Source organism: Microcaecilia unicolor, chromosome 9 (assembly GCF_901765095.1).
Source record: "Microcaecilia unicolor chromosome 9, aMicUni1.1, whole genome shotgun sequence".
NCBI lineage: Eukaryota > Metazoa > Chordata > Amphibia > Gymnophiona > Siphonopidae > Microcaecilia > Microcaecilia unicolor.
Window position 1 is genome coordinate 172,119,058 of NC_044039.1, and position 121,600 is coordinate 172,240,657.

Genomic DNA, 121,600 nt, shown 5'->3' on the forward strand with positions numbered 1-121,600 from the left:
TTACTCTATTGATTTTAAATCTTAATGAGTCAAGGATGATTTTTTGACAAAGATGGAGGGGGGGGGGGGGGTTGGGTTCAAATTGAGATTTTTATCTTTTTCTCCATGTTCTTAAAATGACTTTTAAAGAATTACCAGAATTAATACAAGTATAAAGCTTGTTTAAAAGGAATCTATATCACAACTATAAAAGTAGACTATAGAGCTTAAGGTGACTGAAAGCCCTATGATTATAGTGTATTCTGAATGCAAATGTGTTGACTACATTATAGGCATGGAACTCTGAGGGGCCCTTCCCTTTGCTTTTCTCTTTGTTTTCCTTTTCTGAAATGGTTAATAGACAATATTGGAGAAACAGTTGTTTCCCCCTTGACTCATTAATATAACAACAGAATTTCTTGAGGATTTTTTTGACCCAGAAAATCCCTTGAATCTCTATCAAGTTCTTAAACAAAGCAACTAGAATAATAGAATAATCTATCACTCACAGTTTATAAACATAAAAGGTAAGTCTATAAACCAGGGGCTAAAATTTATACTTGAGTTATATACAGTAAAGGCTGGATTCAGTAAATGGTGCTGAACAGTAGGCACCAGAAAAAATTGACACTCAGTACTATTGTATAAAGGGGGCTCCAGGTAAGCGCTCTTTATAAAATACCACTTGGCACGTTTTCCAGCGCCCAACTTTGGGTAGGACTTACACCAACTGAAACCTGGTGTAAATGCTGACGTGCAGTCTGAAAATTCTGCAACACTATGTATAATTCTATGGAAGGCCCTGACTTGCCATGCCCCCTTTTGGGTTGTGCATGGGAGGATTTGGGCATGGATCTTTACAGAATCATGCGTAGCCAGATCCACATGCACAAATGTATTTATTTGGATTTTGCTCACACCTTTTTCAGTAGTAGCTCAAGGTGAGTTAGATTCAGGTACACTAGATATTTCCCTATTCCTGGCAAGCTCACAATCTAAGTTTGTACCTGAGGCAATGGAGGGTTACGTGTCTTGCACAAGATCACAAGGAGCAGCAGTGGGATTAGAACCAGCTATTTCTGGATGTCAAGATTGGTGCCACTCTGAATTAGAGCTAATTAACATCAATAATTGATTGTTAACAGCCAATTATCGATTGTTAATGGTTTATTAACTAAATTATTTCTGTGTGGATTTCAGGATCACATGCAATTTTGGGCACCCAAATTTGGACACCATTTATAGAATCTGGGGGTAAATATTTAGGATATTGGCATATATGCACATTCGCAGGTAGATTCCAATATTCTACTAAGTGCTATTCTGTAAATACGTCCATATCTTGTATAGGGTGTATTTGCAAGGAAGTGTACGCATGAGTGAAGCATGGTCAGGACATAGGCATGACTCCCCCTCCTCATGTAGCTTAAAGAATACTATAAGTTATGCACATCACTGACACCTTTAGGAGTTGACATTTACACCAGCTCTCTGGCCGGTGTAAGTCTAGGCACCTAGATGTTAGGCGTGCCAATGTCAGTTACACTATTAGTCTCTGATGGAACCTAAGCACCTTGGTTCCGTTATACAACGGGCTCCTAAAGGAAGACACCCCAACTTTGCAAAGTTCCAATCCCACTCCAAGACTCCACTTTATATCAGATAACAAACACTTGGACTAAGGAGGAGCTGATCTTACAATTGTTGATAATTATAGACCTGGTTAGCCAAGTTATTGCAGTTTGTGGTCTATCGAAAGCTTTCTGACTTTATATTTTCTAATAATATTCTACACTTTTCTCAACATGGATTTCAACCAGGGCATAGCACAGAATCACTGTTATTGATCTTAACGACAGAAATTAAGAGGGTGCTGAGTAAACAGAACAGAATGTATTATTGCAGTTCGATATTTCAGTTGCATTTGATGCAATAGATCATTCATTTATGTTATACAGACTTAGCAAGATTGGTATTTTTGAGAGGTTCTTAAAATGGTTTGGTGAGTTCTTGGATAAAAGATCATATAAGGTCCAGAAAAGTGGTCTTTTTTCATCCTCTTGGTGTCCTCGATGTGCTGTGCCACAGGGCTCACCTCTCTCGCCCTTATTTAACGTCTGTATGAAACCTTTAGAAGTTTTATCAACTAACCTTTGAATTCTGGTTCTGTCTTATGCAGTTGATATCTTTCTTTTATGTCCTGCACTTGAAACCTGGGACAAAACCATAGAATTATTAAAAAGAAACATTTCCCTGGTTGATTCTTGGGCTCAAAATAAGTTTCTAAAACTTAATAAACAAAAAACAAAAGTAGTTTGGTTTGTTGATTTTGATAATCTTTATTCAAAGTCTTTCCATCTAGATACTGGAGAGGTTCTTCAGATGGATAATAAATCAAAAGTTTTAGGTGTAATGATAGATTCTAGGCTGACACTGGATGATCAAATTAATGTATTGGTCAAAAAAATCTTTTTTAGGTTGAGCCAACTGTGGGCTCTTCACTCATCCATAAGTATTCAAAGTTTTAGATGTGTTGCACAGGCAGTACTTTTACCTTATTTAGAATACTGTAGCTCTTTTTATGGTGGGATCTCTGTAAAATTGTTAAAAAGTCTGTATACTCCAGAATTCTGCCGCAGGCTGATTTTTAGGGTACGCAAGTTTGAGAGGACTTCTCCTTTGCTGAAGAAACATCATTAGCTTCCGATCCAAACTAGAATTGATTTTAAGATAGCCTGTATGACCTACAAATCATTAATGGAGTTTAAGTACCGTTAATTTTGACAAAGCATTGTGTACTTTTAAATAGCTTTAAAGATTTGCGATCTGCCCAAAATTGTATTCTGGGGGTGAATCTCATGTTCCCTTTCAGGGGTAGATACAGACTATAATTTGCTTTGGGGTCCATCACTTACTTCTCTGTCTAATGAGGTCTCTAAAGCCTGAAGAACCTAGTCATAGTGTGGGCCCTCTTTCTGCGCTTGGTTTGAGGCCCCACAAGAGAGGGGTATATATCATAAAGCCCATGAAAAGGTGCAAACCATACTTATTTCTAATATTGCTAGTTTGCTTTTCTTGAGCTGGGAGCAGACTTAAGAGTTGCAAGAGAATTATAAATGTGCTTTTTCTGAAAAATACCTTTCTAAGGAAGTAGAAATTTGTAGTTTGACATTTTGGCCTGTGCTAGCTTGTGATAAGTTGCTGGTCAGCAACGAAAAGCCAGAGACTCCTATGACTAAGGACACCTGCTGTATCCAGAAAAACAATCAGAAGGAGAAGTAAGAGGGTGTGGGTAAAACTATAGCCCTAGCAAGAAGGTGTAGGGGCTAGAATGATGACTGTGCATACCAAGGACATAGGTCAACCTATATCAAATGAAAACTTATGCTTATGTGCATGAGAGGCACTAACTGCCAATATAATAAGGGAATAAATGATAGCATTTGATGGAACATGATACGTCATAACAGGAAACAGAATATTCTGGAAAATGCATATTCAATAGGTAGGAAGGGTAATTACAATTAAGATAATGAAGAAAGGAAGAAAAACGTATTTAAGAAGAAACAGAACTGAGGATGGTGAGCCTCAGTGTGTCCACTAGGAGGTGGACATATTGACAGCTCCCTGGGAAAACTCTGTTTTTATTTGCTTCATATTATACTGTATTGGGAGTTTATTTGTTACTATTTCAATAATTACTGATTGGCTTCTTTGACAATTTGAACAAACATTTATTATGTCTAATACTTATTTAGTAACCAGAGTTTTTCTTGCCTGGAATTCTGCCTGGGAGAGTAAAAATTTACTCGAGGCCAGGAGATCTCCAGAAGGTTACTTCTGTTGCAGAGGCAAGACAGAAGTGAACAATTACTTAGGAGTTAAAATCTGGAATAATTTACCAATTCAAATTAGAAGAGCCTGCTCTTACCTCCTATTTCATAAATATTTGACAACACTTGTTTGGGGTGCAAGAATTGGATTAATTTCATTGGTTAATTTTGAAATCATATTGTAATTTCCCTTTCTGAGGGTAGTAACCTTCTTATTGTGATCTGCGTTGAATCCTGTTCATTTTGACTGCCCACCATCAGCGTTAAACCTGGATATTCAATGCTGGGCAGTTTGCGGCGACCAGCATTGTATATCTGAGGGGGGGGGGGGCGGTTTACCTCCTAAACACTTAGGGCTCCTTTTACTAAGCGGCGGTAAGCCCAATGCAGGCTTACCGCTTGCTATACAGGACGTACCATCAGGCTACTGCAGCAGCTCGGCGGTACTTACCACCCCTAGCGCGCTGTCATTTCTGGCACTACAAAAATTTATTTTTCTAGCACTAGAATATATCTGGCGGTAATCGGGCAATGCCGTATGCTGGCCGGTCACCGCCGGGTTAACACGGGAGCCACTACCACCACCCCAATGTGTGGCAGTCAGGGCTCCACCCCACCCCCCCCACCCCCCCACCCCGAAATGGCCACATGGCAAGTGCTTTACTTGCTGCCTGGCCATTTCCTGTAGGAAAGCGAGACTTCCCTTTTACCAGTTGCGGTAAAAGGAGGCCTCGGCATGTGTGTAAAACATGCGCTGATGCCAGCGACTGGCAAAGTTGATATGCAGTGGCTGACTAGTTACGTTATAGCAGTTAAAGATGGGACTGCTATTTATGTAGTCTGATTTAATCATTGTCAAGCGACACAGCCAGTTTAGCGGTAGGCGCTAACCGCGAATATTCACTACAAAATAACTGGTTATCTCCTGCTGAATATTTGCAGTTAGCTGCAAAAATGCTATTTAACCAGTCAGCAGTTGTTTCTGAACGGTTAAATAATGCTGAATGTGGGGGGGGGGGGGGGGGGGGGGACTGAGTTTTACAGAGTTAAGGATTCTCAGCTTTTGAGACTGACTTACTAAGTTGTACCAAAAATTGCATTCACAGCGTTTTGAGAAATAGACCCCAGAATATTGCTTGCTATGTTCTAACAGCTGAACCAGCCAGGCTGATTTTTCAATTTTACATCAGCCGGTGACCTACTGCCTCTGACGCAGCCATTTGTACTGGCAAAACATGGGCATGACGGGCATTTTGTGTTGATTCTAGGAGGTTTTAATCTATTAATAAAGACTGTTTTTTACAAGATCTGCCTTGTTGTTTTACCTTCCATTGAACACGCTTAGACAGTTGTGTGCATAAATTCTAATTAATGTCAATCAGTGTCAATAATTGCTTGTTAAGTGGCAATTATCGGCGCTGATTGGCTTAAGTTGCGTGCGCAAATCCGGAATACGACCAGATTTGCACGTGCAACTTAAGTTGCGCTATATAGAATCCATGGTTTTGTGTCTAAAATGAATAAACATAAATATGAAAAGACAGCATTGTAAATAATACATAAAGTCCTAGAAAACACTGCTTGGTGGGAAATTAGAACATGCCAAACTGCTACAAATCCTTAACCAGAATCTACATGCTCACAAAATACCTCACCTTGGCCACACTTGCAAAATATGGATAGAGCTTTACCAAAGACAGAAAAGATGGCCACAAATTTGAAACAGTAATGTAGAGGCAATAACTGAACCACAAATCCCAAGAAGTTGGACTCTGCCTGCAGTACAATACCAGAGAAATAGAAACAGAAATGCATTTCCTCTTGTAATGTGCAAAATAGAAAGGTCCTGGAGATGATGCACATTCAGATTCCCAAATCACTACAACAAAACTAAAGCCGACCGATATTCAGCCCGCAGGAGGTAGGGTAGCTAAGTGCTGCGATCGGCGGTAAACCCTGATATTTGATGCTGGACCGTAACCAGCACTGAATATCCATTTTTTTCCCAGCTGGTTTAAACTTAACCAGCCAAGTTAATATTCAGCACTGGCCAGTTAAATTTATAGCAGCCAAAAATAGGACTGCTATTTAGGTGGTCTGATTTGGCTGCGAAACCATGCCGGCAATGCGCTGAATATATAGCGCGATATAACCAGTTAGCCGCTATGCACTAAGCGCTAATATTCAGCGGAGACAACTGGCCATCTTGCGCTGAACCATTTCTGTCTGGTTAAATAGCACTGAATATCGGAAGATGTTTTGTACCTTTATTGTATCTCTTTGTATCAGGTGTTCAGCGCTGCGTGCGTCTGGTAGCGCTATACAAATGCTAATAATAATAATATGCCGGCTGCAGCATGCATCTCCACGTTCTCCTGTTGACATGTGGGGACTGGCTGAAGACCCTGTTTCTCCCCTGGCGGGGCATGCTCTATGTATGCATTGGGGAGGGGGGGAACAGAGTCCACGCTCTTTCATTAATTCTTGAGAATCATGGGTCATTTTTAGCAGGCAATGGACTATTGCTCACAGCCAATAAGAAAGATACGTGAGAATCCTCAAGTCGCTTCACTAGCTCCCTATCCGTTTTCGCATCCTGTTCAAACTTCTTCTACTAACCTATAAATGTACTCACTCTGCTGCTCCCCAGTATCTCTCCTTCCCTACATCCCTTCCCGTGCACTTCGCTCCATGGATAAATCCTTCTTATCTGTTCCCTTCTCCACTACTGCCAACTCCAGACTTCGCGCCTTCTGTCTCGCTGCACCCTACGCCTGGAATAAACTTCCTGAGCCCTTACGTCTTGCCCCATCCTTGGCCACCTTTAAATCTAGACTGAAAGCCCACCTCTTTAACATTGCTTTTGACTCGTAACCACTTGTAGTCACTCGCCTCCACCTACCCTCCTCTCTTCCTTCCTGTACACATTAACTGATTTGATTTGCTTACTTTTTTTTTTGTCTATTAGATTGTAAGCTCTTTGAGCAGGGACTGTCTTTCTTCTATGTTTGTGCAGCGCTGCATACGCCTTGTAGCACTATAGAAATGCTAAATAGTAGTAGTAGTAGTAGTAGTACTAGAATTCAATTTAAGTACTTTTGGTGGGGGTTTGTTTGTTTTTGCAACAGTAGTTTCTTGAAATATTGATCTGAGTTCCAAAGTGCTAATTCTGTCTTGCACTATATTAGGCTTCATAGTAACAGCTGATTTCAGCTTGGTAAAAGCCATCTGAAGCTCTTCCAAGGTAAGTTTTCCCAAAGTTGACTTCACTTAAACCTTCATCTTGGAGCAACCAAGACATAACCCTTCCATTCCAAACCCTGAAAGTGATGCAGCTGAGCTCACAAGAAAAGAAATAGAACCAACCAAACTCTTGGAGGACCTGAACATGTATATCCTGGAGGAAAGGCGAGACAGAGGTAATATAATACAGACATTCAAATATTTGAAAGGTATTAATCTACAAGCAAACCTTTTCCAGAGATGGGAAAGTGATAGAAGTAAAGGGCATGAATTGAGATTTGCAGAGGGGCCAATTCAGGAATATCAGGAAGTACTTTTTCATGGAGAGGGTGGTAGATACCTGGAACGCCCTCCTGTGCAAGGTAGTGGAGATGAAAATGGTAACGGAATTCAAAAATGCATGTGTCAAACACAGAGGAATCCTGTATAGAAGGCATGGAACAGTGGGGATCAGACGGTAGGTGAGTCACATGCTGAGGCAGGGCTACGGGCCTAGAATACAAAGGCTGGAACTGGAGATACTGAGGCAGGGCTGGAAGACAAGGCAGGGCTTGGAACAAGAAACAAGGCCAAGCAGGAACAGGAATCTGCTCATTGTGAATGAAGCAAGGAAAAAGTAGCAGCAATCCTATAAAGGACCGGTGCCTGACATTACTGGTGCATGCTCGTTTCAAGTCTGTGCTGCAGGTCCTTTAAAAGTGAGTCTGGGAACGCACGTGTGCCTAGGAGTGCCAACTGGAAGCAGCATGTAGGGTGTGACAAGGGCCGCGATACCAGCGGCCTACCACGCTGCCTGCAGCGCTTTCACACGGAGGTGAGAGGCGCTCTCATGTCAGTGCAGGGGGCCCGGCACGGAGGGGGGAGGGAGTGGTGGCGAGGAGGGTAGCAGGACATGGGGGGAGGGCAGGGGGGAGAGAGAGGAGGGTTGCTGCACATGGGGGGAGGGCAGGGGAGAGAGCAGCACGGGGGGGGGGGGGAGGCCAAGGGAAAGAGGAGGGTTTCTGGATATGGGAGGAGGGCAGGGGAGAGAGGAGGGTCGGTGGACATGGGGGGGAGGGCAGGGGAGAGAGCAGGGTTGCTGGACAAGGATCAATGGAGGGGAGGGGAGGGGAGAGCTGGGGAGAGTGGAGGGTTGCTGGACATGGGGGGAGGGCAGGGGAGAGAGGAGGGTTGGTGGACGGGGGGAGGCCAAGGGAAAGAGGAGGGTTGCTGGATATGGGGGGAGGGCAGGGGAGAGAGGATGGTTGGTGGACGGGGGGAGGCCAGGGGATACAGGAGGGCTACTGGACATGGGGAGGGCAGGGGATAGAGCAGGGTTGCTGGACATGGATCGGGGGAGGGGAGGGCAGGGGAGAGAGGAAGTTTGCTGGACATGGATGGATGGAGGTGAGAATTATTACATTTTGCAAAACACAAATCTCGCCCGTTTTAATGTGCTTAACGGCTAGTTAAATAATAATGGTGATAAATACTTGAACATTTATCTTGCATAAATATCCTAAGTTCCAATTCTACAAAGTTGGGATATGCATGTCTAAAAATGAAGAACATGCAAATGGCATGGGGGTGTGGTCTGGGCAAATTTTGGAGGGGACTAAGAGCATTTATTTGCTATTTGACAAAGGAAAAGAATGTTTATGTCCTACCAGATTTACATTGGGAATGACACCTGTGACACAGGACATCTAGGTTTCAGAAAACGTCTCTATTGAACAGCGCTTCACTACGGGGATAAGGGGAAATTGTCCCCTTAATCTCCCAGCACTTGATCCCTGCTCCCCCTGTAAGCCAAACTGGCAAGGGATACCGGATTCTGTGATAGCTTCAGGATGAGTAAATGTTTATGCTTTTAAATGGCTAAGGTTAACGTTTATGTCCAAGCACATAAATGTTTAAGTTATAGAATAGCAACATAAATGTTAGTGCTCATTTTGACCCGTTCATATTGCAGACATTTTTCTAAAAAGGATGTTCATGCCGAATCTAGCCAGTGCATAAATGTCCATTTCTCTCTGTGTTTTAGAACAGGCTGTACATTGGCAGTTTATGCTCTAAAATACTATTGACACTTGGGACATCCTAACCTGGATGTCTTAATTCCAATTTGAATATTCTTTCTAAAATGCTGCTCCACATAAATTACTGGGCAAGATAAACCAGTATTTGATCTGGTTCCTGAAGAACTTGCAATCTCAATTTGCATATATAGGAAGAAAAGGTTCAAGCTGACAATGAATGTGGGTGGAAGGGAGAATTCTACTGGTTTCTCAGCTTCACAGCATGTGCTTTTGATCATTAAGTTGTACCTGGGGTCCAGGGGCAGCTCCCATTGCTCTAACTGTGGTCCTCTGACTCCTTGCCCAATACACACTGCCCTCCCCCATTTTCTATGGAGACATGCTGCCAGTTCAGTTTTGAGTGAGTTTGAGCTTTGTACTGTACTTCCCAAACTCCAACACTCTTTTCACAAGACTGAGAAAATAGTGTGGGAACTTGAGTAATTTGCTGAGAGCTGTGGGATGGTGAAACAAAAAAAAGAACAGCTGTTCCAGAGGAGGTGCTGTCAACAAACATCTGGAGGAGGTATAGAGGCGATTAAAAGAAATTGTGAGAGTCAGATGAAGAGAACACAGTGGCAACAGAACTGTGGAGGGTAAGTGGTGGGAATATTAAGTGGGGTTGAAACTGGCCTAGATAGGGCTGGAGAACAGTATATATTTTGGAAAAATTATGTGAGGTTGAAGAACTGGAGGGGAGGACGGGAAAAGATTAGGAGAGAAGAGGCCACTTTACAAGGTTTGCAGAGCTTTTTTACATATAAATACTAGTGTTTATTTATACAAATGACCAATGAATGTGAATAGCCATTTTATATTGCTGACATTTACATGCATAGATTATAACATGCAGTTATTAGGGGGCATGTTGGGCCCGATTCTATATATGGCACCTAAAATTAACACGCATTAGGCAAATACACCTAAGCATATTCTAAATACCGTGTGAAAATCTACACGCAGTATTTAGAATACGCTTAGGCGTGGTTCATGCAACTAAATCTACGCACATCCATTTACATCAACGAAAAGCTGGTCTAAATCCCTGCGTGTAGATTTATGTGCACTGTTCCATATTTTATAAAAACATACATAGATTTTGGAACGCCCATTTCCACGCCCCTAAGCTGGTCTAAATCCCTGCGTGTAGATTTATGTGCACTGTTCCATATTTTATAAAAACATACATAGATTTTGGAACGCCCATTTCCACGCCCCTTTTTTTGCCTGTGCGCGTTAGAATTTAGGCGCAGTACATTACAGAATACTTAGCAATGTGCATGCGTAAATTCTTTTTGTCAATTAGTGCTCATCATTGCATGTTAAGATCTTATTAACAATGCTCAAAAGCTTGTTAAAACAATCTGTGCACGCAGTTATAGAATACACCTAGATTTACGCACAGAACCGTACGTAACTTTAATCGCGCTATATAGAATCCGGGGGGGGGGGGGGCAGAAAAATATGTAAGTCAGATTTTGCAATGGTGAGTATGTGCATGATTAACAAAACTGGACACTGCCATTTGCACCTACTCCAAAACAAGTATAATTATCAGCTAACTGCTGGTATGGATTTTTGGGTTTACATGAGTGGAATTGTGCTTACTTCTGTGGTGTCACTGGGTTTCTTAATTGGCTCTCCCTGGATGTCCAGTTTTGAAAAATCTAGAACTTATACATTTAAGTATCGGCACTTATGTGTGTGAGGTGTGAAATCAACACTTGTACAGTCATAATCCCAAGTGATGTTGCTGTTTTTATTCTTTCCAACTCAACAGAAGTTGGAAAGAATTAAACAAAAGGGATTGAGAATGTCTGTCTGTGGCCAAAATAACTCTCCAAATATTTAATGGAATGGGATGAAACTTGGCATGAGGGAAAAATTAGTAAAAAGACACAAAAAGTTTGAAAATGGGTCAAATCGGATTGGAGGTTCAAGAGAAATATGTTCACGCCCCCCCCCCCCCCTCAAAAAAATGGATCAGTGAGAAAAGGAGTTCCAGCTTCTGTAGCACAGAAAACTTAACAGAAAGACACACTGAGTTTGAAAATCAGCCAGATTGAACCAGGAGTTCCAGAGAAATGTGCCCCCCCACCCCCCAAAAAAAGAAAAAATATGATCCAATCCACCTTTTTTTTTTTTTTTAAAAAGGATTTCCATCTTCTGTAGCATAGAAAGAGGGCCATTTTTGAAAGAACATCCAAGTCAGAATAGAGACATCAATCTCAGAACTTTCGAAATGGATGTTTATCTCACATGCATTTTTGAACTGGAAATATGTCAAGATTTCCTGTTCGAAAATACCTGAGATGGATGTCCATGTGCTGGAGACATCCAGTATGAACAGCCATTTTACAAACTGGAATTATGAACAGTGGAAAATGAAGGTCATGGACATCTGTATAGCAGCATTCTTAGAAAATGGCCACACAGATATCCATGCAGAGCAGCGGGGCAGCCTACTGGTTAGTGCACTGGAATATAAATGCTGATATTCAGTGGCTGACTAGTAAAAATGGGACTGCTTTTTATGTAGTCTGATTTAATCACTGTCTCACGATATAGCCAGTTTAGCGGTAGGTGCTAACTGCGAATATTCAGTAAGAAATAACTGGTTATCTCCTGCTGAATATTTGCAGTTTAGCCGCAAAAATGCTATTTAACCAGTCAGCAGTTGTTTCTGATCTGTTAAATAACGCTGAATGTCGGGAAGACTGAGTTTTACAGAGACTGGTAGCGCTATAGAAATGATTTGTAGTAGTAGTAGTTAAGGATTCTCAGCTTTTGGGACTAATTTACTAACTTGAACCAAAGACTGTCTGCATTCACAGTGTTTTTATGAGAGATTAACCCCAGAATATTGCTTGCTATGTTCTAACAACTGCACTCAGGTTCAAATCACAATTTAACTTTTTTTTTTGTAATTGTGGACCCTCCCGGAACAGAAAAATATACTACTAATAATCATTTCTATAGTGCTACTAGATGTATGCAGTGCTGTACACATTAATACATACAGGTACTTTCTCTGTCCCTAGGGGCTCACAATCTAAGTTTTTTTGTGCCTGGGACAAGAGAGGATTAGGTGACTTGCCCAAGGTCACAAGGCGCTGCAGTGGGAATTGAACCCAGGTTACCAGGAGCAAAGCCTGCTGCATTAACCATTAGGCTACTCCTCCACTCCAATAGTTACTGTACCTGAATGTATACCACTTCAATAGCCTTCAGACTTGCAGGTGGCTTATTTATTTAGGTACAGCAACCACTACCTACTCTGCATGCTGCTCTGTTCGGAATGCGTATAATACCTGAAGCTGTCACAGATCCCGGTATTCCTTTCCAGTTTCACTTTCAGGGGAAAGGGAGGGGGGACAGCAAATTGCTTTGAATTGGTTTGAATCTCATTTTTCCAGTCGTTCTCAGTTGGTATGCTGGAATTGTGAGTTATCTTCTCACAAATGCTTAGAGCGAGGCATACCCCAGGGTCCATTACTTTTGCCTCTGATTTTCAATTTGTATCTTGTTCCTTTGGCTGAATTCATTGAGATTTGGGGTTTTACATTCCTGCCTGCAGCAATGCCTCAGCATGTGACTCATCTGCCGGGCTGGGAACCTGGCAGCGGTCCAAGGGCTCACCACTCAGACCACTGACAACAGTCCAGATTTGTCAACTTTTAATAAGGCCTTGATGTCATTGCTGCTAGGCTGCAGGAACATCATTTAAAACCAAATCCTTCCAAATCTCGTACAATACTGGCAATCCACCTATTCCAACTATGACTCCCTTTTTACAAGGACAGGCTACTTCATTAGAACCTGTAATTAAGATATTAGGAGGCTCATTTTCAAAGCACTTAGCCTCCCAAAGTTCCATAGAAACCTATGGAACTTAGCCTCCCAAAGTGCTTTGAAAATATGCCTCTAGGTGTCACCTTGGATTCTAGGTTATCCTTCGAGTTCCGTGGTGCATCAGTAATTGAAAGTTGTTTCCGTGCTTTATGATTTATTAAGGCTGTGCGTGCATATGGGACCAGTCTTCACTTCATAAACTAACACATGCCTTAGCACTTAGTAGACTTGATTATAGTAATACACTATTCAGTGGATTACCTAAATACACCACCAACACTCTCCAATCTATTCAAAATTGATAAACTTATTAAAGGGGCACATAAATTTGATTGACTGCCTTATTCTTACCTTATGAAATATAAAATTTTAGTTTTAGTACACAAGGCATTTTATTAGGTAATGCCTCTGTATTTATCTAAACTACTAATTCCATATTGCCCCCTTAGAACACCTCGCTCACAATCTCAAAATCAGTTGGATATTTCCTCTATTTATCGTGCAACAGCGGATTCAATGAGAAAGTCAACTTTCTTTTTTTTAGCTCCTACTCTTTGGAATGCTCTACCACACAAACTGCATATTGAAGTTCATTTAGTGTTTTAAGAAGGATCATAAAATATACCTTTTTAGGTTAGCCATTTCAGTATCATGACTCGCTCAGCCTTCTAATCAGAGTATTTATTTTAGTGATGTGTTGTTTGTTGTGTCAGTGACTATAAGGTGTAACTACTGCTGTTGTATTCCTGAACCCCTACGCCAAGCCCCCTCCCTACCCATCTTCAAATCTTTGCTCAAAGCTCACCTCTTCAATGCTGCCTGCGGCACCTAACCTTTTGAAAATCTAGACTGCCCCACTTTGTCTGTACACTTGTCTTTTAGATTGTAAGCTCGTTGAGCAGGGACTGTCCTTCTATGTTAAATTGTACAGCGCTGCGTAACCCTAGTAGCGCTTTAGAAATGTTAAGTAGTAGTATTACTAGAACATAGTGATGAAAGTTATTGTATGTGTACATTTATCTTTGGATTTGGGCAGGGTTAGGTTTTAGGATTAATGTATCTATGGGTTGTGGAAGGGTTTTTAAGGGGATATTTTAGTCAAAAGTTATACTGAACCTCCTTTGTAAACTACTTTGATTTGGGATCACCTAGAAGGGCGGTATATCAAAAGTTGTTAATAATAAATAAAAGTATCAGTTTATGCACATCTAAACAAACAAATGGTACTTCTAAAACTAGCAACTTAGAAGTCCTTCTACTAAGGTGTACTAATGGATTCAGCACATGCTAACGATTAGCGCACACAATCAAGCATATTTTCAAAGCACTTAGCCTTCCAAAGTTCCATAGAAACCTATGGAACTTTGGAAGGCTAAGTGCTTTGAAAATATGCACAGCCCATAATATACATATGGGCTGCATGGCATTTAATACACACTAATTCATTAGCACTTACTAAATCCATTATTGCACCTTAGTAAAAGAACCTGTGTGACAGAACAATTTAAGCCTGTAAAATGTATTGGGTATTTCCTGAAGTGTATTTCTCTAGTTTGGCCAGCAGGTGTGGCATGTTTATGTTTTGAAGCTGCTGCAGAACAAAGGCTATTTTCTTTGTGTAAGCCTTTTGGAAAGGCAGTCTGCAGCATACTTTCAAACTCTGGGCTCTGATTGGTCCAGGAGCTCAATTTCATTTGTAATGTACTGGCTTTTGCCCCAGTCTTGACCAGGAAGAAAAGAGAGTAGGATCTTTTTGCTGAGGCTCTATGAACAGTTATATGTCCTGATCTTCCCAGGTACTACTTAGCTAGTATACAAATATTTAGTTTTATAATTGATCCAAATTTCAGTTACCTGTTATTGTTTGCTGATTGTATTTTTTCTTTCATAGTAACATAGTAGATGACGGCAGAAAAAGACCTGCACGGTCCATCCAGTCTGCCCAACAAGATAACTCATATGTGCTACTTTTTGTGTATACCTTACCTCGATTTTTATCTGTCATTTTCAGGGCACAGATCGTATAAGTCTGCCCAGCACTAATCCCGCCTCCCAGCCACCAGCCCCGCCTCTGCCATCCAATACCTCTGCCTGTCTGGACTGATAAAGAATCCTAGTGGTTTGTGTGTTGGGTCTGTGAGTGCTTTCTGGGAACAGGCAGCTCCTTGTGATTCTGGGCAAGCCACTTAACCCTCCATTGCCTGCCGCATTGAGCCTGCCATGAGTGGGAAAGCGCGGAGTACAAATGTAAAAAAAAAAAAAAAAACTGTGGGACCATTGGGAGTGTGGCACCAGTAACCTAGAAATCACTGGGGATAATTTGAGAGGGAGACTCACCCAGAGGTGGTTGTGATCCAGTCAGTGGGAGGAGGGTATTAGTGTACAGCACAAGTGGTGCCGCTACCTGTTAGGTCACGGAGCTACTGGCTCCGTGGACACCGACGGCCTCAACAGCCAGGAATTGGCTGTTGCAAAGTCGCGCGACCCGACCCCTGGAGGAATTGGAGAACCAGCTGTGGTCTGCGGCTGAGCTCGGCTCGCTCTCGGCGGTGCCGGTGGACAGGCTGGGTGCCTCGTGGCATTGTCGCGGGTCGGTTGACCAGCCAGGTCGCGGCGGGAGTCCTGAGCACCTGGAGGCACGGTGCAGATTTGGCTTTGCCGCGCAGGAACACCAGATGCTCGGGCAGGGCTCCCCACCGATCCTCCTCGCTGGCCCTTCCCCGTGCATGCCGATCCGGCGCGGGTGAGCGGGCGGGCGGCCCGGGGCTGATCGCGGCTGTCTGCTGCCACGTGGCTGCGGCCTGTCCCCTTCGCTGTCGTCCATCCGGCTGGTCCCGAGGTCCTGTGCGCTGCAGCTGTGCTCCCTGGCCGGAACGGCCTGGGTGCGGATCGTGGACCACGGGACTGGGATCCATCCTGCGGTGGTGTCGGGGTGCGACCTGTGCAGCCAGACAGACAGGAGCGGGACAGGAGCCGAGAGGAGGCAGAGTCCATCGGCCCCAGCTTATTCTAGCCTGCCCATCCAGCGACCTGTGCGACCGGGCCGACGGGGGCAGGGACAGAGGCCGAGGGGAGGCAGAGTTCCACCGGCACTGGCCTGTTCGAGTCTGCCAACCCGGCTTTTTCCCTCCCTGTCCAGTCCATCTCTTCCAGCCACCCGACCCAGTTTCCCCCTGTTGCTCCAGTCCGCCTGATCCAGCTTCTCCCTGCCTGTTCCAGTCCGCCTGTTCCATCTTCTTCCTGCTTGTTCCAGTCCGCCTGATCCGGCTTCTTCCTGTATGTTCCAGTCCGCCTGATCCAGCTTCTCCCTGCTTGTTCCAGTCCGCCTGGTCCGGCTTCGCCCTGCTGTTCCAGTCCACCTGATCCGGCTTCTCCCTGCTTGTTCCAGTCCACCTGATCCGGCTTCTTCCAGTCCACCTGATCCGGCTTCTTCCTGCTTGTTCCAGTCCGCCTGATCCAGCTTCTTCCTGCTTGTTCCAGTCCATCTGCTCCAGTTTGTTCCAGTCCGCCTGATCCAGCTTCTCCCTGCTTACTCCAGGCCTTCTGCTCCAGCCTGCCTGCTCCAGCTTGCTCCAGACTGCCTGATCCAGCCTGTTCCAGCCCGCCTTATCCAGCTTGCTACAGTCCATCTGCTTCAGCTTGTTCTAGTCCGCCAGCTCTTGCTTCAAACCATTCCAGCTTTTTCCAGTACTGCTGCTGTGCTCTTCACCGCACTCACCTGCTCCTGCCTGCCTGCTGCCCATTCCACCTGCTCCTGCCTGCTAGCCACTCAACCTGCCTACTAGCCAATCACCTGACTGACTGACTGCCCACCCTGAAACCTGCCTGCCTCCCAGCCCATCTTCCTACCAGCTCATCACTCCCTGCCCGACTGCTCACCCTCACCTGCCTGTCTCCCAGCCCATCTACCTGCCCTGTGAACACCTCAATCACTACTCATGGCCCCCATTCACATTCTACTCCTTGCCCTGTCCCTCCCTAATCTTTTCCCCCTCCCACCGCTGTATACCACACGATCTCACTACCCATCCATGTCCTCTCCCGTCCTGCTCACTACTGCAATACCCTACCTACCCCTGTGCCCCACCACCTCACCATCCCTATTGTCCTCCTCCTCCTTCCTAGCTCTCAACCTTCAACACCTCCTTCCTGCCATGAACCCTTCCCCATTCCTCCTAAGAGCATCCCGCCTTCGTCGCCCTTCCTCACCCACCCTTCTCCGCACTCTCTTGCTCCTTCTCCTGCTATCCGCGGGAGACATCAATCCCAACCCAAGTCCCCCACACCTGTCCTCGTCCTCATCTCATCTATGCAAACGTTCCCGCGATATCTCCAATCTCATCTCTATTCCCCTCCTCCCCCCTCCCCTTCTCGTGCGCCCTGTGGAACGCCTGCTCAATCTGCAACAAACTTCCCTTCACCCACGATCTCTTCATCTCCCATTCCCTTCAACTGCTCGCCCTAACTGAAACCTGGCTCACCCCTGACGACTCTGCCTCAATCGCGGCCCTATGCCACGGAGGCTATCTTTTCTCCCATTCGCCCCGCCGAGTTGGTCGCGGAGGCGGCGTCGGGCTACTACTTTCGCCCTCCTGCAGTTTTCAACCTCTCCACCTACCTCAGTCTCACTGCTTCTCATCCTTTGAAGTTCACTCCATCCGTCTATTCCACCCGCTGCCACTCAGAGTTGCAGTCATTTACCGCCCCCCCCCCTGATAAGTCCCTCCCTTCCTTCCTTACCGACTTCGATGCCTGGCTCTCCGTTTTTCTTGAGCCCTCATCCCCATCCCTCATTCTTGGTGACTTCAACATACACATTGATAACCCATCCGACTCATATGTTTCTCAGTTCCTCACTCTTACCTCCTTCTTCAACCTCCAACTGAGCTCCTCCACCCCTACTCACAAATCTGGCCACTGTCTTGATCTCGTCCTCTCTTCTACTTGCTCACCCTCCAATTTCCGCGCATCAGCTCTTCCTCTCTCTGACCATCACCTAATCACATTCACACTTCAGCACCCTCCCCCTCAATCTTGGCCAACACCAAATACTACTTCCAGAAATCTCCAGGCTGTTGACCCCCTCGCCTTATCCTCTAGTATCTCTGATCTCCTCCCTTCCATCATGTCCTCCGAATCTGTTGACAAAGCTGTCTCCACTTACAATGCCACTCTCCCCTCTGCTCTAGACACCCTTGCACCGTCCATCTCCCGTCCCACAAGGCGTACCAATCCCCAGCCCTGGCTGACCCCTTGCACCCGATACCTTCGCTCCTGCGCCCGTTCGTCTGAATGCCTCTGGAGGAAATCTCGCACCCATACTGATTTCATTCACTTCAAATTCATGCTATCCTTCTTCCAATCCTCCCTATTCCTCGCCAAACAGGTCTATTACACCCAATTGACTAATTCCCTCAGCTCTAACCCTCATCGTCTCTTCACCACCCTCAACTCCCTCCTCAAAGTGCCCTCTGCTCCCACCCCCCCACCCTCTCCTCAATCTCTGGCCTACTACTTCCGTGACAACCTCGAATTCACCACCAAACCTTCTCCTCCTCTTCATCCTATAACCCACTTTCTCAACCAACCAACCCAGGCCTCTTTCTCCTCTTTTCCTGATATCACCGAAAAGGAAACCGGCCATCTCCTCTCCTCCTCGAAATCCACCACCTGTTCCTCAGCCCTCATCCCCACCAACCTACTTAACACCATCGCTCCTACTATCACCCCCACCATCTGTCATATCCTCAACCTCTCTTTCTCCACTGCAACTGTCCCGGACACCTTCAAGCATGCTGTGGTCACACCACTCCTCAAAAAACCATCTCTTGACCCTACCTGTCCCTCCAACTACCACCCCATTTCCCTCCTACCCTTCCTCTCCAAGATACTTGAACGCGCCGTTCACAGCCGCTGCATTGATTTTCTCTCCTCTCATGCCATCCTCAATCCGCTTCAATCCAGCTTTCGCCCCCTACACTCGACAGAAACGGCACTATCTGAAGTCTGCAATGACCTGTTCCTCGCCAAATCCAAAGGTCACTACTCCATCCTCATCCTCCTCGACCTATCTGCCGCTTTTGACACTGTCAATCACAACCTACTTCTTGACACACTGTCCTCCTTTGGGTTCCAGGGCTCTGTCCTCTCCTGGTTCTCCTCTTATCTCTCCCATCGTACCTTCAGAGTACACTCTCATGGTTCATCCTCCTCCCCTATCCCGCTCTCTGTTGGAGTTCCTCAGGGATCTGTCCTTGGGCCCCTTCTTTTTTCAATCTACACCTCTTCCTTAGGCTCCCTGATCTCATCTCATGGTTTCCACTGTCATCTTTATGCCGACGACACCCAGCTGTATCTCTCCACACCAGACATCACTGCGGAAACCCAGGCCAAAGTATCGGCCTGCTTATCCGACATTGCTGCCTGGATGTCCAACCGCCACCTGAAACTGAACATGGCCAAGACTGAACTTATTGTTTTCCCACCCAAACCCACTTCTCCTCTCCCTTCACTCTCTATCTCAGTTGATAACACCCTCATCATCCCCGTCTCATCTGCCCGCAACCTCTGTGTCATCTTCGACTCCTCCCTCTCCTTCTCTGCACATATCCAGCAGATAGCCAAGACCTGTCGCTTCTTCCTCTACAACATTAGCAAAATTCGCCCCTTCCTCTCTGAGCACACCACCCGAACTCTCATCCACTCTCTCATTACCTCTCGCCTTGACTACTGCAACCTACTCCTCACCGGCCTCCCACTTAGCCACCTATCCCCCCCTTCAGTCCATCCAGAACTCTGCCGCACGTCTTATCTTCCGCCTTGGCCGATATACTCATATCACCCCTCTCCTCAAGTCACTTCACTGGCTTCCAATCAGATACCGCATACAGTTCAAGCTTCTCCTACTAACCTACAAATGCACTCAATCTGCAGCCCCTCCTTACCTCTCTACCCTCATCTCCCCTTACGTCCCTACCCGTAACCTCCGCTCTCAAGACAAATCCCTCCTTTCAGTACCCTTCTCCACCACCGCCAACTCTAGGCTCCGCCCTTTCTGCCTCGCCTCACCCCATGCTTGGAACAAACTCCCTGAGCCCATACGCCAGGCCCCCTCCCTACCCATCTTCAAATCATTGCTCAAAGCCCACCTCTTCAATGTCGCTTTCGGCACCTAATCACAATACCTCTACTCAGGAAATCTAGACTACCCCAACTTGACATTTCGTCAATTAGACTGTAAGCTCTTCTGAGCAGGGACCGTCCTTAAGTGTTAATTTGTACAGCGCTGCGTAACCCTAGTAGCACTCTAGAAATGTTAAGTAGTAGTAGTGGTGGACCTGAGCTATGCTGGGGATAGACCCTCTAAGTGGCCGGGGGATAACCCCAGGCAGGAGGCTAGGCCTTTTGTGACAACCCGTTAGTAATTTGCTATATCATATTGATCAAATCACAGCAAGGATGATTATAATGTAAACACCGAGGCCAACATAAAGTAAAAGACAGAGTTAAATAGCAGCAATGAAAAATACAAAACCAGAGGAGACTTCATACCTAAGGGCAGGGATAAGGTAGACTGCTGATGGGTTACATGAGACAACAGAGTTTAGACCCTGTCATACAACAAACCTCCGAAGGCTGACAGTCAATGTCACAAATGAATAAGCATGCCTTCAGGGTAGTCTGTACATGTTTCCATTGTCCAGGATTGCAAATATAAGAAAGATTATATTTTTTTACAAAACCAGCATATACTGAGGGGCAAGGAGGGAGAGAGGGGCTGCATCGGGAGCAAGGAGTGAGAGAAGTGCTACATCAGGTCAGGTAGGGAAGAGAGAGATCCAGTGAGGGAGGTAAAGAAGAAAGAGGGCACAGAGAGGGAAAGAGGTGCTGGACTTTGGGGGGGAGGGGGGGACAAGGAAAGAGAGAAGTGCCAGCACCTGCAGGAAAAAAAGGAACAGGGAGAAGTGCTGGTCCTGCAAAGGGGAGACAGGAGTGATGGACCCCTGGGGGGGCAGATGGAGGGAAGAGAGAGGGAGAGATGCTGGCTGGGAGAGGGAGACTGGAGGAAAGGGGAAGGAAGAGAATGAGATGCTTACAAGTTGGGGGGGCACAGAACAGGGCAAGAATAAAGACACAGAGATGGGAGATGCTCAACATGGCAGAAAGACAGGGGTGATGTTGGGTCAGATAGGGATGCAGAGAGACGACGTACGGTAGACACAGAGAAAAAAGAAGTGCCAAATGGACAAGGAGACTCTGGAAAGACAATTAAGAGGAGAGCAGAAATTTGAGACCAGGACCAACACAATAAGAAAAATAAAACAACCAGACAACAAAGGTAGAAAAAAGAATGTTTTCTATTTATTAATTGGAATATGTCAGTTTTTGGAATGTGAATCTACCAGAACTAGTTTTAGACAAGGCTGGGGCCCACAAGAAAAACCTCACTCACTGGCCTTCAATCTCCAGCTTTTGGATGGGCCACTTTTGGCATCTCCGTGAACAGTGGTACCTAGTCTCTTCATCATCCCAGTCCATTTCAGCAATAGAGTACAGTCAGCTGGAAAAGGCTTTAAATCTGAAATACATGCTCATACCTATGAGAGATTAAGAGGTTTTAAGCATTATGGGCAGTAAAAGTGTCAGAGCAAGAGCACTGGTGCTTTCATTCATTGCTTGGAATCCCAGCACCAAAAGAAGGCTTAGAGAAATGTGACCTACTGCTGGACGGATTCAATCCATTCAAGAGGTCTTCCTTCCTCTAGGCCCCTGATGGCGAACCTATGACACGCGTGTCAGCACTGACACGCGTAGCCATTTTCGATGACACGTGGCGGCGGCGCCGCCGCAGTGTGTTCCGCCCTCCCTCCTCGCTCCCGGAAACTAACCTTAAAGCCTCCTTTCACGTCGCAGCAAGTAGCAGCAGGGCAGGCCACTCCTTCCTTCTGTGTCCCGCCCTCGCCTGACGTAAAATTCGCGAGGGCGGAGCACAGAAGGAAGGAGGAGAGGTCTGCCCTGCTGCTGCTTGCTGCGACGTGAAAGGAGGCTTTACATAGTAAAACATAGTAACGTAGTAGATGACGGCAGAAAAAGACCTGCATGGTCCATCCAGTCTGCCCAACAAGATAATCTCATATGTGTATACCTTACCTTGATTTGTACCTGCCTTTTTCAGGGCACACTGTACAAGTCTGCCCAGCAGTATTTCCTGACTCCCAACCACCAGTCCCGCCTCCCATCTCCGGCTTTAAGGTTAGTTCTGGGCCTGGTAGCGGGTGGAGGGGGGGCCCAGCGACCTCAAGTGGGCAGCGATCTCGGGTGGGGGGGGGCCCGGGGGCGGTCCTAGTAGCAGTGATTTTTCTCGAAGTGACACACCACCTGAGTTATGCTCGGTTTTTTGGCGAATTTTGACACACCAAGCTCAAAAGGTTGCCCATCACTGCTCTAGGCAATCCTTGTTATTCTTTCAATCCCTATTGTGTCTGCTGTTAGACATCACCTGTGTAACTGCTCTCATTTATGTTGGTGCTCATATGTTTTCTTAAGGACAATCACAGATTCAGGAATCTTCAAAAAAAATTGTCCAGACTTATAATCACAGCACATCTCTGGAATGCCTCTAACTGCCACCTTTTATAACATTCTCTGTGCGGTTGCTTAAGTTTTTAAGAAAGCTTTCACTTAGCTTGAGAGATGGATGGGTCTCGATACGGTCCATGTTTCGCCAAAGCTGTTTCAAGACACCCGCCAGAGAAGCTTTTGAATTTTGACTGTGAAGTGTCCCTAGTTATTTAAATTGTCAACTGAAATGGGTATAGTGGGTTTGGGAGGATTCACAGTTCCCTCAAGTGAAACAGGTGGGGGAAGGTATGGGCCTGGGTCCACCTGTGTACACTACACTGCACCCACCACTAGACTACTCCAGGAACCTGTATGCTGCACTAATGGACCTGGCTATAACATCTCAGGTTGTCATAAAGGCTGGTAAGTTCTATTTTTATTCATATTTTGGGGGGATGGGAGGAGGTCAGTGACCACTGGGAGAGTAAAGGGAGTTCGTCCCTGATTCCTTCCAGTGGTCATCTGGTCATTAAGGGCACATTAAAAACAAGTCTAGACCAAAGTGTTTAGATTTTCACCCTGGACATTTTTGTTTGCTTCCATTATTGCTGTAAAACGTCTAGGTGTTAGGCACGCCCTAATCCTGCCTTCGAAACACCCCCAACGTGCCCCCTTGTGAGTTGGATGCACAAATTGCATAGTTAAACTTCCGCAAATTAAGTACGGAAAATATTGATTTGGACGTTTTGGCAAGAAATTCGTCCAAATGGTGCTTTATGACACTTTTTGGACGTTCTTCTCTTTCAAAAATGAGCCCCAAGAACTAGCCCTGCCTATGATTGATTACCCCGACCTACCTCTACACTTCGATTTGCTTTCTTTCTCTCTCTCTTCTATGAGCACTTTTTTGAATTTTGTGCTACTTAGCAGCAGTGTACTGTAATTGACGGTATATCAAATTTTTGTAAATAAGAAAAAGCACAATGGAAACCCTCCCAAGACCACCAAGTTCCCAGTTCTACTGCCCCTTCCTTCTGCTGCTCTCTAGTGTGTTGTGGAGTGCTGCCGCCAGGTACGGAAGTGTCGTAAAGGCAGACAGGAAGCTTTGCGGCGGCGGTGGCTCTTTACGGCCGGCGCTGAGTGGAGAGTGGGAGCGGGGTTAGAGGCGCTCGTCGGGCTTAGTGACGGGGAGTATTCGGAAGCCACGAGCGGGCGCTTCGGGGCTTCCAGCGGGCTCTCGCCGTCTCTTTCCGCTTCGTCGGGGGGTATGTTGCGCGAGCGCTGCCCCTCTGGGACGCCCTGAGCATGGGCCGGGCGGGGAGCCGGGGCTGCGACCAGCGTCCATGCCTCGCTCGCCTCCTTTGAAGTTTCCTCTCACGTTATTTCGTGGCCTGTGTCTCTTCCAGGATGGCTGAGGTGCCGCCTGGGCCTAGCGTCCTCTCTCCGCCGCCCCCGGCTGACATCTCCCCCTTCCCCGGGGGGGCCGGCATCTGTACGCCGGGCGAGGAGGTGTCGGGGCGCTTCGGCCACGACTCGGACCGCGCTGGCAAGAAGGATTTTAAAGCGCACCAGGCGGACGACGGCGGCGAAGCCGAGAGCGTCAAGGGTCACCACCTGCTCCACCACCACCTCCACCATCACCACCACCGCAACAGCCACCAGCTCAACGGCCTGATCAGCCCCGAGCTCCGCCACCTCAAAGCCTCCTCCTCCTCCCTGAAAACTAAGTTCGTGACGCGGGGCGACTGTTTGAACGACGACGCGAAGGCGGGACAGGTACTACCGGAGAAAAGCAGAGGCGGAGGAGGGGTGCAGCCCGGCGACAGCCCCGACAACAGCAGCAGCATGAAGCCCGCTCAGCATGACAGGACTGCCTCGGGGGACAGCGGCTTGGCCGCCAGCAACGGACTGGAGCGGCTGCGGGACGGCCAGCCCGCCGCGCTCGCTGCCTCCCTGGCGGCTTGCAGCCTGCACGGCTCGCAAACGAACGATCGCGCTCAGTCCGTCGAGGACACCACCATACGATACGTCCGATACGAATCCGAGTTACAAATGCCAGACATCATGAGACTGATCACCAAAGATCTGTCCGAACCTTACTCCATTTATACTTATAGGTATTTTATCCACAACTGGCCTCAGCTGTGCTTTTTGGTAAGTGTGGAAGAAGTGGCAAGGGCCATCCCAGCTGAGGAGGAGAAGGACGGAATGGTGTGCAAATAGTTGGAGCACGAGGTGCTGAGTCCTCTTGACAAATTGTGTTCTTATGTGTAAATGTGCAAACGTTTTGAAAAGTTGTTGGAAGTGGCATTAAAATAAGTTAATGAGCAGTTGGTGGTATACAAATAGTTTTCCTGTCTGTTACGTTTACTTGATCGTCAGTTTTCTTGGTCTTGTATTCTGCAGAGATTCAAAGGAAAACCAGTTTGTGTACTTCCAACTTAGTAAAGCATAAATCAAGACACTGATTCGTTTTTTTGACGTTTGACCGAAGAATACAGCTTGTTTTTATGTAGCCATGTTTGTCTTACTCTAGTGTAGGCTTCTGAGTGGTTTCCTTGCTTCTCCATCAGGCTTTTTCACTCTACCAAGAATTTATACCTTACAAATTTTATTCTTATTGTTAATTTAGAATGATAAACTCTTGACACTGTCTGTGGGCTAGAATTGTTTTAGCTGAGGTATTTGATTATAGGACAGTTAATAGATTTACTAGCTCAAAAGGCAAGCTGCTGTCAGTTTTTATTTTAATTTTCAGTCATTTATTGCCTTCTTTTCAAAGTGTATTTTTTCACTTCTTTGTCTCTCCAAATGTGTGGACCTTTGATAGTTAATGGTACCACAGAAGAACCAAAAAGACCTCCACAGTCTCAAAAGCACACAGCAAAGGTGATGCAAATAAAGAAACTAGACAATGGTAAATAGTCAAAGTTTATTCAAATACATACCAGACTGGACACGAGTTGTATTTTGGCCAATATGGCCTGCTTCAGGAGTCTTGTCTAGGACGTAAGCCTCTCAAACTACCAGCAAATGCTGAACTAGTCTGTAAATAAACTCCACTCAAGCAGAAACAGGAGTGTAAAATGCAGTCGGATAACTCTGATATCAATGTTCAATAACGCAGTATACAGCAAAGCAGTAACAAGTTTCATTGTTTCTCACCTTCACTGTGTGTGTTGATAGTTAAACATAGTTGTTAATTTGTACAAACTAAGGGGCCCTATTTCTAAGCTGTGTTAAGCACTAACATGTGCCTAATGCATCTAAAAGTGAAGTACTATGGGATGTGCTCAGGTGTCCTGCAGTACCTGTAAAATGTACATGTGCTAACCAGGCGCTAAAAAAGTTCTAATGTTTTTTGAGGGAGCAAAGAGTGGGTGTTCCAGCCCTAACTAGTTAGCGAATCTACGCTATTGCATGGTAACTGGTTAACGCAAGGATGTCACGTGAACCCTTACTGCTTACAAAATGGGTATATAAGAACACAAGCATTGCCATACTGGGACAGTCGGAAGTTCCATCAAGCCCATCCTGTTTCCACTTTTTTTTTTCTGCAGAGTGAACACAAGCTAATTATTAAAAAAAAAGTGGAAATGTTATATTATCGTTTGTGGAGATTTTTTTTAAGCCTATGATTGAAAAATAGAGGCGTATAATGAAAAAACACCTGATGTTTTCTGAGGCTTTTTCCTCCATGTTTCAATAATTTTGAGAATTAAATATCTTGAAATTTGATCTTGTATGCAAGACATATTGAATTTTTGTGCACTGTTCTAGTGAAGTTTGTGTTTTTTTCTTAGGTTAAAGTAATGATTCATGATTTATTATGCTGTTTTTTAAATGTTTCATATAGGTTCTACAGAATGCCCAGATTATTACTATTCAGTAGCACAACTGTATACATGATTTATTAGCTTGTAGCGAAGATTGTCTTTTATCTTCACTGGTAAAACTTCTTTGATAGTGATTTCCTTATGGGCCCAGTTAATGGAAGTCTCTTGACATGGGCACAAAATAGAATAAAACCAAGATTTGCTCATTGTATTTGTATGCCATCTGTTAGGGCCCTGTTTACTAAGCCACGCTGTAGACATGCTAGTGTTTTTAGTGTGCGCTAATGCCAGGAATATATGGGTGTTCCTAAATTTTAGGGCGCGCTAATGCTAGAGATACCTCTTAGTAAACATGGCCCTTAGTGATGTTTGGCTGTCTAGTGAGTTTCACAGAGGTACATTATTAATATGAATTGGGGGGGGGGGGGCTTGTAAGTTGGTCCATTGTGCCTTTTATAGATCTTCTGAAAAAGTTATTAAGAATAAAAGGGAGCAGTATATCACAGTGAATAACAAGTGGAAGAACCTTTGGGCCTAATTCAGATTTACACCATTACCCAGTTCTCAGTAACACGAGTTATGTGCCGAGTCTATAAGATTGTATGATACTTTTTACATTACAGTTCACACTTCTATACAGCAATCTCCCCAAAGAGTTCTGTTTGGTGCACAATCTAAAGAAGCAGGATAGAACCCTGGAAAATTTAATTATTTAAAAAATAACTAAAATACAATCAATATGTTTTTTAAATAATCATAAAAGAAGTTTTAAGAGCTTTGTTAAATGCAGAATAGAGAAATATTTCCCAAATTTTTAAAGGTAATACATTCCATGAGTGCGAAGACCAATGATAAAATATACCGTTAAAGTTTTGTATATGCTTCCTTTGTGCTAGGAAATTATAAGAGAAAAGGCAATCTGCTACCTGAGGACATATTCTTAAATGATTGAATTAGATTCTCCAAGTATAATGGGGCATAACTGTGAAGTATTAAAAAAGTCAGAACAGAGTTTTAAAACAATTTGAGCCCTAACCAGGAGCCAGTGAAGCTGAGATATAACTGGAAAAATTATAAATGTGTTGCAGTGTTCCATAGTGTTTGAAGTTTTATAAGAAGACCATCATTTCTATCATCATCTATCATCATCTTATATCCAGCGCTGTACACTGGACCCTCGTTTAGGCCCACATACAAAACACTGCAGTAATCCAAATGAGATAAGACAAGAGATTGTGCCAGTAATCTATAAGCAGAATAATTGAAAAAAAGATCTCATTTTTCTCAGTTTCCTCATAGTGTAGAAAGCTTTCATAGCGATTTAATATGGGGTTCAAATGTAAGATGCTCATCAAAAACACCCAGTATTTTTGATTGTTTTTCCAATTGAAAAGGAGTTTCTTGTATCAGAAGTTTCCAAAAAAGGTCTGTAAGAATTCCCTAAAACTAAAATTTTGATTTTATCATTGTTTAATTTCAAATTTAAAAACAGTTGCCCAGCTGGAAAGAATTATAATACATTTCTTCCTGTGATATGGAGTGTAATGATTTATCAAAAGGTATAGTAATGGTCCCGTTGTCAGCATATGTATATGTTTGATATCCTGCTGACATCTGTCAAATGGCTAACTATGTCATCAAGTTAATATGGGAGAGAGGGGTGAGTCCTGCGGAATGCTACACTCGCTTTGTTTTCCTAGAATGCAAATCTACTTTGTGCGGGAGATCCATACCCATCTAGAAGGTTAAATTCAGATTGTGTGGGCCAGATGGCATATCTCTGAACTCATGATTGGCTGTTTCAGATTTAGGACTTGCACATGACCTTTTACAGTTTTAAGCAAAGAGCACAAACTAGCAGAAAAGTTAGCCCAGTGTTTATAGGGCTCCGAAACAATTCAAAGCATTCCTCACATCCTTGGTTTCTACCACCTTGACTGTGAAGTTGGTACCCCAAACATTTGACTTCAGCCTCTATTTTTCTAATCTCTGACTCCGACTCCTACTGTTGTTATGTTTTAAATGTTTTTTGTTCTGGATCTAAAGAACTGGTAAGTATAACTTATTATATACCAGTACTTTAGATCTATGACAAAGATTGTGTGTATGTATGTGTGTGTATGTATATATATATCAAACATATAAATGGCGAGTGACCGTACTCACTCGCAAATGCGCAGTAGAGACTTCCCTCTCTGTCTCGCCCCCGCGTCAATACGTGATGACGGGGGCAGGACAGAGAGGGAAACTGTGCGAAGCCGCCGACATTGCTACCGCTCGCCCCCCCTCCACCCGGCCCGAGCACTCTCTTCGGTATTGAACTTACATCAGCAAAACGCAGAACAGCTGAGCTCCCGTCGCCTTTTCTTCCCTGCATGTGTCCCGCCCTCGCCGACGTTACGTCACACGAGGGCGGGACACAGGCAGAGAAGGAAGGCCGACGGGAGCTCAGCTGATTTGCGTACTGCCTACGTTTCGCCGATGTAAGTTCAATACCGAAGAGAGGGCCCTGGCCGGGTGCTGGGGTAGCGGCGACCTCGGGGGGAGAGGTAGAGGAGAGGGGAGGGGGCCTTGCCAAAACCCCATACTAGCCCGTTTTAACGGGCTCAACAGCTAGTGTATATATATATATATATGTGTGTGTATGTATATGTAAAATGATGAATTTATCATTTATTGTAATTTTTTATTTTGAAACTAGAGTCAAGTGGGGTACATGTTGACCGACTTGACCCGAATTTGCTTCCAACTCCACAACCCCTGGTGGAGATGAAAACTATCTGTATTCAAGAAAGCTTGAGACAAGCACATTTAAGGGAGAGAAAGGGATTAGTAGATGGTATGGATGTTCAGACTGGATAGACTACATGATCTTTTATCTGGCTTTTTTTTTTTTTTTTTTGTTACATTTGTACCCCGCGCTTTCCCACTCATGGCAGGCTCAATGCGGCTTACATATTGTATACAGGTACTTATTTGTACCTGGGGCAATGAAGAGTTAAGTGATTTGCCCAGAGTCACAAGGGGCTGCCTGTGCCTGAAGTGGGTATCGAACTCAGCTGCTCAGTTCCTCAGGACCAAAGTCCACCACCCTAACCACTAGGCCACTCCTCCATTTTTTCTCTGTTTCTGTGAATAGGAACCTTCATTTGTATTGACTATCTGCAGGAATTCTAGAAAGTGAAACAGATGATAACGTGAAAAAATTGACCAAAAACAAATTACCCAAATTACCTCAAAGACAGCAATAAGTTATCATTTTCTAATCAATATCTTATGTTTCTCACTGTGCTATCTCTTTCAGTTATAAACACTAAATACCATAAGAGAGCAAAATGGCATGTTTGTGTTTGATAATTAGAAAATCATGATTTATTCTTTTTTTTTTCTTTTTAATGTTTGATTTTAAATGAAATTTGATAGTGTTGTTTTGGTTGTCATAACATAAGAGTTGCCATACCAAGGGTCCATCTGGCCTAGTATCCTGTTTCCAACCGTGGCCAGTCCAGGGCACATGTACCTGGCAGAGTCCCAAAAAGTGGCAAGATTCCATGCTACTTAACCTCAGGGATAAGCAGTGGCTTTCCCCATATCTACCTTAATAACTGTATAGATTTTCTTTCAGGAATTTGTTCAACTCTTTTTTTTTTTTCTTAATCCAGCTATATTAACTGCTTTTACCACTTTCACCAAGCAATGAGTTTCAGAGTTTGAGTGAAAAAAAATTCCTCCTGTTTTGTTTTAAATGTGCTACTATGTAATTTCATGGGGCATCATACTTCCTGAAAGAGTAAACAATTGATTCATGTTTACCCGTTCCACAATGTTTAGGATTTTATAGATCTCTATATTATACCTCCTAGCTGTCTCTTCTCCAGGCTGAGAAGCCCTAACCACTTTAGCCTTTCCTTGTATGATAGTCATGTTGGTCACCCTTCTTTGTACCTTGTTCAGTTCCACTACATTATTTTGAAATGCTGTAACCAGAATTGCAAACATTCAAATTGTGGTCTCACCATAGAGTGATTCATTATTATAGTCTCTGTTTTATTCTCTGTTCCTTTCCTAATAATTGCTAATCTTTTGCTTTTTGGCCATTGTTGCTACACACTGAGCAGAGGACTTCAACGTTTGGTCCATGATGACCCCCTATACCTTTTTCCTCAGTGGTGACTAGCACTGGAACCTAGCATCATGTAGCTATAATTTGGGTTATTCTTCCCAATGTGCATCACTTTGCACTTGTCCACATTAAATTTCATCTGCCATTTGAATACCCACTTTTGTAGCCTCCCAAGGTCCTCCTGCAATTTTGCGCAGTCCACATGCAATTTAACAACTTGGAATAGTTTTGTCATCTGCAAATTTAATAACTTCACAAAGCAAAAACAAAGCTTGTAATGGACACTATATAACCTTCCCTCTTCTCGACCCCCTCTGTATCTGAAACACATGTACCTTACTCGACCACAATATCATCTTGTATTTGTTTTTTTACCAGACCTGGCACACGCCTTCTTGGTATTATGTAAGCGACATTGAGCCTGCAAATAGGTGGGAAAATGTGGGATACAAATGTAACAAGTAATTCCTATTTCCAGATCATTTATGAATGTGTTAAGCACTAATCCCAGGCCTGTAGAGATCCCTGTGGCACTCCACTATTGACCTTCCTCCATTGAGAGAAATGGCCATTTAACCCAACTCTTCTGTCTGTTAACTAGTTCCCAATCCACAACAGAGCATTGCTTCCTGTCCCATGGCTTTTTAATTTTCTCTGAGGGACTTCGTCAAAAGCTTTTAGAAAATCTAGATACATTATCTTTATCCAGATGTTTCTTCATGCCTTCAAAACAATTTAGTAGATCGGTGAGGCAGTACTTCCCTTGCTGAATCCATGTTGACTCTGTCCCATTAAACCATGCTTGTCTACGCAGTCAGTAATTTTTGTTCTTGGTAACAGTTTGTACTGTTTTGCCTAGCACTGACTTTATGGATACAGTTTGATAGCAAGCAGGAAGCAACTAGGAAGTATGCTCATATTGTGAACTTTTATGGTTACTCACGCCTTGACACAGCGTTATTTGCGAAACCTTGGCCGAAGTCGGTGTGTTGAACCGATAACCCACTTGTTGCTTTGTATCTGCACTTGAAAGCTAAGTTACTCTTTTGACTTTCACATGCTGTATGGATCCTGAGCTGATTCTGTCGAGCTTTACCATCTCTTTTTACTTACTTTGGAATTAAAGGGGATTTTTGCCTATGATGATACAATTCCCAACAAAAGTCTTCTCAACCCTTGTTATTACTAAATGACTATTTGGGTTGGAGGTTGGGTTAAATTCAGAGGTTTTTCCCTTAATTCCCCTTAAATTAGATGCACTACAGAAACCATAGTCTACTGTTGAAATTACTGTTTTTTGCCACTACATGAGAGAGTTCTTTTTTGTTGTTGTATATTTACATGTAATACCCTCTCTTTTTCAAGTTGTGATATACAGTGTTATGATTCTGCCGGTTTGGCTGAGGGGGAGGGGGGACATCTCTTCTGATTGGCTGCCAGGGGTTGTGCTGACGTCAGGGGATAGTACTTTAGCCTGCAGCTGAAGAGTTTCTCTGCTTTTGCGTTGCTTATTTGGTGGTAACAGGAAAGCCTGATAGGTTTCTCTCAGAACGTGCTCTAGGTTCTGACAGGGATCTGTGTTGTATTAGAGTATTCTTTTCCTTCCCTCTGGGTTAGCTGCTGCTGTGTGTGTGTGTGTTTGTTTAGTGGGCTCTGGGCTGAGTGAGAGCATTCTCCTTTGTTTGTTTGTTTTAAGGATTTCTCTTCCCAGTGTCCCTGCTTGCTGGCTCAGTGAGCTTAACCCTTTGTGTTCTGTGTGCCTCTGTCTACAGTGGGTTTGAGGCAAAGGCTTTCTGCCTTCCTTTTGTGTCTGGTTCCTCTGGCTTCTGCCTGGGGCTCCTACCCTGGTGGGGGGGGGGGTGGCTGTGTTAGTTCCCCTGTCCTGCGCTAGTCCCCTGCGTGGGCGTGGCCCGCTCTGGTCCTTTGTTTCCCCCTCTGCCCTATTGCGGGTGTTCAGCACGTGTCTGGCATCTTGGGGCCCTCTGGGTTCTTTCACCCCCCCTGTGTGTGATTGGGTTCCAGTTCAGCCGTGAGGCTCGCACGAGTGGCTCTGTGTGCGTGGGTTCCGGTTCGGCCGCGAGGCCCGCCTGTATGCCTATTTCCCTTCTTCCTGAGGGACTGTGGGGAGGGGTAGCTTAGGGGGTATTGTGTAGCTGGGGTGTGCGGTGGTGGGTTGGCCTCCCCTTGGCCTGGGTCGGCGCCCTGCTGGCCTCGGCCAGGGCCCAAGGGCTCACAACCAACCCAACAGATTACATACAGTTTGATAGATCACAACTAATGATAACCATAGGTAAAAATAAGTAAAAATGTACATATTTGAAAGCAATAGCAAAATGCTATACAGACTAAGGAGGTACATTTTTGTTGTGTTTTAGCATGCATTATATTATTTAGCATTCATTAAATTTAGTGATCTTCACTAGCAAGCCCCACTATGGAGGGAATTAAGTAAAGATTGCCCAAAATTAGATGTCAGGATGATGTGTGCTAATTGCAAATCCTATAAAGGTAGTTCCTCATGGAACTGTCTTTATAAAATACTAGCTTAGCACCCAATTTTATGTCCTTTGTACGCCAGCACTTGCATCAGCCAAAGGCTGGGGTATATGCTTGCGCCCAACTGCTGTCAGGCGCAGAAATACAAGTATTGTACTACAACTGCATGCCTAAATCTTGGGAACACTCCTAACTCACCCATGCCACATTCCCTTTGGCGTTGTGTGTGAGATGAGTTAGGTGCGCAGATTATGGAGTAGGGTCATAGGGTAGATCCATGTGCATCTACTTATGATTGCCAATTAGCACTAATTTTCACCTAATTAGTTTACATGCTAACCTGCAAGCCATGCCCAAAATTGCGCAACCAACTTTGGGCGACATGCAGAATTTGGGGGTTTGGATCCAAAATGCCTGAATGAGAGAGAACAAATATCTTACCATGCAGTGTTGCAACATGTTGACCAGTATGCCAAAATGACCTCATATCCCCGAAAGTCTCTCAACAACCTTGTCCTATGCCAGGAGTGCTCCATGTCGGTCCTTGAGATCTACAACCTAGTTGGATTTTGCAGCAAGAAAAAAAAAATTCTCTGCCCTATTGCTGTTGGTTGATTAAAGGTATTCCTTCTGCTCCCGGGGGGAAAAAAAGGGAAGAAAAAGATGGGAACCATATCAGGGGCCCTCAGGGATGGCCAGCAGCCTGCAGGCTTTGCATTGAAATTGAAGGTCACTGCACTAAGTAATGCATGCTGACACAAAATGGCATGAGCTATTTTGTTTAGTCTGCTATTTTGTGTTAGCATACACAAAAATGAAAGTAATCAGAATGAAGAAAATGAAACTAAAGTAAGATGTTTCTCTTGCCATACCTCTAGTGAAGAGGCTTCTATTGAACCTTGCTTGCTTTGTGATGCTGGGTCAAACAGCAGAATTCAAGAATTCCCAGTTAGGCCCCTTTTGGCTCAGGTTTTTGAAAAGTAATAAATAGTGCTATAAAGTGTATACCTTTTCAGGATTAGTGGATTAAAGGAGCTTTTCACTTCGATACAGGGGTTTTCAACCCACTCCTCGGGATACACCTAGCCAGTCAGGTATTCAAGATATTTATAATGAATATTCATGAGAGAGATTTGTATACAATGGAGGCAGTGCAAGCAAATTTGTCTTGGTTATATTCGTTGTGGATATCTTGAAAACCAGACTGGCTTGTATCTTGAGGACTGGATTGAGAACCTCTGCTTTAACATAATAGTTTGAATGTTATTAACAGTCACATATAGTGGTAAATTCTGTACATGTCGGCCGAAGTTAGGTGCTAAGATGCTTTGTCCTAAGCATGAATTTTATATTGGCAATTGTGCATGTAATTATTGAGCCTGCCATGAGTGGGAAAGCGTGGGGTACAAATGTAACAAAAAAAATCGTTATAGAGTAGCAGCATTAGTCCACAGTTAACATGCCAACATTTAGGCACAGCCGCATAGGCCATAGCAGTGGGTGCTCTAAATGTCTGCACTTGCACACACAACCAATATGATTCTAAATTTTTGGCACGCTCCCCTTGAAGTTACAAGCTATAGATTTTGAGTGCTAAATTAATAGAATGGCACCTTTACCACAATACTTCATTATACAGAGCACAGGGGAAAACCATTTTTCAGTATGACCAACAGCATTTGCTAGCACCCCATCGGGATGGTGCTTGAAAATTGGAAAGCGTAAGTGCTCATGTTTTTGATTTATTTTTCTGCCATAAAGACTCCTATAAAGAGAAGATTAAAAACAACACGATGTTGTGTCGAGTCTTCAAACCTTCAATAAACCTTTAATTAAAGAACATCTTCCAGATTCTGGTGTCCTTGGTCGCTCTCTCACTTTTTGTGTTTTAAAACATCAAAGTGACATTTATAGGAGGTTTTTTATGACCTATGATTGCAATGGAGTCCCATAACTTTAAACACCATATTGTTTGAAGGTGTTGTGGTTGATTACTGAGGTCCCCCTTCCCCCCCATATTTTTAGAATATAATTGAAATATAACTTGTTTGCAATATAATTATGGATTTGTTAAAATTGCTTGCATAATTTTTATGATTGATACAGTTCTCATTGCAAGATTTTTCTTCAATTTGTGTTTGGATTTTTACTTTTAATTCTAACCAGTAGTAATCGGAGATTTGGTGTTTTAGGTTTGTATATTTTTGAAAAGCACTTTAAATTGTCTGATCCCCTTTATTCTAGAACTTGCTTTTCTTTGAAACTTTTTGCTGCTTTTGCATTATTAATGGTCTTGGGGTTCTTTGAACATCTCTTTATTCTACACCCCTCCCTTTTTCTTTCCTAAATTGTCTATTCTGATTCATATTTCCTATGAAATGAGAATCTAATTTCATATACAGCAGAAGAGAGTGCAGGAGGGGAATTGGATGGAGAGTTTTAAATGCCCCAAAGATGTAAATGATGTGCAAGAATCAGTTTTTTTTTCAGTAGAAAAGTTCTAGAACAAGGGATCATGGTTCAAATTGTAAATTCCCAAGTGCCAGAAGAGGTACTAGATGCCTGAAATAGTGGAATTGGTGGAGCTTAAAACAGTAACATTTCAAGACAGCAAGGGATAAACATAGAGGATCCATTCCTGAAAGGATGTAAGGGTAAAGCTTGACATTGGATAAGTTCCACAGTATTGCTTCAGGAATGGAAAGATTAGATGGGCCGTGCTGTCCTTACCCCACTATCATTTTCTACTTTTCTGTGGAAAGAAATGGCAGTAACTGTGCATGCAAGTTAGTTTATTTATTTTATTCTCCCAAAAAGTGTGGCGTTTAAGAAGTAGAAGATAAAAACAAATAGTAAGAGCAATGAAAATAATCATAAAATGTGTACCTCAATTAATTTTTTTAAAATTAAGATGATTCATCTGCTCAAAATGAGCGCTTTAACAAATAGTGACTACTTGTTATAAAAATTGCTAATCACATAGCCAGGCCTTTACCTGTTTCCTAAAAAACAGTTGAGTGAACCCATTCCACTGCTCAAAAGGGGCAGCATTCTCAAGTTCTGGACCTAAACTGCTAAAGGCCTGCCATCTTGCTGTTTCAATTCCAGCATTGTAAAGTTAGCAGAGAAAACATTTCTCTTTCATCAGTGAATGTTTATTTCTCTTTCTTTTGGTATACAGTGGTTGTTGGGCAGTGTTCCAGTTTAAGGCTCTGTTTTAGATCCTAATGTTCCAGCATATATAATAGATATTTCTTGTCCCTTCCATGGTTCTTCACACTTAACACAGGAGAGATCAGCAGTGCTGTATGGTAAATTTCCCACTTCAGTTAGCATTTCTAGCTCTGGCATTCCAGTGTGTCCTCAGTGGTGGTGGTGGTGTTTTAATGGTATGTTCAAGGAGCTGAGTAACATTACAAAAAATGACTTGTTTGCCCTTTCCATCTGCTAATATAAATACAGATCTCTGTATGATTCCCGTGTAAAGGTAGCCTTTTGCCTTTCAATGATTCTTACCATTTTGGAATTGCCCTTAAGCTTTTTTGCTGAGGAGAATTAAGTGGTAAAATGTATTACGTTAATGAAACAGATTTTTGTTTTAGACTAATATGTATTTGGCAGGCATTGTCCACTTACATTTTTAGCTTAAAGCAGTGGTTGTCAAACTTTTTTCCATTGTGACACACCTGACAAACAATGTTCACATCCGTGACACTCTGAACACTACTGTTCATGGTTGAACAACAACAAAAAAAATCCCTTCTATATCATTCATTATTGCTGAAAATGATGATATAAAGAAAGGTGGTGACTGCTGAGCGGGGAAGAGCAGACTTGCAACATTTCCAGTTGGGGCTGGTGGCAGCAGTGAGTATTGTGGGTAAGGGTGAAGCAGAAAGGACCAGTTATGTGGATTTCAAATACCTGATTCCCTGCTCTGCTGTCCTCAGCCCACAGGCACCCATGGTTGTTAAGAAAAGCTAGGACTTGCTGTCTGTCACATTTTTGGTGAGACACCTCTCAGCTTTGGTGACACACAAGAGTATCCCGGCACACTGGTTGAGAACCATTGGCTTAGAGCAAAATAGTCCAATCAAAACCGATGATTGAAATATTTGTAGGTTTGTTTATTCTGTTGATTAGCTTGTAATGGAGGATGCATGAATTGTAGGCAATTAACTGTCTTTAAAAATGTTACTTTTTATATTTATAAAGTCCTTTACATTTTTGGCTCAACAGCTATGTGTTAGTATTATAAGTGGCTTGTAAGGAAAACCATAGGAAATGTTAATTTGTGATGAAAATAGTTTTATTTGGGCCATCTCAGCTAATACTACAGTAGTCTTCAATTTTTTCATGTAGCAATACAAGCTTTGAAACGCGGAACAGAGAGCCAAGTACTGTTTTTAAATAAAAGTATTTAAGAAGGGGAATTCCATCACCCCTTGATTTTTAGTTTTGACCCCGTCGCAGCCTAAGGGCGAAACGTGGCCACGTCGGGTTTGTTTTTTGATTCACACCAATAAATTATTTCATGTGCTAATGTTTTCTATCAGTCTACCTTTTTTATTATTATTCTACCATAGTAAGGAGACTGTTGCCTTTTTTGTTTTTGTTTTAAAATAATTACAGGGAAGGGATTGTTGGAACCCCCTATTGATTTATCATCAATAAAAACGTTGAAACATAAAATAATTACAGGGTCCTTTTACTAAAACTTAGCGTGGGCTAACAGTATAGCCGCGCTAAATGCTAAGAAACCCGTTTGTGTTGATCGTTTGCTTATGTTTTATCTAGTATGGTCATGGCTGGCTATGGGACCAATTATCTTTATTTTATGGTATTTGTGTTTTGGTGAAAATTCTAGTATAAGAATATTGTTATGCAGACACAACACAAAATAGAATCTTGAACAGAAGATGGCTACTGTCGGAATAATCCTCCATATTTAATTAAAGCAAACTGAATATGTGTGTGTTATAAAAACACGCTGTAATATGTTGTTTTAAAATTTAAGTGTGGATGCCAGAAAATTAGAATATAATTGTTGTTTATCTTTAAGGCCATGGTACATGAGGAATGTGTAGGTGCCATCGTCTGCAAGTTGGATATGCACAAAAAGATGTTTCGAAGAGGTTATATAGCCATGTTAGCAGTGGACTCCAAATACAGAAGAAAAGGCATTGGTAAGATTAATGTTCTCCTTGCAGAAACCTAGGGAATTTTGTATGTATGATGTCAGAACTACTGGAGCAGCACTACAGATAGAAATTGTTGTACCTGTTGCTTAAGACCCATTTGCTTGCAAATGGAGAAACAACAAAAAAAAAAAATTTCACAAGCCCTTCCCTGTAAAAGTTGAAAGCAAGCTGGACTGCATTTAAGATTGGTTACAGGATGCTTAACACTTGTGCTTGTGGCTTTATGCAGGCTCTCTTACTTTGAGTGGTGGGAGTACTGTTTGGGTGCAATTCTGTAAATGGAACGTTTTGGGGGAAACACTGATAGGTTGAGTCATACATATTTTATCACAAAGATCTTTAAGATTTGAAACAAGCAAAGGCAGGTTGCTTTGATCCACTTATGCTTAACATCTTCTGTTCTTTAGAAAGTTTGAGAAAAGGAATAGCAATTGTGTGGGAAAGCTAAACTGTTGAATTTGGCATCCCTTCCTCAGTTTTTGTGTATTCTTATAATATTGGAAATGGGAAGGACCTCCAGCAGTCCTGGAAATGGTGTGCACAAATCAAAGCAGCATTTTATTAGCTTTATATTATAGTAGTTGGTGTGGGATAGCCCCAGGATACTTAGAAGCGCAGAGTATAGTTTTCTTGTAGATTTATGAACAATGAGATCTGCCAGGAGTGAGATATCTTCCAGTTCCACTGGGCTGCTTGCAAGAGACAGCCATCCAATAAGATACTTCTGGGGGAAATGTGTGCACAATATGGTTAGAAGTCTGCGTATCGGTGTCCTTTTACTGTTAAAGTGCGGTAAAATCTGGGATTAACGCATTTTAACATTGGACTTTGCCATGCATTAAGTTTAGATTTAACACAGCACTTTGTAGTCATTTCTATTTTATAGTTTGTTTGTTTTTTTTTTGGGGGGGGGGGGGGGTTTGCAGGTCTTGTGCTAATATTCTAATTAGTATGTGGAACCTGCAAAAAATTAATGTGGGAGCACTTACTGCCTGCTATTTAGGAGGCACCAAGTGCTCCCATGTTAGCTGTGTTATCCAGACAGCGTGCACTATTCATTGCACACCAGCTGGATACATTGTTAGTAAAAGAGCCCCATTATTTGTTAAAATGAACAAAATATGATCGTTGTTTAGAGCAATTTAAAATGCAATACAAAAAATAGATGACTTAAATGCAAAATTTTAAAATTTTCTCTGCAGAATTTGCATATTAGTACTATAAACTTAGGTTATAAGGCTCAGCCTCTCATATCCGACTCTGTCCGTGTTCTAGGTCTGACCACTAGCCCTCCCTCCCAGGTTCTTGTATGTGTTCCTCCTTCTCCAGTGTTATCACCTTCCCCCCCCCCCCCCCCCCCCCACACACACACTTCTTTAAGCTCAGTCATGTGTCAGTGTTAGAGGTGTGCCCCTTCAAATACAGTAGTCATGAAGTTCACCTGTGTCTTGGTTCTAGAAAGAGGAGAAAAGTAAAACTCCCAAGCAGATCAGGTAGGAAGAGGGGTTAACATTTTGGAGTGGGGGGGGGGGGGGTTCTTGCTGAAGGGAAGAGCAGGAGAAGGTAGAAAAACCTTCAAACTGGTGGAGGAAGAGGACAAGAGGAAGCTTGCAGCATTGGGTGGAAAAAGTCAGATTACTGAAAGCTTATTGTGTTGTTCCTCATTACTGAGCTGCTTCCATGTGAGAGAGGGGAAACAGCTGCAAGAACCTGCAGCCACCAGCATCAGGTCTTGTGGTTCTGTATGTGTCAGACCATGTTTTTTAAATGGGGGAGATAAGACCATAGAAGTAGTGGACCAGTGGTGTCCACTACAGGAAAAGCTGCTACCAGACAGGCCAATTACTTGTTTCTGGAAGAGGAGCAGCCAAAAGAAGGAGGAAAATATCAGCATTTTGCTTGTTCTTTGTGTGAACAGTTCTGTTAAAACATTTCCAGATCTGGACTTGTCCTCATAATAAACCTTTGTTCATAGTTCACCACACTGAAGCCCCAATGCTCAGAATCAAATACAAGTGCTAGAGGCCCTTAGCGCTGGACTAGCGCCCGCATTGCTACCGCTGAATGCTCGAAGGGCTGTAGCGTGGGGAATGTCGACTGCATCAAAGGTTAGCACAAGTAGCATGCTAATCGCATTTAAATTTGGGCCATTTTCGATTCACCACATTCTCGAAGAAAAGCGCCCTGAACAAAGGTGCTCTTACTGCCGGGAACCTTACACCAGCTCATAGCTGGCATTAGTTAAGCAGCCCAGCACATTCCTTTGAAGAGGTGATTTTGCATATTAATATCAGACAAAACCCATAAAGAATGACTGCAAGAAACCTTAGACTTTGGAGGCTTTGCATTTTACCAAGCTAGCGGGGGGAGGGGGGGAAAGGGACAATGAAACCACTTTTAGAGGCCAGTTCTTCACTGTTGCTGGTTTTCCTTCTGTCCACTGAGGAGCATCGCAAGCGAAGGCAAGGAAGTTTTCTTGCGGCAGGTGAACCTTGCGTTCCCCGTCCCTACCGCTGCCTTGAGGCACTTGCCCTCGCATCGGGGCTGCCGCACTGGTGCTTCCTCTCCCTGGCCATGCAGGGCTTCCTCTTGTGCACATGTGCTGGGCAAGTTCCCCCCTCCTTACTTCCCAATGCTCAGTGCTAACAGCGCGCATAAAATTTGCATTCCATTAGCTTTGAGCATTGGGAAGTACTGTTGGGGCACTGTTTTGTACAGTGCTGGAGTTTTGAGTATCATTCTCTGAAAGTTTATGCAAGTTCATAAATGAGGTGCTGCACTGCAAAAACAGCCAAGGAGCAACATTTCTCACAAAATTGTGCTGCCTAGCTCAAAGGAGGCTAGTGACCAGCAGGAAATCGTGCATGCTTGTACATCATACCCATAACATCTTCTGTACATTTTTGATTACTTAGCACTGATTGGTATAAATCATACATTTATGCACAATTTCTGGTTTTCAAATATTGAAAATTTATATTCTATGGTAGAAAGACGTTCATTGCTAATCTTAATAGTTGAGACGGACATTGAATCCTGATTTGTGATCTATCCATGTGTAGTATTTTTCAGTCTAAGGAAAGTGTCCATGTAGTGCCTACTGTTCTGATATTGTAGACAGGTTTAGATGCTGAGGGAATAAATCAAGATATCTGATCTCAAAATTCTAAATCTCTAGAAGGATTACAGCAGGACTCCTGTGATAATAGATTTTCTTAAGGCTGTGTAGAGCATTATTTCAAAACAATTTTATTGAAAGCCAACAATAGTACAGGTATATGAAGAACACTGTATTCATAATACAGAGAGACATATGCTCAAATATTACTACTACCAAGTTGAGTTCCTGGCTTTCCTTTAAGGAAAAGGGGGAACTATCTTGATCCCTAACCCTATATAACCACTAATTACTGTCTCTCTTATATCTTACAAGTTTGCAATGGCTTTGTTCTACTGATGTGTACACACACTATTAAAACATGGTAGAACAATTATAAGTCAGTCATCAGTGTGGTGCTGTTCTATGTAGGGAAATCTCATAAGTCGCGGGGGCACGCAAGACTTTCAGCTGACGCCCCCGCGACTTATGAGACTTCCCTACATAGAACAGCACCACACTGATGACTGACTTATAATTGTTCTACCATTTTTTTAATAGTCTCATATCTTACAAGCAATATTTACATCTTGGTAAAATAATATCTGGTAAACACCATAGGGAACAAGTTCCTTGTCCTTGCAGCACATGAGTCCAGAAACTGATGGGTTGTGTCCATCTACCAGCAGTGGAGATAGAGACCACTAAACTGAAGGCACTGGTACCAGATGGCCAGCCCCTCCTTCACTTAGTCTATCTGTATCTCCAGCAGGTAGTAGATGGCTCTTCTTCAGCTCTTGTATTCAGCCTTCCTGGTACTCCTCCTGGGCTGTTAGGTCAGTTGAGGGTTTGGGGGCGATTGACCAGGCGGTGTCAGCCTTGGGGGGGCATACCTACTGCTCTGTGTCCCTGCCTCATGTGGTCCCCTATCTCCCAGTTGTTTTCTTGGCTGAGCGGTCTAGCCTTCCTCACACTAAAAAAAAAAAAAAAGAGCCGTGTTTATTCAGCTGTTCCCAATTAGACATTGATTGGATGTATCCAGAAGGAGCTGGTCTGTAAGTACATATGAACATAAGCATTGTCATACTGGGACAAGACCAAAGGTCCATCAAGCCCAATATCCTGTTTCCAACAGTGGCCAATCCAGGTCACAAGTACATGGCAAGATCCCAAAACAGCAAAACAGATTTTATGCTGCTAATCCTAGAATATGCAGTGAATTTTTCCAAGTCCATCTTAATAATAGCTTATGGACTTCTCTTTTATCCAAACCTTTTTTTAAAACCGTGCTAAGCTAACTGCTTTTACCACATTGTCTGGCAACAAATTCCAGAGTTTAATTACTCATTGAGTGAAAAAATATTTTCTCCTATTCATTTTAAATTTACTACTTTGTAGCTTCTTTGCATGTCCTCTGGTCCTAGTATTTTTGGGAAGAGTAAACAAGCAATTAACACCTACCTGTTCCACTCAGTATTTTATAAACCTCAATCACATCTCCCCTCAGCAGTCTCTTCTCCAAGCTGAAGAGTCCTAGCTGCTTTAGCCTTTCTTCATTGGGAAGTCAGCTCGGTTGCCCTTCCGGGGAAGACTCCTCTTCAGGGAGGATTTGGGGAACTCTAAATCTCGTAGACTTCCAGAGGATCCACACCACAACCAGGGTCTTCTAGGCCTCTTTTTCGAGAGGCCTGACTTTACCAGCTGGAGTATTTGGGCAGTACGTTGTAGCGCTCACGTTTTCTGCAGCATTCCTACTTCTGTAGAGACAAAGGGCCTGTGGAATCTTCCACATATCAGAGTGCTGCAGGGCGCACTCCCCAATGATGGTACACCGGTCTGCTCTTCGCCTCTCAAGGTAGGGTCTTCTACGAAGAGTGGGCCAGGATTACCTCGGACCATTGGGTCTTACCACTACTATAAATCACTTTTATAGCGCTACCAATCATATGCAGCGCTTTACATCTTAGATGTTACAGAGAAGGTTACAGGCTTGAATTCTCTTCTCCCATAGGAGAGCTTTTCTTGGAGTCCCAGTGTGCTATGGCATCCAAGCAGGAGAGCGATAGAGGCCACTCTAAACTTACTTCTGGGCCTGGGGGCGGTAGTTCCCATTCCTCACCTCGAGGTCCATTCAGGGCATTATTCCATTTACTTCATAGTGCCTTAGAAGAGCGGCTCCTTCCTTCCTTTTCTCAACCTTTTGGAAGGTCAATCAGTCTCTCCGGGTCAGGCATTTTCGCATGAAGACGCTTCAGTCTGTCATGGCAGTGGTTCAACCAGGAGAGTTTCTCGCTGCCCTGGACCTCAAAGAGACCTATTTGCACATTTTGATATGGCCCCTTTTTTGGAGAGAAGGTTGAGGAGGTTGCTGACCAAATCAAGAAGCATACAGATACAAACTGTTCTCTCTCCCGCCAGGCGTCTTCTGCATCTGCGATCCCTACTACTATTCTATGCGTAGGTACAATCCTTCGGCTCGCCAGCCTAATCAGGCTCAGCCCCAGTGCGCTCATTCATGTCGACAGCATGCACCTAAGGCCCCTGCTGCTCCCCAGTCAAAGCAAGGTACGAGTTTTTGACTGGCTCCAGCAGAGCATAGCGGCAGTAAAAATGTCCATCCCAAATGACTTGCTGGTCTGTGGGATCTAAAAATGTTTTCACCAAAGGTGGCGTCTTTTAACCTCCGACCGGTGGGTTCTTCAAATAGTCTGTCTCAGATACGCCCTCAATTGGCACCTCAAAATTGCTCACCGAGAGCTTGTTCATTCAACTCTCAGCATAGGCAGGTACTTGCAGAGGAACTCTCTGCCCTTCTAAAGGCCCATGCAGCTGAACCCATTGCACCAGGAGAAGAAGGGCAGGGATTCTATCACTTTCAGTATCGCATGTTGCCTTTTGGCCTTGCATCAGCTCCAAGGGTCTTCACCAAGTGTCTAGCGGTAGTCGCAGCATCGCTACGCAGACTGGGAGTCCTTGTGTTATATGTTCCCGTATCTCGACGATTGGCTGGTAAAGATCACCTCTGAGGATGGTGTCGGGGGTCCATGCAGTTGACTATTCGGGTGCTAGAGCTACTAGGGTTCTTTTTAAACTATCCCAAGTCCCATCTATACCCTGTCTAGCGATTGGAGTTCATAGGAGCCCTACTTGACACAGAAGGTTTGAGCCTACCTCCCGGAGACAAGAATGGATAATCTTATCTCACTGGCATCCAAGGTTTGTGTCTCTCAACAGGTCACAGCTCGTCAGATGTCAAGATTGCTGGGCCACATGGCTTCCACAGTGTACGTTACATCCATGACACGTCTTCATATGAGATCAGCTCAATGGACCCTGGTTTTCAGTGGTATCAAGTCACGGGGAGTCTAGAAGATGTGATGCAAATGTCCCCAGAGCTTGTACTCTCTCTTCAGTGGTGGACAATTTGATCCAATTTGACTCTGGGACTTCCATTCCAAATTCCTTAGCCATAAAAAGTGCTGACAATGTATGCATCTCTCCTAGGATGGGGAACTCATGTAGATGGGCTTCATATTCAAGGAGTTTAGTCTTCCCAGGAAACAAATCTTCAGATCAACCTCCTCTAAAGGCTTTCAGGGATTGGCTATCTCATCAAATTGTTCTCATTCAAACAGACAATCTTTGTTACACCAACAAGCAGGGGGCACCGGATCATGCTCTTTGTGTCAGGAGGCCATCTGGTTGTGGCTTTGGGCTCACGAACACGGCATGTTCCTTCGAGCCACTTCTCTGGCAGGTGCAAACGATACGCTGGCCAACAAGCTGACCAGGATAATACAACTGTACGAGTGGTCTCTCAATATGGGTTTCCCTATCATCAAGCCGATCAATCCATAGACTGGTGGGTTGTGTCCATCTACCAGCAGGTGGAGATAGAGAGCAATCTTTTGCCTCCCTATATGTGGTCGTGTGTTGCCGGAAATTCCCCAGTATGTTCTCTTTCTCAGCAGGTGTGTGGTCACACAGCAGCAGCTCTGGCTAGGTCTCCAAGCCTAATTGTTTAGGTTTTGTTGAGTACCTGGGGTTGAGGGCTCTTCGTGAGTAAGTGTAAACCTGGTGGTACCAGGTCCCTCCTTTTCTCCCCCCTCCCGCTGGCTCCGTTAAAAAAAAAAAAATGTTTTAAATGTTCAAAAAGGATGTCCGTTTGCAGCTGCTCACTGGAATAAGTCATCGCTGCTCGGAGCAAGAAGCAGGTAATTTTTACCTTTTACTAGCGGGCAGGGGGTTCCCCGAACGGTCTCCATGTGGCTATGGCCTCGGATGGCGAGGGCACGAAAAGACGCTCCCCGGAACGCGTTCGCACGCCTAGCGGGGAAGCAGGGGGATCGAAGGTAGAGTCGCCCTTTTTGGGCGCCCTTTCGGAACCGGGAGAGTTCACCGGTCTTTCTTCCGGCGCAGCGGCCTTTCCCGCCTTAGGCGCCTATCCCCCACTGGCCGCCCTCCCGGTCGTGACCGGCCACGCGGCTCGGTCGGCTTCTTCTTGGGCCGCCCTCGAGATGGGAGACGTTAACAACTTGGTCGCCCTTGAATCGGGCGACAGTAAGAAGTCGGCGAAATTAAAACGCCCTTCTTCCCGCGCGGCTCCTTCTCGGAGTTTCGCGCCGGACGACATTTTGGACGCGCAACACGCCTCTCCCCCGCTACTGGGAGCGCAAATGGAGGGCGCCTCTAGGGCCGCGGCACAGGCTGCAGAAATGCACAAACTGGGGGGTTTCTCCCCTGAGTTCATTTTGCTGCTGCATCAAGCCTTTCTTATGCAGAACACTGCCCCTGCCCACCTCTCTGATCGGGGTGATGAGGCCTCTATGCTTAAGCGCCCTCGGGTGGATCTTCCACCCTCGGGGGACTCGGTCTCCTCTGATGTGGATGACGGCAGCGTGTCTGAGTTCTCCCAGAGATCCTTAGCGGAATCGATGGAAGAGACTGATCCTCGCTCGGATGGAGCGGACGACCCCTCTGCAGCGCGGCTTTTTCGCTCAGAGGATTTGCCCAACCTGCTTGTGCAGGCCATGAGCATTTTGAAGATTGCCTCTCCGGAGGAAGGCTCTCTCTCAGCCTCTACTGGCTCTGCCATTATGCTGGGAACGAAACGCCCGCCTAGAACCTTCCACGTTCATGAAGCCATGCAGACCTTAATTTCAGCGCAATGGGATGCCCCTGAGGCGAGCCTGAAAGTAGCCAGGGCTATGTCCCGTCTGTACCCCTTTCCTGAGGGGGAATGGGAAGCCTTTGTGTGGCCCACAGTAGATTCCTTAATCACTGCCGTGACTAAGAAAACGGCGCTGCCAGTGGAAGGTGGCACTGCCCTGAAGGACGCCCAAGACAGGAGAATGGAGGCGGCCTTAAAGTCATCATATGAGACAGCCGCTCTGAGTTTGCAAGCCTCAGTTTGCGGCTCTTATGTGGCTAGCTGTTTTGCAGTGGGCTTCCCCCTCGGACCCTTCCTGGAGGGCGGAATTGCCGACCCGGGAGTCGGGTTTGGCCTACTTGGCAGACTTGCTGTATGATGTTTTGAGAGCCTCGGCCAAGGGCATGGCTCAGACAATCTCTGCGCGGCGGTGACTCTGGCTTAAGCACTGGTCTGCTGACCATGCCTCTAAATCTTGCCTACCCAAGTTGCCTTTTAAAGGGGACGAGCTGGACAAGATCATGACGGAGCTCGGCACGTCCAAGGGCAAGAGGTTGCCGGAGGTCAGGACTCAGGCCGGCGGTGCCCGTCCTGGTTCCTCTAAGGGCCGATTCCAGGAAGCCCGTCGGTATCGCCCGGGCAAGTCGGCCTCCTCTGCCTCCGCTTCCTTCAAACTGAACTTCTCCCTCAAGCAGCATTCCTTTTGTAGGGACCGCCGTCCCGGAGGTTCGTCCTCTGGCCCGCCCCCAGGGTCGCGTACCCAATGACGGGAACCTGGTCCATGGCCCAGTACAGATAGGAGGAAGGTTGTCCTCGTTTCTGGGCGAGTGGACCAGGGTAACTTCAGACACTTGGGTTCTGGAAGTGATCAGAGACGGCTACAAGCTAGAGTTCTGCCGACCCCTAAGAGACGGGTTTGTAAACTCTCCTTGCAAGTCTCAGGTCAAAGCAGCTGCCGTGCAGCAGACTTTGAGCAACCTGATCCGCCTGGGCGCGGTGGTCCCGGTGCCAGTAGATCAGCTTGGCAAGGGGCGCTACTCCATTTACTTTGTGGTGCCAAAGAAAGAAGGATCTGCTCGGCCTATTCGCGACCTCAAGGGAGCCAATTAGGCCTTGAAAGTTCGGCACTTCCCGGATGGAGACCCTCCGCTCCGTAATAGCTTTGGTGAAAAAGGGAGAATTCCTGGCCTCCCTGGACATCAAGGAAGCTTACCTACATATTCCCATCTGGCCGCCTCATCAGCGCTTTCTGCGCTTTGCAGTGCTGGGCTGACACTTCCAGTTCAGAGCCCTCCCGTTCGGGTTGGCTACGGCTCCGCGGACCTTCTCCAAAATAATGGTGGTCATCGCGGCCTTCCTCCGCAAGGAGAGAGTGCAAGTCCATCCCTATCTGGACGACTGGCTGATCCGAGCCCCTTCCTATGCGGAGTGCGGGAGAGCTACAGACAGGGTCATTGCTCTTCTGAGCTCCCTGGGATGGATCATCAACTGGGAAAAAAGCCAGCTGCGCCCGACTCAGTCCCTGGAGTATCTGGGAGTTCGATTTGACACCCAAGTGGGCAGAGTGTTCCTGCCGGACAACCGGGGCGTCAAGCTTCAGACCCAGGTGGGCCAGTTCCTATCCTCCTCTACTGTTCGAGCTTGGGACTATGTGCAGCTGTTGGGCTCCATGACGGCCACGATGGAGGTAGTGCCCTGGGCCAGGGCTCATATGAGACCACTACAGCACTCTCTTCTGCGGCGGTGGACTCCAGTCTCGGAGGATTATGCCTTACGCCTTCCCTTGGATCCAGCGGTGCGAAAGGCGCTGAGCTGGTGGCTGAGGCCAGGCAAGCTGTCCGCAGGAATGCCTCTTACGGCCCCGGAGTGGGTTGTCGTCATGACGGACGCCTGCTTGACGGGCTGGGGAGCCCACTGCCTGGGACTGACAGCGCAGGGGCTCTGGTCTCCTGCAGAGACGAAATGGTCCATCAACCTCCTGAAGCTCCGAGCCATTCGGTTGGCGCTTCTAGAGTTTCTCCCGGTACTGGTGCTGAGGCCTGTATGGGTCCTGTCGGACAGTGCCACGGCTGTAGCCTATGTCAATCGCCAGGGAGGTACCAGGAGCGCCCCTCTAGCCAAGGAGGCCATGAAGCTATGCCTGTGGGCGGAAGCGAATCTGGAACAGCTGTCAGCAGCCCACATTGCGGGAGTCATGAATGTCAAGGTGGACTTTCTCAGTCGCCATACCTTGGATCCCAGAGAGTGGCAACTGTCTGCTCGGGCGTTCTTGGACATCACGAAACGCTGGGGCCAGCCGAGCCTGGATCTGATGGCGTCCTCAGCCAATTGCCAAGTGCCGCGTTTTTTCAGCAGAGGACGGGACCCTCGATCTCTGGGAGTTGATGCTCTTCTCCAGCAGTGGCCGGCACAGGAGCTTCTCTACGTGTTCCCGCCCTGGCCCATGATGGGCAGGGTGCTAGGCCGGGTGGCAAAGCATCCGGGACGGGTGATCCTAGTGGGTCCGGATTGGCCCAGAGTCCCTGGTATGCGGACTTAGTCAGACTCTCGGTGGACGGCCCTCTGCGGCTGCCAGCGGAGCGGGGCCTCTTACATCAGGGTCCCGTGGTGATGGAGGATCCCTCCCCCTTTGGTCTTACGGCCTGGCTCTTGAGCGGAAGTGACTGAGGAAGAAGGGCTTCTCAGACAAGGTCATTGCCACTATGCTGAGAGCGAGGAAGCGCTCTACTTCCACCACTTACGCCAGGGTTTGGCGTACCTTTGCATCGTGGTGCGAGGCAGGCTCTGTATCGCCCTTCACTGCTCCAATATCTTCAGTGTTGGCGTTCCTGCAAGAGGGGCTGGAGAAAGGCCTGTCGCTCAGTTCGCTGAAAGTCCAGGTGGCGGCTCTAGCTTGCTTCAGGGGTCATCTGAAGGGGGCTTCCCTGGCTTCACAGCCGGATGTGGTACGCTTTCTCAAAGGAGTTAATCACCTGCGCCCCCCTCTGCACTCGATAGTGCCTGCGTGGAATCTCAATCTGGTACTACGGACCTTGCAGAAGCCGCCCTGCGAGCCCTTGCCAAGGGCATCGCTGAAGGACCTGACGCTGAAAGCAGTCTTCCTGGTGGCTATCACATCAGCCAGAAGAGTTTCCGAGCTCCAGGTGCTCTCGTGTAGAGAACCGTTCCTGCGATTCACTGAGGCAGGAGTATCGATTCGCCCAGTGCCTTTCTTCCTGCCCAAGATTGTTTCTCGATTCCATGTGAATCAGCAGCTTTACCTACCCTCCTTTCGTAGGGAGGATTACCCAGAGAGTACCCAGCGCTCAAATACCTAGATGTTAGACGGGTCATCATCAGATACTTGGAAGTGACCAATGATTTCCGGAAGTCGGATCATCTGTTCATGCTGTTCGCAGGCCCTCGTAAGGGTCTGCAGGCATCTAAGCCTACGGTGGCACGTTGGGTCAAGGAGACGATCGCATCAGCTTATGTGGCGGCAGGGAAGATTCCGCCTATTCAGCTGAAGGCACACTCTACTAGAGCACAAGCAGCCTCGATGGGGGAGTCCAGATCTGTCTTCTTGGAAGAGATTTGCAGAGCGGCTACTTGGTCGTCGGCTCATACCTTCTCACGACATTACCGCTTGGATGTGGCTGCTCGGGCCGAGGCCCAGTTTGGGGCTTCAGTTTTGCATTCAGGGATTTCCATGTCCCGCCCTGGGTGAGTACTGCTTCGGTACATCCCACCAGTCTATGGATTGATCGGCTTGATGATAGGGAAGGTAAAATTATGTATCATACCTGATCATTTTCTTTCCCTTAATCATAGCCGATCAATCCATAGCCCCTCCCAGATATCTGTATTGTTTGTGTTCTGGTTATATTTCAGGTTCAAGTTCAGTCTTCATTTCCTGTTCACGAGGACTTCGTGTTCAAGTTCTTCCAATTGAAGTCTCTTCGAGTTGAGACGATTTTGTGTTACAGTGAGCTGCTGCTTCCTCTCCCCCCGTTTCGGCGAGGGCTGGATTGATAACTAAATTATGCCAGCGCTCCCTCCCGCTTCGTGCGGCTGTAGGGTAGCTTTGTATCCCTCCCGCTTCGGCGGTGTTAGGGTAAGCCAGCTCCTCCTGCGGTTGCGGTAGCAGGATAAGCCAGTTCCCCCCGCGTCGGCGGGTGTGGTTTCCCGCCCACCGCCCCGGCGGTGGTACGCTGGAATATTTCCCCTCCCCCGCTTCGGCGGTGGTGAGCTGGGCAGAGTGTCCCTTTGTGGGTGTAATTGTCTAAGTGCTGAGTCCTGCGGATTGAGCTTTGATATCGACATACTGGGGAATTTCCGGCAGCACATGACCACATATAGGGAGGCAAAAGGATTGCTCTCTATCTCCACCTGCTGGTAGATGGACACAACCCACCAGTCTATGGATTGATTGGCTATGATTAAGGGAAAGAAAATTATCAGGTATGATACATAATTTTACCATAGCCCGCATGATCTTCTGAGTGTGGGGCACCCCCTCAGTAGATCTTTTTGCTACTCAGATCAACCACAAGGTCCCTCAGTTCTGATCCAGGCTTCAGGCCCACAGCAGACTAGCGTCAGATGCCTTCCTCCTCAATCGGGGGACAGGTCTTCTGTATGCGTATCCTCCAATACCTCTGGTGGGGAAAAACTTTGTTGAAACTCAAGCAAGACTGCGGAACCATGATTCTGATCACACCGTACTGCCTGTGGCAAATATGGTTCCCTCTCCTTCTGGAATTATCCTCCAAAGAACCGTGGAGTGTTTTCCCGACCCTCTTGGCTCTTATGGCCCCCAGCCATCCCCACTAGACAAGCTTGTAAGGTAAAAACAAAGTTTCACCATATACCATTCACCCCCCCCCCCCCCCCCCACCCCAATCCTTCTGCTCCTAGCAAACACTCAATATGACCCAACCAAGGGATTGCACCCAAGTTCCATCTCAAAATCCATTTAAAACTAAGCTGCATGCCTTGGAAGACAGACTGAAGGTAAATATTTCATACCTGTAGAAACACCTTCTGCACTTCGAGCTTCTGTTAGCATCAAAATGTGGAGTTTATTCTTCCAGTACCAAAATGAAGGGGCTTCCCCTTTGTAACCATTAATTAAGTGTATACTTTTCCCCACTTTATTACCCTTACTTAGTAGTAATTTAGATTCTCTTCCCTGTATTCCATACACCTCAGTCTTATTGAGAATTATGCCTTTCCAAGTATAAGGTATACATACAGCATCCCAGTAACTGTCCCAAATATTTGTTAATTCCTGCCCGGAAACCCTAAATGGAGGCACAACTCCACAAGGTATTTTTGATGCATGGGTGTGTCAGCACATCCCGCTCTATGAGCCTGTAATTGGGGAAAGTATGCTCTATGCAACATATGAAGCATTCCTGTAACTCTGCACCAAAAATTGTCCATAGGATTTCCATTTTCTAAAATCCACTCGCTCTACCAAGCTTTACTCCAGGCCTCTGCAATGTCTGTAATCCCTGCAAGGCACCAGAGTAAGGCTGTGTAGATCATTTAAATAGTGAGAGGATAGGCACAGTAGCAATGAGTAAACAACCTCCTCAATATTTTAATGCGTTGCAGCCCGAAGTGTTTCTTCAGAGGAGACTTCAGTTGAAGTCCTGCTGTAATCTTTCTAACTTTAAATTAAAATTCTGAGATCAACACATTTACACCAAAGATATGGCAAGCACTGTTACTAAATAGCCCTTTATGTGTGTAAATTTCAAAAGAGAAGAGAACTTTTTCAAGTGTTCTGTTCTCAGTAAATAAGACTAGTGAGCTGTGCACTCTCAGCAATCCTCCTGCTTCTGTTAAAGCATGAACTCCGTTAGCAGCTTTCTCCAATATCCTAAAGGTAATCAATAGAAATCAAACAAAATTAAAACATGGAAAAGAAAATAAGATGATACCTTTTTTTATTGGACATTAACTTAATACATTTCTTGATTAGCTTTCGAAGGTTGCTCTTCTTCATCAGATCAGAAATAAGCAAATGTGTTAGCTGACAGTATATATAACAGTCCCTCATAGATGGTCTAGCAGGGTGGGTAGGATATGTGTATGGGGACTTCAAAGCATTCCATAGTCTAGCAGGATGTTTGTGGGGAGGGGAGGGGAGGGTGATAAGCAATATCCTATATCCTAGAACATTGTGTTCAAGTAGTTCCTTTAAGTACTCCTCACTGTTTGAATGATGGTACCTTTTTATTGGACCAACAAAAACGGTTGAACTTCAGTCCTTCATTCAACTGTAAAGAAAAAGGCAGAGGAGATGGTGGAAAATCAAGACAGGAGCATTTATAATCTTTTTAATTATGTAACGTTCTTATTTTGAAGGAAGTAGAAGCAGTGAATTAGGGAATGGGGGAAGCAGAATAGGCCTTGTAGTAGAAATTTCCCCCAGATGAAGAAGTTTATAAAACTGTCAGCTCCCGCTCCGTCTACCTTGGCAAAATATAAACAGTTAAAAATACGGACATTGTTTTGAAAATCCATTGGAGCTTTCTTTGCAGCCTTGCCTTACCTTTTCTTTGAAAGGCAAAATGCGTCCAATTAAGAGGAGTGGGATTTTCAGTGGTTATGCCATAGAAAATCATGGTTATTGTAACTGTCTCTGGGAAAAGGTGACTAAAGTAGCACTGTGTTGAGAATGGCTGCCTTCCCCCCCCCCCCCCCCCCCCCCCCCATGTCACAGGTCCTTCAATCTGTTCAGAACTCTGCTGCACGTCTTATATTCCGCCAGAACCGATATACTCATATCACCCCTCTCCTCAGGTCACTTCACTGGCTTCCAATCAGATACTGCATTCAGTTCAAGCTTCTCCTTCTTACCTACAAATGCACTCAGTCTGCTGCCCCTCACTACCTCTCTACCCTCATCTCCCCTACGTTCCCGCCCGAAACCTCCGTTCACAGGATAAATCCCTCTTCTCATTACCCTTCTCCACCACTGCCAACTCCAGGCTCCGCTCATTCTGCCTCGCCTCACCCTATGCTTGGAACAACCTTCCCAAGCCCATACGCCAAGCCCCCTCCCTGCCCATCTTCAAGTCTTTGCTTAAAGCCCACCTCTTCAATGCTGCGTTCGGCACCTTACTCTTTCAGGAAATCCAGACTGTCCCAATTTGACCGCCCTCATCAGACTCACTGTTCACGTGTCCTTTAGATTGTAAACTCTTTGAGCAGGGACTGTCCTTCTATGTTAAATTGTACAGCGCTGCATAACCCTTGTAGCGCTTTAGAAATGTTAAGTAGTAGTAGTAAGCAGTCTGAAAAAGTTACTTGTTTGAGTTTCTGTAATTTTTATTTTTTCACACGAAAGGATGGAAGTTTGAGCTGTTGTATTACAAATTGTTTGCTCTAACAGAATTCATTTAAACCTCATTTTTTTGTTTCTGGAGACCTTAGTCACCTTTTCCCCAGAGATGATCACAGTTTTGATTCTGTAAATGCTGACATTCATAAAATGTATAACCTGCCTACACCTAAGCGGCTCACGACTCAAACATACATAATAAGCAGTGTAAGCCACACTGAGCCCGCAAAAAGGTGGGAAAATGTGGGATACAAATGCAATAAATTAAATAAATAAATAAATAATAAAATAACATCTATGTGTTAGGAAAAGTTTGAAGAAATAAATGAGTCTTCAAAGCCTTTTTAAATTGCTGCAAAGTTGTACAGAACACAAATACCCAGGGAGTTTTTGTTCTGTTTTGATTTTCTGTTTTTCCTTTTTTATTTTTAATGTAAACATTTTCAAATTCTGTATTTCAGGTACAAATTTGGTAAAGAAAGCTATATATGCTATGGTTGAAGGTGATTGTGATGAGGTAAGTATCAAATGTTTCATATATCAAAAGCTGTAGCTGGTTTTTCTTTGTACAGAGTAACTTTTTTGTGTGTTTCCTCGGTCCATCTGTTAGATGACAACTGTGATGAATGCAAATAAGTGTAAAGGGTTCAAGCAAGCTCAGTGGCTTACATCACCTTCTGTAGCAATTTGCTGATTTATGTTTTGGGGATGGGACCAAGCTCCTTGCGAATAATGAAAAGTTATCCCTTCCTTTTTACTGGTGCCTCTCTATTGCCATCCTTTCCCCAGGATGGCCCAGTCAAGACGGTGAGCAGAGCTACCAGCCCCGCACTGCTCCATCTTTCTCCTGCCACTGTTGCTTCTCCCTTGAAATTCATGATCTCGGATTAACTGCATGAACCTTGCAGAGCACAGGTGATCTGAAACTGTTAATTGCATGGGAGGGAGCTTCACTAGGAGGAGCAGGTCAGAAGTACTGGGCCTCTGGTACTGCTTTTCACTTGGATTGGGCGTGGGAGAAGGGACAGTACTAGACCATAGCTTTGCAAACTGTGGGTCGGGACTCTAAATGGATTTACAAAGCCCACATTTGGGGTCATGACCTTTAGTGGGCTCTCCATAGGTGCATTATTCTGCACCTACAGGGGGAGTCATATGATTTTATTTAGCCAGAATTATGGGGTCACTGCCTCAAAATGATTGATAAACTTGTAGTAAAGAGAGGTGCCAGCAAATGGGAAGAGGCTCCATTACCCTGCAAGAACGTGGTCCCAACCCTTTTCAGATAACAGGTATCCATAGTCACTTGTTTTTATAAATCAGTGAGCGATGGCAAAAATAATAACACTCCTTTATTTGTCACATTGGTGCACTGTGTGATTCAAACAGCTGGTCTGAGACTATGAACCACATGAGCGACAGGTAATGGTAGCAAGAGGAGTGGGTTAAAACTGCATTAGGCCACTAGCTCCGTTTACCAGGCTGGAGTTGGGCCTGGCAATAAGAAGAGAATGGAGGAGGTGCTAGAGAGAGATGCCAACAAAGAATATGCAATGTGTGTTTGCACTGTGTTTCATACTGAGGTAGGGGCTTCTGTGAATGGGCTTTTCCCAGATATTAGGCATTTCAGGATATGGAACAGCAAATGAAGTGTGTTGTGCTGTATGTGTTTATTACCTGCATTACTTTCCTCTCTCCTGACAACTCTGGCTCAGAGATCCCATGAGTCCTCTGGCTTCTTCCCTTTTCTCTTGGTGCTTCTATCTCCAGGCCTTAGTTTTGTGTAGCATTTACTGTAATGCAGTAGGTTTTGGGGGACATCCATTAGAAGACCATATTGGTATCTGAGTGCTGCTGAAGTTTGTACAGCTGAGTTTTACTCTTGATATTTAGTACAGTATTGACTGGCTATATTTCACATCCCTTCCTTTTATCCTCTACACAATGTAGATTTATTTTATACATGCTGTTTGAACCAGACGTCGAGTAATTGTGAACATGTGGATTGATTTCCTTATCTAGTTGAAAACTTTGTTTACATAGTGAAGCATTTTAATTTTAATCACCTGCTACATTTGTAGTGACGTTAGAGTTGATATATTCATAGTTAGAGATGTTGGTAGAATTGGATGTATTACAGGCAGAGGTGATCAAAATTTAGCTGTCGGTGTCCATAGTTGTGTTGCCCCTCATGGGACAAAATGGGATGGGAAGGCACAGTGGCACTGTTTAGAGCTGAGCGAAGAAAGGGGAGATAAAAACAGGGAGAAAGAATGCTCTTATCTCCCATAAAACCAAAAGAAGTGTAAAAGAAAAAAAAATACTGAAAGTAGAACAGAAAAGTAAATACCAAAAAAAAAAAGTTAGATATGTGAACATTTCGGAATGTTTTTCTTCCTCTTTTGATACAGAAATATGTATAGATTTGTTTGCAATGGAAGGATAGCTTTAGAGGGGAATTTAATAAATATGCATAAATAAAATCTTGATGATATCACAGTGTACTTTGATATCCCTGAGATTTTAACTTGAGTGAACCGACTTATTTCCTTCTAGGTAAGCTTCTAGGAAAGAAAGAGCCTACGGACCATATTTACTAAAGCTTAATGTATGGCACTTAGTCCGCACTAGTGCACATTAGCACGCTCTAAGCTTTAATAAACACTGATCTAGGTTTTAGGAGCATGAATGCACATTGAAAGTCTTAACTGGGGGACGCAGGGTGCTCTGCTCGGGCAGAAATTTGGATGAATAGTTCTAAGTTTGTTAATTGGAGGTAAGGAACAGAAGGAGAAAGATGTGATTTTAGAAAACAAATTCCCCAAATCCTAAAACGTTCGGATAAAATACAAGTTTTCTAAATTGTTTGAAGACTCAATCAACGTGTAATTTGATGGCTTATTATGACTAGTCAGTACTTGCAGGTTGATTTATGTCTTCATATGCTGTAAGATGTCTAACCAGTAATTTTTTTTTTTTTTTTGGGGGGGGGGGGATCTGTTACCTTTCAATTCTTTTATAGTGAGGTTCCTCATGCTGCATTTGCAATAGTCATACAGCCCCCTCTTCTTATCTAGTCTCTACATTGGACTCTGGCATAGCCCTACTTTCCTATTCATTCTTCTGAAGTTCTGCTGATGACAGGCTGTGCATTTGCACTAGAAGTAGAAGTCCTTAATTTCTGTGCTCCATTTTAATGACAGGAGAGCATCCTTTTCATAGTAGCATAGTAGTAGATGGGAGATGAAGACCAGCTTGGTCCATCTAGTCTGGCCGGTGAGTTGGCTAGAGTTCTACCTTCTCTACACAGAACATATTGCTTGCTTACTCTGTGTAATTTGAATACAGGTCAAGACTCTGTTCGTGTGTCTGGGAACAAAATAACTCAGAACTGAATAAAATGGGGACAGATTTGATGTGGGGAAAGAACTTGAGAAAATGTCTGTCAGCTTTGAAAATGGACTGAATACAACCAAGGTTTCAGAGAAGTAGTCTCTAAAAATAGGCCAAAACATGTCAATTATTGAGGCTGTTTAGTGACTGCAGAACAAATGGGGTATTTGAGAACTACTCCATTCAAATAGCTGCTGCTTTCCTGGTTGCAGATACAGTGTTTTCTTGAAATCATATTGCACCTTCCCTCCCAGCAAAATATTGCCGCCGCTGCTGCTAGTTTATGCCCATGTGCATATGCTTCCATGGTGACCAGTGTGCATTGATGTATTTGCCCACATGTTTTGCATGCCAATTTACATACAATTCGGTTACAGCATTGGGCAGTTGAGTGCACAACTCTTAGCACATGGTTTATTACATTTGCCCCTTACTGGTTATGTATCATGACAGTGTCTGAACAGTGGTGGTTGCTACTGGTTGCTCTGTATACTGACACTTGGGTAGTGGAGGTGCACAGCAGTAGCAGCTCTCTTACTACAATGACACTTGTTTAAATGTAAAATCCATCCATTGAAATCTGGCATGTCCAACTGTAGGATGTTGCTATCATAGTAGGTTTCATTTTTATTCTTTGTAATCCAACAGAATGTGTGTGAACTGCTTCTCTCAAACTTTCTTCCTTCCCAACCCCCCCCCCCCCCCCCCCCCCAACCACCACCACCATTTAGTCACGCTCATGCACATACACGCTTGCATGGAGAGCTTGGAAATAATTCCATGAGCCATTCTGCACTGCTTCCCCTTTTTTTCCCCAAATGTAAATCGGGAGAGGTGTCATGGCTGTGAAATTAGACAACCGGATAGCAGTAGCCCACCATTGTTAAAGGCAAATTATATGAAATGAAGACTGCATTTGTAGGGTCCAAAGAAGGGCATGGAAGGATCAGTGTTCATTTTGATTTTCTAGTATGCCTTTATAAAAATGTAGGCAATCCTCAAGAATTCTACAAAAAACCAGCCAGTGATACTGCTGCAGTAACCTGAGACAGCCTGGCTTCTCTTCACCATAGCCTGTGTGGCAGGGGCTTCTCTAGACTACAGCACTGGTCTTCCTCTTCACTATGATCTGGTAGGGTGGTAATTCTCATTCTTGCTTGCAGTTAGCTTTGTGAATACTATTCTTAAGAGTTGATTAGGGAAAACTCTTATGTGTTAAAGTTAAGAAGCACATCTGTATTTCTCTGACCTGAATAGCTGTTTGTTTTAAGCTGAAATACATTAGAGATATGTGGTATATCAAATTAAATAACCAATTGATAGCTAAATTCTTCCTTCTAGTGAACACTACAGAAGGTCCCTTCTTAAAAATGGAATGTAACTGGAGCACATGCCAGTGTTTGTAAATACTTTGGGCTATTGAAGGAGCTAGATTGGAGTAGGGTAACACACTTATCTATCTTGTGTTGTCTTGCAAAAGAAAATCAGATACCACCCTATGAGAGCCTCAATGCATGTCATAAATGTGACACATTCATTACGTTTGGATCTTCTGACTATAGAGTCATTTATATGCTGATTAGCCCCTTCACTATTAGTATTTACTTACCCATTTATTCTTCAAGGACATGTAGGCCATATTCTCACATGTGGGTGACATCATCCACATCAGGTGATGTGGAGCATTAAAAAAGCTAATATTGCTTTAAGAGCATGTGCAGCGTCCCCACCATGCATGTGTGAGTGCCTTCCCACCAACCACGAGAGCGCAGGACCAGCAGACTCTTCTTATTTGTTGTGAGGAAAGGACAAGCTTTCTGCAGCTCCTTACACCGTCTGGTGCACAAATGATTTTTCAGAGCAAGTAGTGCCTTCCCTTGGAGTTTTTTTTTCTCTTTTCTCCTTATTTTCTTCTTCCTGTATAGGTTAGGTATTTTTCCCCCACTTTTATATATTTTTTTTTTTTGTGCTCTCTAGGCCTCAGCTCCGGCCGGGACTCGTTCCTCTAATTTTTTTCAGGTGCTTTGCCCCTTTTTTTTTTCTGGCACCATCAAGCTGTTTGATTTGATCACGGCTGTTTTCCCTTCCGTGTCATCAAAGGTTCCCAGTGGCTTTAAACACTGTACCCAGTGTAATAGGACCATTTCTGGGAAAGACATTCATTCTTGGTGTCTTCAGTGTCTGGAACCTGAACATACCCCTTCCAGCTGTGTTCTGTGTCTTTGTTTCAAGAAAAGAACCCAGTTGGCCAGAGAGGCTCAACTGGAAACTTTTGGAGGCCGGTCTGAATCTCAACGGGTGCATCGGTCCATATGGCTACTAGGTCTGTCTAAGCCACTGGGGGTGGGCATGCATCGAGTGAGTCTCCACCTACCTTGATGCTGACTGCTGTGCAATGCCCCCAGGACCGGTCAGCATCAAACCCGATCCCGAGGCGACATTCAGTGTTGTTCTTTTCGGCACAAAGGAGCATCAATGACCGGCATCAGTATCAATCCCCCTTGACACATGTTGCTGGGAACTTTGGGACAACGGAAGTGTCGGCGCTGGGAGGACTGCTCCCCCTCCATACAAGAGGTGCCAGTTCGTGTGTCTCTATACATCCAGGACCTGGCACCCATTTTGACCCCAGCAGTTCATTAGCCTGCCTCTGATCTTGCACCCCAGCCTTTCCCAATGGCCTCCCTCAATGAGCACATCTGGGTCATGCTCCATGAGCACTTTGCAAGGCTTTTACAACAGAGTGCATCAGCATTTGGGGTGCTTTCCCACTAGGCCCTCAGTCTGTAGTGAGATCTCCGATGCCGCCCATGCAGACACTCATAGTAACATAGTAAATGACAGCAGATAAAGACCTGAACAGTCCATCCAGTGTGCCCAACAAGATAAACTCATTTTACATGGTATGTAATACTTTATATGTATATCCAAGTTTGATTTGTCCCTGCCTTCCTCGGGGCACAGACCGTAGAAGTCCGCCCTGCACTGGTTTTATTCTCCAAATACCGGCATCGCCACTGCTAAGATTTCATAGATCCATTTCTTCTAAACAGGATTCCTTTGTGTTTATCCCACACATGTTCGAATTCCATTACCATTTTCATCTCCACCACCTCCGGCGGGAGGGCATTCCACGTATCCACCACCCTCTCCATGAAAAAATACTTCCTCACATTACTCCTGAGTCTGCCCCCCTTCAACCTCAATTCATTTCCTCTAGTTCTACCACCCCCTTGGCGTTGGAGGAGGAAGTTTTGCTGGAGTTGAGGGTGGAGCTGACACCTTGACAGCCATCTCAAAGACATAGTTCCTCACTGTTGAGGCACGTTCGGTCTGTGCCCTCCTATGAGGAGTTCTTTCCCGATTCTGAAGAGCGCTTATGGGATTTTGATGAGAATCCATGGTACTCCTCATTGAAAAAGTCCTCTGGTATTCCATCTGACCCCCCTCCCCTCCTGAGGAAAGAAGAAAATCTCCACCTCAGAGCCTTTCATCTTTTATCAGGGAAATGGTGGCTGCCATTCCAGTTCTTTTAAAGGCCGAGGACAAGCCCAGGGCTAAGATGTTCGAGGTCCTAGACTATGATTCCCATCCTAGAGTGGCTGCAAAAGTCCCACTTCACAAGATCCGACGGGACATTCAGATGAAGAACGGGGGGAGCCCTCTGTCGGTCCCTGTCCTGCCCAAAAAGATAGACGGTGTTCTGGATCCAGAGCTCCCCTGGGTTTGATAGGCTCCAGTAGCCTCAAAATTCCATGGTGGTGGAATCTGCTCTCAAGAGAGCAAGGAGTTCTAGAGACTAAGCTTTGGTGCCCCTAGGCAGAGAAGCTAGGAACTTGGACTCTTTTGTGAGGAAGATGTTCCAGGCCTCAAGCTCATGTCCTGAATACAGTCCTAACAGCTGTTCACGAGCATGTACTTGCAGGACTCGGTGCACAAGTTGCTAGACTTAGCAGACTCTCTCTTACCGGAGCAGGCCAAGTCAGTTCGCCAATTGACCAGAAGGCCTGTCGCAAGTTCTTGGCCAGGGACACCTATGACATGGTATCTATGATCTCTGCCCAGAGTATAGCAATGTGCAGATTCTCATGGCTGAGTGTTTCTATCGGAGGGTGTCTCCCATGTCTTGCTGGCTTCCAGGAAAGATTCCACTAAGAGGTGTTATTCTTTCAAATGGAAGAGGTTTGCCATCTGGTGTGAGGGCATGGCCCTAGATCCTGTTCTTTCCCTACACTGACCCTATTTGAATACCTTCTACACCTCTCCGAGTCTGGTCTCAAGACCGACTTTGTAAGGGTTCACCTTAGTGCGGATTAGTGCTTATCGTGTAGAGGGTAAGCCCAGCTCTGGACAGCCTCTAGTTCGCTTCATGAGAGGTTTGCTTTTGACAAAGCCGCCTGTGTCATGGGACCTCAATGTTGTCCTCACCCAACTGATGAAAGCTCCTTTTGAGCCATTTGATTCTTGTCATTTGAAGTACCTCGAAGGTCTTGTTTTTGGTGGCTGTTACTTCAGCTCGCAGAGTTTGTGAGCTTCAGGCCCTAGTGGCGAATCTACCTTACATTAAGTTTCATCACAGTAGAGTAGTTCTCCACATGCACCCTAAGTTCCTGCCTAAGGTGGTGTCTGAGTTCCATCTGAACCAATCAATTGTCCTTCCAACAGGTTTTTTCCGGACCTTGTGCCCATCCTGGCCAAAGCACTCTGCACACCTTGGACTGTAAGCGAGCATCTGCCTTTTACTTGGAGTGGACTAGGCCCTACAGACAGTTCACTCAGCTTTTTGTTTCTTTTGATCCCAACAAGATGGGGGTCATCATTGGGAAGTAGTTGGCTAGCAGATTGCATTTCATTTACTTTATACCCAAGCTAGGCTACTCTTGAAGGTCATGTCAAGGCTCATAATGTCAGAGCCATGGTGTTATTGGTAGCCCACTTGAGGTCAGCCTCCATTGAAGAAATATGCAAGGCTGCAACGTGCTCTTTAGTGCACACGTTCACATCTCATTACTGCATGGAGCAGGCTACCCAGCACGACAGTCTGTTTGGACTGACAGTGCTGCAGAATTTAATGTCTGGAATCTAACTCCATCCCAAACCCACCCCGGCACATTTTGTTCTGTTCCAGGCTGCACTCTCACACAGTTGTATATGGTTTCTGGTTAATTACAATTTTGCCTTTCCTGTTGCAAGGTCCAGTTGACCAATGGTGCTTTTCCCCCCCCCCCCCCCCCCCCCCCCCCCCCCCCCAGTGAGCCTGGTAGCTAGGATTTGCACATGTGAGAATATGCCTGCTTGTCCTCAGAGAAACCAAAGGTACTTAACCTGTAGCAGGTATTCTCTGAGGACAGCAGCCCATTCATTCTCACATACCCAATTGGAGTTGGGGAAGCAGCAGAACTAGAGGTCATGAGTTGACGTTTCAGGGTAGGAGACTTATGAGCAATGTCAGGAAATGCTTTTTCAAAAAACGGGTGGTGGATGTCTGGAATGCCCTCCCATGGAAGGTTGTGAAGAAAAAAAAAACAGTGATGGAATTCAAGAATGTGTGGGAGAAACAAAAAGGATCACTATATAGAAAAAGGATGGAATTCAATTAAAGCAAAACTTAAATGATTTCTTAGCTGGAATGAGCTTTGATGGCAGCTTCAGATCTTGGGATGTAAGATCAATGCTGGGCAGACTTCTACATGCTGGTTCCCATAGATGTCAAAAACAGATCAGGATCAAGGCTGGAGTAGGCTCCGACAGCAACACCAGTAGTTGAGAAGTAGAACTGGTGCCAGGCAGGCTTCTTCAGTCTGTATGCCAAAATTAGCAGGGAGAGATGGAGATTAAGTATACCAGTGTTTAATCATGAAGAAGTGGAACCTATGCAGTGTGCCAGATTTAACTCTGGCCGTCTTGTTGGGCAGACTGGATAGATCATGCAGATTTTTATCTGTTGTTAAAAAAAAAAATTGTGCAAAACCAAGGTAACAAACAAACATAGAAACATGAGGGCCAAATGGCCCATCCAGTCTGGCCATCCTCGGTAACCACTGACTCCTCTTTTTCCTAAGAGATCCCATGTGTCTGTCCCACGCCTTCTTAAAGTCTGACACAGTCCTTGTCTCCACGACCTCCACCGGGAGGCCATTCCACACATCCACCACCCTTTCTGTGAATATTTTTTCAGATTCCTTCTAAGCCTATTTCTTCTGAACTTCATCCTATGCCCTCTCATTCTAGAGGTTTCCTTCATTTGAAAAGGCTCACCTCCTGTACATTAATGCCACTGAGGTATTTAAATGTCTCTATCATATCCCTTCTCTCCCGCCTCTCTTACAGCATATACATGTTGAGATTCATGAGTCTGCCCCTATATGTTTTATGACAGAGACAGCTGACCAATTTTGTAGCCGCCCTCTGGACCAACTCCATCCTGTTTATATCTTTCTGTATGTGTGGTCTCCAGAATTGCACAAAGTATTCAAAATGGGGTCTCACGGATTCCAAGATAGCCGACAGAACCTAGACGCGTTGGGACCTCGCTACTTCGTGTGTAGCAATGCCGAAAAGAAGAGGGAGAGCACCAGCTCGAGCATCCCTGATTCCCTCCCCATTACCTTCAGGCCCGATGGACCTTTTTGCGGGGGCCCGAGGACAAGCTATGGGAGTCGGGGGCGGTCCTGTTGGAACCGCCGGCGCTGTTGAGGAAGTATTGGCGGCTCCTGGGCTTGATGTCACGCTGAGCCCCGACTCACGAGCGCCCCCTCCGCAGCCACATATGACCAGCTCCCCCTCTGCGAGATCGACGGGGCCCCCCACCACGTAGTGGAGAGGGTACGCCGTTGAGTGAGGCTCGGGAACAACATGAAGAGGAGATGGGAAATCAACTGTATTCCCCTCTGTGGAACCAGATAGAGCCCGTAGAGGTACTTTTTTCCTGCTGCTACAAAGCTAAGAGGAACAGAACTGTGTAAGAAGCCAGAAAGTGGAGAGATTACACCTCTCATGCAGAAATCGGCAGAGGTAACTCTAGAATCCCTTTGGGACCTGATCTCTAACTCAATACAATCTTCTACATACCAATATAAAGTATTAACTAAAAAGATAACAGAAACTGAAAAAAGAGTTGAAAAAATAGAAGTAGATATGAAATCTTTAGAGACTATTGAAAAGAATGCTGTTAATATGGCTAATGTTTAGACTGATATGTTAAAGGATTTAGTAATATTGAGGAAGAAATCAGAAACATATGAGAACTATATGAGAAATCATAATTTAAGAAAGTGAAAATGGTACAACCAACTGAAATGTTAGAGATATTTTGTTCAAATTTTGGGAGTTCCTGAATCTGCCATGCCTCCATTAACTCAGACATATTATATTCCTCAAAAAGAAGAACAAAACGACTTAAATGTGACTGCTTTACTGGAAACCTCTGAAACAGAACTAGCCAAACCGGCAACATTGATAGCCACTGTGGCTTTGCTGCCTAATAAGCAGTGGCTTTTCAAGATGTTTTTCAAAAACAAGGACAAATTGTTCTTGGGTCTAAAAATTAACCTGTTTCCTGGTGTTTCACGAGAGACCCAGAAGAGGCAGAAACAATTTTTGTTACTGAAACCGGCTGTTCTCCAGATGGGAGGTGTATTCCACCTGAGATATCCTTGTAAATGTATCATAAGATACAACTCATTTAAATATGTTTTTATGGAACCCAGGGCCGGTCTTAGCAAGTGCGGGGCCCTGTGCAGACCAATTTGGTGGGGCCCCGCCCCCACCCCAGCTCCACCCCATTGATAAGATTATTCAATTTTTAGAAATGTTTTTATTTATGACATTTCAAATAAAAGACAAATGAAGCTAAACTTGTACAGAAAAACTGATTGAAATAATAAGCACAATGCTATCATGAACCCACTACAATTAGTAGTTCCAATTCTCATAACCCCGGGGGGTCAGAGGTGCAAAACACTGTACACAAACTTGTGCAAAAGCACACTCATAACCTTACCAAACCATAACAGCACTAATTACAAGGACAGGACGAGCTACAACCAAATGCGTGGAAAGGCAGAACTCTAATTACACCAGTCTCTAAAACACCAATACACTACGTGAAAAAAAAAAAAAAAAAAAAAGGGCTGCAAATACTACACGCTAGCAGGATACTGCACCTTGATCACACATGAAAAACACATGACACAACATATATGAAGGCAAAATACTGAACTGGAAAGTCAGACTCAGCATGCAGCAATACTAGAAAAATTGAAACTTGCATGCAAAATATCACAGATGCACATTTCCAAAAGCTGACATATTCCAATTAATAAATTCTGAATAAAATACTTTTTTTCTACCTTTGTTGTCTGATCATTTAGTTTTTGGTCCCAGTGTCTTCTGTTTTATGCAGTGTCTTCTTTCCATTTGATATTTTTTCTCTCACCATGTCCACCATCCTCCTGTGTCCTTATGTGTCCTGTCTACCATCTGTAGCCCTGTCCCTATCCTTTCTCCAGTTTAAGCATCTGCCTTCAAAGTGTTCCGAAAGTGTTCCGATCCAGCCCTTAAATTCAGCAATTCCCCCTCCATCCATATCCAGCATTTCTCCTCGCTCCCCTCTATCCAAGTGCATCTACTTTCCTCCCCTCCCCTCTCCTCCCCTCCATCCATGTCCAGCATTTTTCCTCTCTCTCTCTCTCCCTTCCCCTCCTTCCATGTGCATCTCCTTCCTTTGTCTTTCCTTCCCTCCATTCCTGCCCAATATTTCTCCTCTTCCCTGCCCTCCCCTCCATCTATGTGCATCTCCTTCCAGTCTTCCCTCTCCGCCATCCATCCATGTCCAGCAACTCTCCTCTCTCCCCTGCCCTCTCCTCCATCCATATCTAGCAAATCTCCTCTCCTCTGCCCCCTCCATCCATCCATATCCAGCAATTCTCTTCTCTCCCCTCCCCTCCATGTCCAGCAATTTTTCTTCTCTCTCCCTGGGCCCTGCCCTCCCATCCATGTCCATCGATGCTCCTCTCTCCCCTGCCCCTCCCTCCATCTATCCATATCCAGCAGTTCTCCCTCCCCTCCATGTCCAGCAATTTCTCCTCTCTCCCTGGGCCCTGCCCTCCTATCCATGTCCATCGATCAATGTTCCTCTCTCCCCATCCCTCCCGCTCCCATGTCCACCTGCCCACCCTCTTCTCTGGTTCAAATCTTCTAGTATTTAAATTTACCTCCATTGCAGCAGCTGCGCAGCATCAGTGAAAGCGATGTCTGACGTCTCTCCACCAGCCTTCCCTTCGCTCGTTCGTTCCCTCAGTGCCCTGCCTTCTTCTGACATTTCCTTGCGAGGGCGGGACACTGAGAGGGAACGAACAAGCGAAGGGAAGATTAGAGACAGGCAGCGCTTTCACTGACGCTGTGCAGATGCTGTGACGTCGGAGGTAAATACCGGAGCGGGATGGAGCGGAAGAGGCTGAGGCGCGCCGCGCAGGGCCCCCTTAAGCGTGAGGCCCTATGCGGCCGCCTCGGTCACCTCAGCCTAAGACCGGCCCTGATGGAACCTTCACATTTGACATCATTTGTTGCCTCGAAAGGGGTTGAAACAGCTTAAACATAAATAATTTGTTTGTCCTTAGTCATAGGTGCATATACCTTGAATTTATATCTTTCTTTCTCCTCAATTTGATTATCTTGGAATCCATTATTATGTGGACTTTAGTATCATTTCTTAGATAAACTGAACAAGTTTTTGAAATGTTTTCTTTTATAGATACTTTTCTTGATCAAGTGTTAATTCTTGATGATGTAATGTGAAAACATTTAAAATAAAAAAAATGGGGCCTCACCAGAGACTTATACAAGAGCACTATTGCCTCTTTTTTTCCTGCTGGTCATCCCTCTCCTTTGGTGGATAAGGAGAGGGATGACCAGCAGGAAAAGAGGTGATGGTGCCCTTTTATAAGTCTCTGGTGAAGCCCCGTTTAGAATATTGTGTGCAGTTCTGGAGACCGTACCTATGGAAACATATAAACAGGATGGGGTCGGTTCAGAGGGCGGCTACAAACAAGAGATGCAGGTTTATATTATTTTATTATTATTATAAATCTGCAAGTGGTAACTCTTATCTGATCTGTGGTGAACCACACCTATGGCTGCTATGGGCTTAAGAACTTTCAAGAACCTGTAAGACTCTTTTCTCATCAGCCCAGATACATCCTTGTGTTTACCACTTGTGAATATGTCAAAGTATGTAGTGCAATCATAATTCCAAAAAGCATTCCTTGCTATCTAATTAAAAGATGGTGTCACAGAAAAGCCCTCAAATAGGGCACAAAACAGGTTCTGACAGTTACTTCTCACTAATAAATATGTCACTAGAAATAATAAATTTATCTGGTGATACAATTCATAGTGAACGCAGAATGATGGTTCTACAGAGCTCCGTTTCAGAAATGAATCCTTCATCAGGAACCTCAGTAACCAAGTGACATAGAAGAAAAGATGCCTTTGAAGATGGTGAAGGCAACAGGAATGCCACTCTCTGTTTCTTGCGGAAGTGAAATACTTCTCATTATGTTATCCAAGCAATTTTATTAACCAATTGGGACACACTATTCCACTCAATACATTCATTCAGCCTGCCTAGTTGGACGGCATGAAGTTCAAAAATCCAAAACTGTTCACGCAAAAGCAATTGAAACGCTGTGTCCCCACAGTAAGTTTCAGATACTTAATGATAAACCATCTTAATTGAGAAAATGCAATGATTGTATGTTAAACAATGAGACACTAGGAGTATTAATAGAGCTAGTGTTCAGTCTGCAGCGGTGCTTGATCATTCGAGTGTGAATCATGCGGGTAGTGTGTCCTACATAAATTTTCTGACAAGGACATACTGATGTACACCACAAAAGTAGATTTGCAAGTAGTCTGTGTACGCAAAGTATACACTTTTCCAGTGGAAGGATTAGTCCATTCTGTACAATAAAGATGGAGCACAAACACTACACTGTCAACATGTTGTATGTGTGCCAGTAGAGCAAATCATGTCTTCCTGGTGAGATTGAAAAGCAGCTTGAACAATAGTGTCCCGTACATTCCTCAGACGAGTGAAAGTAATACGAGGTCCTTCTTTGAAAACTTCATGCTAGGCCAATATATGCCAGTGTTTGCGTATGCTTTTAGCTATAATTTTTTATTTTATTTTTTTTGTTAAGGCCTGCATGATCCGAAAAGGGTAAGACACATACTTGTTTATGAATGGTTTCCTTAACTGAGTCTTGAAGTAGCTCATGGTTGGCAGTCCAGACTGTAATAGGCCTTTAAAATATGAGTCGGGTAGCCCCTTCTGAGAAAACAGTTTTACATGATACTGCAGCATCTGAGGAACAAATTCTAAGGATTTACCCAACAGGCAGCACCTGGTGAAGATAAGGATAACAGCTGTCAAATTTGAGATAGTTGTTCCCTTCTTTGGCATTCTGATAAACTGTAGTCTCTAAGACAGGGCTTCTTTTAATCACCAGTACATCCGAGTAAGAATTAAAATGTGAATCTAATTGCATGGAAAATTTCAAATGATGATCTAAAGGAGTAAGCTATTCCACAAACTGTAAAAGTGTCATCAGTGTCAGTCCAAATGAGGAAAACATTGTCAATAAAACGAACCCATGTTAACATGGGAAAATACGTAGAAGAATGTCATTCTTCAAAAGCTGAAACATACAAATTCGTGACGCTGGGAGCCGTGGCAGTGCCTGTGGCAACACCATAAATCTGCAGAATGAGAAATAATTATTTTTCAAAACAATATAAGCTAGATTGTATAGAAGTTAGGTACACACCCAATGGAAAGTAGTATTCTCAGAAAGGGTAGAGTTCACGATGGTTAGAGCCTCTTCCTGAAGGATGTTAAAATAAAGAGCTTCCAAATCCAAGTGACTAAAATGTCAAGATTGTATGTCCATTAAGTTATCAAATTTTTCTCAAAAAATTAGTATCACTTATATAGGATTTGGCTGAAGTCACATTCTGCTTCAAAAAATGATCCACAAACTTGGAGGCTGGTTCAAGGATGTACCCCGCAAAGAAGCTATAGGACAGCCTGAAGGGGCCATTAGAGATTTTGTGGATCTTGGGAACAACGTAGAATACTGGAGTGTGAGGATTATTAGTAACAGAAATTTGCCTTCAGCTTTAGTGATTTGACCCAGAGTAATAGCTGTACTAACCACAGTAGATAAGATGCTTCGAATGAAATCAATAGGATCAGAAGACAAGGGAGTATAGTGGTCTCTGTTTAAATTATTATAAACTTCAGTTTCATATTGATCTCTTTGAAGAACCATAGTAGAACCACCCTTGTCGGATAACCAAGCGAATATCTTGTTTAATGGTAGACAAAGCCTGAAGTTCAGCATGAGTTTCAGCTTTTGAACAACATCTATATTTTTCTACGTGACTTCCCCGTGTTAAAATATGGGTTCATTTTATTGACAAAGTTTTCTTCATTTGAACTGAACCTGGTGGCACTCTTACAGTTTGTGGTATGGCTTAATTCTTTAGATCATCATTTGAAATTTTCCGTGCAATCAGATCCCCATTCTATGTCTTACTCGGATGTACTGGTGATTAAAAGAAGCCCTGTCTTAGAGACTACAATTTATCGGAAAGCCATAGAACACAGCAACTGTGTCAAATTTGACAGCTGTCATACTTACCTTTGCTAGGCACTGCCTATTGGGCAGTTTTGTAGAATTTGTTCCTCAGATGCTGCCTTCAAAGAACAAGCAAACATCATGTACCATCATTTTCTCTGAAGAGGTTACCCGGCTCATATTTTAAAGAAAGCCTATTATAAAGCCTAGTTGTCCAACCCTGAGCTGTTACTCCTTTAAGGAACCCATGCATAAAACAAGTATGTGTCTTATCCTTTTCAGATTGTACTGGCCTTATAGCTAAAAATATACACTATCTGGCATATATCGGCTCAGTACAAATGTTTCAAAGAAGGACCTTGTATTGCTTTCGTTCATGTGAGGAACGTACGGACACTACTGTTAAAGCTGCTTTTCTGTCTCACCAGGAAGACGTGATTTGTTGTATTGGCAGACATACAACACGTGAACACTGTAGTGTTTGTACTCCATCTTTATTTATTTTATTTATTTATTTGTGACATTGTGTTGTACATCATAATGTGTCCTTGTCAGAAAATTTATGTAAGACACACTACCCTAATGATTCGCACTTGATTAATCAAGCACCACAGCAGACTGAACACTAGCTCTATTAGCGCTCCTATGGTGTCTCATTGTTTAACATACAATCATTGCTTTTCTCAATTAAGACGGTTTATCATTAAGAGTACCTGAAACTTACTGTGGGGACAGAACATTTCAATTGCTTTTGCATGAATAGTTCTGGATTTTTGAACTTCATGCCATCCAACCAGGCGGGCTGAATGAATGTATTGAGGGGAATAGTGTCTCCCAATTGGTTAAAGTTGCTTTGACATAATGACTCTTCCACAGGAAACTGAGCATGGCGTTCCCCATTGGCTTTGCCATCTTGAAAGGCAGCAGACCATTGAGATATCTTTTCTTCTGTGTTACTTGGCTACTGGGGTTCCTAATGAAGGAATCATTTCCGAAACGGAGCTTTTTAGAGCCGTCATTCTGGGTTCACTTTGGATTGCATCACCAGAAAGTTTATTATTTCCAGTGACATATTTATTATACTTGGTGTGCCTGTTTTGTACCCTATTTGAGGACTTTTCGGTGGCACCATCCTTTATTTAGATAGCAAGGAATGCTTTGGGGAATTTTGATTACACTATATACTTTGGCACATATTCACAAGTGGTGAACTCAAGGATGTGTCTGGGCTCATGAGAAGAGTCTTACAGGCTCTTGAAAGTTCTTAAACCCATGGCAGCCATAGGTGTGGTTCACCACAGCTCAGATAACTGAGAGTTACCGCTTTAAATGTTTATAGTAATATTTTTTATTATTATATGTTTGCATCTTTTGTATCTTGGTTTTGTATAAAAACATTTTGATGGTTTTGATGTGTGTGATTGATACATGGTTCATATTTTTTTGTCTTTACCTGCTGACATATAGCTGTATTGTAAACCTAGGAAGCTATGAAGTGCTGTGTACACCCTCTAGTTCTATATAAAAATTGTTGTACTGAAAATGGTGCCACATCAGTAGCATTTGAAATATATTTTTTGATAACCAGGTTCTATATTTATTTGGATTTTGCTCACACCTTTTTCAGTAGTAGCTCAAGGTGAGTTACATTCAGGTGCACTAGATATTTCCCTATCCGTGGAAGGCTCACAATCTAAGTTTGTACCTGAGGCAATGGAGGTTTGAGTGACTTGCCCAAGATCACAAGGAGCAGCAGTGGGATTTGAACCGGCCACCTCTGGATTGCAAGACCAGTGCTCTAACCACTAGGCCATTCCTCCACTCCACAATCTTGTAAAGCTGCCGCTCGACTGATGACTAGACTTAAACTACACTACATCCAACCAATGAATTTTCCAGTTAGAGATTGTTTGTTGAGTATATTGAAGTTGCTGATCTAATCTGTATTTAAAAGAATGAGTATTATAGATAAAACACATTGCAAGAACTAAAGTTGGAATGTACTCTACTTGAGTTATAAATGTGTGAGGCTTTGGTTAGCAAAGTTGCTGCCAGCATTTAGCTTATTGATTTGAAAAACAGCATTTAAAAATTAAAATACAATTTCTTTCAACTCCAAAAAGAGTTTTAGGGGCTTGAGTAATCCCTGTACAGACTGTGAATGACCATGGTACTATTGACAGTAGAACCTGGTGGGGATCTGCTTTTATTGTTCTGCTCCCTTGGCTGCAGGTTTATCTCATTTTTGGATGGTTATGCAATGCATTGTGCTAAAGAGGTCCAGTACACACAAACTGCTTATTGCACCTTGCATTGATTTCAGGTCATGATCTTTGTCCTGTAGCAGTATGCCTCTGTGTAACACATTTCTGTTGTTGACACATTACATGAAAAAGATGAGGCATGAAATTGGTATAGCACAAGAAATCAGAAATACCAGAGCCTAACAATGGGCATGCACAATGCTTTTCCAAGCAGAGAAAATTTACTTCAGTTTTGCTCAAAGATTTATTGGCAAAGTCAGATGACTTTTAGGTATTTTCTTTATTCTTTTAAGCTGTATACAATTCTCTTAATGTTGTAGCAACACAAATTTAAGTTTGCTCATCTTTTAAGGTATCAAATGCTGTCAGTCCCGTTGGAGTACTGACATACCAACATAAAAACAAGTAATGGTGAGACCTGCTTACTTCCTGTTGTATGACACAGAAAAGCATCTGATACTCTGTGCTGGAAGTAATATATTACACATGGTTTGGTTTTATTAGCAGTAAGTGCATTGGGTGTTTGATGATTATATTACACATGGTTTGGTTTTATTTGCAGTTAGTGGGTTGGGTGTTTGATGATGGATCTTTTTGTCAGAAGAGGTAGAGCCTGTTTTGTTTGTTTTGCAAGTGGTGGGTTGGGTTTGTATTCCATTTTGAGTAGTGGAAGCTACCATAGTTTACCCCTGTGGCTTAAAAACTGAATTGGAATTTAGCTATATGCTTGGTTTCTACAGCTAAGAAAACAAGGGCTCTCTTATTTCAGCGTAAAGCATAGTGTAGTTTTCCACTTACCATGCAGTAAGTTCCAAACCTGTGCACTAAATGTTGAGCATTCCCAGCATGTTCCCATTATAGTTATGTGGCAAAATGGTGAATTTTCTAGCATATGAATTAAAAGAATATTTTATTTCTCTAGTTTGGCCAGCAGATGGTATATTATTATGTTTAAAGCTGTTACAGAGAATTGACTGCTCCTGCTTTAGTTTAACACAGAGAAGTTAGTAACCTGCAGTGATGTGGCCAGCTACTTTTAAAATTTGCTGTTCTGAGCTCTGATTGACCCAGGAGCTCAAATTCAGCTAGGATGTACTGGTTTTTCCCCCCAGTCTTAGCCAGGGAGAAGAGAGAGAAAGATCTCTTTGCTGAGGCCCTGTGAACAGTTATATTTGATAACATGTGAGCAGCTATATGTCCTGAACACCCCAGGTACTATTTAGATAGTAAACAAATATTTAGATAGTGTTATAGTTGATCCATATTTCAGTTACCTGTTATTGTTTTGCTGATTGCACCTTTTCTGTTCATTGTTCTAATTTTTCTTGACAAACATATTCAGTTCATTGCCTCTGCTTGTCTGGACTGACTAAAAATACTGGTGGTTTGTGTGTTGGGTCTGTGGGTGCTTTCTTGGAATCGTGGGACCACTGGGAGTGTGACCCCAGTAACCTAGAAGTCACTGGGAATAATTTGAGAGCAGGAGACTCACCCAGAGGCAGTTGGGACCCAGTCGGTGGGAGGAGGGTGCAAGTGTAGAGCACAAGCGGCAGGTGCAGGCGGACCTGAGCTGTGCTGGGGATAGATCCTCTAAGTGGCTGTGGGGTACACCCAGGCGGGTGGCTAGGCGTTTTGTGACAAGTTGTCACATAGAAAAATAGTATATCACACAGTAAGTGCAGTTGCTGATTGCACGGATGGACTTAGCACTGAGGCAATAAGTGCATTTGCGCTAGTTGAACTGTGCCATGCATAGTTCACACCCATTCCCAGCCTCATAAGGCTGTGCTGTTAAGTGTGGATGAGCACACCTTTTTATGCCAGCACAGTGACAGTATCACAGCCCCACACTAGTCACCGTGTACAAATTCTCACACTAACTGCTTCAGCACACTTTAATAAAATGGTCTCTTTGAATATTTACTGAAATTCTACCAGCAGACCTTTGATAACCTAGCCTGGGCGTACCCATCTTATAGCAAACATGAGCGCAAATTGTTAGTCTGGAATGTTAGTACTGGAAATGTTAATGAGAGTGAATGCTTATCCAAGATCCAGGCAAGAGATTCACTGTTGAAGCATAGCTTTTATAAATCAGATTTCCTGGTTCTTGCAGTAATGCTGCTTTGACTTACGTGGTGCTTTAGATCACAAATCAAACATCTTTGTATCTTCTTATTCCTCTATGAATCTCCACTAAAACTTAACAATTGTTAAATATTCTATAGAGCAGGTCTTAATATTTCACTTTCTTTTCGTCCAGAACCAGTGGGTTGTGTCCGTCAATCAGTGGATGGTGACAGAGAGAAAGTAATTCTTTGTGACTCACCCCTTAAGGGTATCTTGCAGCCATAGAATGTTCAGTATCTGTCTTTAAACAGATGATGGATGGACCACGCAGCTCTGTTTGGGTAGCCAGCTATGCATATATAGCTTCTGTGCACAAGCCTTGCTATGCAACTCATTTGTTATTCAAGATTCCAGAATCCAGTTTTTGGATGGGGGTTTGTGTGGGGTTTTTTTGTTCACAGCTGAAAGAATTCTGCTATAGTAAGGTCTTGACAGCAAAGATAAATTTTTCACCTAGAAAACTCTGCTAACTCAGGGTTGCTTTAGTCGCCACTGTTTTCAGAACTGTAGCATTCTCCCACGTTTCTCAGCTGGGAAAGGAAGCCATGTTCCATATCTGGTCCAGTTACCCATATTTTCAGTTTTAAAAAAATCATCATTTGTGTTTCTATGCTTAAGTAGAAAAGATCTATTCACAGCTGTACAGATCTACTTGGAGCCGAACATTCAACTGTCATTTCAGTTGTATGTTTAACTCTGGTCGCCTCTGTTTCCAGGCTGAGTAAGTCAGCTGTTTGGTGAGCAGGAACTGCTCTCTAATTCCGAAGCCTTATGAATTAGGAGCTGTGGCAAAGTATTGAAAAATAGGATTGAGTTGGTGCATGTTAGCTGTATAGTACAGCTCTTAAATTCACCTATGCTCACCTGCATTGGTCACAGTTGTTATACATCTGAGGAACTGTGATGTGCTTTGTGGATGTTCATTTCAATTATATAGCACAATTAAGGAAATCTGTGCTCTCGGCTGGATATGGCTCCTATATAGTGCACTTTCAGGAATCTGTTTTTATGTTTAAGCTTGGGAAGCTAGTACAAAACCTATTATGGATCCAACTTCTCCTTCCTAGGCAGCCAACTCTGGAATGCCCTCCCCAGACCTATCCGATCAATTTGTAACTATTTGCCCTTCCGGAAAGCACTGAAGACCCATTTATTCAAGCAAGCGTATCCTAATGACCCAGGCTAATCTTATGAACCCAGGTAGGAAAGAAAAAGGAGAGAGTGATCAAGTTTAGAAGAACCTAAGGTGCCAATACATCGGTGACCCCAAACTGAAGTATGCAATGTCTTGCACAGAGGCATTAGCCAGTGACATTGCATACTTCAGTTTGGGGTCACTCTCTCCTTTTTCTTTCCTACCTGGTGTTTCCTGTCTGTTAAAAGAAGGGCTACATTCTTTCTTATGGGTCTACTAGGTTCCCTAATTGTTTCAGCGTGCTGTCTCATTATTTCTCCAGCTGCTGTACTCCTATGATATCACTCTGGTTAATGTTCTCTGCAGTTTCCAGGCTTATAGATATTTCTTCCCTGTTCACGGTCTTAGTTATAGCATTTCAACCTCTATTTCTGAATAGGGCAGTCTTGTCTCCAAGTCAGCTACCAGCCTTTGTGTTCAGTCCAGGGGGTTAATTCCCTCATTGCCTACCTTTCCCTTTGGTCTTTAAGGATGGTGTTGTACAACTGTCTACTAGCAATTTTGCTTCCTAATTATGGTACCCTTTGATAAAAGTGAATCTCCATTGGCGTTCAGATTTTGGCATTATCCCACATTTATTTTTCTCCCACAGTATTCAGGAGTGGAATGGAATTTCAGTTGGAGATACCATATCCTTATTTCTGTTTTCATTGTCCTTAAGCCGTGCCTTATGGAGATCTGTTGGGAGGAACTCCAACAGAACCTCTGTCTCTTGACACAGTTCTAATTTATTATCTTGGGCATTCCACCTCGTGCCCTCCAGTAATATAGTACCTCCTTTTTTTTTTTCTCTCATTTTCTGCATGGGCTTTCAGTTCCTGTGTCTTTTGATGGGGTTAGTATACTATAGAATTTTTCAAGGAATTCCAGCTTTCACACTTTCTTGCTCTTTATTGTTTCGATATTCTGGTACCACCCTTTTTGGCTACTGCTTTGCTACATCCCACTGGTTCTGGACTGGTCTGATATTGACAAAAAGGAAGGAAAATTTGTCTTACCTGATAAGTTTCTTTTCTTTAATCTTCTAGACCAATCCAGAAACTCACCATGACTGATTTTTGTTTCCCCTATGGAGTGTCACTTCCTATTTTCTTGCAGTTTAATGCATCTTGTTTTTCAACATCCTTCAATATGCACAGTTTTTCCACACCTGACTTGGTGAAATATATGTAGGTCAGTAGAGTATATGGTTCCATTGTCACTGTATGTATTACATGATGTGATATTATTGCCTATTCCATGTTGACTGGCAGTTTGTTCATGAGCACCATTGCTTGGCTACTTGAAATACTGAACATTCTGTGACTTCATGATACCCTTAAGGAGTGAGTCACAAAGAGCTACTTTCTTTCTTGGTCTTCATCTGCTGGTTGACAGACACAACCCTCTTGTTCTGAACTGGTGTGGCAGGACTAAAGGAAAGAAAATTGTCAGGTAAGTTGTAATTTTTCCAGTTGTAATTGCTTATATTTTGAGGAAAATTCATGAGCTTACATTTTTTTTTAATTATTTCAGTTTATTTGTAGATTTTCTGACTGGCATAATGCTTTACTGTAATCCAGGTTAAAGGTACATCTTCGTTCCTAGTTTTACAATTAAAATCAACAAGTTCTCTGTCTCATTTTGCTTAAAAAAAATCTTGTAAAGTTCTTCCCAAATTTATATTGCTCCAGCTTTGTTTTCTGCCAAAATGCAGCAACCAAAGATTTGAAAATGTCATTACAAATGTTCATTATTTGTTTGTTTATATTACACCTTACTTCCTCCCAGAGATTTTACTTTTGCATGGTTGCATGCAGTTAGCCTTGATCATGGGTAACGTTCCAGTGATATGTTAATATGTGAAGGAGTAATAAAGCTATAGAAATATTTGTATTATTACATTTGAATATTTAGGAAATGGAAAAGGACATAGTTCTCCTAGCTGCTGACACTACCAGTGCTAATACGCAGTTAGGGTACAATTGTATTTGTATCTGGCTCCAGCAATCAAAGTTGTAATCAAAGTGATGAAAAACTGGAAAACCTAATTTGTTTAGTTTAGGAATGAGTCGCTTGTCACTTGCTTTACTCCTAACCAGTAAAGCACCTGCTAGCTTCATCCATCTCCAGCACAATAGCGTTTTCCTTGTAATTTTTTTATTTAGCTTTTTTTGTGTGTGTGATAAAAGTAAGGTTGGCATTTTTCTATCATACTGCTGTATAATGAGAGGATAGTGAGACAAATTGAGATAGCTTAAGAAAAAATGTGAAATGTCTATCCCACGTCAATGTTTAATGAGAAATCTTTGTAACCCACCATGTATAACGGTCATTTAAAGAACAGTTCATTTAAGGTGGGTCTTCCTGAGTGAGATTTTAAAAGAAAAAGTTTAAAATGCTTTGACTACAACATAATGCTATTTCTAGGTTATGATTAATTTCACTAATTAAAATTCATCCCTCTTGTCATTCTTAAAGGTTGTCTTGGAAACAGAGATCACAAACAAGTCTGCTTTGAAACTTTATGAAAATCTTGGCTTTGTGCGAGATAAACGCTTGTTCAGATACTATTTAAATGGGGTTGATGCATTGCGTCTTAAACTGTGGCTGCGCTAGAAGAAGAAACATCACATCAAGGAAGAGTTTCCCAGTGGTGCAGAGTCCTCTTTGTATGCAGTGCGATTTGAACAGAATTGCTTTGCAGGTGGACTTTGCCATTTTCATGCAGCTCTTATCTGTCGGTGTCTCATTGAGTGTCGCACATATTTGTTGCGCTGTGGCATGGCGCATTTGTACTGAATTAAAAACAGATTGTTTCAAATTGCAAGAAATCTGTTGGTATCAGCAATATGTGCCTGTAGATGGCTGAGAGATGTTCATTTATTTGCAAGCTACTGACTGTATAACATAACAAAAATGAATCTTTCTATTGAAGAATCTGTCCATGGAGCACAACATTTGGTTCCCAAAACAAAGCCAATGTAGATTGTAAAAGTCTATAAGCATAGTAATATTACATACAAAACAGGCCAATAGTTTTCTGGAGCGTAAAAAAAATATCTTCAATTTTAGGTTTTATTTTTCAATACTGAATTTCCATTCTTAAATATTGGTACCCGCCAGTGATTAGTGAATGAAAAAGAAAAATCGTATTGTAGGGTGGGGGTGTGTGTACTGATAATAATTGATTGTGTCTGCTAGTGCCTATATAGATAAGTATATTTGTCTTCACTTCTAATTTGAATGCATGCTCTTTTTTTTTTTTTTTTTTTTCTTTCTTTCTTTCTTTCTTTCCTTTTCTTTGTCAGTCTTTGCAAGAAAATTTCTGCTTTTATTTAAGTTCTGAGTTTAGTAATAAATTATTTCAGGTTTTATCATTTGAGTATTTTTTCCCAAACAAGATAGAGTGATAAACTCTGAAAGACAATTCTTTTCTTACATCAAGAAATGTAAGCTATTTTGAAAAACCCTCAAGAGCTGCTAAAACAAAACAAGACTCATTACAAAAATCAAATCTATGCTGGTTCTAGGTGCACTTTTTTAGGAGGGAGGGAATTTTAAAAGAAATATATAGAGAATTACTGTAAATTGGTATGATTTTATTTAATGAAAAGGAATATAAGGAACTCTGAAGAACAGCTATTTTAAAGCAGTTGGAGCAGTTTTTCATTCATTTAGATCCCATTGCTTAGCTTCACAATGTTCTCAAATGCTTTAATCCTACTCGGTTCTTGGTCTTGGAAATACATTTCAACGTATAGTATATCCTCTCCTAATGGCTTTCATTTTCTCTAAACAAGTTGTATTTGGGGTGGGTGGGGGAGAGGGTCCCTTCATTGTCAAAACGAGAACAAACCCTCCTTTTCCAAATTGCTTTCACAAAAACTATCACAATGTTCATCTACTGTCTAGTCATTGTGATATATAACAGAATTGTTCAGTTTGAGAAATAAACTGTAAGCATTGATTTCTTCAGTTAATTTCAAAAAGCTTTACGGAAGTCTGCGCTTCTCTACTGTTTAACAGTCACAATTTAGGTTTGCCTTACTACTGTGTGTGGTTAGGATTTAATGTATGGTTTGTTTTTCTATTACTGTAATTACATGTAAACCCTACCTCCAAAGAATTGTTGGAAAGGGTGCTGTTGTAGCAGAATCCAGTCAGAAGGGTGCTGTCTGCAAAGATCACATTGTTTTCTTTCTGTTGGTCCTGCAGTTGTTGCTACTGTCCAACACACAGTTCATTACCGGAGATGTTTGAAACTGTTTCTGAAAGTATTGAAGAAAGTAAAATTTGTATTTCATATCCAATCCAGTACTAGTTATTTGCTTTTTTTGATTAGGGTTTTGAGTCTTCTCTCACCTTAACGGCACTGACTGATTAAAACAAAGGCATCTGGGCTAAAATTACCTTCATACATAACCGTGAACACTGCTCTTTATACTGCTTTGACTGACGTATCTCAGACTGAGTATGTATACTGCAGTGTGGAAAAAATATATATATATAAATGTCAAATTCACTATGTTCAAGGAGCGCAGAATTTCCCCCAATTGGGCGGCATACCACTGTTCGATCACCAAGCCATTGCTAAATGTGAGAATATTTTAACATACAAAATGTTTTCAGGTTTATGTAAACACGTAATTTCATTGGCGACAGGAGCTGGCTGGGCATCTTTTGAAATATTCCAGATTGGACTAGAGTTTGATGCCTCAATATTGCTGCATTATTTTTTTTTCTGCTGTCCTTTATCTTTTGGAGAGAACCATAACAGTGGGGTTGTGAAATGTGTAAGCTGTAAGATGCAGTCAAAATAAAATATGATTAAGTTGTTTATGTATTTTTTTCTTTGAATGTGGGTATTTTAGTTGTAAGTATTCAGAAAATGTGGATTGTAGGGTCACAGGCATGGGAAAACCTTATGGAATGACTTCCATTATTGAATTCAGAACTGCTTTTCCATTCTTTTTGTGGTATCTTTCATAATACATGAAAACAGTTATTGGAGCTGTTGAGTTTGCTATCCATCTGTAATTACTTTTCTTTCAATCTGTAGGTTGAACCAGTTTTACTGAAATAGATGCTGCAGACATTTTGCAGCTAGAGGCCCTAGAATAAAGACTGAAACACAAGAAGCCTGTACTAATGCTTTTGGTATGCTGGAAGCCCACACTTCTCTAGCTTGTTCAGCTTGACCTGAAACTTAAGAGGATGCAATAGAAGCAAGAAAGAAGGGCAATGTTAGTTTGGTTTTATTCTTCAATGGTCTCACTGTTGGGGGCTATTTTATAAAGGTTTATCTCTGAGGACAAGCAGGCCATTAATTCTCACAAGTGGGTAACGTGGTGCCGAGTTGCTCAGTCCCACCCACTGCGAGGCGCTGTGAGCAGAGGTCACGTTTTGGCTTTCTCTTCACTCCATCTAAGTCGAGACCAGCTCGCACTCGGCCCTCACATGAGGAGTTTGACACCGATGAGGAACGTTCATGGGAATCAGAGGAGGACCCAAGGTACTTTTCGGAGGAGGAGTCCAATGGCATCCCCTCTGAACCTTCTCCTCTACTTGAAATGAGAGAGTCTCCTCCAGAGTGCCTTTCATTCCCTCTTTTGTAAAGGAAATGACAATCTATTCCATTTCATTTGGAAGTGGAGGGTGAGCCCGGGGCCAAGATGCTTGAGGTCCTGGACTCTACTAGTCCTCTCCTAGGGAGGCTGTGACTCTCCCTTTCCATGAGGTAAAGGAAGTCCTCGATAGGAACTGGGAGTCCCCTCTGTCGGTCCCTGTACTGCCAAAGAAGATCAACATGATGTATCAGATCCACAGCGTGCCTGGTTTTGATAGACCCCAGTTGCCTCGCAATTCCATGGTGATGGAAATCCGATCTCAGAAGAGAGCCAGAAGTTCTAGAAACTATGCTTTGGCACCCCAAGGCAGAGAAACTAGGACCTTGTATTCAAAAGTATACCACCTTCTGAGGCATTGAGTGCAGAAAACCGCAGGTGCAGTAACTGTATAAGCTCTTTGAACATTCCTGAGCCCTGCAGTTCACCATACTCTTCTGCCTCAGGTCACAGAGTTCACTGTTGGTGACATCATCTACCGCCAGATTCCCCTTCCTTATTGCGTTGACCTAACTCCCAGGTGCAAAAAAAATTAATGACAACAGTAATCGGGGTAGTTCACTACTCACTCATCCATTCAGCTACTCAACCAAGTAGTCCTCGACAGTGATAGGAACCTTGCACACAATAAGTATTCCAGATCAGCACAACCTATACAATATGGCAAATGAGATCTGCACTAAACCAGTAAATATAGGTCTCAGTGTCAGTGTAATATTCACTTCCTCAGTGCCCTTGATCCTTGCCAATTTCTAAGTACTGCACAGCTTAACAATTGCTCCTTCAATGAGTCCAGTCCCGCTTCGAGAGGAAGGCTGAAGAATTGTGTTTTAGCTGCCTCCTATGTTCTGGTACTTGATGCCATCTAGGGGTAGAAGGTCTCGCATTGGAATCCATGGGGGTGCAGCTTGTTCCAAATCTCACCCAAGTCCAACTTTGGGAAGACATTTCTGAGCCTTAGCAATAGTTTTAACGTGCTAACTGGTCCTGCTTATGGCTAAAGCCCAAACAGGAACAGCTGTTTATATTTAATCCTTTCTTTCTGGAACAAAGTAGTCACATTCTTCGTTTTGAGTAGTAGCAGAAAGACCCTAGAACAGCTCCAACTGAGCTCCCTGGTAGCATACAGTGCCCATGCTTCATGCATTGTACAACTGTTCTTTAATAGTATAGGTATGAAGGCTGATTCATATTCCTCCTCAGTTCCAATCCATCTTAATCATGGGCTCTGCTGGTCCTTCATTTTACTGTCCATTCAACAGTAGCTGACACATTTCTTGAACTAATTATATGCAATTTTTATCATTGGTTCGGGCAAATCACAAATTCTCAGATTGTTCCATCTAAGAATTATTTTCCAGGTCCTCCATGTTTTCAACCAATGCTTTGATTTGCATGTCCAAAACGCCAGCTTTAAGAGTAAGGTCCTGTAGAACATCTCCTTGCTCTTCGAGTATAGGTTCAGTGTCCAACATGTCCTAAATCCTCCAGACCACTTCACAGCTCATGAATCAGTGCCCTGGGTTCAGCAGCTCTTTGGTGGTATCTTTCTGTGCCTGTTGTAGTTCCAGAAGCTGAGCTCTCAAATCAGACTTAGTGAGTACTGTGTCCTACTCAGAGCAGTTGAAGCCATCAGTCTTCATGGAGTGCTGTACCTATTTTACTGTCCAACCCCTCTTTTACAGCCATTTGAAAGCAATTTTAATTTGTCAATTTCTTTTGGGACATAACCACTCCACTCTGGAAGAGTTACAAAGCAATATTTCAGCAAAATTGCAGTCTGCTACCAGGAAGTACATAAGAACATAAGTGTTGCCATACTAGAACAGAGCAAAGGGCCATCAAGCCCAGTATCCTGTTTCCAACAGTGCCCAATCCAGGTCACAAGTGCCTAGCAAGATCTTAAGAGTAAAACAGACTTTATACTGCTTATCCTAGAAATAATCAGAGGATTTTCCCCAGTCCATCTTAATAATGGCTTATGGACTTTTAGCTAAACCTTTTTTAAACCCTGCTAAGCTAACTGCTTTTACCACATTCTCTGGAAAAGAATCCCAGAGTTTAATTACACATTGAGTGAAGAAATGTTTGCTCTTCTTTGTTTTAAATTTACGCCTTAGTAGCTTCATTGTGTGCCCCCTACTCCAAGTATTTTTGGAAAGAGTAAAGAATGATTCACATATACCTGTTCCTCTCTACTCAGTATTTTATAGATCTCTACCACTCTATCATATCTCCCCTCAGCCATCTCTTCTCCAAGCTGAAGAACACCAGCCACTTTAGCCTTTCCTTATAGGGAAGTCATCCCATCCCCTTTATCATTTTCATCATCCTTCTCTGTACCTTTTTTTAATTTTGCTGTATCTTTGATATGCGGTGACCAGAATTATAGTTAGTATTCAAGGTACGATCGCACCATGGAGTGATACAAAGGTAGTATGACATTCTCATTTTTGTTTTCCATTCTTTTCCTAATAATTCCTAACATTCATTTGCTTTCTTAGCCACCATTGCACACTGAGCAGAGGTTGAGTATAACATCAGCAATTACACCTAGATCCTTTTCCTTGGGCCGTGACTCCTAATATAGAACATTGCATCACATTACACGTGCTCTATGCCCAGTATCTCTTTTCTATGCCCTGTCCCACCCTTCCTCTTCGCTTCCCTCCCACACCCAGGTCCCAGCATTTCTTCTTCTTTATCCCCTGCCCCACCCCCATTATGATCTGCAGAATTCCTTCTCTCTGTCTGGGTCCAGCATCTCTCCTTCTCTGTTCCACTCCCTACCATCTGATCCAGTCTCTGTCTCTTCCTTCCTCTAGCCTGGTCTCTCTCTGCTCTGGTGTTTCCTTTCCCGCAGGTCCAGATATCTTCATCCTCCTCGCCCCTCCAGCCCCCAGGTCTAGGACCAGCACATGTCCACTCTCTCCAGTCCCCCTCCCCCCGGTGTGTACCACATCTCCATCTTGCATTGTTGCGTCCCCCCCCCCCCCCCCTAGTCCAGTGTATCTCAATCTCCCTCTTCCTCCTCCCTTCTCCCAATGGGTCCAATATCTCTTTCTCTCTTCTCCCCACCTCAAATCCAGCATCTCTCCCTCTTGGATCCTCTAAACTTGCCTCATCCCTGGTGCCGGCAGCAATTAAGGCACATTGCTGTGGCCAAAATTGGGGCCTTCCCTCTGCCGGTTCCACCTTTCTGTAAGGTAACTTCCTGCTTCCATAGGGCAGGACTTGGAATAGGGAACGCCCTGACACCAACCACAACAGTGTGCCTTAATCGCTTCTGGTACCAGGGATGAGGCAAGTTTAGAGGATCTGGGAGGGAGAGACTCTGGATTTGAGATGTGGGAAAAGAGAGGGACATACCGTAGCCACTGCCACAGGGCCCCTGGGAGTGCAAGGTCCTGTGCAGCCGCCCCTGTTGCCCTACCTAAGACCTGCCCTGTTCACAAAGATACCCCCAGATTCTATAAATGCACCAAAAGAGTGAGTGCAGATCTAAGATGTGTGTGCATCTTAATTAGCAAATGAGCCATTAATTAGCAATTGATAACTATTGGTTAATTGGCAATAATTGGGATTTGCACATGCATCTGCCTGCCTAATATACTATAATACCATGTGCCCAAATATCCTAGCCCACAACTCAAAAGGGGACATGGCCAAGAGAGGGGCCAGGGGCATTCCAAAAAGTTGCGTGCGGGGGTATAGACTGGGCTCCATTTCACATGCATTTACCAGGAGCTGAGTACTGGCATCTACACCATGATTCAGCTATCATAAATACCAGTGTCCAACTTTCGGCACAAATGTTGGATCTAAGTTCAGTTCTACAAATGGTACTCAACCCCGAGAGTTGTTTATGGAATAGCACTCCATACTGATTTTTCTGTGCCATTTATAGAATGCCCCCTTAGTTCTTTGGAGTCTAGAACCTTCAATCTCAAATAAACCCTCTCCTTGTGTACCTTAACTTTGAACCACGTCAGAAAAAGAGTGGGAATGGACAACTGGCCTTACAATACAACTCAATATGAGGCTTGCAGGAGCTGATAAATCTATTATTTATTTAAAGCACCAATTGAAAATGGACTCAATATTCATTGGAGTGTCAAAAGACTCAACACGGAGCTATGTTTCTGTATCAAGACACTTGCATCAGAAGTCATACAATCTTATTGAATCCTTCTCTATCAATAGATATTAAAGAATTCACAAGGCAAAACAGCAAATGTTGCCGCAACTGAATATCATGTACACACACATTGGTGAAATGCCAAATCTGTGTTCTCAATGATGAATTTCATGTTCTCATCACTGAGCTCCTTAATTCACTTGGTTGGTGATGCTACATGATATTCAGTGCTGTGACATTTGCTGTTTTCGCTTGTGAAGTCTTTAATATCCACCAATAGAGAAGGATTCATTAACATTGCATGACTCCCAACACAGGCAATTTTATGCCAAAACACGCCTCTGTGTTGAGTCTTTTTATACTCTAATGAATATTGAGTCCTTTTACAGTTGAGGCTTTAAATAAATAATACGTTTATCAACTCCTGCAAGCCTCATACTGGGTTGTAGTGAAAGGCCTATTGTCCCATTCCTACTCTTTTTCTGACTTAATTCTACACATAAGGTTGGTTTGACCTCTTTTTTTTTTTTTTTGGTGTTAATATTGAACCACACTGTTTGGTGATCACTAGATGTGAAATGATCACCCACTTTAATATCAGAAGCACTCTCCCCATTCATAAACACCAGGTCAGAATAGATACATTCCTGTGCGTTCCATTACCAACTGTTGGAATGGTTTTCCTGTAATGAATCAAAGATCTCCTTCTAGATGACCCCGCAACAGGGATGCCCCAATCAACATCTGTCATATTAAATCACCTGATAGTATCACTTCTCCTTTCATAGCTCTCTTGTGAATGTCTTAAATCTCTGTCCATTTCTTCTGACGTTGAGGGAGGCCTGTATATCACACTAATGTGTGCATTGTCCATTCCCTCTTTCCAGTTAACCTATAGTGCTTCTTTCTTACCCCATATGTCCTGCAATTCTGTGGCTTTAATATTATTCTTAATATATAATGCTACTCCCCCCACCCCTTTTTCCTACCCTGTCCTCCTGAATAGATTATAGCCAGGTATAACTATATCCCAGTCATGGTTTTCCATAAACCAATCTCTGTGACCACCACTAAATCCAATCAGCTTCTATCATTACAGGCTCTTAAGTCTAGAACTTGTTTCCTATACTACAGGCATTGGTATACAAGCTCTCCAGACATTACTCTTTTTCCCTATTTCTAAAAAGGTATTGATGTCTTATATTCCTGAGGGTTATTAATGGCCTTGGGGCTTTTTTTTTTTAATCCATCCCCAGTGAATTTAGCTTAAAGCAGTGATGTAGCCACAGATGGGCCCAGGTGGCCTGGGCCACCTAGTTTGGGCTTGAGCCCACCCAGTTTGACCTCAGTCCCACCTAAACTTTTGGTACTTTTGTTATGACCAATCCTGCCATCTGGAAGAGGTCCTCCACTGGCCAGAACAGATCATTCCCCTACTTGCTCCTGCCGGCGGCACTGTCCATGTATTGCTACCACACCACCCACCAAACACACATGCTCAGTTTTTCTGTATGTGTGAAAATTGAGCATGTGCAGGAGGAGAGAGGCCAGCGCGACAACTTGTGGTCAGTGCCACCAGCTGCTCTGAGTAGAGGACCTCTTCCTACTGGCAGAGCTTGGGGATCCCCACAGCTCAGGTATTTATTTATTTGTTGTGGGGTTGCTGGGGGCAGAAAGCACGGGGGGAGGAATTGTGTGCCCACCCACTTTGGGCTCAGACCCACCCAAAATACCATGTCTAGCTATGCCTCTGGTTTAAAGCCCTCTTTAGTACGTTTGCCAGTCTGCTTCAGAAGACAATTCATCCCTTGACAGATAGATGATATCTCTGTTCAGTAGCTTTTGGAAAATCATCCCATGGTCTAGGAAACTGATGCGTCTCATTGACAAATCTATGCAGCCATCTATTCATCTCCAGGATGTGAGCTTCCCTGATTTGGACTTTACCCTTATCAGAAGGATCCATGAGCACACCAGCTGTGCACCTATCTGCTTTACCCTCTATCCCAGAGCCATGAAGTCACTTTGATACGTTCAGTGAATATTTAGCAGTATCATTTGTGCCAACAGGATGTGCAGCATATGTCCTGGATATTGTGTCTGGTCAGCAGATGGGCATCTGTGGGAGGTGGAAACATGGTGCCATTACGGTTAACTGTTATGATATGTCAACGCACAGCCATTGTATTCTATGCCTGGGCTGATAGCACAGAGGTCTCATTGTGATCTTGGGCAAGTCACTTTGCCCTCTATTACCTTGTAGGCAGAATATGGATAGTACTCTTTTTGGGGTGTTATTGGATTACCTGACACTTAGTATATAATTCTGAAAAAAAATGGGTCCCAGACAAGACCAACATTAGTGAGAAGTGTCCAGGTACAATGTATTCCCTTTATCCTTAGATCCAAGCCCACTATACCCAAATAATGGAACTAACTCTACACCCAAGTATTATAAAAAAAAACAAAAATAGGGTATAAAGACAAAGCCAATCTCATTACAGAAATAATTTAGAGTAAACGTATATAAATCCCTAACTCGACTCTGACATGCAAAGAGTGTTGCACATTGGAAAGAATAATCCGAATCATAGTTCCCTACTACTACTACTACTTAACATTTCTAGAGCGCTACCAGGGTTACGCGGCGCTGTACAATTTAACAAAGAGAGACAGTCCCTGCTCAAGAGCTTACAATCTAATAGACAAGTGAACGGTCGGTCCGATAGGGGCAGTCTGGATTCACTGCTGCTAGGGTCCTCCTTGGGGGTCAGCACTCAAGAAAACGATCTGGGTTTCGTTGTAGATAATACGCTGAAATCTGCTCAGTGTGCAGCGGCGGCCAGAAAAGCAAACAGGATGCTAGGAATTATTAAGAAAGGGTTGGTGATAAGACCACAAGTACTATAATGCCTCTATATCACTCCATGGTGCGTCCACACCTTGGTATTGCGTTTAGTTCTGGTCACCATATCTCAAAAAAACATAGCGGAATTAGAAAAGGTTCAAAGAAGAGTGACCATGACGATAAAGGGAATGGAACTCCTCACATATGAGGAAAGGCTAAAAAAGTTTAGGGTTCTTCAGCTTGGAAAAAAGACAGATGAGGTGAGATATGATTGAGGGCTACGAAATCCTGCGTGGTGTAGAACAAGTAGATCGATTTTTTTTTACTCGTTCCAAAAGTACAAAGACTAGGGGACACTCAAGGAAGTTATATGGAAATACTTTAAACAAATAGGAGGAAATATTTTTTCACTCAACGAATAGTTAGCTCTGGAGCTCTTTGCCAGAGGATTTGGTAGCAGTGATTAGTATTACTGGGTTTAAAAAAGGTTTGGACAAATTCCTGAAGGAAAAGTCCATAGTCTACTATAGGGACAGACAGGGGCTTGCCCTGGGATCTGTAGTATTGTGTGTTCCACTATTTGGATTTTTGCCATGTACTTGTGACCTGTCTTGGCCACTGTTTGGAAAAACAGGATCCTGGGATAGATGGACCATTAATCTGACCCAATATTAAGAAGGTAGTTCCTACCTTAAGGGTTACATAAGAACCTATGAGCATAAGAGTAGCCATACTGGGTCAGACCATTGGTCCATCTAGCCCAGTATCCTGTTTTCCAAAATGTGACCAAGCCAGGTCACAAGTACCTGGCAGAACCCAATTGGTCTGACCAGTATGGCTACTCTTATGTTCTTTTGAGTCACTTTTTGTGCAGAAACAAAGGTTGGCTCAGGGTGACACAACCTCTTGAGCCAGTCCTGCTCATTGGCTTTGGAAATTGTTAAAAAAAGAAGCTTATGGTACTTGCAAACTTGCTCAGCTTTTCAACTGGCTAATGCGTCAGACCTTTGCAATGGACTGTCTCACAAAAATCTCTGTGTGAGAATGCAGAGAAAGTGTAATGGCTTCCAACCTCAGTTGATGCATTTCTAAATTTGTATGCGGACATACCCAGTGAAGGTAACTAGCTCATTCCCATAATGATTGGGGATGTTAAATGAACTCAGCACAAATTACTTTTCCCTGGACACTGTGATGGAGTTTATGCAATAGTGGGGGTGTTGAAGGATAAATGGAAACCTACGCTGCATGTTCAACATATAGATTACATAGGGGAAATTTTTTAAATTACTTTCTATTTGCATTTAAACCATATCCACAAGAACAGACATTTTTTGTAAAGTAAGTAGGAGACAAAAACATAATTAATCTTCAAAAAACTACAGTATTAGATTAGATCAGAAATGAGAGATATAATGAGAGATCCAAGTGATACGCTGGGGGTACAAAGTATATCGTAATGATAGGGTGGACCGGACTGGTGGAGGGGTAGCATTGTATATTAACGAGAGCCTTGACTCAGATAGATTACAAATGCAGCAGGACACAAATCACACCTTTGAATCACTGTGGGTTGAAATTCCATGTATAAAAGGGAAAAAAATGGTGATAGGAGTGTACTACCGTCCGCCTCGCCAGGATGAGCAGGTAGACACAGAAATGATAAAAGAAATCAGAGACGCAAACAAAATGGGCAATGTGATAATAATGGGTGACTTCAATTATCCAAATATAGACTGGGTAAATGTAACATCGGGACACGCTACAGAGATACAATTCCTTGATGAAATCAAGGACAGCTTTATGGAGCAACTGGTGCAGGAGCCGACGAGAGAAGGAAAAATTCTAGACTTGGTCCTTAGTGGAGCGCATGATCTGGTAAGAGACGTTATGGTACTGGGGCCGCTTGATAACAGTGACCATAATATGATCAGTTTTGACATCGACCTTGAAGTAACTGTACACAGAAAGTCAAATACGTTAGCGTTTAACTTTAAAAAAGGAGACTATGATAAAATGAGAAGAACGGTAAAAAAAAACTTAGGGGGGCAACTGAGAGAGTAAAAACTGTACAACAGGTGTGGACGCTGTTCAAAAATACCATCCTGGAGGCCCAGGCCATACATATTCTGCGAATTAGAAAAGAAAGACGGAAGTCCAAAAGACACCCGGCCTTGTTGAAAAGTGAGGTGAAGGAAGCTATTAGGGCTAAAAGAAACGCCTTCAGAAAATGGAAGAAGGAACCGTCTGAAAATAACAAGAAACAGCATAAGGAGTGTCAAAGCAAATGCAAGGCGCAGATTAAGAAGGCCAAGAGGGAGTATGAAAAAAAGATAGCATTAGAGGCAAAAAAACATAGTAAAAAAAATTTTCGGTATATTAAAAGCAGGAAGCCGGCAAAAGAATCGGTTGGGCCGCTGGATGACCGAGGGGTAAAAGGGGCGATCAAGGAAGACAAAGACGTAGCGGAGAGACTGAATGAATTCTTTGCTTCGGTCTTCACCGAGGAAGATTTGGGTGGGATACCGGTGTCGGAAATGGTATTTCAAGCGAACGAGTCGGAGAAACTTACTGACTTCACGGTAAACCTGGAGGACGGTAATGGGGCAGTTCGGCAAACTGAAGAGTAGCAAATCTCCTGGACCGGATGGTATTCATCCTAGAGTACTGATAGAACTGAAAAACGAGCTTGCGGAGCTACTGCTAGTGATATGCAACTTATCCTTAAAATCGAGCGTGGTACCGGAAGATTGGAAGGTGGCCAATGTAACGCCCATTTTTAAAAAAGGCTCCAGGGGAGATCCGGGAAATTATAGACCGGTGAGTCTGACGTCGGTGCCGGGGAAAATGGTAGAGGCTATTATTAAAAACAAAATTAACAGAGCACATCCGAGGACATGGATTACTGAGACCGAGTTAGCATGGCTTTTGTGTGGTGAAATCTTGCCTGACCAATTTACTTCACTTCTTTGAAGGAGTGAACAAACATGTGGACAAAGGGGAGTCGGTTGATAATTGTGTATCTGGATTTTCAAAAGGCGTTTGACAAGGTACCTCATGAAAGGCTACAGAGGAAATTGGAGGGTCATGGGATAGGAGGAAATGTCCTATTGTGGATTAAAAACTGGTTGAAGGATAGGAAACAGAGAGTGGGGTTAAATGGGGCAGTATTCACAATGGAGAAGGGTAGTTAGTGGGGTTCCTCAGGGGTCCGTGCTAGGACCGCTGCTTTTTAATATATTTATAAATGATTTAGAGATGGGAGTAACTAGCGAGGTAATTAAATTTGCTGATGACACAAAGTTATTCAAAGTCGTTAAATTGCGACAGGATTGTGAAAAATTACAAGAGGACCTTACGAGACTGGGAGACTGGGCGGCTAAATGGCAGATGATGTTTAATGTGAGCAAGTGCAAGGTGATGCTGTGGGAAAAAAGAACCCGAATTATAGCTACGTCATGCAAGGTTCCACGTTAGGAGTTACGGACCAAGAAAGGGATCTGGGTGTCGTCGTCGATAACACACTGAACCTTCTGCTCAGTGTGCTGCTGCGGCTAAGAAGCGAATAGAATGTTGGGTATTATTAGGAAAGGTATGGAAAACAGGTGTGAGGATGTTATAATGCCATTGTATCGCTCCATGGTGCGACCGCACCTTGAGTATTGTGTTTCAATTCTGGTCGCCGCATCTCAAGAAAGATATAGTAGAATTGGAAAAGGTGCAGCGAAGGCGACTAAAATGATTGCGGGGATGGGACGACTTCCCTATGAGAAAGACTAAGGAGGCTAGGGCTATACAGCTTGGAGAAGAGACGGCTGAGGGGAGACATGATAAGGTATATAAAATAATGAGTGGAGTGGAACAGTGGATGTGAAGCGTCTGTTCACGCTTTCCAAAAATACTAGGACTAGGGGGCATGCGATGAAACTACAGTGTAGTAAATTTAAAACAAATCGGAGAAAATGTTTCTTCACCCAACGTGTAATTAAACTCTGGAATTCGTTGCCGGAGAAGTGGTGAAGGCGGTTAGCTTAGCAGAGTTTAAAAAGGGGTTGGACGGATTCCGAAAGGACAAGTCCATAAACCGCTACTAAACGACTTGGAAAAAATCCAAAATTCCAGGAATAACATGTATAGAATGTTTGTACGTTTGGGAAGCTTGCCAGGTGCCCTTGGCCTGGATTGGCCGCTGTCGTGGACAGGATGCTGGGCTCGATGGACCCTTGGTCTTTTCCCAGTATGGCATTACTTATGTACTTATGTACTTATTTACTAAGGGTACTACTATGAATATAATGGTAGGTTCTTAAGCAGATTACCAAATAAATAAAGTAACCTTGAAAAAAATCTAGAGCAAATTAAGAACACAGTAAATTGCCTCTTTAATCCTCCACCTCCTGGGTAGCAGAATGTGCCTCCTGCCCCAATCACTGGAATCCAAGAAAAACTGTGAGTCAAAAAATTTCTATGTAGCTTCTTCCAAACTGAGTACAAATTTACAAAGATAGCAAAGAGTAAAAGAAGCTCCTAAGGCTGAAGTCTCATAGTGCATCTGTAGTAACTTCTTTCTCCAAGTCTGAGTTGACCACAGGAAAATCTACATTTAAGCACCTCAGGAAAGAGCGTGCTGTTGCCTAAATATTAAGGGGAAAATCTGTATATGGTGTTGAATGTTAGGTGCTACTTCTGCGCTGAATTTGCTTTGCAGAAAGCATTATAATGGATGCAAGGCACTGAAACGGGACAAAAATGACACACCCGTTGATAGAATAGTACGTAAGTGTTTTGTGTGGATCTTCAAAAGGGGAATGGCCATGGGAGGAGCATGGTGGAAGAGGGGAATATTCCAAGTGTTATAGAATTCGAGGGATCTGCACCCAATTTGCATTCCAGAATTTGCCTCTGGTTTGCAGCCAAGTTGAGTGCAAAGCATGGTACTACACGTTATTCTATAAAGGGCGTTGATCCTGGAATTCCTGTTATAAGATACTGGTTAGTGCCATTTTTGGGGGGCACCTAATTTTGAGCACCATTTATAGAATTTTCCCCTATATGTAGAACATAGTTCATTTCCCCCTCCTCCCAGGACCCTGTGTCACATAAGGCAAACTAAAAGATTATTTTATAAAAATGAAATCGGATCGAACTACAAAGACACACACAAACTATTCCAACTCGTAAATAACTACTAGATACCACACCAATCACAACCAACAACAAAGACTCACCTGGAGCAGACAATCTCACGGAAATATTTCAATGAGAAAATCGTACAACTGCGACTTAAAATACCAGTCAGCACCACCGACTATGCCACACTCCTTGACTGTCTAGATCCAGACCCTGGTGTATACCCAGCAGACAGAACCTGGACCAAGTTCGAGATACTATTGGAGGACCTTATCTCCAAACGCTCAAAAGATTTGCCAAATCTCATTGCAAATTAGATATATGCCCAAACAACCTTATGACATCTACCCTCATCAATTCACAACAGACCTCACGAATCACATAAATTATATGCTACAAATTGGACTCTTTCCGAAGGAAAAAGGAAACATTCTACTCACTCCTATACCCAAAGATGCAAAAAACAGTGCCAGTGAACTAACCAACTACAGGCCAGTAGCATCCATACCCTTAATAACCAAACTAACAGAAGGAATGGTAACCAAACAACTCACAAACTATTTAAACAAATTCTCAATATTACACTACTCCAGTCAGGATTTCGGTCTAACCACAGCACGGAAACAGTACTAGGTACTCTCATGAATAAATTTAAACAAATGACTGCAACTGGCAGGGAACATACTATTGCTATAATTCGACATGTCTAGCGCCTTCGATATGGTTGATCATGGAATACTATTACATATCCTCGAATATTTCGGAATCGGAGGAAATGTTCTCAATTGGTTCAAGGGGTTCCTAACCACACGATCATACCAAGTGACATCTAATTCGACTACATCAGCTGCATGGATACCTGAATGTGGAGTTCCACAAGGATCCCCCCTCTCGCCGACCCTATTCAACTTAATGATGAAACCCTTGGCAAAACTACTATCAAACCAAAACCTTAACCCATACATATACGCAGATGACGTAGCAATATACATTCCATTTAAACAAGATCTAAAGGAAATATCCGATGACATCAACCAAAGCCTACACATTATGCACACATGGGCGGACGCATTTGCATTCAAGTTGATACTCAATGCAGAAAAACCCAATGCCTAATACTCACCTCTCAATACAATACGAACAAATTCACTACCATTGACACACCAAACTGAATCTTCCAATTTCAGACACCTAAAAATACTGGAGTTGCCATTAATCGACACCTAACACTTGAGAGTCACGCGAAAAACACAACCAAGAAGATGTTCCACCCAATGTGGAAACTGAAAAGAATAAGACCTTTCTTCCCAAGAACCGTCTTCCGCAACCTGGTACAATCAATGGTACTCAGTCATCTAGATTACTGCAATGCACTCTATGCTGGCTGCAAAGAGCAAATAATCAAGAAACTTCAGACAGCTCAAAACACTGCAGCTAGACTCATATTCGGGAAAACAAAATACGAAAGCGCCAAACCCCTATGAGAAAAACTGCACTGGCTCCCACTCAAAGAACGTATCACATTCAAAATTTGCACCCTAGTTCACAAAATTATCCACAGAGACGCACCAGCCTACATGTCAGACCTGATAGACTTACCACCCAGGAATGCTAAAATATCATCCAGTACATTCCTTAATCTCACTTCCCAAATTGAAAAGGTCTTAAGTACAAATTAACGCATGCGTCAACCTTTTCCTTACTGAGCACACAATTCTGGAATGTGCTGCCGCGAAACCTAAAAATGACCTATGAACAAGCCAACTTCCGAAACCTACTGAAGACCCATCTCTTCAACAAGGCATACAACAATGATCAACATATATGAATTCCGGTACACACATAGAGAATTGTCCCTACAATATTTGCTTGCCAAACTACTATCATGTTTTTTCATTATCATGCTACCCAAGATCTTCTGCTATTACTAAATGTACATTTTCTTTATAATCCCTATATATTTCTTAAATATCTCTTACAAACGCTTGCTTGTTAAAATTTTACCATGTTTATCATTATCATGTCATCCAAAATCCTTCTGCTATTACTAATTGTTATTCATGATGTATTGTAAGCCACATTGAGCCTGCAAAGAGGTGGGAAAATGTGGGGTACAAATGCAGCAATAAAATAAAAATAAATTATTTCTCAATGATTTTCCCTACCACAGATCTCTCTAGTTAGGTGGAAACATCCAAACTGCCAGCAGGTTCAGATCTCCATTATTGTCCCTCTTGAAGCCTGAAGCTTTATGAAAATGGAGCAAAGCCCTTTCAGGACCTTCTGGATCTCTCAGGTATTTTTTTTTTTTTTTTTTAAACAGTCACAGGAGTCCAAACAGGAAATACTTGGAATATTAAGTATGTGAAGAATGAAAATTTGGCTATATTCTCATTGTTTCTTTGAGTTAACTCCATGTCCTGTATTAGAATCAGCTGAGTGGAAGACAGCTGAGAAGAGTTCTGCGCAACAATCTTAACCCTCTCCACCAGAACCGATCGAGTCATCCCCTTGATTGGATATCTGAATCAATAAATACATATTTTTTCTCCTATTGCTGGATTCTCAAATTTTTCAACCTTGTCCTTTCCTCTAAATAAGTTTTTCATCATCTTTTTCAAGGTAGCTTAGATTCTGCTCTGCAGGCATAATGCAAGGAGGCAGACAGGTTTGTCAATTCCTAAGATCTCTTTCATATTCCTGCTGGTGTGCCTGCAAATCTAGTAACTACTACTTCAGTTTCATTCATGAGACGATGACCATTTTTCAGGTTCAATGTATCCTAGCCCATGCATTGCTTTATCTGCAGGAAGTCATTGTGTATCTTGTTCTGGTACTTGTCCCAGACATCTGTACCAAAAGGTACGCTGTCTGTCCCATCTACCATAATAGCACCAGCTTAAGTCTTATGTCTCCTGAGACCTCCTCATCTGCTCTTCCTTCTCATCTGCTCTTCCTTCTTTATCTGGAAAGAGCTGTTCCCTGGGATTAATTGCTCTGCTCTTCACAGGAAGAACTGTATTTATTTTTGACAACACACAGAACATCCTACTAAGAAAAAATGCTTTCCTACCCTAATGGTTGGAAAAGTATGTGCACTGTCTACAGCATATGTGTGTTTTGTGTGGGGAAAAGGTGAGGGAACAAGGCCACCCTAGTGACCTTAAGTGGCCAAACAGGTAGAAAAGGCGATGGTCAAAGCCAGAAGGATGCTTGGGTGCATAAGGAAAGGGATGACCAGCAGGAAAAAGAAGGTGATAGTGCCCTTGTATAAGTCTCTGGTAAGGCCCCATTTGGAGTACTGCGTGCAATTCTGGAGACCGCACGTACAGAAAGATATAAATAGGATGGAGGCGGTCCAGAGGGCAGCTACAAAATTGGTAAGCGGTCCTCTGTCATAAACATATAAGGACAGGCTTATGAACCTCAACATGTATATGCTGGTGAGAGGGGATATGATAGAGATATTTAAAATACCTCAGTGGCATTAATGTACAGGAGGAGAGCCTTTTTTAAATGAGGAAAAACTCTGGAATGAGAGGGCATAGGATGAAGTTAAGAGAAAAAAAGGCTTAGGAGGAATATAAGGAAATATTCTTTCACGGAATGGCCTCCTGGTGGAGGTCATGGAGACAAAGACTGTCAGAATTTTAAAAAAACATGGGAGAAGCACGTGGGATCCCTTAGGAAGAGGAGGAGTTAGTGATTACTGAGGATGGCAGACTGGATGGACCATTTGGCCCTTATCTGCCATCATGTTTCTATGTTTCTATACATAGAGTTTATTTTTAACTTCCTGTACATTCCTCCCAGTAGGAAGTTTGTACACATGAACTCTATGCACATTTACCTGCACTGAAAAGTGAATGGAGTCGGTTTGGATGTGAGATGTTACATGGGGTGATCAGTAGTGACCAATGATGGGGTGGTGGGGGCAGTCCGCCCTGGGTACAGGCAGCAAGGGAGTGCATGGAGCAGTCGTGAGGCTGTCGGCTCCGCCAGTCCCCTGCCCCCATCTGTCGTTACTTTCCTGTTCCGGGGCAGGAGACTGGAAGAGCCGACAGCCGCCCAACTGCTCTATGCATCCCTTTGCTAGGAGGAAGGGTGGTGGGGGTGTGATGCGCCTCAGGGGACATAGCGGTAATTGCCCCAGGTGGCAAGCAAGCTAGGTATGCCACTGGGGGTGATTGCTCAGTCACCCCCTAATTCTGTAATCTTATGCATCCAACTTATAGAATAAGGTCAGTCACAAATGTAGCTTAATTAGCTGCTCAGTGACATTAACAACCAATAATTAGCTAAAATTGATGTTAATTGGTACTAATTGGTGCTAATTTGAAGTTATGCACATAACTACTCTTAGTTGGTATTCTATAAATTGTGCACTCAAAATTCAAAGTGGGAGGCATGGACCTGGGAGGGGCATAGATGGGTCAGGGGCATGTGCAGGTTACTGAATATTATCCATTATGTATCTGTCATCAGGTAGTCACAGGCATTTACACAAACCATCGAGCTAGGGAACGTGCTCATGTCTAAAGTTAAGTGAATAACTGCAGACTGACACCAGTATTCTATCATACCAATTACACTAATTAGCGTACATCATCCCAGCACCTAACTTTAGTGGACCTTCAGTTCTTATGCATCATTTCTAACACATCCTGTTGTGTCCTGCTTTAGCACCGACACAGAAATGTGGCACTGAGTTTCTCTTTGGAAACAAGGTTGTTCCTGCAGGATTGCAGAATATCTGTAGATCTGCAACTTCAGCAGGGGACTTTATTATTATTACGCTCCCCAGGATATCTTCTGTAATGAAGAGGAATCTCATACAGATACAAGAAAAGTTGTTTCCGGCATAATAACTGGCCCCATTGGGATTAGAGGATGTGGTAAAAGCAGTTAGCATAGAGGGGTTTTAAAAAGTTTGAACTGTTATGGGGGAACCACTGCTTATTACTAGGATTGCTAGCATGGAATCTTGCTACTCTTTCGGATTCAGCCAGGTATTTGTGTCCTGGATTGACCACCATTGAAAGCAGGATACTAGGCTACATGGACCATCTTCCGTGCCAGTTAAGGTCCTCTGGGGTCAATTTTCCTTTGTCATGGGCAGCGACTTTATTTAAGTATTTGGGCATCCATCTCCCCTTAGACGTGTCAGCTTTATATAATCTTAATTTTTCCTCAATGTTGGAGGCCACTCGCCGCAACTGGATAGTTGGCGAGACTTGCCAGTCTCTTGTTAGGGCATGTCCACTTTATCCATATGGTCATATTTCCTAGGTGGTGTTATTACTACAGACACTCTCCATCAGCTTAAAGAGTAAAGATTTGGACTGCCTGTATTGACTTTTTAACAGATTTCTGCTGGCAGGTAAGAAACTGAAATGAGGTTTTCAGGTTTGCTAGGAATTGGGCTAGGGGAATCCTGGGGATTCCAGATTTCCTATGGTATAAACAAGGCCTGTCTTTTACGTCATTTGAGTGATTGGATTTGCTTGAAACAATGATTTACTCCACTTGAATTTGAGCAGGCCTTTTTTGCTCATTATAACTGTTTGCATTTGCCTCATGCTCCAGTACTCGGATTTCTGTGCAGTTGTGGCCAAAATGTGTTGCTCAAGCCGCTGTGGAGGTGTGAAATGTGCTGATTGGGTTGTTGGGGGGGGGGGGGGGGGGTCCCTAGAGTCACGGATCAGCTAGCATTAGGGGCAACAGGAATTTTGAACCTCGGATGATAATGCAGTTTTTCTGGACTGGGAAAGACAGGTGTAGCACATTTGGGAGCATGTTTTGGCCAAGCCTTTGCGGATCTGTAATGCCACCTGGCCGTTAGTTGGGGCCATATATTTGCCTACTGTCAGGTTAGGTATTAGGTTGCTTCCTGGCAGCAGATGACCTTGGACATGGAATAGGGGCCAAACTGAGAGAATGCTTTCATACTATTTCAGTACAGCATGTTTCCATTTTGAACATACATAAGCCCTTCAATGAGTAGTGAAGGGGAAGGATTTAGGGGACTTGAAGCATAAATGGGCTAGAGTTCTTGACATCCCTATGGATAGGTAGGATATTCTTAAATAGATCTTATTTTGCACAATATCAGCTCTTCAAAACAGGGAGGGTATAATCACCTACCTGTTTTAAATGTGAGGCGGCTGAATGATACGTTTATCCACTCATTTTGGGACTGTTTGAGGATGTAGACATTTTGATCTTCCATTCTGCACTTTATGGAGGTTATATTTATGTAAAATTACTGGATCAGTAGAACAGTTGATTCTGGATCTGCTGAGGGCATTTCGGAGTAGTTCCAAGGAGGGTTCTTTATTGTTTCATAAGCTGTCCTTGGTGGCTGGAAGTTGTATTTTACAGACCTAGACTTCGCTAGACCCTCCAGCCTACTGGCATTGGTGGAACCAGGTGCAGTTGCTGGCCACCTGGGAGGCGAAAGAGGTGAGGGGTTCTTGTAAGAGGAAAGTCCATTTTCTGACGGTGTGGGAAGCCTATTTTGATATGTTATTTTCTCGGGGACGTGGTCTTTTATTTAATAACTTGTAAATTTATTATCTTTTAACCAATGATATAGTGGGAGCTTTGGGCTGGGTGAGGTGGGTGAGGGGATGGGGCTTCTTTTGGTATTGTGGAGGAGTTTTGGAGTCAAGTCCAGATGCTCAGATTCTTTAGCGGCCTTTGCACTTGTGATTTGGGGGGGGGGGTATATGGGGATGGGTTGTTTTGAATTACGGAGTAGGGGTTGGGGTGGTTGGGTTGGAGAAGGGGAATATTTTGTAAAAATTTGATGACAGCTTGGGTCTTTTTTTTTTGTATTTACCTTGTTGTTTGGCTATTTGCTATGTTGTACCTGCATACTGTTGGTTGGTTTTCCTTGACTTTGTCATCAATAAAAATTGTTGAAATTAATAATAGCGCTTACCACTATTCTATAAACCATTACTAAAGTTAGGCACGGTTTATAGAATAGCGCTTAGTGCCATGAACCAAGGCTACATTAGGCAACACTGTTTATACCAATGAAAACCTGGTGTAAATCTCTTCAAGTAAATTAGGTGCAGATCTCCCTAATTCTAATCACAATGCGCATAAATTTCAGAAATGCCCCTGATCCACTCGTGCTTCTCCCATTGCCACGCCCCCTTTTCAGGTACATGCATTAGAATTTACGCGCACCTCTTTATAGATATGCCTAAAAGGATGCCTGTATTAATTCTAACTATTGGCAATTAGTACTGATAATTGCTTGTTATGCATAATCAGCTGTGCAATTATCAGTGCTGATTGGCTCATTATTCAAATAGGTTGCACGTGCAAACTGCGAGCACCCAAGTTTATGTGCACTACTCAAAGCACCATATATAGAATCCAGGGGTCTGTGTACAACATGGCCTTGACTGAGATTGCAGGGGGGTCGATTTAGGAAATGTCGTGAAGAACTTTTTCACAGAAAGGGTGGTGGATGCCTGGAATGTCTTCCCACTGGAGGTAGTGGAGGCAAAAATGGTAATGGAATTCAAGAATGCATGGGATAAACACAAAGGATTCATATACAGAAAGAAAATGGAAGCAAAACAAACATAGCCGTGCTTAGGTGGCAAATCCAGTAGTTGAAGTACATAAGTATATAAGTAATGCCACACTGGGAAAAGACCAAGGGTCCATCGAGCCCTGCATCCTGTCCACGACAGCAGCCAATCCATGCCAAGGGCACCTGGCAAGCTTCCCAAACGTACAAACTTTCTATACATGTTATTCCTGGAACTGTGGATTTTCCCAAGTCCATTTAGTAGTGGTTTATGGACTTGTCCTTTAGGAAACAGTCTAACCCCTTTTTAAACTCTATCAAGCTAACCGCCTTCACCACGTTCTCCGGCAACGAATTCCAGAGTTTAATTATGCGTTGGGTGAAGAAACATTTCTCCGATTTGTTTTAAATTTACTACACTGTAGTTTCATCGCATGCCCCCTAGTCCTAGTATTTTTGGAAAGCGTGAACAGACGCTTCACATCCACCTGTTCCACTCCACTCATTATTTTATATACCTCTATCGTGTCTCCCGTCAGTCGTCTCTTCTCCAAGCTGAAAAGCCCTAGCCTCCTTAGTCTTAGTAAGAATAATGCTGGGCAAACTGCTTTGGTCTGTGTCCTGGTTGTGGGTAGACAGATCTGGTTGGGCTGGAGTGAGCTTTGATGGCAACTCTGGTAGTTGAAAATTAAGTCAGTGCTGGGCGGACTTCTATGGTCTGTGCCCTGAAAATGGCAAGGACAGATCAGGATCAAGTAAGCATTTATTATATCACATGATATCATATGCTATGAATTTATCTTGTTGGGCAGACTGGATGGACCATTCAGGTCTTTATCTGCTGTCATCTATTATGTTACTATGGCACTCATTTTTGAAGTATATGGACATCTCAAAAGGCTGAAATAGACAACCAGGTGCTTGAAACATCCAAATCTCGATTTTGTAAAGGCATAATGGGGATGTCCAACACTGCAGTATGTTCAAAAAGCAAAGGGGTGTGTTTTAGGTGGGACTAGGGAGATCCTGAACTCTAGACATCCAGCAATGATTACTGAAGGGGAAGAAATGTCCATGTCTACAAAGAAGGATGTCCTTATTTAAATTTGTTTCAGAAAGTTTTCCTGACTGAACAGCTGTCCACTGGAGGGATTAAGGCATAACACCTCCTTAATTCGCCAGTGGTTGCTGTCCCACTCACTCTCCCCTGAAAGTGAAACTGGAAGGGGATATCAGATGCTAATCACAGCTTCAGGTATTATGGATATTCTTAACAGAAGCAGAAGTAAGTCTGAGGAACAGCCTAGTGGTTAGTGTAGTAGATTGTAAATGGAGGGATCCAGGTTCAAATCCCATATCATCTCCTTTTTCGTTTTGTTTTGTTTTGTTTTGTTTTTAATTTTATTTTTTAACTTCTTCAGTACACAATACACTCATAAAAAGCAGAAAAAACATCATCTAGATCACTCTGCACACCAATACTGATACAAAATTCAACAAAACAATGAAGCACTGTCATAAAGGTGAGATGCATTCCATACTGAGTTTTCTTTATAACCCCCCTGTTTACACTTTCACATACTAGCAAACCGTCATGCATATACATCCCATCACAACATTCGTACTCCATGCACCCATCTACCCATGCCCTTCCCCCTATCCCCCCCCCCCCTCCTTCTATCATGGAAACCTTAGCCCATGATGTTTAAACATGAAGCCCATATGTAAGCGTACTGTCTATTGGCCAGTTTGGGGGATCCCCTGTAGATCTGACTCTCATATTTGCCTACTTCCCTCATTTTTGCCTTCCAAGCTTCTGCAGGTATGGGCTCCGGGGATATCCAAAATGCAAAACTGTTTTCCTAACCAGCAGCAGAGAGACATACACAAATCGATGCTGTGGATATCGCAGTCCCTGGGCCACCAATAATGACTGATCCCCTAACAGTAAAGTTGCATAGTCCCACTCCAATTCCCGCTGCAACACGGCAGCCAATAATTGAAAAGCCACATTCCACAGTGATAGAGCCGAGCATTCCAAGAAAGAGTGTATAAGGGTTCCCCCCTCAGTCTTGCACTTAAGGCATCTGTCATCTGTCCAGAGTCCTATGGCTGCCCCCTTTGCTCTAGAGATATATGCTCTATGGAGGATCTTGTATTGTGTCTCCTGCAGGTCGGCAGCTCTAACCATCGTATACAGGTTAGTGAAAAGTTTCCCAAACTCCTTTTCCGTGTACCTAGATCCTACTTCCTCATTCCAGCGCATTACCAGCTGTTCCATATCCCCCCACTGCCCATTCGTTGTTAGGATCTTATACCAAGTAGATAAACTATTAACCTTAGTGGATATACGTAACAAAATCTTATCTAAGGGGCCCCAAAGCCAACCATCTCCGTGTTGTGCCTGTATAGTAGACCAGTAGTGTCTAACCTGCAAGTACTGTAATAAGTTGTTATTCGGTACGGCCCACTGTGCCTTAACTTGTTCAAAGGACAAAAAGACGCCCGACCCTTCCTCCAAAAATTGTCCCAGTATCCTGCAGCCTAAATCTGCCCACTTAGAAAAAATAGAGAATCCCATGCCCGCCGGGAATGCCGCGTTACCCGTCATCCAAGGAGCACCGCTGCTGACCTCTCCACCACATCCAAGCTCTCCGTAAGGGTCGTAAGAAAGCCAGCTTGTGTGACATACAAGAGTCACTACTCGATCCCACATGCAGCAAATTAAGAAAAGTCCACGGGTGACTCCAGTCTCCTAGTCCCTCTCTAGGCAAGAAGCGATTGCTCCCTCCCATTCCCTCATAAATAAGGCGCATTAACGCCGCTACATTGTACCGGCGTAAGTCCGGTAATCCCAGACCCCCTCGGTCTTTGTTGTGGCATAATTTGGAGACCCCTATTCGTGCCCCTTTCCCCCTCCATATAAAAGTCCTAATAAGGGACCGGAACATGCGTTCTTCCCGTCTGAGAACCCAGATCGGTGCAGCCTGTATCGGGTATAAAATCTTGGGAAGCAACACCATCTTTACTAATGCTATTCGGCCCATCAGCGAAAGGGGCAAGTCCCTCCGTCACACAAACTCTTGATCTTGTCAAGAGCATCTATCACATTTTTCCTATAAAATGTAGTTCTGTTAGTACTTAAATAGATGCCCAGATATCTCATTGCCCCTGCCACCGGTTGTATCGGAAGCCCCACCATCCCCCTCGCCCCCTGAGTATCCGTCATGGGCAGCAGCTCCGACTTAGTATAGTTAACTCTGAGTCCTGAGATATCCCCAAAGCCTCTAACCACAGAGAGTGCCTTCTCCAAATCCCTTGGGGCATGGGCAACATATAATAAAATGTCGTCTGCAAAGATGTTCACTCTCAGCTCCCTACCCGAATACCTCGGACCTCTTCACTACCACGGATCTTTGCAGCCAAAGGCTCTATAGCCAGCACAAAAAGAAGCGGCGAAAGGGGGCACCCCTGCCTTGTACCCCGTTGAATTGTAAAATAATCAGTAAGCTTCCCATTTATCTGTAATCGTGCAGAAGGATTGGCATAAAGTGCCCGGATCCATTCAGAGCAGGCCCCACGAATCCCGAACTGCTCCAGCACCCTAAACAAGTAGTCCCACGAGATACTGTCGAAGGCCTTTTCCATGTCCAGCCCTACTATAGCGGCCGGGCCTTCCGTCCTCTTACACTCATGGATGGCCATCAAGGCTTGTATGATGTTCATAGAGGCTTGCCTCCCCGGCACAAAGCCCACCTGGTCTTCATGTACTAAAGTATGTATGACCCAGTTCAGACGCCTGGCCAGGATAGCCGCCAAGATTTTAACATCCTGATTTAATAGCGAAATTGGTTGGTAAGACCCCACCCTGGCCACATCCTTCCCTGGTTTCGGTAAAAGCACCACATGGGCCTCATTACACTGCAGAGGCTCCCCCCTGTCAACCAGATCATTAAACCAGGTCCTCATCGGTGGTTTCACCAGGTCTGCCATGATTCGATAATATTCAGGCCCAAAGCCATCAGGCCCAGGGGCCTTAGTCAGCTTCAGGGCTCCTATGCCCTCCCTTATCTCCTGCTCCGAAATGGGGGCATTCAGATGGGCCAGCTGCTCCCCATCCAGGCGTGGGAGCCGCAATCCTTGAAAAAAATCCTCATACTTGGTCTGGTCAAAATCTCGGGCCCTGTACAGGGAACTATAAAAATCCACAAATTGTTGTTCAATTTCGGACTCTGCAGTGTATGACTTCCCCTGCTCATCCTGAATAATGGATGTAATCTGTCTCTTTTGCGAGGGCCGCACCAAATTGGCTAACAACTTGCCTGCCTTGTTACCCCATTTAAAAGTCGGAACCGCTGGTAATATATATCCCTTTCAGCCCGTTGTCGCAAGATCTCATCTATCTGCTGTTTAACCTGCTTCAGGGCAAGCTTATTGTCCTCGTTCATCTGAGAAACGTGCTTCCGGCGTAACTGGTGATATTCTTGAGACAGGCGCAACAAATCCGCCTCTCTCTTCTTCTTTGCGCCTGCCGCATATGCTATGATGTGCCCCCTCATAACAGCCTTGGAAGCTTCCCAATATGTCCCCGAGCTCACATCTGATGTCTGATTGTGCTGTTGATACTCCACCCACTTAGCCCGCATATACTCCTGAAAACCTCTATCAGTGCTTAACAGAGGGGAGAACCTCCACACCCGCTCGCTCGGCTCCGCACACCACGGGATAACTATCTCCACGGCCTGGTGGTCACTTAAGGTATGATTTACTATTTGCGCTCTAGAAATCCGAGCAGACAGGGAGAGGTCCACCAAGAGGTAGTCCAATCTAGAATAAACCCCATGAGGATGTGAATAAAACGTAAACTCCTCCTGCTGTGGGTTCAGTAGCCTCCAGATATCCACCAGCCCCGTCTGATTACATACAAAATTCACCCCTTTGTGCTCCCAATTCCCACCCTTACATTTCGCTGGCTTGCAGTCAATTGAGGGGTCCGCTACAACATTAAAATCCCCCCCTACAATCAGCTGACATTCAGAGTAGGCGACCACCCTGGCCACCAACTCGGAGAAAAATTTATGGGAGTATACATTGGGCCCGTACACATTACAAAGTAAAAGTTTTTGTCCCCAAAGTTCTCCCAGAACCAAGACATACCTCCCATCTCTGTCAGCTACTGTTTTGTGAACAATAAAGAGGAGTCTTTTATGTATCAAAATAGCCACCCCTCTCTGTCTTGCATTGTAGGAGGAATATCCCATCTCCTCCACCCATCCCCTTCTGAGTTTTTGATGTTCTGCCGCTGACAGATGTGTCTCTTGTAAATAAGCAATCTCTGCCCCCGCTTTAGACAACCAGGAGAGTATTTTTGTACGCTTGATGGGAGAATGGATCCCATCAACATTAAGTGTGATGATCTTTAAATTAACCATATTTTAAGCATGCACAAATTCTAGCACTCAATTCTTGGCGAAAGTTCTCACAAGCCTCCCAGCATAGCCTGCGGGAACAGTTGCGCCAACCGTCCGGCCACCCAACATTCATCAACAAACATATGCTGCGTCTGACTGCTTCACTTAGGCTAACCACAATTTTAGGCTTCAAGGTTCACGTATCTTTCAAACTCCCCCCAGCCCCCCCCCCCCCCGCCCTACCCTGCACACACACACCTTCCACTCCCTCTCTTCCTTCCACCCCCCAACCCTCCCCTCTTACACATCCATACTCCCCCTTCCTCCCCCCCCTCCCCCCCTTCCCTCCCGAACCCCCACCCAAGAGCTATTTTCCTCCTATAACCCACCAGTAACCGGCCGCCCGTGGCTCCGCCCCCCTGACAACAAATAGAAATAAGAAGAAAGAGAAAAAACCCCTATATCTCCTCCTAAAACTTATACACAGTCTCGTAGTAAACTATATGACAATGCAACCAATATAACTTTCAACTATCAATGCATTGGCTGGAGCCATACTTTGTATAACAGAACAATACCATCTTCATAGTCCAGGTGCCGGCGCCCTGTTCCAGTCCCGGCCTCCTCCCTTCCAGCGCATGGCTCCAGTTAAAGAAAACATTAAGAAAAACAACTTAGAGTAACTGTGCTCCCCCTTACCACCCACAGGTTTAAGGCACCCGTTGATACAGTATGTGCAAGCGGCAACTTGAAGCGTCCACAAAACCGCAGAGGCCACATCATCCCTGGGCTGCTAATATAGTTCCTTTATCCACGGGGCCCCCAATGCTTACGTGCCATCTGCCACAAACTCCAAGAAGCCCATTTTCTCAGTTCAGTCCTGGCCTTCAAATCACGCTCCCTGAAGAACTCCTCACGGCAGGCGCCTGACAAAGGCCTCCAACTCTTTAGGGTCCGTAAAGAATAACGTTTTGTTGTCGTGGAGGATCCTCACCTTTGCTGGGAATAGGAGGGCGAAACGCACCCCCTTATCAAACAGTCTCTTGCAGTGAGGGCCCATCTTCTTTCGCTGCTCTGTAACCCGTGCAGAGAAATCTTGAAACAACAAAAGCTTGTGGCCATCATACTCCAAGGTTTCTTGCTGCGATAAGCCTGGAAAAGTTTTTCTTTATCAGCATAATTAAGGATGCGCGCAATTACTGGTCTCGGGCGCGTGTCCTTCTCGCGCTGGAACCCCACTCTGTGGACCCTCTTGACCAGCATCCTCGTGTCTGCCGACTGGAGCCCCAGCTGGTCAGGCAGCCAATGTTCAACTAAATTCCGCAGTTCAGCATCCTTAACCGCTTCTGGCAGGCCGATAATTCTGACGTTATTGCGCCTGCTACGATTTTCCAAATCATCAATCTGCTGGGAAAGCTGGGCCTGGCGCACTTCCATCGTTTCCACTCGAGCCTGCATCTCCTCCGATCTATCTTCTTGGCGGGAAATTCGATCCTCCACTTGCTGCAGTCTGGCATTTTGACGTTCCATCGCATCCTTAATGGAGTCCACTGAGGTCTGTATTTTAGTTAGCCTTTCATCTAAGCTCGCAGTGATTTGTTGTGTGATTTCTTGAATCGCCGTGGTCGGCAGGGTCAAGATCCCCGCGGGCTCTGTTTTGTCCGCCATCTTGGGACTCGCCATGGCCACGCGCTGCTTACTCTGCCGCTGTGTCTTTACGGGCATAACACCGCTCCCTCTCACCGCCAGCGCTTATTCAGCTCTCCGATTATCGCCGGTAAGAAGCGGGTACCCCTCAGCTGTTCCTGCGGCGTGCTCGGGGGGTTTTAGTGCACAAAAACGGGGTTTTTTTCAGCAGTGGGAGCAGAGCCCGAGCTGGAGACGTCCGCTCAGCTCGCAAGCATCACGTGACCCCCCTGTTTTGTTTTAATTGTGAGCCCTCCAGTAAGAAAAATACCTACTGTACCTAAATATATGACATCTGTAAGCTTGAGGGCTATTGAAGTGGTATAAACTCAGGTACAAAAGGTATTTGTCTGTTCCTGGAGGGCTCAAAATTACAAAAAGAAAGAGTTAAAGTGAGATTTGAAGCTGAGTCCCTTGGTTTACAGTCCAGTGCACTAACCTGTGGGCTGACCCTCTGCTCTGCATGGATGTCAGTGGGACCATTTTCTAAGAATGCTACTGTACAGGTGTCCATGTCCCTTGTTTTCCCCTGTTCAAAATTTGAACGTGTTAGTTTGTAAAATGGATGTTCATGCTGGATGTTTCCTGCACATGGATGTCCATCTCGCGTGTTTTTGAACAGGCTGTATGCTGTTTGAAAATACATGTGAGATGGGCATCCATTTGGGATGTTCTGACTTGGACATCCTTTTGAAAATGCCTCTCCATGCAATGGACCACCAGCAATGAAAAGAAAAATACTGCCAGCCGCACAAATGCTTCTGATTATCAACCAGATGGTGTCCACCAGGTTATGTGATTGAGTAAATAGACAACAAATTTATTACTAGTATGACTGCTGGAGAATTCCTTCTTTTGTTAATTACTTGCATCTCATTTCCTTCCTCTGCCACACAGCTCATCGTCAAGACCCAATTTCTTGTATATTTACGTATTTATTTACCAGCCAGCATCTATTTTATTTCAATTGCTTCATTTCCTTTTTACGTCAGCAAACCTAAGGGAAAAGTTTGATTTATTAGTTTTACTGGCCTCTAGTGAAGTGTAACTCATGTATGCCTCAATGAAGTGCTGCAGTTGAGTTTCTATTTCACTACTGAGAACGTCGTCAGATTATTCATTGCTGCACACTGCATCCTTCACTAAGCACTGGAGCATCTTTAGTCTCAGAAGAAAATGTATTTATTTATTTATTTGGACTTAACTCATGCCTTTTCAATTGCAATTCAAGGTGAGTTATAGTCAGGTACAGTCACTGTTGCCTCTAAGCTCAGTGGGAGTCCTCCAATTGCATTGCTGCCAGTAGGGGGTGCTGCTTCAATATTGTATTTTCAATCCCTAGGGAGAGGCAGGTTCCCTGGAGCCCTGCAGAGTTTGCCTGTCCCTTACTATTGAAAATGTGATAGTGAAACAGCACCCCCCCCCCCCCCCCCCCCACTGGCAGGACTGTAGGTGGAGGACTCCCACTCAGTTTAGAGGGAACAGCGGTGTACAGTAGGTATTTGCCTTCACTCAGAAGACTTACAATTTAAAGGGCCCTTTTATTAAAGGGTGATAGAATTTGGGCTTAGCGCCAAGGTCTGGATTCAACATGGAAAAATGTAGGCATTTTTGAATAATGTTTTCTTTTTTCAGGTTGTGCTCTAATGTTCACATTAGCATACTTGTAAAATATTAACGTGGAAGTACTTACCACTTCCTCTGTAGGAAACTCTAAGCACTCCCACATTAACTTAGCAGTAGCCAGTTAGCATATGTTAATACAAAGGCACTTCCACTCCCATTCTCCACCTATGACAATCCCCCCTTGAAAATATATTTTAAAAAATAGCTAACGCATGAGTTAGCACGTGCTAACAGGCAAAATGCCACAAAACACTTTAATGCATTTTGCAGTGGCCTGTTTTTTACATGCTAACCCCCGGATTCTATATAATGTGCCTAGAGATCCATACTGAAATCCAGGTGGATTCTATAAGAACGCATGTAACTTAATTGGCTTAAGCTAATTAGCATTGATAATAGCACTTAACAAGCAATAATGAGCACTAATTGGCAATAATTAGAATTTATGTGCACAACTTGCTAAGGGGTCCTTTTGCTAAGGTGCGCCAAAAAATGGCCTGGTGTAGATGAGTGTATTGGACGTGCGCAGGTCCATTTTTCAACGCACCTGCAAAAAAGGCCTTTTCTTGGCCAAAAATGGACGTGCAGCAAAATAAAAATTGGTGCGTGTCCATTTTGAACCTGAAACCTTACCGCCACCCATTGACCTAGTGGTAAGGTCTCATGCATTAACCGGGCAGTAATGGTGTACGCACGCACAATGCCGATTACCGCCTGGTTACCACCATGCACTGGAAAATTTCCAGCGCACATAGTGGATGCACGTAAAAAAAATGAAATTACCACCCAGGCCACGTGGTAGCCAGGCAGTAGTTCAAAATTGATGTGTGTAGGATGTGCGTAGGGCCCCTTAGCGTATTCTGTAACACACTGCACCTAACTTCTAATGTGCACAGACAAAAAAGGGTGTGGTTATGGGCAGGGAAATGGGCATTTTGTGGGTGTTCCAAAATTTATCGCATAGTTATATAATATGACCCTCTGCACCTAAATCTACACGCTGGGATTTATGTCATGTTTTCATTGGTGTATATGGGCACGCTTAGTTTTAGGCGCTGGGATATCAACTAAGCTTATCCTATATATCGTGCCATGCAACTTAAAAACGATTTACGAACTAACGAACTTCCACAAACTACTGAAGACCCATCTCTTTAACAAGGCTTACCACAAAGATCAACCAATGTGAATATACATAACTCCTCCACACATAGTTAGAACTGCCTTATAATATCTGCTTGTTATACTACTATCATGACTGTTCATTATCATATTGCCAAAGATTCTACTGTAACACTAAATGTCTATTTTTATTATATTTCCACTACTCATGATGTATTGTAAGCCACATTGAGCCTGCAAAGAGGTGGGAAAATGTGGGATACAAATGCAATAAATAAATCTAGGTGCTACCTATAGAATAAGCTTAGGCAAAAATGTTTTCCATGCTGATTTTTAGGCACCATATTTAGAATCCTCCCCCCCCCCCCCCCCCCAAGCACTTGTTAGGGCTTTCCACCCTTTAGTAAAAGGGCCTCTAAATTTGTATCTGAGGCAATGGGGGGGGAGTGACTTGCCTAGGTCACCAGGCACAACAGTGGGATATGAACCCTGACTTCTTTGTCTGTTGCTCTAACTGCAAATAATAGTTCACAGAAACAAAGCACATTGCTACAAGATCAGTTAGAGAGACAATACTTTGTGAGGCTCCCTAGTCATACCATACATTCCTTTGTTTAATAATAATCACACTTGACTAGAGCAATTACAGGAAGCTCATGAAAAGTCTTGGATCTGCTGCACGTTTGAATATTCAGTTTGAGCTGCCCATCTCAATATAAAAATTTTCATACGAGGCCTGTATTCAATCATCTACATGTTTTCATATCTACATCAATATTGAAGCTAATAATGTCCTATAAGATGAAAAATCTAACAGCTATAGTGAAAAAAAAAGGCACAATACTTTCTGGAAAGCTTTTCACAGCTGCAACATATTCTTCTAAGCCAATCAGAAAGGACTATTTGCAATACTCTGTCTTCTATATCTACTTATTTCTGTCTTTTAGGTCTGATGTGCTATTGTAAACCATTTTGAATGAATACCTAGTATTCAGCAAGATGCTATATGAAGCCTGTTAAATAAATGGCACTGGGGACATGGGTGAATGATGGAGGAACCTAGGGCAGGACAATCGGCAAGTCCACAAGGAGCCAAAAGGGAGTTCCAAAACAAGAGGTTTATTGACAAAGCACTACAACTGAACAGACCCAACATGGAGCCATGTTTCGGTGAAGGTTGTCTGCCTCAGGGGTTACAAAATTTTCTGAAGTGCTGTTAAATTGCTCAGTGCTATGAACAACTTATGTATAATTCCAAAACTTATCCACCGGCAAGCTGAAGAAAAAGCTACCTTACTGAAGGTCCCAAGACTTCCAAATGAGGGAAAACAAAATGTTTGGAAGCCTTGCTACCTCTTGTTTTGGATCTCCATTTTGATTCCTTGTAGATTTTCCATTATCTTGCCCTACGTTTAGCGTGTGGCTTGCATGGATGCTGTTGTTGACAAAGCTTTGGCTTGTTGGGTCATGATACTCAATAAAGGAGGTTTGCTAAGAAATGGAAAAAGAGACCTTCCCCATTGACTCAGTGTCCTAGCAAAAAAGGTTTTAAATGAGGTTCTGTAGAAATTCTGTAATTTATTCTACACTCTCTGAAATCAAATCACAAGTTATTCTGAGTTCAAATCAAGCAATAGTTCTCTTTTGTTGTCAAGGTTCACAAAGTGTTTTATTCTGTTTACACACTTAGGGATCCTTTTACTAAGCTACAGTAAACACTAACGCAAAAACTATATGTGGGGCAGACTACAAGGAAACTGACAACATGTTTAGTTGAGCATAAAAGCACGACCAATACAGGGAAAACCACAATACCACTTGCTGCCCATTGTGTTCAACAAGGACATGCATTTGACACCTTACGGTGTTTGATTTTACAAAGCATACTTACCGTAGTTAAAATCTACTACCGTGGGGCAAGCTAAGTCAACCCGCAGTAGTTTTGTGTTCAGCACGTGCTATCTACGTGCTAAAAAAATTGAAAAATTTTTTTAGCACCGGCGTGTATGGGGTTGGAGAGTGCTAATCGGTTAGCACAGCTGCATCACCACTCGCTAACCAATTTGAGCCTTTAATGCCTAGTAAATAAGTGGTGGTAAGGGCTCCTATGCTAATGGCCATGCGCTAATTGGGAAATTAACACGTTGCCATTAATGGGGGGAAATAGAAAATGTGGCCATTGTACTGCACAAAAGTGGCCTGAGCACGTTGAAAACTCACGTGCTAGTCATTCCGCAGGCCACGTTTTAGAGCAGCTTAGCAAAAGGACCCCTCAGTACTGTGAAGTATTAGAAAAATACAAATTCTTTTTAGTAGAGGCACGAGCATAATAAATGAACCTCAGACTTTGAGGGGTCCTTTTACTAAAGGTGCGCTAAAAAATGGCCTGCGGTAGTGTAGAGATGTGTGTTTTGGGTCCGCACATAATTATTTTTTAGCGCACCTACAATAAATGACTCTTTTTTTGCAGAAAATGGACGTGCGGCAAAATGAAAATTGCTGCACATCCATTTTGGGTATGAGACCTTACCACAAGCCATTGACCTGGTTGTAGGGTCTCACGTGGTAACTGTGTGGTAATGGTCTACGTGCATCAAACAATCAAAAAATTATTTCAGACGCATGCAGTGGACGTGCGCCAAAATTGAAATTACCGCAAGGGCCACGCGGTAACCAGGCGGTAACTCCAGTTTGGCATGCGTTGGGCGCGCGTAGGCACCTTTGCGACTTAGTAAAAGGGTCCCTGAGTTTGCAAGGATAGCCTAGCCTTTTTTACCACTTGTTGAGGTTCTCTCCCTTCTGTGTGACAGGGTCACACTTGTCAGGCATGCAGGCAGCAAGAAAATCAGCCAGAAGGCTGCCTTTCCCAAGAATATTGGGAACATAATCTCTTTGTTGAGCAGAAGGCACAGAGCTTCTGGTGACACTGGGCGTACAGTGCTGGTGTTGGAATCTGTATCCAGTCCTTTGTTCTCTTTTATAGCCCAGAAACATGTACTGTGTGTTCTTTGTAACTGTATAAATACGAACTGAGTCCATGGACTTAGTGCAAACAGATGGACCTCAGATTGGATAAACTAATTGGTCATTAAGCAGTCTGCTTGTGAAGTTGAGCTGACAAAGACTGGAATGTCTTAGTGGTGGCAGCTATTAATTGGTTTGCCAGCCATTCTCTGTTTGTAGAAGGACCAAAATGCAAATTTTATGGCAGTACTGTCAGTTTGTTACAAAACAGACAGTTTCTGTTTTTAGGGCCATTGTCAAACATCCCATTTTCTTTGGTCACTGTGACAGGCAAAGGAGGTCATTTTAACACATTTGGGTGGACTTTTACTAAAGCTTATTGCCAGTTATCTGCAGCAGGGCAAATGGGCCCTGCTGCAGATAACTGGAGCTAAGCTTTAGTAAAAGACCCCCTTGGCTATCTGTTTAAATGGTAAATTCAGGTAGCCTCTATTTATATGTGTAGATGTTGAGGAGGTGTGGTTTGGGCCTGGTTTGGATGGGCCATAAATATATATATTTGTATTTCCCATTTTACAATGGAAGTACACATATATTTCATCTTATGAACCAGTTCTGAAGCACACATAGGTTTCATAAAAATGCTCATTTTCACAAGTATTTAACACAGGATTAAGGGGGTAATGTTCCTTAATCCCTTGTTTTTTTTTTCTTTTTTGCCTCAAAAGTAAAAAATAAATAAATAAACCTTTTGTGATTTCACTTGCTAATTGGCACCACTTATACAGGTCCAACATATAAAGGGCAAGCAGGCCACTCCACAGAAAATATCAAAGATCAAATAGGAGTAATGCCACTGTGACAACAAAAGTGACTGATATGTTAAAACTTAACACAATATATTCTATACGTTCTGCATTTATTTTTTATTTTATATGTGTTATTTAAAGACAAAGAGACATCAGAGAGCTCATGCTAAAAATCAGCTGATGCTAAATGCTGAGATGCTGGTTATATTCCTATGGGTATCTCAGCATTTAGCAGCAGCTGATTTTTACTGTGAGCTAAAAACGTTAGTGCACCGTAGTAAAAGACCCCTAAAATGAGCTATTAGACCTCTTATAGCACACAGCTAGCCCAGATCTAAGCTCTTTAAAACTTCATCAATCATTTGCCTCAATTTCTCCGTTGTTGTATTAACTTTTCTTTTGTTCTTTAAAATAAAGATTCAAACATATCACAGACAGCAAAACAACTGTTACAATATCAATTTTACCAAAAACTATTATTCAAATAAAAATCAAAGCAAAAAAAAAAAGGCATCTACATTCATTCTACCCCCAATGGGACCCACATAGGATAGTACCACTTTTGCAATAATAGAAAAATGCAATCACCTTAATGAAGGGATAATCAATTGCTGTGAATTTGCTGAGCACAGTACCCGGGTATTTATTTATTTATTTACACATTTATACTCCATGTTATCCTGAACATACTCGAGTTCAATGTGGCTAACAGTAAATAACAAATTATACCCTCTTTCTCTTAAAACATACCAGAAGTTTGTCTCAGATAGCAGACATCTCATAAAAAAGTAAAAAATGGAAGGAAAAAGCCTCAAGACCGCCCCAGGTATTACAAACCCTATGGAGCTGGAGTTGTCATCCTCAGCATAAAAAAACATCCATAATTTACTATTATCATATTTTACTCAATAGTCCAAAAATTTAAATATTTCAAAAGTACTGTGATAATCCAAAAAATCCTTAAACAGGAGTACTTATCTAAACAGATACTCTGTCTGTTTCAAGATGTTATGCAGAGAGGCAGCTTGATCAATCAATTTCTATATTTCCTCGAGTCCCACAGCGACTGTTGACGATGGCCAGCATTTCGCAAGGCTGTTTCAGGATATACATATCTGGGACTGGAAATAAAACAAATCATTCTTGTACTCTCAATTGTGTTTAATAATCACACAATAAAAATATCTGACTACATACTGTACTTTACAGGGCGCAAACACACTCCTCTCAAAGACTCTCACAATACTAATAACATTGTGGCTCCCTTTAGTGGGCAACAGGGGCGTATCTGCGTGGGGCCACAGGGGCCTGGACCCCCGCAGATTTCACCCTGGACCCCCCTACCACAGACCCTCTCCACCTCCCCCTCCCTCCCGCCCGCCACCAACCCGTCGCCGATCTTTGCTGGCGGGGGACCCCAAGCCCCTGCCAGCCGAAGTCCTCTCTTCCGTGCAGAATGCAAGTTGCAACGCTTCCTGTTCTGAGTCTGACGTCCTGCATGTACAACGTGCAGAACGTGACTCAGAATTTGGAATTCAGTCTGACGTCCTGCGCGTTGTACATGCAGGACGTCAGACTCAGAAGAACAGGAAGCATTGCAACTTGCAGCGGCGCAGCCTGCATGGAAGAGAGGACCTCGGCTGGCGGGGGGTTGGGGTCCCCCGCCAGCAAAGGTAAGTGACAGCAGCGGGGGAGGGTTGGCGGCGGCGGGAGGGGGTGGAGAGTGTCATTGGTGGTGAGGGGGGGTCTAGCAGTGGTGAGGGGGTCCGGAAATGGCGGGGGGGGGACGGTGGCGCCGGGGGGGGGGGGCTAAAATGTGCCCCCTCCCTCTGGCTCTGGCCCCCCCTACCGCCAGAGTCCAGATACGCCCCTGGTGGGCAAGGTACAACCACAGAGGTGGAGGAACCCTCAATTCCAAGGTCAAAGTAGTGCAGCAAAAAAGGAGTAGGATGGTCTGGCCTTTGCAATAACCCAGGGAGAAATAAAAATTAAGTCTTTATTAGGGAGCATCAAATGACTCGACACAGCAACTGTGTTTCGGCACCTATGCGCCTGCCTCATGAGTGTTAGGATGTTCCAAAGGTGTAAAAAAGTAATAAAAAAATGAAAAATGAATGAAAATAAATCTTCCTTATGTAATCAGGTTATTGGATGTCAAATTCCAAATAATGCAAGTCAAATACTTCCACAAAGACTTCTCACTGACACTGCTGGTGCAGACTGTGAAAGTATTTGATTTGCATTATTTGGAATTTGACATCCAATAACCTGATTACATAAGGAAGATTTGTTTTCATTCATTTTTTATTTTTTACACCTTTGGAACATCCTAAGACTCCTGAGGCAGGCGCATAGGCGCCGAAACACAGCTGCTGTGTCAAGTCATTTGATGCTCCCTAATAAAGACTTAATTTTTATATGTCTCCCTGGGTTATTGCAAAGGCTAGACCATCCTACTCCCTTTATTCAGTGATATCAGATGCTCAGTATTTCATTAGCCAATCATAGTCCACCAATGTGGACATCATCACTCCAATCTTATTCAAAAAATGTTATTCAAAAGAACAACTTTAATTGAGGAGATATATATTCAAAAATATTGTTCAAAAAATAATATTTATTCAAAAAAATGTTTGTTCAAAAAAAATGGCACCATTCTACTCGGGCATTTAAATCTGTCGGTACCATAGAGTTCAATTGAAAAATCCATTTTTGCTCCTGTTGTAAGAGTAACCTGCATCTATAACCTCCTCTACTTAATGGAGTTATTCTTTGTAAAATAGGTAGAAATGATAAGTAGTAGTAGTAGTCTTTGGGATTCCAGAATCTTGCTACTCTTTGGGATTCTGCATGGAATCTTGCTACTGTGGGATTCCGGAATCTTGCTACTCTTTGGGATTCTGCATGGAATCTTGCTACTCTTTGTCCTTATCCCTTACTTGTCCTGTTTGTCTGTCCTAATTAGATTGTAAGCTCTCTCAAGCAGGGACTGTCTCTTCATGTTCAAGTGTACAGCGCTGCGTACGTCTAGTAGCGCTATAGAAATGATAAGTAGTAGTAGTAGTAGGTAAGAACTGATTCATCCATAGAAGTCTGTTGCTGAGGTTTTAATAAAAGCTCACGATTATTATATTTCGTCCTATGATAGGCTTGTTTAACCACAAAAAGGGGGTATCTTGGGACTATCTTTTAAATTCCTCACCTTTAGTACAAATATGTCTATATCTGATTAATTAAGAAAACGGGACACTGTCTTTTAATGTCCCATAATCTAAAACGGTGTACAGGTCTGTCTCTTTACGATATACAGTGGTGGAAAACCCCACATCTTCTTTCTTCACACTTACAATATAGAAAAGATATTAGAGTAAAGTCAAACTGGAGTGCCAGTGTTATCCTAACATGACACATGTTCAAAAACTGAACACAGTCCAAAAGTTGTTGAACTTCCCCTTCCCAAAAGAAAAAAATATCATCAATAAACCGACTCCAAAATTTGACATATTTATATGCTTCTGCTGTATACACAAATTTTTCTTCGAACATTGTCATGAACAAGTTAGCAACTGATGGGGCCGTTGTGGCTTTCATCGCTGCTCCAGAGATTTACTGAAAAATATGAACTCCAAATTGAACAAAAATGTTCTTCCATTGCCAGTGCTGCCAGCTGAATCAAAAACTTAGTTGGTACTTGAGATACTGAGCGTTGGTTCAAAAACCATTCTAATGCCTGTAATACTTCCTTCTGGGGGACCATTGTATATAAAGAAGTTACATCCAAAGTACCCAGTATACAATGCGGAGTATTACAATGGACCATATCCAACCGTCTCATAAAATCAGTAGAATCCTTTAAATAGGACTTACTTTCACTAACAAAGGGTTGCAAGAAACAATCAAGGAATACGGACAAAGGTTCCAACAATGACCCTCCTCTACTCAAAACAATCGGTCTTCCGGGTGGGTCAACCAGGGTCTGATAAGATCGGACGTGCTACCGACATGGCCAAGTTTCGTGTCCTTCCTCTGGAAGTTTGAAACATAATTGCAAAAGTAAAGTTTGGTATAAAAACTGGGACCTGTGAGGAAGAATTCTATGAACAAAATTGTAACCTAATAAATGAGTATACTAGCGACACTTTTAACTTATTGATAGATTTAACTGCTGGGATATATGTGCTGATGAGTGATCCTGCATCATAAGAATTGTCCTATTTCTTGTGGAAACAGAAGGCATTTACAAAGTGACTGTACATTTTCAGTCGTTTGCACCAAACGAAAAGTAGCTACTTACTTTTCTTTTTAGAATAGGCCAAAATAGACACCATAACCAGGAGCATTTAAAGCCAGAAATGCTCCCTGTGCAGCACACCCCCAAATGTTCCCAGTGTGCTCCCACCCACTCACTTGCATCATGCCGACAAGGGGAGCCAATGAACAGGGTACAATTCTGGTGTCCCGCTTCCCTTGTGCTCTGTGCAGCCAACTGGCCGCACATGGGCGTCCTTTTACCAAGGCATGGTAAAAAGTGGCCTGCAGTAGTGTGGGAGTGTCTTTTTGGCATGCGTTGAGCCACTTTTTACCATGGCTGGGAATAAGGCCATTTTAATGGACTGGGAAATGAGCATGCGCAAAAATTAAAACTACCCATTGACTTAGCGGTAAGGGCTCACACGCTATCTGCATGGTAACCATGGAGCACGTGTCAACATGGCCGTGCTGCTGATTACCCCTGGGAACACCCCCTGTGGTGAAAAATAGAAAAATATTTTCTACCGTAGGATTCGGCATGTGCCAAACTAGGAATTACCACTGGGCACATGCACTACCTCGATGGTAGTACTGATTTGGCATGTGCTATCCATGCATTAGCCCTCCTGCAACTTTGTAAAAGGGCCTCATAGATAGCTATGGCCTCAGCCATAGCCAATGGCAATAGTAGATGCCCTACCCTCACTGTATTCATGAAAGCTACTGAGTGATGTCACTCCTTTTTCCTATGTATATTTTTGTAAAATAGCTGCTCCTTCTGGCTTACACATGTATTTCCCAGCATCCTAATCCTTGTGTTATAAAAGACTCTATCCGCCTTATTTTCAAAAGAGAAAGACGCCCATATTTCGACCCAAATCAGGAGATGGGCGTCTTTCTCCCGTGGGCGCCCAAATCGGTATAATCGAAAGCCGATTTTGGGCGTCTTCAACTGCAATCTGTCGCAGAAATGGCCAAAGTTGATGGGGGGCGTGTCAGAGGCATGGTGAAGGCGGGACTGGGGCGTGTTTATCGGCCGAGGAAAGATGGGCGTCCTCGGCCGATAATCGAAAAAAGAAAGGCGTTTTTAGCGCGAATTTGGGTCACTTTTTTTGGACCCTTTTTTTTCACGAATAAGTCCCAAAAAAGTGCCCTAAATGACCAGATGACCACCAGAGGTCACTAACCCCCAGTGGTCACTAACCCCCTCCCACCCAAAAAAAAACCAACTTTAACAATTTCTTTTTCCAGCCTGTATGCCAGCCTCAAATGTCATACCCAGCTCCATCACAGCAGTATGCAGGTCCCTGGAGCAGTTGTTAGTGGTTACAGTGGACTTCAGCCAGGTGGACCCAGGCCCATCCCCCCCTACCTGTTACACTTGTGGTGGTAAATGGGAGCCCTCCAAACTGCCCCCAAAACCCACTGTACCCACATCTAGGTGCCCCCCTTCAGCCATAAGTGCTATGGTAATGGTGTAGAGTTGTGGGGAGTGGGTTTTGGGGGGATTTGGGGGGGCTCAGCACCCAAGGGAAGGGAGCTATGGACTTCAGAGGTAGTTAACTTTAGTTTTTTAATTGTTACAAGTGCCCCCTAGGGTGCCCGGTTGGTGTCCTGGCATGTGAGGGGGACCAGTGCACTACGAATCCTGGCCCCTCCCATGACCCAATGCTTTGGATTTGGTCGTTTTTGAGCTGATGCCTTCGGTTTCCATTATCGCTGAAAAACGATACTGCCCAGCTCAAATCCGCACAACTCCGATGCATTTGGCTGGCACAAACCGTAGTATCGGAAAAAAGATAGACACCCATTTTTTTTCCAAAATACGATTTGCCTCGCCCCTTCACGTACCCATTCTCGGAGATAGACGCCCATGGAGATGGGCGTTCGCTTATGCCCCTCCAAATTGGCAGAACCTTTTGTAAAATACCAGGGCAATGTGAGCTTCTCGACCTGAACATCCTATTTCCCATGTTCAGCCCCTATGCATAATGGGGCTTGAAAGATCCATAAGTGTATCTTGAGCAGTATTTATACAGTTCATTGAGAATGTTGAAAAAATCTCACAGGAAAACAGGATACGTGATGAACTGGTAGAATGGGGCCAGGCAGAACATTATACACAAAGTAATGTTTATGAGTATTAAGTAGTAGTATTTTTACGTGGGTTTATTTTTCTTTTATTGAGCTATGGCAAAATTGTTTTGAACATAGTACATATCTCCCCTTTTGCGAAAGCTATAAAAATTCCAAAATTTCAGCTGTACTCACCCTCCAGAACCCCAGAAGACCATGGATGGACAAACCCCCATGTGGTGCTGTACTATGGCCAGAGGTGTACATACTGATTTGAGGAGGAATCGGAAGCAAAGGCATACCAGAAATGGAGCTGATGCCACATCAAGGATGGGACATACACCAAGGATCTCTGAGGGAGGAAGGGATTGTAGAGTTGAGCAGCTGGTGTAGATGGGTAGACTGGATAGACCATATGGCCTTTCTAGCATGATGTTCTTTGTTTCTATGGTAATATCTGGGACTCTGAACTAAGTTTCTGAAAGATTTTCTCCCACTTTGTGCTTATGGGAGATACCGTTTAAGAATTAGGCTGATTTTTTTTAGCAAATTTTGCAAACTTGTGAAATCACATTGAATTCTATGTGGATCTTTTATCTTTGTATTGATACTGCGCCACACATTACCGTTAGTTTGCACAAGCATTTTGTTGAAGACCCTGAATTCTGATCCCTGACAGAGGCATAGTGTGAAACACTGTCCATGTTAGGTCATTTCAATACATTTCCTGGTATGACTACTAAGTGGAATTTTGTGGTTCTTTGCTTGTGACCAGCTCCTTGTCTTTTTGTACAACTAGGATAGGACATGCACCAAGGATCTCTAAGAGGAGGAAGGAATCATAGAGCACACAAAGAGAGGAGAAACATGATCTAATCTTTTTGCTCTGCAGAGTAGCCTTCTGGCACATTCCTGGAGAGTCTGGAGATGCTTACTCTGTGAGGAGGGGAGAACAGCTTAGACAGTGTTACACTAATCTAGATGAGGTATTAAAAAAGCAT

General features: G+C 43.6%; 1 protein-coding gene across 1 annotated transcript; it reads left to right on the forward strand.

Moving 5' to 3' along the window:
• The first annotated feature begins 23,641 nt into the window (after positions 1–23,641).
• NAA30 (N(alpha)-acetyltransferase 30, NatC catalytic subunit) lies at positions 23,642–80,204 on the forward strand. The gene is made up of 4 exons (XM_030213928.1): positions 23,642–24,679; positions 38,043–38,166; positions 54,222–54,277; positions 77,844–80,204. The coding sequence occupies exons 1-4, from the start codon at positions 23,933–23,935 to the stop codon at positions 77,979–77,981; spliced, it is 1,065 nt and encodes a 354-aa protein (XP_030069788.1). The 5' UTR covers positions 23,642–23,932; the 3' UTR covers positions 77,982–80,204.
• Positions 80,205–121,600: the final 41,396 nt, after the last annotated feature.

Coding starts and splice junctions, on each gene's coding strand:
- NAA30 (XM_030213928.1), top strand. CDS start 23,933: ATGGCTGAGGTGCCGCCTGGGCCTAGCGTCCTCTCTCCGCCGCCCCCG. Junction 24,680..38,042: donor GGCCTCAGCTGTGCTTTTTG/GTAAGTGTGGAA, acceptor TTTATCTTTAAG/GCCATGGTACATGAGGAATG. Junction 38,167..54,221: donor ATACAGAAGAAAAGGCATTG/GTAAGATTAATG, acceptor TCTGTATTTCAG/GTACAAATTTGGTAAAGAAA.